The sequence below is a fragment of the Orbicella franksi genome, chromosome 8 (assembly GCF_964199315.1).
Source record: "Orbicella franksi chromosome 8, jaOrbFran1.1, whole genome shotgun sequence".
NCBI classification, from domain to species: Eukaryota; Metazoa; Cnidaria; class Anthozoa; order Scleractinia; family Merulinidae; genus Orbicella; species Orbicella franksi.
In genome coordinates this window covers 11,509,798-11,644,645 of record NC_138152.1, presented here as the reverse complement: position 1 = coordinate 11,644,645, position 134,848 = coordinate 11,509,798, and the positions used below count along the sequence as shown (strand labels likewise).

The 134,848-nt window shown below is 38.9% G+C and overlaps 5 protein-coding genes and 1 long non-coding RNA gene across 9 annotated transcripts in view; 2 read left to right on the top strand and 4 right to left on the bottom strand.

Annotated features, from left to right (window-relative positions):
• The window catches only part of LOC145495944 (uncharacterized), a 13,593-nt gene extending 3,257 nt beyond the window's left edge, over nt 1-10,336 (bottom strand). Inside the window, exons 1-2 of the long non-coding RNA XR_014050491.1 lie at nt 10,089-10,336; nt 7,036-7,116 (exon numbers count right to left, since the gene is read on the bottom strand). This is a non-coding gene — a long non-coding RNA (uncharacterized LOC145495944). The remainder of the gene's footprint in view (nt 1-7,035; nt 7,117-10,088) is intronic.
• Nucleotides 48-1,313, top strand: LOC145494160 (uncharacterized). Its single transcript, XM_081473622.1, has one exon. It carries the CDS (start codon nt 48-50, stop codon nt 1,311-1,313), a length of 1,266 nt encoding a protein of 421 aa, XP_081329748.1.
• A 7,618-nt stretch (nt 10,337-17,954) lies between the features above and the next one.
• On the bottom strand, nt 17,955-24,043 carry LOC145495905 (uncharacterized). 3 transcript variants are annotated; one of them, XM_081475503.1, is made up of 3 exons: nt 23,754-24,043; nt 22,498-22,623; nt 17,955-19,935 (listed from the first exon to the last, which is right to left on the bottom strand). In XM_081475503.1, exons 1-3 carry the CDS (start codon nt 23,887-23,889, stop codon nt 18,521-18,523), a joined length of 1,677 nt encoding a protein of 558 aa, XP_081331629.1. In that variant the 5' UTR covers nt 23,890-24,043; the 3' UTR covers nt 17,955-18,520. The 3 variants fall into 3 exon arrangements, with proteins under 3 accessions (XP_081331629.1, XP_081331630.1, XP_081331631.1); XM_081475504.1 differs by having other exon boundaries at nt 17,955-19,932; XM_081475505.1 differs by lacking the exon at nt 23,754-24,043 and adding an exon at nt 22,799-23,435.
• Nucleotides 24,044-31,144: 7,101 nt separating this feature from the next.
• Nucleotides 31,145-90,587, top strand: LOC145495874 (serine/threonine-protein kinase atr-like). 2 transcript variants are annotated; one of them, XM_081475466.1, is made up of 70 exons: nt 31,145-31,620; nt 33,009-33,100; nt 34,046-34,246; nt 34,928-35,031; nt 36,056-36,122; nt 36,769-36,875; nt 37,665-37,741; nt 38,960-39,074; nt 40,187-40,329; nt 41,002-41,221; nt 42,608-42,751; nt 43,969-44,040; nt 44,716-44,765; nt 45,692-45,860; nt 47,241-47,352; nt 47,448-47,869; nt 48,341-48,632; nt 49,488-49,725; nt 50,899-51,157; nt 51,669-51,863; nt 52,205-52,399; nt 52,900-53,076; nt 53,934-54,521; nt 55,423-55,491; nt 56,420-56,508; nt 56,603-56,651; nt 57,331-57,417; nt 58,073-58,140; nt 58,420-58,491; nt 58,739-58,856; nt 58,978-59,031; nt 59,543-59,626; nt 60,000-60,069; nt 60,564-60,701; nt 61,473-61,522; nt 61,987-62,209; nt 62,604-62,677; nt 62,848-62,924; nt 63,794-63,884; nt 64,897-64,959; nt 65,223-65,338; nt 65,903-66,020; nt 66,460-66,524; nt 67,284-67,346; nt 68,118-68,217; nt 68,451-68,494; nt 68,624-68,690; nt 68,934-69,008; nt 69,842-69,957; nt 70,573-70,700; nt 71,692-71,753; nt 72,378-72,488; nt 72,909-72,977; nt 73,449-73,501; nt 73,872-73,905; nt 74,522-74,646; nt 75,289-75,418; nt 75,875-75,964; nt 77,168-77,221; nt 77,737-77,790; nt 77,923-78,011; nt 78,663-78,731; nt 79,586-79,624; nt 79,747-79,803; nt 80,380-80,533; nt 81,051-81,116; nt 81,990-82,075; nt 83,340-83,454; nt 84,037-84,144; nt 85,112-90,587. In XM_081475466.1, the coding sequence occupies exons 1-70, from the start codon at nt 31,544-31,546 to the stop codon at nt 85,169-85,171; spliced, it is 8,109 nt and encodes a 2,702-aa protein (XP_081331592.1). In that variant the 5' UTR covers nt 31,145-31,543; the 3' UTR covers nt 85,172-90,587. The 2 variants fall into 2 exon arrangements, with proteins under 2 accessions (XP_081331592.1, XP_081331591.1); XM_081475465.1 differs by having other exon boundaries at nt 48,338-48,632.
• Nucleotides 90,588-90,589: 2 nt separating this feature from the next.
• Nucleotides 90,590-107,347, bottom strand: LOC145495899 (acetylcholinesterase-like). The gene is made up of 7 exons (XM_081475497.1): nt 105,599-107,347; nt 103,031-103,210; nt 102,008-102,165; nt 100,991-101,095; nt 97,150-97,603; nt 94,828-95,072; nt 90,590-93,305 (listed from the first exon to the last, which is right to left on the bottom strand). Exons 1-7 carry the CDS (start codon nt 106,183-106,185, stop codon nt 93,169-93,171), a joined length of 1,866 nt encoding a protein of 621 aa, XP_081331623.1. The 5' UTR covers nt 106,186-107,347; the 3' UTR covers nt 90,590-93,168.
• Nucleotides 107,348-113,449: 6,102 nt separating this feature from the next.
• Nucleotides 113,450-129,178, bottom strand: LOC145495911 (band 4.1-like protein 3). Its single transcript, XM_081475511.1, has 16 exons — nt 129,004-129,178; nt 127,656-127,760; nt 127,449-127,497; nt 126,925-126,997; nt 125,906-125,950; nt 125,006-125,058; nt 124,451-124,530; nt 123,301-123,347; nt 121,527-121,614; nt 119,170-119,258; nt 118,372-118,438; nt 118,015-118,184; nt 117,171-117,274; nt 116,239-116,337; nt 115,618-115,654; nt 113,450-115,180 (listed from the first exon to the last, which is right to left on the bottom strand). The coding sequence occupies exons 1-16, from the start codon at nt 129,073-129,075 to the stop codon at nt 115,177-115,179; spliced, it is 1,182 nt and encodes a 393-aa protein (XP_081331637.1). The 5' UTR covers nt 129,076-129,178; the 3' UTR covers nt 113,450-115,176.
• Nucleotides 129,179-134,848: the final 5,670 nt, after the last annotated feature.

Here is a 134,848-nt window from a genome sequence, read left to right as displayed (position 1 = left end):
GAGATATCTCGACCACATTGTTACATGCAGGGACCGATCCCGCCTTAATGACATGCTGTCCCGCAGAGTGTGGTGAAAGTTTACCTATTAAAGCAGGGGCCTTTTTGGAATCTATGCAGCAGCCCCAAGCAGCCAAGGTCTCCACAGACTTAATTTTTGGGACCTGGACAGCAGAACTATCAAATGACCCGGACATGAAATTTATTCTCGATGGTGTTAAAAATGGATTTCAGCTAATCCCGCCTGATTCAACGGTGTCACATGCCTTTGCACACAACAATAAATCTGCTCTACGACCTGGAGCTAAAGATCAAATTGAAGCGCAACTGGTTAAGGGTCTTCAAGAAGACCATTTTGCTGTAGCAGACAAGTCCCACATGCCCATAATCGTTAATGCACTTGGGGCTGTACCTAAAAAGGACTCGAATGAATTACGGATGATCATGGATTGCAGCCGACCGTTAATGGCAAATGCCAACTCATACATGGATTTAGAACATTACAAGTATGTTACTGTTGATGATGCAGCAAACCTCTGTCAACCAGGTTGTTGGTTGGCAAAAGTTGACTTAAAACACGCTTACAGAAGTGTTGGTACTCACCCCGACAGCTGGCGAGTTACAGGGATGTCTTGGTGTTTCAAGGACTCTAAACATTCTACCTACCTCTATGATAAGCGACTCCCGTTTGGAGCCAGGGCCTCTCCAATGATTTTTCATCGCCTTACACAATCAGTCTGTCGAATGATGGCCCGAAGAGGGTATACTGTGTTGGCGTACCTGGACGACTTCCTCATCATTGAACCAACTCAGCTTCAGTGCAAAGCAGCTTTTGACATTCTACTAAACTTACTAGAGTCTCTTGGCTTCACTGTCAACTGGACAAAAGTTGTCTTCCCAGCCCAATGTCTGGTTTTTCTGGGAGTTGAAATTGACACTGTTAAGTGTGAACTCCGCCTCCCAGAGGATCGTGTATCTGAGTTGTTATTCGTTCTCAAGGAAACCAGTTCAAAACGTAAATGCTCCAAGCTTCACCTCCAACGACTCATTGGCAAGCTCAATTGGGCAGCACGTGTTGTTCGAGGGGGCCGCACGTTTCTCAGGCGTCTTATCACCTTAGCAAATGCTGTTAAACGCCCGCACCACCGTGTTTATTTAAACCTATGCGCCAAAGCTGACCTCCTGTGGTGGACCTCCCTCTTACCTGCACACAACCGTAAAACGTGGTTCCCCTCAGCAACCCCAGAACTCCCTACAGCAGTGCTTACGGATGCTTCCCTATCTGGTGGGGGGTGCGTATGGGAAACTGACTGACTGTATGTTAACTGGGCCTTAGACTACCCAGCTCTCTGCTCTCTGCACATCAATTACAAGGAGACATTCACAATCATTTTGGCAGCCCATCGTTGGGCACCCTTTTGGTCAGGTTATCAAGTGGTCGTCAAGTCGGACAGCCAGGTGGCTGCAGCTATCTTAAACAAAGGTTCAACCTGTTGCCCAATAATAATGGACTGGATTCGTTCGCTGTTTTGGCTTAAGGAGTATTACAATTTCAGCCTGTTAGTCAAACACATTCCAGGAACAACCAATACCCTAGCAGATAGTGTTTCACGCCTTGACAATGTACACTACTGGCCAACATTCCAGGCATGGCTCTCCGAATCCCCTGTATCATATGATTTAGAATCTCACATGTCTTCATTGTCTCTTGCACTCCTTAGATACAAAGGATCAGCAGCAACTTGACCGCGAAGTCATCAATTTCCGGCGTCAAGCATATGCCCTTACTAGCAAGTCCACCTATATGAGTCAAATGCGCTCATACCTCTCCTTTTGTGTATACTACGGTTACCAGCCTATCCCAGCATCAGTATCAACCCTTAACCGCTACACAGCCTTCCTAGCAAGATCACTTTCAGCATCCTCCATCCCAGCCTATTTGAATGCAGTTCGCATCCTTCATCTTGAACATGGACTTGCAGACCCAACCAAAAACAATTTTCAGCTGGCAACCATACTTCGGTTAATTAAACGTATAAAAGGTTTATTAGTATCCCAAAAGAAACCAATTACGCCTCAGATCCTGTTAGCCTTCAAGAATCACTTAAACTTAGATGATCCTTTGCATGCAACATTTTGGGCAGTCTGTCTGGTAGCTTTCTTCGGCCTCCTACGTAAAGCTAACTTGCTATGCAGAGGATTAACACATTTCAACCCATCAAAGCATCTGCGTCGAGGGGACATCTTCTTCTTTACAGACTGGGCCATCATTATCAACAGATGGTCAAAAACAATCCAATTTAGTCAGCGCATACTGACTATACCTTTACCACGCATTGCCTAGCACCCACTCTGCCCTTATACAGCTCTCAAGCATGCTTTCAGCTTAGTACCAGCCTCCTTATCAGGCCCAGCCTTTGTCATCCCAGCTTCAACCAAGGGGGGTCTGGTCCCTCTGACGTATGGAAAGTTTAACTCCCTACTTAAATTATTGGCAACCACGATGAACTTGCATCCATCTAAATTTAGCGGACATAGTTTTCGATCAGGCGGGGCCACTCTGGCCTTTCAAGCTCAAATCCCAGCAGAACTTATCAAACGCTTAGGAGACTGGCAGTCAGATGCTAATAGATCTTATATTCACATCCCAGTTAAAGACAGAATGCAAGCAGTTAGTCGGCTGGCTTCGTTTGTTTAGATTTTCTTCCTTGCTCTGTTTTTCGTCTGGGGTTAGGTCGTTCCTCCCTTGGGAAAATTTCTATTAAATGGAAGGGATCACTTCCGAGCCCTTTCCCGTTTACCCCAGACTTTATTGTTGTTATTTTGTTTCTTCGCCTTTCGTTTAGAGAGTTAAGTCTAAAATAATAACATTTATCTGTATTTAACTCTGGAGGAAGGGGGAGAGGACTGGTACTAGTTTTCTCTGACATGCGCTCTACGTACTTCATTCGCCATGTGCTTATGCACAACGTAGCTTCGCTCCCCCCCCTTCCCCTCCCTAGTTATTTGTTGTTGTTATATTCCTTGTACATTTACCTTTTCCAGTTTGGAAAATTTCTATTAAATGGAATGGAATCACTTCCGAGCCCTTTCCCGTTTACCCCAGACTTTATTGTTGTTATTTTGTTTCTTCGCCTTTCGTTTAGAGAGTTAATAATATGATGCAAATGGACTTCTCTATAAACTCACTTCCTTCAACTTAATGTCTGCTAGTTTTTCATGCAAATAGCAAACCACCAGTTGTGGTTGTTACCCGTTTCATTCTACATAGCAATTTTCAATTTGGTTTCAAAATAAACTTGCATTTGGGTTTGTATCACTGTGCTCTGTTTTGCGTCCTGTACTTTCTTTGCTGTGTTGTTTGTAATATTGTTAATACTCTGGTTCTGGTTTCAAGGCACTTCAATGAAACACTGTTCAGACATCACTTACTTCCTGTATGAGATGAAGTAATAATTAAAAGTACATGTCATTTTGGGTCTGGGACATTGATGGGGATTCCTGGACAGGCTCCCAGAGAAGCTCCCATCTGCTTTCAAAATTATATCATTAGGCTAGCAAAACTAGTGCCACTCCCAAACCCTACGTTAGAATTTAAAATCCTTAAAACTCATAGTCTTGTTGTTATTGATAAGATGTTCTAGGTTCCGAGCTACTGTGTCTGAAACACCTCACAAGATTAGAAGCCACAGATTTAGGAAAGCCATTCCATAACAGGAACGTTTTAATCATTGTTCTTTGTTTCTGAAAGAGAGAGTCTATTTCACATATACGAGAAGCCTGGTGCAACAAGGCTCTAACCCAAGCAATTTTGCGAAGTCAACGTTCATGATTAGAAAACAAGACATTCTGTCCAGTGTTTGTGTGGTTCCTATAAATGTCAATGGATGTTCTTTTCAGAGAAATGTCCAGGAAATGGATCATGCCATCTTCAAATTTGTTGACCATAAAACATGTCAGATTTATTTGGTTTGTCCATCAACAGCATATCTTCAAACTAAAGTCCACAAAACTACTCATTTATAAGGCCACTGTCAAGCATTTTACGAACAATATCATTTTTGAGTTTTGTCATGATAAAAAAAACAACAACAACCGCCTAATGAAGAACCCAACAAAATGCCATCAATTTGCTTGTTGAGTGCTCTCTTAATTAATTTGGTGTTAATCAATTTATCGTCATTAACTCCAAAGAAAACAATCTGAGCAACTGTCAGGGCTTGCTGTCAGGGCTTGCTGTCAGGGCTTGCAAACTCCAATTCCTCTTAGAGTGAAAACAAATTGTTTTCCTTCCACATCTACATGGGAGAGTACCATAGTTTATGTGTGTGATGGTGGTGGTATCGAGTTGTGTTTGACAAACCCTTTTCATTTTTTATGTTTCCACATATAGCAATATAAAGGAACTGTTTTTTAACTGTTTAATAGCAAACCTCTTTATTTTTAAAAAGTGTGTTATTTTTAGTTAAAGTTAATTTGGCTAACAATTCCTTTCTATTTATTTAAATGTAAACAATTCCTTTCTATTTTATTTAAATGTATGTTGCTTGAAAACTGTGATCTGGTGGCCCTGAATGCAATTTGAGCTTTTCTGTAATTTTGAAAAGTCAAGCCCCACTGTTTGTTATTGTATCAAAAGCATAACACCATTCTTATCATGGTTATTCTATTGGTCAATTCCATTTCATCATTACTTAAGGTGGCTCGGTAGTTATTCTGGCCACACTCACCCGGCCGGGCATGTCAAACTTTGCAACATAAATTTTGGGGCTTTGAAGTGTTGGCTAAGAAATTTTGGGAAATATTTTGTCTTTCACTCGGTGATAATGTTACTTAATTCCATTTACTGGGGATAATATTTTTATTCTTACTGGTGTTTGACTGGACCCCATTTTTTGGACAACAACACTACCAGTAAAAAAAATTTTGGTGGCATACTTTTACTCAATTTCTGGAACCAGCTTATTTTGACTTAATATAAACCATGCCCAAGTTTCGGGGAAATCATTTGAGCAGAAGTTCTGAAGTATTAAGGTCAAAGATATATAATTGACTCTCATTTCCGAAACAAGCCATGAACCCAAATTTTGTGAGAAGCTTGCTCCAAAGCTTGCTAAATAAAAGTGGCTGGTTGATTAGTGATCGTGCAAACCATAAAAAGCACTAATCCCTAGTTCTCAAAACACTATAAAATGCTTGATAACCTCCTTGAATTTTCAAAGATGCATTTTGCAACAGTATTTGGAAGTAACTTTGGTGTCAAAGTCTTTCCACACAAATTGCATGGTACTGCAATATTTTGGCTACAAGTTTTACTGTTGTGACTCAAAAAGAAATAGGTCACTGTTTTCAGGATTGTAAGCTAATCCCCGACTGATCTCTGGTGAGGCAGAGAAGCAGTTTTATTAATGTGTGATTACAAATACAAAATGGGTACTACAGGTACAGGCTGAGCCATCTTTTTCGCAGTTGCTTAATATACAGTTAAAAAGACAATTATTAATAATAACAATGATAATAAATAAAAATAGCAATAATAAAAACAACAACAACGATGACAACAAAAATAATAACAATAATATTAATGATAATGATGTGCTTCAGGGCATGAATTATGTTTTCATTCATGACAGTTGGTTCATCGTATTTGACCAGTAAAAGTGCTTCACTGGGTCTATTTGTCAGAAAAGTGGAGTCTCATCAAAATGCGTGGGCACAGTTCGTGGATGTTTAAAATCTTGTGAGGGATGTGCTCTATGACTGATTAATCACCCAATGAATCGCTGTTGCAACACCAAAACAAGAAGGCAAGTTTATAAAAAAGTTGAGCATTTCTGCAAGTTCAAATTTTCTCATGAGTGCTAATGGGCAACAAAAGTCTACTAGATAGGCAACTAAAAAGACACATGGGGAACCATCAAAAACAGAACTTGTTACCCAAAGGGCAAATTAGCAAGACAGTTAGTGTCGAACACTGCATTAATAGCTGTCAAGCTCATTCTAAGAGCTTTGCGGCATCCAAAAGTTTTCTTTACTCTGCCTCCTCGACTCCTCAACCTCTCTTAATTCATTTATGTTTGCTGTGCCCCAAACCATTGCAGGAAAGAAAGTGAGTGCTTTGCAGGCTGTAAGTATACATGTAGAATACAGTAGGGGCAATTGTACACGTATCGTTTACCAGTTTTGTCATTTTAGTGCTGTTGGTTACTTTGTAAATGGCACTTCAAAAGTTAAGGTTGTTATTTGCTAACACAGAAAGCTCAACTTGCTAGAAGCTGTCTTGTTCACAGCTTTTGGGGTTTTAAATAAGAGTCACAACAAATAATAGAAAAAATATGTGGACTGCGACAAATGCTACATATGATATGCAAATATCTTCTGTGTAACATGCAGCAGAAATTGTTTTGTATCGCTGCCATACATCTATACCTTAACCTATAATATCCCACAGAACCTCACAAACTACCAGTAAGTTGAGAATTTTATTTTACATCAATTTTAAAAACAAAATTATTTTGTCCTAGTGGGAACAAATTATGGGTTGTTGACTAGTTTAATGGATACACAAGGATATTAATCTATGCATTAAAGTGGTACTGTACAATCACTTCTTCCTTAAGATTGTGAAACTCCATCTACTAAACACTCCCTCCGCTAAATTTTAAACCTTCATAGCAGGGATGAAAAGGAATTAAAAATTAGAAACTGGCTTATTTATCCAGCTTCGAAGAAGATGTGCTTTGAAAAATAATAGCCAAAACTATAAATTGGCTTCCCCTAACACATTTGGTTTGCAATGGTCTTCTTAGTATTGCTGGAGTACTTAGTGTACACGAAAAAACTCATAAGCTAACCAGACATTGAAGCATAGTATAAGGACATAAGCCCTGAAATTATTGAGAAAGTGCAGCCATTACAATTAAGACCCATTTACGTACAGGTAACAAAAAAATGAATTATTTTGGCAAGACACAACTCTAAAAAAGTTATCAACACATGGCAACTGATACATATCATAGTAAGGGCTGATGCTCACCATCCCTAGTCCCTTCTCTACCAAGACTTTCTTCGGTTTGTGTATGTTTTCCCTCATCCAACCCATGATGATCATCCATTACTGCAAAAAACAGAAATTCAAAGCATTATTATTAAACACAAAATCGCACAAATGCAATTATATTTTAAGTTAGACTGACTGTTTTAAAATAAGATACAGCCTTGCAGATTAAAAGCTGTTCCTCAGTAAAGGGAAATTTAAAAGAAAACAAAATGCAATCAGAAACAACTGCAAGAGTATGACTATCTTATCAAGACCTAAGTTTTTAAAGTCTATAATTTTCAACTGACAATGAAACCAAAACAGAACAGACAGAATCTCTAGTGGCAAAGTTTAGCTGATGAGAACTACATCACATTTACCAAGTGATAAAAGACGGTGTCGACAAAACCGGGATCGGACCGGATAACGGATCGGATCACGGACCGGATCACGGATCGGATCACGGACCGCATAACGGATCGGATCACGGACCGGATCACGGATCGGATCACGGATCGGATCACGGATCGGATCAAGGAAAAAAATTCAAAATTCAAAATTTTGTTGAGCAAATTACACTAGAGTGACTACTGTGAGCAGAACGTGATATTCCTTTATGCTTTTATAATATCAAGCCAACTGGGAGCTGGTCACAGATGAATTTTTTTCAGGCTGTTGGGTTTTGATTGCGATGATCAATCATGTCTTCATATCTTTCTCCGCAGTTCAGATAAATGATATTTCGTATATTCACTTGCATCAAAGGTAGACAGTCATTAAACGAGTCAGCATGGTAATAATAGGCCGAACGTATGAATCGAAACACAAAAACTAAAACCACTAAACAAATTAAACACCTGATGATTTCAAACAATTTCCGTCTGAGACAAGTCTATACTTTTACAAGATGCGAGTTTGGAATACGATATTTCACACTGGAATAAAACGAGACAAACCATCTGTATTTCAAGGAAATACAACTGTTTTACAAAAAATTACAAGAATAACATCGATAGTGTGAACGATAACGCAACCCGAAAATAAACAACATTTTAGGAGTTACGTCACGATTTTCAGAGTCATTCTTAGGGTCGTAAAGAGTTGCCTTTAAATAGAATTAAACCTTAACATGATCGTGTTCTAGGATAGGAAACACTTAAGAGGCAAGAACAAATCAAAACGGAATGAGGATCGTTATACGGTTAAGGATAGCAAAGATTAACGAGGACTGCAAATGACGAACTTGAAAAACTAGACTAGTTTTTTTTTCAAGATGCGCAAATCGTGCCGTAGCGCTTTTAAAGTAAGCCATGTCCTTAAGCTTTCGTACGTAAGTTCTCTAATTAACTGTAACGCCAACTGCAACGCTCACATCTGACACGAAAATGTAGCCGAGAATTAGCTAACGATACTAACAACAATTTCAAAACCGAGAATGGGAGTTCACGCAAGCTTCGACCCAACTAACGTTCAAATATAACTACATCTGCCTGTTCATTACAATTTAAATTCGTCGTAAATTAGGCGGTTATGTGGCTTTTTAAACGACCTCCTGTCATTCTCTGTAATTAACATGTCATTGCGTCAAATTCGGGATTCGTATTTTCATTTAACATATTTTAGTTTTCAACTTTTATTTTTTGTTTATTATTATCTTATAAGTGATTTGATTTTCTTGGGGGGATTTTTCTTCTTTAAAACTGTTTTTTTTTTCTGTGATCCGGTCCGTGATCCGATCCGTGATCCGATCCGTGATCCGATCCGTGATCCGATCCGTGATCCGATCCGTGATCCGATCCGTGATCCGATCCGTGATCCAATCCGTGATCCGATCCGTGATCCGGTTCGTGATCCGATCCGTGATCCGATCCGTGATCCGATCCGTGATCCGATCCGTGATCCGATCCGTGATCCGATCCGTGATCCGATCCGGTCCGGTCCGATCCTGCTTTTGTCGACGCCGGATAAACGACATCCTTGAGAACAAAAATACAAGTAGATAAACAAACCGTTTTCCGCTGCTTTAATTGTTTTTACATTAAAAGAACAAAAAAACTCAAGTATCCAAAAACATGAATAAATTCTCCAGAAGAAAACAAGAATGGCAATGTTCCTCACACAAGAGCTGGCACAAAGAGATAATGGCAATGCCACCTAATGAAGACATGACAAGGCATTGGCATGTATCCCTATTACGTACCAGCCACATAGAAAAGGAAACCTAGGCAAGCACTTCTTGAAGCAGCCTCACATGATGACTATATACGCTGCGTGTCTACAAAACATTGCTTCGTAACAAACAGCTTAAACGTAGCCAGTCAACGACAGAGGAAAAGAAGAAAAAAAGAAAAGAAGGACAAACAACACTGACCTTTACCGGTGATTCCTTAACGCTATATTGCGAGCCCTTCAAGTGCAGACTTTTACACTTATTCAATATCATCAAAAACAAAATCATCACCCGTGGACACAAATTGAGACCTTAAAACCCAACAACTTGAGGAACGCTTTGATTGCGTCATTTGAATTATTTTAGATTCTTTTGCATAAGTTGTTTATTATGTTGTTCGTTATGCTCAAAACTTCACATTGATAGAAGCAAAGAAATATCACACAAAATAAAGGCTCGAAAGTTCAAACTGTCAAAAGAATGGTAAACTCGATTTCTTGACATCCTGAACTAAACTCAAATTTCTTGAAACTACTGTTTTTGCTTTGCTTTATAGCATTTTCTATCCAACTAAGCTGTATATTTGGTGGCATTTGGCGATACAAGGGGGTAAGTGAAAATTTGCTCTGTCGGCAGGACAGCGTTTCGTTATGCCCGTGACGGAGGCAGATCTTCATTGCAAAATGCAAAACACAACAGTGTGGACTATACAAACTAGTACCAGCTTTGTTCGTGCCGCTTGAAAGCAACACGATCAACAATACTTAGATTGCTGATGAACATGTCGAAATGGCTTCGTAAACTTGAGCCATTTAAAATTACTCACTCCATTACTACAAACAACATAATGGAATACACTACACTTCACAAAGCTTCTTACCAACAATATTAAGCTTCAAAGGCAGCTGTAAATGTGTTTCGGAACATGCAGAAAGATCCGGCAAAACACCCTCCCTATAAAAGTCACAATCGATAGGTCTCGAGCTTTCACCTGGCAAACACCGTCCCGTCCCCTAGTAAAATAATCTCACAGGACACGGTCACAACGCATTTTCATTAGAAGAAACAACAACACATACAATTGGTCAAAAGGTGTTAGACATGTCTGCCACGCAGGACGAAAGTGCAACGCTACAAAGGCGCGCCTTCATAGACTAGACGACTTTCAGAGAATTTGACAGTTATGAGGCATTTTTTAGTAAAAGTTGGTAACAGGAATTTTTTAAAGTAATTTGACGTGCTGAAAATGAAAATACTTGTTACCAAATTTTTTTTTGCCATCTTCAGCCTCAAAATGACGTCACAAAAACGACATTGAAAATGACGTGATCGTGGTATTAACTTTGCAAAATAAGTTAGATACTAAGCCGTCTGCTTTGTATTTGCACCTCAGAATACCACATAAGTTGCTTTCCGCCTAATTCCAGTTAGATTAGTTCGATTACGTTGCAGAATACATTCAAAGCAGCATGTGACGTCATTAATGACGTCACATTTAGCCATATATTTACTTACTTGTTAATTCCTGCCTGTGAGTGGTCACAAAATTTGAGTACTGAATGAAAACACACCTTACGTTCTGCTGGCTTTATTAGTTGTTCAATTGTGGGTAAACAATTAAGCCTGCGGCTAATAGCTGAAACTTACTGCAGATCCTTATGAGTGTTAATCTATATGTATACCCTCACCGAGTAGGATGGTTTCATTTTGTTTTAAAATACAAGCATATTACTTAGAAGTTTCCCTATGAGCAAATACTCATTTATACATTTGCCGTAAAGTAAATCCTAATGCGTGTGTTTTTGCCTCAGAAACCAATTTAAAGACTATGCCTTCTGTTACAGATAAATATCGGAAAAATTCATTCCAAAGGGTTATTTTTCAAACCTTAACTTGATGACTTTGTTGTCAACAAACACTGGTACAAAACAATTTAGCCTTCTTGCAACTGCAGCGGAGATTTGTACATCCAGTAGAGCATGAGCATGAGATTATTTCCTGGCAGGCTTTCGGAATCGGATCTTGTGTCATTGGGAGTGGTTGAAGTTTGTTATCAGCGATCTTCTTCCACCTTAATGTTTAAGGATCTGGAAGATGAGGCTCTGAACAGTGAGCTGGTTTCCATACAGTTGCCTGATAGTAAACACGCTTTACATGTAGTGATAAAGCATCACTTGTCGGTGGCAGTGCCTCTGGCTTGCCTTTCTTCGAGAGCAAATAGCTCCGGCCTCGTCAACTGATCCAATGCTATCCAATTTGTACATTTTACAAACAAATTCCTCGACTTCTTTCATCTTTTCTTCGGTTAGCTCTTCCTCTCCTAGAGAGGAAAGAAGTGTATGTCGCTTTAGGAATACTTTCCAAGCTGATTTCTTTAACGGTTGCATATGAAGGACGTTGTGTCGCAACCCGTTAAGGCATGAAAAGGCAGAGGAGCGGATACAGAACCAGCTGAGAGATTTTCGTAGACAGCCTTGATATTGAAATACTTTCGCTTTGTGGCTGTTCCAGACATCATGTACAGGTTAGGACAAGGGAGTGGGGGACATGTCCGATAAGATGCAACAAGACATCCGAATCCCTTGCCGATACAACTACGTTGTCAAGACTGCTGTTGACGCAGTGAACCATCAGACGTGTATCTGCTTCCTCGTGGGTTGCCTTTAACGCAGACAGGTCGATTGCTCTTTCTGATAGTTGCACTTCCCTTTCATCTACAAATCTTCCAGCAACTACAACAACTTTGTCTAGGGGTGCGTTCACAATGATGTGTTCCGACAGGAACCTGGCTAGATCTGACTTGTCATCTGGCAATGCAGGGAAGTTTGGCCAACTGTGAGGGAGAGGGACACTGCCATCTTCAATAGCACGTCGGATAGGGCGAGTGAACTTTGTGCGTCTTTCTCTCGTTCCTGACTTGATGGAATCTTCTTGATACCGATCAAATATGACGTGGATTTGCTGATAGCGGGATCCAGCTCGAAGAACTGCTGCTTGAAAGCTCTCTGCAAAGTCCCCAAACGTTTGAGCACCAGATGGTCTCCCAATTGCAGAAACTAATGCCAGACCATCTATTAATAGACCTGAGCTGCCTTGAAGCCCTATTTCACTTAGGCAATTTATCCACTTGTAATTAAGTCTGCTGAGACAAATTTCTGCCCAGTTCTGAGACTGCCATTCATTTCTGCTAACACGACTGGTACAAGCATCAACTCATATTTTAGCACACTTTGGAGATCAACTTTGAGCCCCGTTTCATAAGCAATGATAAGGCGTTGAAGGACATTTCGGTCGGCTCTTAAAATTGTGGTTTTGTTCTTCTCTTTGCTGCTCTTTACAACTTGATACAAGTTGTCAATAGTTGGAGCGTTATTCTTGTGCATCGTGTCCCAGAATCTCACTTCTGATGATCTATCTTGCTGCTGTTGAGAGACACTTGGCAAGCTTTGCTCCACGAATTCTTTCATTTGTTGCCGACCAAGCTCATTGGTATTTAACAGCGAGACTTGAATTTCATCGGTGACAAGATCTTTAGTGGCAATGTTATAAAGACAGGTTGGATGTTCTGGTGGTGAAAATACCTTGAACTGCTTGAGAATGGTGAGCAATGAACATTCATCCTTCTTGTCACGATCTTTCCTTCCAGTAGTAGATTCATTGTGAGAAAACTTGTCTTCTTGGTGCAATCCAAACATCGTGTGTATTTTCAGCTATCTGTGACCTTAGGTTATAGGACAGAGCTCACCTACTCAATGCTGATGACGTCTAGGTTATGCCCACGATTCCTCCACCTCTTTTCCCTATCCCATCCAGCCATTCAATGCTGATAACGTCTTGGTTATGCCCACGATTCCTCCACCTCTTTTCCCTATCCCATTCAGCCATTCAAGGCTGTGATCGGGACTGACCTGGTTGAACTTGCTTTCATTCCATTTGACAACGAAGTTCCCTTTTTTGAACTCTTCTAAGACTTCCTTTGGCAACTGCTCCATCTCTGCAATGTACACTGATCCCCATCTTGCATAATTCAGATGGTCATATCTGAAAAAATATGGCAACATGTGGCGGAAACTGTGCAAGTACAGGTCCCATATCCCCTCTCTCTGAGCCCGAATGAACATGAGGAGAACAGATACCATTTCCATGTAGTTCCACCAAAACTTGAAGTTGACATTTTCCTCGGATCTTTGTGCGACGAATTCGTCGAGCATCTTTTTCACTCATGGTGACTTCAGAGATGTTATCAGTGCTGCAGCATTTTCGGGAGAGCAAGCAAGAGCAGATACCTCTCGGAAGAGATCTGGGTACGATTTCTGGCAGAATTCTAACAGAAGAGACATCAGCAGCTGCCACAATGACTGCAGAGTAATCTTGTGGGCACGCATAGCTCTCTTGTAGGCTTTTCCATTCATGACATGTTCGGCTGCATTTGGCCCAAGCAGTCCACTCTCGACCCATTCTTCGACCAAGCCTGATCCCTTCATATGGTTTCCAAACGTAAAACAATACAAGTATCGTCATTTCTTCCAAGTAAATCAACCAGACGATCGATAACCTCTCTTTTTGCTACGTCCCTGCACTTTCTTCGTTTAGTCATCGCTTCGTAAACAAAATTTTTGCTGTAACTCGTAGCCTCTCTTACATCGTCTTTGGACTTATTACGCTTCTGATAGAAGATGCACAGCTTCAAGTCAACTTCCGAAGCTCTCTTTAGGGTCACAACTGGATCCATTCCAACATTTCACAGCTTTAGAACAGCTTTCTACTACTAGCCAAAAATCGAGCGAAGGCATACTAAACAACGAAGGTGAGTAACCAGGCTTACTTACCACTGGACTGGACTCAGACAGTTAAAGCGAAATTAGGGAAGCGCGACCGTGGACGCGTTTCTGTTCTCACATTCAAATGCGTAGCCATCAACTTCATTGAAAAAGAGCACCAATGAACCCAAAATGAAGTGCATATGAAACACTTTTCTGTTTTAATTCGGCCAGTTGAAAAGAACGTGTTTCTCTGTGTGAGAGAACATTATGAAAACATAAATGACGTCATACATTGGCCCACGAGACAGGCAAGTCTTACATTCCTCAAAATACGAAGCATGTAACATACTATAACTGAACTGGTTCTACAAAATCCAAATTTGCGACATTTAACTCAGTGGTTTCCCCTTTTCTACACATTTGTCATTGCGATGACGTCATTTTAAATGTCAATTTTCTGACATCATTTTCAGACTAAGATCACAAAATGAACTTTGGTAACAAGCATTGTCGTTTTCAGCATGTTAGATTACTTCAGAAAACTCATGTTACCAACTTTCACTAAGAAATGCTTCTTGATTTTTTTTGAGAAGGACTTTATCCAAATACCTACTAGTCTACCACTCGATCCAGACCGCTTTCTCTTTGAAATAATCGTAATAGCGACTGGGAACGACTCTGAGTTATATGTGTTTCGTTATATTTGTGATTTTAAAAAAGACTTTCAAAAGTGGGTAAAACGTTTGTGTGAAAGGTATCATTACGTGCTAATTCACAACGTTCAAACGAACGTAAATTATTTACCAGTTAAATATCCTCAAAACAGGTACAACGAAGCATGGGTGGATCGCATGTTGGCAAAACGTTTCTGTGAAGGGCATCATGTCCGTTTAATCATTGCTGCTAATTTTGTGACCATAAAATTAAAAGGCAGAAAGAAATGCAATGAAGTGATGTGTCGTCAATTCATTTATTGAAGTACAATTTCTTTCCGACAAGTAAAACCCTGAACAAATTAATGGAGACGGTTCATCATACCTCGTGCTACATTATACAACATGCATAATATAATTTTAAAAAGGCTAAATTAACACTCATAAGAGTGAATTTTTCTAATTAGCAAACATAAGACGGCAGAAGTCGAAAAATCGATTTTTCTCTCTTTTCGCCCACAAATAGCCCTTAGGTAGATATGAAACGTGATGTAGTTTTTTTGAGCTCGAAGCGCTTTAAATTCGAGAAAATCCAGGAAAACGATTTTCGTGTAGAAGGTCGCCAAAATGGCCGATCACAAAGACTTAAAATTAGTAATCTAAACTTAATTTGCATTCGCGTATAAAAGAGAACTAAAACTTATCGATACTTTTTCTTGAAAGACAAAGTATTCAGCTATCCAAAACAGGTTAGAACTTGACTTGAGCGCCATTTGAGAATAAACACACAATTTTTAAAAAAAATCCCTTTCAATTATTAGGTCGAATTCCTAATTTAGGAAGAAAATTCAGAGATATTTTTCGACATATGCCATAACTCCAAGTTCCTTGAAACTTCGCGTTTGGAACACTTTTATGTTGTTGTAAAACATATTTTAAAATCAGCTTGGGTTATTCTTTGAGTGGTTTTTGAGGCCCGACTGAAAAACCCCAATTTTACCTAAAACATGACGAAAAGTAAAAAATGGCTTCTGCGTGTTGGTCTGAGGGCAATGCGGTATAGGCGTTTAAAGTCCTTGTATTATTAGCTCCTTGTACTTAAAACTTTTATGTTGTTGTAAAACATATATCAAAATCAGCTTGGGTTATACTTCGAGTGGCTTTTAACGCGCCGCTGAAATAACAGGATTTTGACGAAAACATCAGCAAGAAGTAAGCAATAGACTGATTGCGTGTTTTCCTGAGGCAAGAGACAGAAGAGACTGCTGAGGTAAAGCGGTTTAACTTCTTTCATTATCAAATTTTCGTTCTGCAGGTCGATATGGTACTTTTAAAGTAAAATAAAATGATAATATGAGTTTTTTCATACATTCAAAAGTACCTTCACTCACAAGGAATATTTCAATCTATCTACGTAAAATTAGATCACTGACAAACAGATAATGCGTAGATTTCACAATCACGGCACCGCAATTCTAAACAATTCAACCTGTTTAACTGTGTACATGTATAAATAAAAGTTTCAGAGTTGCATTTACTTCAGTTGAATATGCAAAACGGGACTGTAAAGTAAATGCGAGCAGGCGCTTATTTTCCAACCTTCTAATATAGGACTTGCCCATTTTACGGGGTACAACAGAAGGTATACTAACTTGCGCCGACAAAAACATTTTGTTTTTACATGCAGCGTGACGTCTAAAATAGAATTCTCTTGGGAAAATACTGGGTAAAATAAATTAGCTTAAATGGCTTTGGCGTGCTTAAATATGATTCTATCCTGCAGTCTAGCTAAATATTGCAAGCGGGTCTTTTAGTGAGTCATGGATTGCCAATAGCAGAAAGTCGAAACAAAGTGTCTGGAAAACATTGCTAAAAAAAGCTTCGCTTTGGCGGGGAATATTTCTGACCGAACTTTTAATTGAAATTCGCGTGACCTTCTTTTTAACTAAACTATATATTGACAAAATTACTAAAGACTATCGGAAACATGTTTTACTTCGGAAATAAACGGCCGCTCTTTTGTAAAACAACCCATTCTGGTCTCTGCTGTGGGACATAATAAATTCCACGGCCGGGAATAAAACCGTCACTTGCAAACAAAATAAACAATGAAACCTTAAGATTTCTTTACCAAATTTAACCTGTATTGCCGGTCCTGAAATAACTTTTTGCAACCGAACCTGATAGGTTACAGAAAACGTAACTGTTTTAAGCTTTAATTCAGTAAATGTCTCCTTCAGCGGCCAATTATCTTAAATTGATAATTGGAAGGCCGTGTAGTAAAACGTTTTCGACTTGTTTCTTCTTGGTGTGAAATCGACATCTCGTCACAATGTCTGGGATTCGAAGCGATGAAACTTACTCGGATTAAATAAAGTTACTTTCGCGTTGAGATTGAACTGTTTTATTACGGATGCAAGCAAAAAATTTGCTTATTAGTACAAAGAACTCATAACATAAGGACTTAAATGCCTATACCCGCCTCCCCTCAGACCAACACGCAGAAGCCATTGTTTACTTTTCGTCATGTTTTAGGTAAAATCGGAGTTTTTCAACCGGGCCTCAAAAACCACTCGAAGAATAACCCAAGCTGATGTTAATACATGTTTTACAACAACATAAAAGTGTTCCAAAGGGGAAGTTTCAAGGAATTTGGAGTTATGGCATATGTCGAAAAATATCTCTGAATTTTCTTCCTAAATTAGGAATTCAACCTAGTAACTGAAAGGGATTTTTTTAAAAATTGTGTGTTTATTCTCAAACGGCGCTCAAGTCAAGTTCTAACCTGTTTTGGATAGCTGAATACTTTGTCTTTCAAGAAAAAGTATCGATAAATTTTGGTTCTCCTTTACACGCGAACGGAAATTAAGTATAGATCACTAATTTTAAGCCTTTGCGATCGGCCATTTTGGTGACCGTGGAGGCGAAAATCGTTTTCCTCGATTTTCTCGAATTTAAATCGCTTCGAGCTCAAAAAAACTACATCACGTTTCATATCTACCTAAGGGCTATTTGTGGACGAAAAGAGAGAAAAATCGATTTTTCGACTTCTGCCGCTAAATTCAAATTTTACTTGGTTTTTGTTGACATTTGCCTATAAGTTCACTTTGTACAACAAAGTAGCAAAGGACAGCTTCACAAGCGTCACATAAAATTACTGCTCAACATCTACATCAGTTCAATGCCAAAGGGTTTCATCCAAAGGTTAAACATAAGGGCTACCTTGTAAAGAATAATACACAAAACTATATAAAGCCTACGTAAACCGGCAACATTTTCGTTTGCGGTCTCTTGCATCCGATTAGAAAAATACTGCTAAGTACACCTTCCATTTGAAAGGTCAAACACTTGATCTTAACCATACACATAACAATTTCGACCCACCTGGTACAGGTAGTTCACCATTACGATGAAAAAGTACTGCATGCTCAATAGTTTGGTTTTTTTCCATTGGCACACACTAGGATTTCATCCACAAACGTTCATGTGAAATTTAAAATGATAGATATTCTTAATAATAACTAATATGAGGTTTAGCTGTATGAATGAAAAGGTGGTTCTTATATTCTTAATATCTCTGCATTTTCACTGAAGGACTTTCAAGTTCTTTACATTGTTCCCGGATTGTTATAGCTCAAGCTCCGCTGACTGGAAAAATGAGCTCCTTTTTCACCTGAAGTCATCTAGATTTGTTTTTTAAAAAAATACAAACCAAGCGTTTTTGAAAACGGTCAACTTCATCTACAACCCTGAAGATGGTTATTGTTGAAACGGAAGTGTGTTTATTGTAATAGTTCAAGAACAAATTTCAGTCTTTTATGCCACGTATGCTTTAGAAAATATTGTCAAGGCAGGGAGGTTAGAATATTTTCGCTCGTCTGCAGTAAAACGTTGACTCACAAAAGACTAACACCGTTGGCATATGGATGAGAAGCAATATAGTGAGTCTTCAGTGCGTTCTTTTGATAAAATGCTTTGCTGCAAAACTGACATTGAAACGGCTTCTTAGGCGCATGCGTTCTCTTGTGCGTGTTGAGCGTGGAGGCGAGAGTAAACCCTTTCCCACAAATCTGACATTTGAACGGTCGTTCGCCCGTGTGGCCATAGATGTGAGCCTGTAAGTTTCCCTTTTGATTGAAGCCTTTGCCGCAATACTCGCATTGGTACAATCGCATCTCGGAATGGGTTCTCAGGTGATACGTCAGATGTGTCAACTGCTTGAAACCTCGCCCACATTTGTCGCACTTATGTGGCTTCTCTCCTGTGTGAGTGTATCGATGAATCTTCATGTCGATCTTCTGGTGGAATCCCTTTCCGCAGAAGTCACAAATGAACGGCTTGTAGTTGGTGTGCGTGCGCATATGAGTGTGTAAGTTAGACGCGCGGTTGAAGGCCTTGTTGCACTGCCGGCACACGTACGGTTTCACAGTGGTGTGCGTCAAACGATGACGTGTCAAGTTGCCCGGCTGTCGGAAGGCGCGGCCACACTGCTCGCAGATGAATGGCTTGTCACCGGTGTGGATCCGTTTGTGGGTCGTCAAAGTGTTCGAGCGGCTGAAAGATTTGTCGCACACATCACACGTGTAGCGATATCTTTTGCTTGAGGAGCCACTCGTCTTGGAAGATTTCTGCTGCAGAGTCGTCGGTACTTTGTTTCGGTCGTCACTATTCTGCAAAAACCTGTTGAAATCTTCCTCCGACCTCGAACATGAAAGCCTTGGAAAGCTGGGGTAATCTGCTGTTGTTTTCTCCTTCTTTACAATACTATCAACCTCGTTTGCTTTAAGATGGCCAGAAACTTCAAAATTTGTTTTTCTCTTTTCTTCGTAATGAAAGCTTGAAGTAGATTCATAATTGGTGACACTGTTTTTTACCTCTGAATGTTGACCTACAGGTTGCTTACTGAAGCGTTCAAGGAGAATTTCAGCTCTAGAATGACTTTGCCAACCGTTGTTTTCCAATACAACGTTGTGGACGCAATCTTCTTCGTCACTTACTTCTTGTTTGATGAAAGCTGGAATGAAAGAACTTTCCGTCTTGATCTGGTTTGCGTCATCAATGCACCTGCGTGTAAAATTACTCACGTTAGACTCGTGAATTTCAATCATTGGAGTAGGGTGATACTGGAAATTGTGCTGATTGGCTGCGAGAATTCCTCCATTTGATTGGTCGAAGTCAAGGCTTTGAGACGATTGGAAGGGATTTGATTTCAAGTTCTGTTTTTCCATGCATGGCAGTTGCGCATGACTTAGTCTGACTGCAACTGTTTCTTCGCGACTGCCGATCGGCTTCTCAAGGTGTGCCCCCTCTGCTAAAATGATAAAAAAAAAATACATTTTTTTATTAGAGGATCATTCGATATATAACAACTAGTATTTTAATGATTGAAGTCAAATTCAAAGTAATGGCATCTGGAGAGACCAATCATAACTATCGTAGACTGTAATAAATGACCAATCAAAATTGAAAGCTGGCGTAAAGAGCCCGGAAAATGCACGCTGCAAAATTACGTTGTTAAGAGCAATTTGCATGACCTGTCCGGACCCGCATAGCTTGTCAATCAGGAACAAGTTTTTCTTGATAATATTTATTTCACTGCGTGAACGAACAGAAAGTTTTTACGATCAAGTTTTCCAAGTTTTATGCTCCAGAAATAGTAAAGTCGCCGTGACAAGTTCTTCTTTCAAGGCTCAATACTCTTTATAAAGCTGCATTTGCCGAAACGTGATAGATTTCCTTGACCAGTCCTTTTTAATAGCGCCATGTACACGAACAAGTTTTGCTTCCTAGCAAAATCTCCACGAAAAATCATCTTGCTTAAAACCACCAGAAAAAACACACTTACTTTTTTTCCAAGAACTCACACAAAAACTCGGGTACCGAGTACAAGGTCTCGACCTTGTTCTCGGGTACTTAATGGTACTTGAGTTCTCGATTAAGTATCCAGTGTCTGAACGCAATATTATTATGTACCGGTCCCCAGGCAACAATGCGTGGCAACAAGTGTGAACACGCAAATTTTTCCATGATGAAAAGATGTACTACTGGATTTTGCATACAATGAGGATCACTCGTCATGATCGAATCCATAAATTTGCTATTTACAACTTTAGTCCAAAGGAAACTGTTTCCTCGTGTTTTCCCTATGGTGTGGAAACCTTATTTAGAAATTTCCAGCCCACAATTTCGGTTGAACCATTCAGAAGGAACACAATTTAAAAGGCATGAAGATGCTTAACATTGTCCGCGCTAACATACAAAAACCTTGTAAGAGTAGATTGTTTTTCTTCACTAGTGAAATAGTGCTGTTACTTATTTTCAAGTTTCCCCAATATAGACCTCACCCCTCTCCATAGAATAAGAAAGCGTCCGAATAGCGCTATGTTTTCATAAAGTCCCGGCCAAACAGACTCCTAAGTAGAGGCAAGCTGATAACTTGGGTCTACTTGCGACTCCGTACGTTTGGCCGGGGCTTGCGTGTACTTCTGTTGACTTGCGATGACTTGCGCTCACTTTGGTGGAGATCAAATTTGCACGCAAGTCGCCGTAAGTTTTTCACCGTTCGGCCACCCACCCAAGTCAACCCAAGTTGAGCGACGTTTATCCGTTGTTATAGCAACCTTTTAGCCAATAAAATGCGGGATACATAGCCTTTTTTCTTTTGCGACTTGCGTGTACTTGCGAGGAAACTTGCGAGTCCGTTTGGCCACCCAACTCAAGTTTCTACGCAAGTTCAACTTGCGGCTACTTTCGACCGCTTGCCAGTTCGTTTGGCCAGGGCTTAACTCGATAGACAACAATACGAAAAAACGTTTTCGATTTCCTTAATAAAATGTTGCCAGAATTGAGAAAAAGAAAGGAAAATCATTTGTTTAATGTCATTATTAAGATGTAAATTTTATTTGCGAATATGATCAATTTTTTATGCGCTGGTACTAGGTTTGTGTTTGAAGAGCTATGGAACATTTTTAGAACTTGAAAACTTGATCTGTTTCAGCATGTCTCTTTCTTAAAGTTAAAAGCCAAAGAAAATCGTGTAGTTTAGTTTCAATATAATTTTGTGATATAATTTATGTCAGTGACTGGAAAAGCAGTCATTCAGAAAGCCAATAACTAAACTCGACCAATCAGATTGCTCGATTACCGGTCCAATATTCTGTCAGTATTAGATCGGGTACTGTCCCCAATAATCCCTCACGATCTCACTCGAAGATTTTCTCATTATTTTATGGCTTACGTTTCTAAAAGAACTTGCTTTAAACATAAAAGATTCCTCTTCTATTTCTTTTTTTCTCCCTTTTTTTAAAGTTGAACAGCAGACGAGTATACTGCCAGTCGGCTCCAATCAGAATTGCGCGCTTGAAGATTGCAGTGCAGATTTTTCAGTCCGTAATCGTGGCATTTTTTTCTAAGCATTTTCGGTCATGCAATAAATCTCTTATCAATCAACCTTGCTCGGGACTGTCCTCGGAGAATATTGGCCCGCGGTCTTTTTTGTACTAACCTGCTGCGTTCGGGCCGATATTCTCCAAGTACGGCCCTCGCGCTGGGTTAATGAGGTATTTATACACTCTGCTCGTAATTAATAGCCTCCATTGAATAAAGTACATGGCTCTTACTCTGTGGATAGCTCTTTTGAAACAAGAACTTTAATTTAGTGTAAGAAGAATTAGCATCTGATTTTTCTTCACAATATCGCTATATTGTTCAACGGACAAGTGGCGAATTTTTAAACCTCCCTCTTGTGCCGTCAAATTCTCAAAGAAGACAAAATGAAACAGGAGCCAATTAGCTTGGCACTAAAAGGATTTTCCATTCTCTTACGGCAACTGACCTTGTTACTAAACCAAAAGCTATGTGATTGTTCTTTTACCTTTGGAGTTGAGTGCCGCAGGTGTCACCAATGGGCTTGGAATTTCGCTTTTCCTCTTTTTTATGTTGGCATTTTGCTTTTTCTTGATGAGGAAAGATCTTGGCATCTTGACGGAACTTTCCTGAGCTGCAAAAGAGCAAAGCAAAGGCTATTTACTTTCTGAAAACAACGTGGCATGTTTGAGCTTGGCACGGACTTGTACTGAAATCTATAATTCCTACAAAAAAGGTACATTTTGCTTGGTCTTGGGTCAAGCTATGTCGCGTGAAAGTCGAAAAAAATTGTGAAGATTGCTACTTACCTACTCTTGTGGTTTATTACTTACTGTAAGATCTGTAAGAGTTTTTTCTTTGTGCCTCTGTACTCGCAAAGGAGTTCAAAAGGTTACGAGTAGTCGACAGTGAATGATTTTGGTTTGGTCAAGCTTTATTTATTTATCCAATACAGCTGACTCTATATCAATTTTCCAAGCACTGCTATTGGCGGAGGAGTTTAAACACATTTTCTTCGATTTGTAGACAATAAAGAAACCTCTTTCATTCACAGTAGAAGTCGTTAATTCATGTAACTTATTGCAAGGTTATCCTTAATTAACATTTTTTTTTTCATTACCACAGTCGGTCGAGACACAGCATAATTATATGACGTTTCGTAAAACTGAATGAAAGAACATTTTTCTGGCGCAAGAGACGGTTACTAAGAAATGACTTCTGCTCATTTGTGATTATATTTTTCGTAGTTTGCGCTTTGTGATCTGTAGCAGTATATTTACTTAGCTATTTATGTACCTATAGCAAAAGATGTTCGGCTTTTTCCTGTTTCATTTGCTTTCTTTATGTAACGAAATGAATAAACCAGTCTTGAAGACGCCGAGAAATCTTCACACTTTCAGCTCGGCAAATTATACTCGTTTAAATTGAAGAAAACTTTAAGTTCGAACGTCGCCATTCCCATTCCATAAACGCTAAAGGTTCGCTTGCTTAAGTTTATTTGATTTTACTGAAATCAAAATTGAATTTATAAGTCATAAAGGACCTTTATTAAGAGTCCCAAACGTTGTTGTAATGAGGTTTTATTCGATGCCCCATGCTTGGGTGCTATGGGAAGTTTCCTTAAACAAAGAGTTGAGCAGTTTTGATGTAGCTATTACTTGTGAAAACACTGAAATTCTAATTTTTCTTGACAAAGAAAATTTCTAAAGCACAGCAATCTCTGGTCTTCCCGGCAAAAAAAAAATCTTTAGCATCTTCACTTACCCCGCGCTTGTAGGAGCTGTTCGAGGTCTTGATAATTCTCGATATTAGATTTAAAGCGGTATGAAGCACAACCTTTCCAGAGGATCAAGTATACGTTTGTGATTTGTCTTTCTTTGGTTACATGAAAATAATACATGCAAAGGACTCCTGTGTTTGCTCAGCTTTGACGAAATTCAAATCGAGATGTTGTCATCGTCCCATGAATGCTCAACCGAACCGATTTTCTGTACAATGGCGAGCGCAGTATTTCAGCCGCGACAGCTAAAAAATTATAAACGCTTGTTCAAACTATAATGATTTTCACTCGGCGACGAATTAAAACAGGCAATACGACAAGTCTATTGGCTTAAATGTAACATTTGTTCATGTGTGTTTTTAGTTAAGGTCATTTACGATTAGAAAATATGCATGAAAACTATATTAAAAGGAAATGAATCAAACGTGTTCATTGCCACGATTTTTTTTTTAAATACCTTAATTCTATGTTTCAAATCATTAAATCGCTTTATTATAATTCATTATTCTTACACATTGTATTTGATATTTTTGAACAAAGAACTAATTTTTTTTCCTGATCAAACCAATTTTAATTTGTATGAATTATTGTAGGGTTTATATAAGCGACAAGGAATCTAGATTTGCAGGCGAGTTCGCGTTAAAGATTCAAAAAAGTCCTTCCGTGAATTTTCTCTTTTTTTCCGCTAAGTGAAAACTTTTCCTTTTTTGGTGACTGTTTTCATGCATTTAATTGTATGAGGAGCTTTTGCCCGTCAAACGAAAGCGCTAGCTTAATGCAAACATCAGGCGACTTATTGATTTTTCTTAACCAAGCTAATTGTGTCTTGCTGTTCCCACATACAAAGCATATGCATGGTGGTATTAAAAAAGCTGCATTTAAAATTAACCACTGATTTAAACACGCGCGGTTCTTCTTAAGTTTTGAAATATCGTCTTTCACTAAAGACCTATGTGATTTTCAGACTAAATACACGTTTTAATGGTACCAGTGAAAGAATTTACTTGTAATAACCTTTTTCCTTTATCGATAAAAGCGGCCGGAAAAGCTAATTATATGTTAAGACAGTGCCTAGGAGTGGACCAATATCTGAACGAATTTCTTGTTTCCATAATCAATACACTTTCAAGGAGACAGGTGCAGAGAGTAAAGCAAAACATCACTTAAATTGTGGAACCGAATTTTTAGGACTGCGTTTTTAGGGCGGCCTCATGTTCTGAGCGCGCAAGACTCCGGATCGTACACCTTCAAAAAATCGCGTAGTACACCTTCAGAAAATCATCCTACGTTGTGTCGATTTCTGCTTTTGTATTCTTGTTCGAGCCCTGGCCGAGGACATTGCCTTGCCAGTTTTCTTGGGTAAGACACTTTACTCTCACATTGCCTCTCTCCACCCAGAGGCATATATGATCGCCAGTGAATTTCATGCTTGGAGGTAACCCTGCGATGGACTAGCATCCCATCCAGGGAGGAGTAGAAATACTTCTGGGCGCTTTATGCTACAGAAACCGAGATAAGGTCCGGCTGCGTGGACCACTTTGCCCGGCCCAGGCTTTGGTTTTATTTTATTTATGAAACTGAAAGGCTTATAACAGAAGAAAATCGGATTATCAAACGACATGATAAAAATTTGTGTTAGAAATGTCATTATTGCATAGCACTAACCCAGCAACCAACCGCTGGACAAGAAGCCTGAATACTCAGAGCAAGACATTTCTTGAGACAATATTTTGTTTTCGCTTCTTTCATGTAGCAAGCTGGCCAAATTTAGGACTCCGGAGAAAGCGTGTTGGCCGTAAACCAACATTTCGGCGACACAGCATGCGTGCACTGACGATTATCAGTTTTAAACTATATTCTTTGTCTAATACCTAGGTTATGTAGAGCACTCTAGCAGCTTCAAAATTTTCCAACCTCGTTTTATCCAACTTTTTTGACTACGAAATCCCATTAAGAATTTTAGCCACTTCTATATGCTTTGAGTAAAAGATCGACTCACTGCATTTGCTCCTTTTCATTAACAAGAGCAAATACAACAACTGAATTTTTCCATCTGCTCAATAACTAAGAAGGATATTGTCAAAACAACAAATGTGATGTACGCTTCAAGCCCTTCGGTGTAAACAAATAAAAAGCACTGTGTGAAGAAAGGTAAAATATTTTACGTAGAGTACCTCGTGATGAAAAACAGAAATAGCGCGTTGATGATTGTCAGTTATGTCTTCTATTCGTTTTCTCCGTGTGAATTTCGGAGTTTCGATTCGACTTACTAACTTATCGCTTCAATCGTATCTCTCCGACAGAACAAAGGGACTGGGTTTTTTTATTTTAATGCATGAAGATGCCAGTATCAGATACTGATTTTAGTTTTCGCCTTAAGTGCGAAACTAGAATAGATTATTAAGAAAAAAAAAGTGTATTAAACTCCCTTCATATGATATTCCCTGCTTCACGGTCCATTTAATTTCATGTTGGTTTTTAGCGTCCTCAAGCCCGGCTTTTCACGAACAATATTTTCAAATGGGGCACGCGAATTGGTTATTTACATGGCAGAGTATTTACTGAGCAGGTGTGATACCGTGGAACTGTAACTAATTTGATACGTTTCTCTGTATAATTTAACGTTTCCTTTTACTCTTGTGATCAATTGAAAACTGAACTTCAATGTTAAGAGAAGTGGACGATAAAGATTGAAACAATCCATCCATATCAGTTCTCGAGTGTGTGTTCAAATACGACTGTTAGATAACACAACCTACCTGACGCTCCAGGCGGAATCCTTATTCATGTCACCTTGAATATATATTTTAGGGATGTCTATTTTTTTTCGGCCTAATTAAAGCTGAGTGTTCTATACGACAGATATCACATCTTACAAGGAGCAATCAGCCAAAAAAAAGCCTTACCTCTCCGGAAAATAGAGTTGAGATCGAGACGCTGCCGAATAGCTCTTTCAATATGGTATTCAATATTTTAAACTCTGTGTTAATAATGATCGCTAAAGGCCTGTTTTGTAAAGAGAAAATACGCACGATAAAAGGCTAAGATAACAATAGCACGTCGTGAACATATGTTGCTATGGCAACACTTCGCTTTGAAAGTTTATTTTTTTCAACGAAGTTACGTTTAGACCCATACTTGATGACGAGAGAAAAATGATATTTCTAAGGTTTTTCTTAAAAGTGCAATCTGCTTTGCCTTAGATGTCTAGTTATTTTATAGCCACTTATTTCATCAATTAACTGTTTATGACACGTTCAATGTGGACGTTAGTAGTGCCTTTGTTTATGCAGCTCAGCTCATTCGCTAAAGAAAATGCCTCTCACGGCTTTGTCTACTTATGTAAATCACATCTCAGCGATTCTTGAATTATTGAAAACCATGAAAAAGTCACGAGCTGATTTAACCGTCGAGAGCTCTTTTGTGCTGACAAATACAACGACTAGGACCTTCTTCACCTTTACAGCGATAAATACGGCCGAAGCGTCGTGGGAAAGTTGAAACCTTCGAGATGATCTGAAGTTTTCTTTTGAAAGTACAAGCACCTGCCCTAACCAAACAGCTGAACCACCGCTGTCAGCCAATTGAAACTCGACAACAACGCGTCTTCCATGTTATTTCCCGCCAAAATATCCCGCTTTTGCGAATTCAGCTGTGTTACGTTGTAAGGCCACTTAATCCTATCTTTATGGTTTCTTTCTTGTTGAACGTTCAAAAGAAACCTGAATATAGAACTTGTCGTCAAAGTAATTTTATATTTGCTCTCTACTTGTTTGTTCTTCTGTTGCTCTCTCAGTAGGAATAATAATTGCCTTTGTGTCAAAGAACAGTATTTTTCAAATAGCCAAGTTTCATCTAATAGGCGACGATGTGAACAGATCCGAAAAGGTCTATCTGTTACATTTTTAGGGGCAAAATTGTAAGCGATTTCTTATTCTAGATCTAGCTAGAGACTGTGTTAAATATTTAGTAGCCTCTTCTTCGATCGTAAGATTAATATTAGTGATTTCAACCAAAGCCGGCTGCGAAGAAACTTTGAATTATGCGAAAACTCATGTCAACTCAGTAATTGTGATTTTCATGGCATTGTTAATTCGCTACATTCAGTTGCGGCGAGGAATATCAACTCTTTAGTCTCATGTTGTGTTTGCTCTTGGTTCAAAATTGTTATCACATCGTTGAATTTTAATTTTTAGTAACATGCCCTTTGTTCTGAAAAGCTCGATTTTGTTTATCTACGTACCTTTCCGAAGATGAAAAATCCGTTTCAGACACACTGTTAAAACCATTACTTTGCAGCGAACACGACGATTTAGAGAGTGAACTAAGTATATCTTTGTTGAGTGAGAAACTTGATATTTTTTTGAAATCTGATACTGCACTGATTGAGATTTGAGTTGTGAAAACAGATTTAAACAACGATCACGGGCAACGAGTAGGGACTAAAAAGAAAGTTGGAATTTTGCTTTTGTTGGTAGAGCACATTGACATTAAACCTTTTTATAATTATAACATTGGGACTGCAATCTCGATCAAATTCATTGACAATTTTCGAGAACATTTACGGCGTTATAGCAGCGAGTCGATTCCATAAATCGAGAGTACAATACTATAGATTCTCTAAGTTGTTGTAACAGGAAAGTTTTTTGCCAAATTAGAAGTAAAAAAAAAAAAAAGAAAAAAAGAAACAAATAAAAAACAAATTAAGGTGAAACAAATCAAGGGTATAAAGTTGTGAGCTGTGGCGTTTTGGCGGGAAATGCCGTGTAAGACGCGGCAATGCTGAGCTTGGTTGGTTGATGGAGTGACTCAGCTGTTCTTCCAAACGCATGCGGTCAAAACATTGTCAAAGAAAGCTCGTTTGGAAATGAATTTAATAGTTTGGTTAACAGAATTTTTAATATAAATTTTGTACTTTAGTTGTTTGTAGATAGTTCTCGAACGGAAATTAATGAGATTTCTTTCAGGATATCGATCGCATAACACACACAAAAAAAGCTTTCATTAAAATTCTTAGCTTTTGTAGCATTTTCAATTATTCGCGAAAAAGCCATTAAATTTGCATAAGTAAACTAAACAAGGAGAATGTTCTTTTTCAATAAATTAGCTGAGCTAAAAAAACAAAGGAAGCCCTAATGTTCACAGTACCTGTGCCATAATAAACAGCTAACTGGTGAAAGAAGTCAGCCAAAGAATTGAGTTGATCTTTGAACCAAGATTAGTGGCCATAAATTCAAATAGTGACGGGCCGATATTTGATTTGATTTTGCTGTTTCTTTGCCTAAAACGTAAATTCTTTACATGAAAGTTAAGATTATATCGTAACCATGGCACATTGTGTTCTTGGATTTTTTCCTCGAGCGCCGTTCCTTAACAAAACAGCCTTTTCCCAGTTACAGGAGCTTTTCACCTCTGGCATTTCACTGACGAGTTTTCTTTAGTTTCTCTCACGCAAGGAAAGCTTGATTACCCAGATTTTTTTTTTTTTAACATTATTTTGTTACCTTTTGTTACACAGATAAAACTCACTTTTTAAATGTCTTGGGAAACGCTGCTTTGCAAGTTTAAGAAAAGGCCGGGAAAACAGGTTTGATTTTATAAGACATGTTTCGCGGATCGTCTGTCTTTTATGAGGTAAAGTTTGCTGACAAGCCAAGTGGCCCATCAGGCCTGGACTTATCCCGGTTTTTGTGGCATGAAGCGACCAGGAGTATACTCCCCCCTAGATGGGATGCTGGACCATCGCATGGTTACCCCTAGCTTTAGATTCGCCGGTACCTCTTTGTACATCTGGATGGAGAGAGGCACTGTGAGAGTAAAATGTCTTGCCCAAGATGTCCCCGGCCAGGGCTCGAACCAGGACCGCTCGATCCGGAGTCGAGCGCACTAACCACGAGGCCAGTTACATCAGTTGTATGTACATATGGTTGTAAAGCAATATAAAAGGTTGATACGGACTTTTATCACACGCAGTTGTGTTCTGCTAAATTCAATGGCAGTTAAATACTGCATGGTCTGCTCATTTCTTCAACGCTGAACAATATGTTTAAAAGTAAATCTACTATCCGCCGAATAAAACTACCATGTATACATGTATACATAGCAGTTTTATTCGGCGGATAGTAAAAAAAGTCATTCTTACATCATTTTTACATTTCTTTTCAGTTACTCTGATTTAAAATATTTAAACAGGCTGTTTTCATTATTCAGCGATACAGCTTAAAAAAGAGATTGCTAGTTTTACACTCTCGACTCTAAAAAACGGAAAGTTGTTCAAATTTAAGTAGAGCTCCGCCGATTCAACCATGCACAAACATGAATAAATATCAAATTATTTTTCTCCCAAAACGCCAACATCGGTCAAAATATGTGTGAAAAATGTACTTTACACTGCATGTATGCGGTTCTCCTCGTATCTGGGAAATTTGGTGTCCCTGGGAGACCACCGCATATTCTGGGAAAGTTGGCATAAATGTTCAGTATTTGTATAAAGCCAAAAAAACATTGCTCAATTATATTCCTGAAAAGAAACAAAAAATTAATTACAGTAGAAATTATATGAAAAACTGTATTAGAGAACTTCGCTTCACGGCATAGCTTCTCAAAAGAAGATGAAATACGGCTTTTTAAATTCAAAATAATTTATAAGATCATGTTTATGTTTTTTTAGTTGTCAGAAATTTTTTTCGCGTAGACCGGCTAGTAAAACGAACTATCACATTTGATGAGTAATGCGGCGTATAATTAACAGTGCAGGTCGAGGACCCGGTCTGTCCCAATTTAATAAACGCATCTATGCCAACTCTCTCAGATTATCCGAAAGTCTCTCGGGTACTTCGGGTTTATGCATATTTGACGCGATTTTTCTTGGCTTGCTCTACTTTTAAACGAAGTCAGTTTTGCCGATCAAGAAGGGGCATTTGGGGATCTCACAGATTTCGATTTGATAGGTTGTTTTCTCTGTACGCGGGCTAGTTTTTCCCGCGTTTTTTTTTTTTTTTTCAGTCCTGCAATTGAGTATAAAAGTCGCAGATAACTTAAACTACGAGCTAGTGACGAGCAGTCGATTTTTCTTCCTGAAATCCTTCGCGTGATTGGAAAAGTTAAAACTATACTAATAAAAGAAACGAGAACTGAAATCGCAAGTTTAAGATCCAGTAATCAACTTTCTATTCTGATCGCTATGAATTTGTTAGCGGTTAGTTTTAAGGTCTTTCTGTGAAATCGGAGACAATGATTACCTGAGTATCCCTTCCTTTATTTCCATTACTCTTTTGCTTGATTGAGAGAAAATAAAGCGTCCCGCATGCGCGATGACCTCAATAAGCTTCAAAAACTAAACTCAGCTGAAAACACAGGGTTACGGTTTCTCACAGCAGGCAAGCTGAGAGGTTGTGTCAAGCTTTGTTAACACTTACAGAAAGGGAAGACATATGAAATTGTGCAATAAGACGTTCATCTGGAGAAAAGGGCCACTTTCTTTTCGCTTCAGTTGAATATTTCTGTATTTCAAAATTAACTTGCATAAGCGAAAGAGTGACTACTCGTAGTGTATTTTTTGGTATGCTTTGCAGTTCTACATTTAACGTACATGGCAGTGAAAGGAATGAAACGAATTCAATCCCAGGGCTTCCTCGGTTTTCGCAATATGGCGGGAGTTATGGCGGGAGAAGAACGTCGGGCCGGTTGCCTTCTCATGACATTGTAGCAATGTACTTCTACATGTAGCAAATGATGTCCTAGAAATAATTACGAAGATCCTCAGTTTTTTCCAATGGCGACCTCTAGCTCTATGAACGAGAAACTGGCGCCGATTATGGCTACGTTGATTGCAAGACGAAATCCAGAAAGGTAAGGTTGACGAACTCGTGCAAACTCTTAGCTGTCAGTGTGCATGTAACCTTCGGGGTTTTCTTAATTAAAGGTAGGAGATTGAATGAAGGAATGATACCGGTTTCGCCCCATGGCGAGTTCGCCCCCACCGAGTTCGCCTCCACTATAAAATTTTTATTTCGAGTTTGCCCCAAAATTTTGTGTCCGTGTTTACGTAGTTGTCATCGAGTTATTTAACGTTTTCGAAGAACCATGTCAGTCTATGTATGTTTATATTATCTCGCCATTAGGGAGTCTTGCCACCAAGAACCCCCGGTCGCCACCAAGCGAAGTCACCTCGCCACCAAGCGAAGTTTCCTCACCACCAGTATTCTAATAAGGCAGTGGATAAAAGAACGAGGAATAATCTTTATATGCCACTCGATCTGGCTGAGGGCAAACTCGATCAAGTTCAGTCGATCTGGGGGCGAACTTGGTGGGGCGAACTCGCCATGGGGCGAACTCGCCATGGGGCGAACTCGCCATGGGGCGAACTCGCCATGGGGCGAAACCGGCAGAAATGAATGAAGAGGTTAAATAAGTTTGCCAGTTATTTATTAAAATTTGTTTAAACCTTCCCAGAGACGTTTAAGGTGCACAATTACCACAAAATTTCGATAGTACATTATGTACCCGTTTACTACCGGAATCAGTAACCTTTTCTGGAGGTCGTTTACTTTCGCAGCCACAATTTTTTGACGTTACCTTGAGAGGTTCGCTTGTTTTGGGGTGGTGACTTTCAGAATTTCACGGTGATGGAGTTTTATTTTAATTGAATGCGAGCTTCTTTTATAATTGTACCAAGCTAAAGCTTATCAGAAGCTTTGTGAGTTACAGGATCAGCTAGTGTTCACCACAGGTAAGGCGAATCGTGTGTACGAAAGGCGTTCGCGGTCGAGTGTTGGTCGATACCCTCAATCAATGCCCTTGATCAACCCTCGATCCACACTCGATCGACCCTTGATCGAGACTTGATGCATACTTGAGTGACACTTGATCAACACCTCAGTTGACACTCAATCGACACTCCGTCGACCTCGCACTCGACAGTCAGCTAATTTTTGATTGATGCATAATATTAATGAGTCAGTCGCCGCTCTGCCAACTAGCAACCGACTGTTGATCAAGTGGCAATCAAGTGTCCACTGAGTAGCGATTGTGATGTTGATCCACACTCGACTACAGATGCCTTTTAAAAGTACATGTACTGTACACATGGTCCAGTAAGGCTACATCTGGATGGTCTTGTGGAAACAGCAGGAAGTGGGGTGTTGATTTGCTGCCATTAGCCCTTAGTTAATTGACCATTACAGTACAAGCTTTATTCCGCTGATTTGACATTTTTGGTGTGTTATACATTTATACAGTCTTAGTACTCAAGAACACCACACGTCGGCAAACCAAATGAAGAAACTTCTATGTGAGTTTATCAATAGCATATTGACTGATCTTGATGCAGGTAAGTTGCTGGACCTTAAACTTAACAGTACTTGTTTTGTTATACGGTGAATTTGGTCATATGCATATGACCTTCCTATAATTTCCATACAAGAACTCTGAACTCTGCCATCACCATCAATGAATCTTGCAAACAGAAATATACAAAATGGATCAAAATCTACTCATCACAACTCACAGAAATGACCTTTGAACCTTGCCGAAGTAAAGTTCTGTTTCCCGAGAAGTCAGTGAAGATCATAGATGCTAGCAACACACAAAACCATTGATTGAGCAGAGTTTTTATGGTATTGAAAGGCATAATAAAGTAGGAAGATTAAAGTGACAAGCTCTAAGTTTATACACAAAATGTCACAAACAGCATTCCTGTATTGCTTGCATTAGACAGGTGAAATACCAAACCAAGCACATGTATCGGAGTTCAATCTGCTATCTTCTTTATCCCTGAGAGACTAATATGTATTGTTTAGTTCTGGAAAATATCCATGTGCACTCCAAGGAGGTTTATTGAAACTTCCAAGAGGGGAGGGGGAGGGGAGGGGAGGGGAGGGGTCTCAAAGTAAACGTTTTTAAAAGAAAGTATGAACCAAACCTGAAGTTTCCATATAGGGATGGGGGGCTGGTGCTCAAACCAAAAAACCCTCCATGAGTCGGGGATGGACATTTTTCTGGAACATGTGTTACTTTTCGAGAGTGCTCTTATTATTATTATGTAAATAGAAGATACATGTACATGTAGGGGAAGGGGGTTGATAGAGATAACTTTTTGTTGTCAAAATTAAGTAGATCTGTAGGAGACTGTTAAAAGTTTATTATTTTCTGGCCAATAACACTTGTAAGGAAAAAAGTACAATAATGTAGGAGATGTACGTGTGTGTGTGTGTGTACATGTATTCATTTTTAGAGTACTGTAGCTGTTTGAATTTGTCTTCTTGTGTACATACAGTTGCTGCCCAGTTGTCAAGAAAGACTGGAGGTACCCCTCATTCCGAGATCTTTTGGCAATTCCTTCATCATTGCCTTGATGCCTTCCCAGAGTGCTTTGTTAGTTTAGAGCCCCAAAGTGCTCATGATGCCATACCTACCACAGGTGCTTCCCACAATGCAGTGCATGTGCAGGGAAACAAGATCTGTAGATCTGGAAAAGGTAAACAGCTTTTGGAACATTTCTGAAAAGTTTTAAAAATTGTATCTGTTATTGTCATTAGATGGGCCCAGGCTGCTAGAGGCTGAGGCCCATCCCATGCTCTGAAATGCTGCATTTATTCCTAGGAATGGCTTTCAAGGTCATGCCTTCTCATCTACCATAATGATGTAGGTGATGACGCTTGATTGGTTTGAACATAGAGGGAAGAGAGGGTTAGGGTGGCATACATGTACACAAGGGAAGGGGTGGGAAGGATGAAAAATTTAGGGGAATGTAACGCTTTTAAAAGTTAATTTATTGTCACTTTGATCAGGGAAAACCTCATTCTTTCGACACACTATTATTTTATAAACACTATTTTACAAAACTTGTTTTGTCCAAGACTCGACAGTTGATCGCCTTACAATTGAGGTTTTTTTTTTCATGCATAGCTACATGAATTGTGTTTTGATTGGAATATTGTATGGCAATCAACTGATGAGGTTTAATTAACAGAACTAGTTTAAGCCGTTTTATCGGATGGCCATTAGTGTACGTTTTTGCATGAGAGGTCACATACACTGTATGTTAATGAGTGTATTGAAAGTGAACACTGATCAAAATGATGTTTAGTAATACTCTCTTGGCCTCAACAAGTACTTTTTCACAGTATTATTTTATCGTGATTTCACTTTTTTGCAGTATTTACATCATGGATCCTCTCTAGGATTCTCTGTGTTCTTGCTGAGGCGGATTGTTCTCTATTACATGACAAGTCTATTTCAGCCATTCTATCGTTATTGCAGGTAAGGCTATGGTTTAATAATAATAATAATAATGATAATAATAATGATAATAATAATAATAATAATAATAATAATAATAATAATAATAATCCCCTTTACTTAGAGAGGGTGACACATGACAGTATGAACTGATAAACTAGTGGCCCTCTGTGCTAGACATCTGTGAGTAATTATAAAATAACTAAGAATGTTTGGACCTGTCCATTATTTGGACAATAGTTCTAAAAACTGAATTCAGTTCTTAATTGATAATAATTATCATTCAAGGTTTTAAGACCTGTCTGGAATCTTTATGTTTTGATCTTGGACTAGACATTGTCCTTGGGTAGCAGGTGGAGAACTGTTACAGTACCTGACACATTGCTACATGTGGGGGCTCAGTGAAACTTTTTAGGCATTTAGCATCACTTCCAAGGGTAGCGGTAAAACTTATATTCTCCAGCACTGTCATTAGGTTTTGAGTCACCCAACTGATCTTCACACCCATAACAAGTTTGTTATCTTTTGAGTGAATTATATCAACTGTATTCCAGTTCACCTGTAACATCAAGGGCCCATCAAACATACACGTTATGGCCCTTATGGACAGCCCTATCTGCCAAACTCATCTCTGATTTATGAGCCTGGAAAAGGTACTTGTACACAATGTGCATGTAAGGGATGGTGGAGTCAGGCGAGATATGTGCCTTGAGCGGAACAAGTGGGTATCCATGGCAATCCCGAGAGTGGCAACCATGAGGTGCTGCCACACCAACAGAATCAGTGGAGATACATACTTACCACAGAGCAGTTGGCAATTGAGAGTCAAAAGTAATCAAGTAACTTCCACTCGTGTTTCTATAACTCGATAGAAACACAGTGCATGTTTTCTATTTCTTAATTGGTACATGAAAGTTATTGTTTTGGTTCTACGACACTCAGTTGAAAATTGCTCTAACCTGCAATCAATAACATTTTTAAAAGGTTTCATGTTTTCGCTTTTCACTAAATTAAATCTGTATATGTACATGTATCTTATAAACAGCTGGTGAAAGGAAAAGACCTAGTTTTCTACAACAAGTGTCTCACTGAATTTGTTTCACTCTTGGAGGGTAAGTTTACACGTGTATAGTAGAGTATACATTGAACAGTTTTTAAATAAATTTAAATTTTTTTTTCAGATCCCACAAAATGTACAGTATGGAGGAGTTTCATACTATTTCATTTCATTAATTTTTGTAGCTTGGTACCATAACATGCACATGTAAAACAACAATCTTTTCTGATTGCTAAGCTCCTTGCAGAAATATTAGACTTGCTACAAGGTGACCCTTGTTAATCGAGGATGACTTTTTAAATTACAGTAAGTCTAGGCAGAAATATCTGAATCAAATTAATGCTGTTTATTTTTACCAGCAGTATAGTACAGAAATGTAATCAATGTGGATGTTGAAGTTCAATTTTACCCTTGGTACAATCTGGCATTTTCCCTTTTTCGGTGCATGGTAATATAATTTATGATAATAAATATAAAACAATGGAAAATACATGTACCAAGGGTATTGAATTGAACCACTACTGTACAGTGTACTGGTACTAGCCCTTTTCATTGTTAACTGCACTTATAACATTGTACAATAAATTATAATCCGGCATGTATGTGTGACAATTTTTCTTCCCTCTGCCTTGCGATGAGGGTTTTCCCTCTAATAAACGTTTACATAATTTTAATACAGTGAACTATTTTTATTTTTTCAGATCTACTAACTATAGATGAAAAGCTATTTTCTTCCAACTGTCCTCCTTTGGAGGCCTTGCCTCTCTACCTTAGCCATTTTCAGTTCACAGAGAGTAGTGACGATAAGGTAAAGTTATCATTAGATTATAGCATGGTAAAGTTTGCATAGGTCAGCACTTCTCTCTGGTTTTTGTGGCATGAAGCGACTAGGAGTATTTCTAGACTCTCCCCGTGATTACCCCCAGTGTCAAATACCCTGGTACCCATGTATACAACTAGGTGGAGAGGCACTGTGAGAGTAAAGTGTCTTGCCTAAGAACACAACACCATGTCCCCGGCACAACTCAAACTTTGGAGACAAGTGCACTAATCATGAGGCTGGCCATGCATCCTCAGATTATGGCATACTGTAATGTGAACATGTAAATTTCTTGTAAGTTTGAAACTGAAGAGTGGTTGCAAATTTCCAGTGGAGTGTCAGGCCTTGGAAGTATGGGGAGCAGGAAGTCTGCAATATGTTGTTGAGTCCTTTTAAAATTAAATTAAAATTAAAGTTAAAATTGTACTGTGGGATGCATAAAACCTTCTAATATATTAGAGGTTGATTAAAAGAGGGGAGGGTTTAGCCTGGATTCCCAAGGTGGTGGGAGCCAATCAGCAGATATACATTGTATGTGCAGAATAAAATTCTGTAATATTACCTAATTAATGCACATTTTGCGCAAGTGTCTTGAGTCAAGAAGGAAGAGACATGAACTTGAAGCGCTATTAAGGCAGGTAGTGAGTGCAATCTCTCCTGTCCCCTTACAAACTAAATGGCTGTACATGTACATGTACATGTACATGCACATGTAAAGTGGGGTTTCATTTCTGCTAATCTTGCAACTGAGGTGTCTGTTTGCTGTATATGTTTCAGGAGGAGCTGAACATGGTGAAGAAATTCATGTGTGTAAAGCATGCAGAAGATTGCTATGCTTTACAAGAAGCAGTAAGGTTTGTTGCATTCTTTGATATGTACAGCTGTTTAGTTATAGCGGTAGCTAACTTTTGAAATTACTGCTTTTAAGAAACAAGTTTACAACAACCATCGGATCATTGTGTACTAAAGGCGTCCATGATCGAGTGCCCATCGATACTCTCGATCTATATCCTCGATCGACATCTCAATCAATACTCAATCTAAATGTACATCCCGATCGATACTCGGTTGCTACTCTATTGACACTTGATCAACAGTCAGTCGATAGTCGGTTAAGTATTGACCGACTCATATGAATCGATTGAAAATTAGCTGACTCTCGACCAACTGTCGACCAAGATGTCGATGGAGTGTCAACTGAGGTTTCAATGGAGTGTCGATTGAGTATTATTGATCAAGGATATCGATTGAGGGTATCGATCAACATTCCACCGCCAATGCCTTTAGTACACATGATCCGAATCACCTAGCTATTCGTGTTGTCAATTAAAGAATACACATTCAGCTTTTACATTGAATGTAGTTATACAACCATGGATGCCCCTGGCCATGTGCAGAGAGGGGACAGGGTTTTAAAAGAGGTTTTGTTGGGGTTGATTATATTATGTTAGGCTCCCCTCAGTTGTCTATTATTTTACAACTGACCTCTGTCTATTTAGGTATCAATATTGTATATGACAGTATTCTAAATTTTTAAGTGTATCCGAAACATTATTAAAACATTAGTACGGAACAGTATTAATATTATGAAGACATTGATGATCATCGCAGTTATATACACATAATCATATGATCTTCCATATAATTATTGATTTGCAGTATAAAATAATAATTATTGTCTAGATGAATATCGCACACATTATTGCCTGCCTACAAGTAGTTAAAAAAAGTCTGCATACGAACCAAGTGGCCCATCAGGCCAGTGCTTATCTCCAGTTTCTGTAGCATGAAGTGACTCAGAGTATTTCTACTGCCCCCTGGATGGGATGCCAGTCCATTGCAGGGTTACTGCCAGCATTAAATTCACTGGTACAGTTACACACCTGGGTGAAGAGAGGCACTGTGAGAGGAAAGTGTCTTGCCCAAGAACACAAGAAAATGTCCCAAGCCAGTGCTCGAACCCAAACCACTAGATCCAGAGGCAAGCACACTAACCATGAGGCCATCATGTCTCCATGCCTACCTACATGTAGTTATAATAAAATAATTTATTGTTGTTTTTTACTTTGCAGTAAAATCATTGGCCATGTGATTAGTGATGTTTACCAGTTTGCGCAGAGCAGTGTGACAAGTTTATGGACAATCTCTTGCCAACTTCTTCAGACTGGTCTCTTGCGTATTAAACAGGTCTGTTTCTGAGAGGCTAAGTATGTGACAGCAGTAAAAAATGAGTACTTAAAGGACCCTGGTCATCCTCCACCATTTTCGATGCCATTGAAATTATTGATAATTATTGCATGGTGAGACGAAATCTTATTGCTTTACTGTAAGTTGTGTTCCTGAAAGTGTATGTTTGATTATCTTTTAGTATTTTCACAATGATTTCCTTCATTTAGACATGCTCCAAATAGAATTATTTTAATAGCCAAACTCTCGCATGTAAACAAAAACAAGTGTGTGGGTGACTAAGGCTCTTTAACATATTAAATTTACCCACTGTAGAAAGCCAGAGTTTTTAAAGGAAAAATAGTGTGAAGCAAAACTGGAATTTCCAGAGGGATGGGAGAGGGGACAAATAATAATAAACTGTGGGAGGGGTATAGATATTTTCTAAAATGACACAAATATTGCTTTCACGAAGTCTCTGCTACACATGTAAGAGGAATACCAGTAACACTCCGAGATCTTTAAAGATGATTTCCAGTCTGCATTGCACACTCTTGTGAGTTTGGTTAAGCTTATTGTTTTGTGAACATGGAAGACATCACAAAATGTAAACATTTTGCAACTACTTACATGAAGTAGAGTAAATTCAAAGTTTCATGTCGACCTCCATTATGAATGCAAAGCTTTATGCTTCATTCTTTCTCATATCACTTGATGAAACAACTTCGCAGCTGTAAAAATCAATGAAGCTGTTGGAAAAACAATTTGAAAGGCCTCAAAGATAAGGTATGTTTCATAACAAATAACATTGATTTGCATTTCATCGCATGAGACTTACTGTATGTAATGTCTATAAACATTAGGATGCTGGGACTGCGCAGTACGGACTGGAAATCATCTTTAAATTAAATCTTGTTCAGCTTTAAGCATTTTCTCCTTGGCTTAAAAATAATTTGCATTTGCCTACATTTAAGTTGTTTTGTTAGTCCAAAAATTGCTTTTAATCAGTTCACATAGTTGACACGAGTTTCAAATTTCACCCGAAAAAGTCACGTACATGTACGTCAGTCTTGCACCAAGCCATTCAATTATAGTCTTGAATGAACTCACCCTGTACTGCTTTTGTTATGCAGGAAGCACTGGATATATTAACTGGCTTGTTACCTTGGAGTGGACTGCCTAGTGTGCCTGTCCTGGACAAGTTTGTCAAATGTCTTTGTTCTTTGTTGGAGTTATTGGTGTCTGGAGTTTCTGGTAAAATACCAGTTAATGGAAGGTAAATAATTATAATATCTATACATGTATCTTGTCTAGGAGTATTAAGAACTACTCACCCTCTACTCCCAGCATGAAGTTAATTCGTACCCATTTACACAAATGGGTGTGGAGAGACACTGTGAGAATAATTAAAAGTGTCTTGCCCAAACAAGGACATGATGCAATGATTTCATGTACAAATTTTATCCTAATTTTTGGATCAAGTCTACTTTAAGCTACTTTTAAAATATTTCTTGCATAAATTCACAAATATGATGTGTCTTTTAGTTGCTTTACAAGCATATGAAGCAACTAAAAGACACATACATGTAAAGTGATATTCTTCTGGTTGCTTTTCACTACACCCTCTACGATAGATTACTGTACATGTGTCCAATTTGTTTTTATGCCACTCCTCATATACCCAGTTGGAGATGCCCTGTCTGGCAGGGCATCAAGCTATTCTCTGGCACTAGTAGATTCCGTCAGTAGCAGGTTTCTGTTTCTGGGTGGAGTTGCTTGCCACACCCAGCATACAATTTGGTGGGTCAGGGTGTTGTCTCCCTCGATGTCTCTTCCACAATCCAGTCCAGCATGGTTAAAATTGATGTTGCATTCTCTCTATGACTTAACCCACATACAACAAAAACAAAATACATCAATTCTGTTTTAATTTTTTTTCTTTCTGCAGAGAAAAGGTCACTGCTCTGGAGGTCAGTATTGCAAAGTGTTTAGAAGTCCTTTCCACACGCCTCTCGCCTGGAAAAAGCGATCATCCTCAACAGCCAGGTTCAACATCAGAAGGAGTCCTGTATGTCTTTCCTGCATGGCACGTCAATCACTTCTTGTTGAAGTTTAGGACTGCTCTTCATCGGGGTGGCCTACACAAATTTCTTACGAAAGAACTGAAGGTACTGCATGTGGCTTCACTATTACGGTAATACATGTACTATTGTAGTAATAGTACAGTAATTGGACTGTGTGGAGTACAATTCAGGGAGTAATCGATTTCAAATTTGGATGAGCATGCAGCGTGAGGCTGATTTGAAATTATGAGCATCGTTACTCCGTAAATTGTGCAACACAAGGTTTAATTACTTATTAATTATATCAATAATAAATTTTGAAATTAAAAAAGTCTTGTTTTGAGTAAAACCTAGCAAATTGCAGGGGAGTGACCTGCAATGGACTAGCATCCTGTCCAGGGGGAGTAGAAATATTCCTAGCCACTTGATGCTACAGTAACTGGGATAAGCTCTGGCAGCTATGAGCCAGTTGGCTCCAAGTCTTCACTTTCCTTCATTTCTCTTTTGAGTGTAAAAGCCTCTAGCACTTTCCATAAGTTTTAGAAACTGTAGGAAACATTAAAGGAAGCTACATAATATTGAAGCGTTTGTAATTGACATGCAAATGGCATAGGTATTCAATTGCAAAAATTTGAAATGGATATCTGAGGATACCCAGGCGTGTTATCGCGTGTCGATTATGTGACAAATAGATGTAGGCATGTGGAGAACCAATCAGGATCGGGAATTTTGTTAAAGGTACAATTATTAATGATGCAAAAGGACGATTTTCCCTTTTCTACACACAACTCAGCAGCTAGTCCTGTAGCTGACCTGCTCCCAGTTGATTCATAGCTCAGTCAGTAATGAATTTTGAATGGTCAGTTGCTTGTTAAAGCATTTATTAACAAGAAATATAAGGAGTAACATAATTCGATGTTTTGATGTATCCAACATTATTATCAAGAATAAATATCATTGAATTTCAAAGTTGTTAAACGAGTTGAGTTATGAATATCATTAGGTGGCATTCCTGTGTGCGTTGCTTGCTGTTTGTCTGCCCTGTTGCTTGCTGTTTGGCATCCATTTGTCATTCATTTAAGATTGATAGGATGTCAATCAAATGCCTGGGATAATCCATTATTCAACCATTCAAATGACTGCTGCTGGCAGCCAAAAGTACAACTTCACAGCTTTGTGTGTTATTGAAAGGCAAAAGTAATTTTAAATACATACACATAGACAAGTAACATTAATTTAGTAGGTTATTTTCACATTCAAATTAAATGAAACGTGCTTCATTCTGTCACTATTAATCAGAGGTGATTTCAAATTAAGCTGTTCAATTTATGACTGAAATTTCAACACACTTTGTACAGCTGTAAAGGCATAATTTGCCAAAATCTTATACAGCTTGTTCAAATACACAACTTTATTGGCTACATGTATGTACACAGAACGGTCTCTACATGTATATCTATTTTTTTCTAATTCTGATTTTTTTATTTTTAGAGAGCTGTCTGCCAGTTTGTTGCCCATATATACAGGAATGTACCAATCAACACAGGACGCACAGTTCTTTTATCACAATATCGTGTCAGAGACGAGATAAATGAATGGCTGGTTGGTTACACTGGTTACGAACCACAGCAACAGGTAATTGGCTTGGTTGTGACGGGAATGCACTCAATTGAGGGGTTTGCTGTTAAAAATGGAAGCCCCTGGGTTACTATAGCATCTAATAAGCTCATGAGACTGTCAAAGTACATGTTACAATGGACAAGTTTTTTAATCCCAGGGTTGTCCACTTATGCAGGGCTGGTCTTCTTATATGTGTTTGTGTATGTATGTACTTTTTATGTACATGTATACATGTATGTCCGATTGGTGCTTTACAGAGTGGTGCACACTCTGCTTTTTTGTTTGGATAAAATAAGTCGACTCTCGACTGACTGTTGATTGAGATGTCGATGGAGTGTTGATTGAGTGTCAACCGAGGTGTTGATGGAGTGTTTGAGTATTGATCAAGGGTTGATTGAGGGTATCGATTGATCACACTCAACCGTGGATACCTTTTGTACACATGATCCTTTTGTTTAATAGTCGTCTTATTGGGTAGCAAACTCTGTTTTGTGTCTGAGTGCTGAGTACTGCACACTTTGATGTTGTTTTTAATACAGTGGTCTGGTTGCTGATTGCAGCAGACTCTCCATTTTTAAACTTTTCAGGGCAGACCCGATTGCCTATAAACTTTGTGTAAAATTAGTGTAAAATGTACCTGTATACACATTTTCATATGTGTAATGCTTTGTTACATGTGAACTGTACTAGTACTGCTACAGTAGTAGTATGATTTGGAACAAAATTTTCACTTTGTACCCGCAGGTACTGTAATAGGCTCTTCCCTAATCCCTTTACTGAGACCTATGGTGACAATGCTGTTAAAGGCAATTTAACAAAAATAACAGCAAAGAGTAGCTGGTACTTCCGGTCAGCAGTATTCGTATGGCATTGTAGGCTCAGTGCACTTTGCCATTGTACTTGCGTGTTCTCAGCGTGGCGGTCCCTGGAACGTTTTGTTCGTAGGATTGAGCAGTTTCCTGCACATGTTTGGTCTATTTTTCAGTGTCTTTCTGCCCCTCCCCTCTCTTCCCTGTCTTCTCTGTTTACTCAGTGTGACGGGTGCCTGGAAGACTGCATGGGGGCTCATGGCTGGGTTGCAGGGATTGCCAGTCATGGCTGGGTTATGCTGTCTAGGGGCCGGCTGGTCACAGTGGAGGTCACAGTGGAGGTCCCAGGATATCCCAGGTGCCCATCTTCTAGACAGCACGATGTAGTTGTTAACCACAGTTATAATTATCTCTTTACTTTAGTTCTTGGTTAGCTGTTTATATGAGGCAGTTAATGCAGAGGGATTTAACAGGAAAGCTGCAGGCGGGATCAAGGTAGACTTTTATTGAAACTTTTATTTTCAAACAGGCATGCACGATCACTCTAATGATATGTTTTTGTTAAAGACAGATGACCAAGGATGATTCTGAGTAGTATACATGTACGCTCTAGGTTGCATTTTGATACAAATGTGATAAACCTTTTTTTTCTCTTGGCGCAGAATAATTCAAGTGTTCGTTTCAAGAATTGATTTCAATTTGTGCATTTATCTATGGTTGTAAAGTTGGTATAGACAGTAGAATCAGAAACTGTGATGCAGCTCATGTAAATCCATGAGATTTTAAGCTATCTAAGGGTTCAGGAGGATTTGAACTCATGTCCTTGATGGGGCAAGTGGGATACTAATCTTTCAGGCACATGTTGGGAGAAATATTGAAATGTGTAGTTTCAGAAAATATCCATATATATACCTCCCCCTCTGAAGGGAATTGGAAATTCCAATTAAGCTTCATATATTTCTTTCAATTTTTTGTTTTCTCAGACCCCCCCCCCCCCCTTTATTGCCGCCACCCCCAAGAAATTTCAATCCCTTATGTGAGGGAAGTGTGGATATTTTTTGAATCTATTTTGTTCAAATAGTCTTACGTGTTACATATCACTTGCTGTGTTATTTCCCTTCATGGGATCGGCTACAGAGGATTATTCCTAATGTGTTTGATACTTCTCAGTGTAACACCACAGGAACGGAAGGACCCTCAAGTGAAGGGATGATTGAAAGGTGACAGACTATATCTTGGATTAAACTCACTTTTAAACAACATCCATGTCAGCAGTGAAATGATTATCTTTATGTGCTAGAATGATGATAAAAAGAGATAATCTCTTTGTTGTTTTCTCACATTATCTGTTATTAAATTTCATTTCAAAATAAAAATGAGCGATAGAAATTTTACACAACGTTTCGATGTCGTCATGACATCATTATCAAGTGACAAGAAAATAACGGTTCAACAGTGTTATATATGCGGTGAGAGGCGTGATTGTTCATGAACATATTTGTTTAAACAAATAGTTTCGCGCGGATGGAATCCGATTGCGTGTTCAGGCTAGGTTTCTTCTTTCTTCGAAATTTAATCTCATTCGAATAAATTTCACTTGTTAAATTTTCTGCCCCCTTTTTTGCGGGTATTGTGCGAGGCATGGTGGCCTCATGGTTAGTGCGCTCATCTAGTTCAGACAATGAAACAGTGCTCGGCAGTAGTCGGAAGCTGGAAGGAGCCACCGAACATTTGATTGGCGGTAGCGAAAAACGCATTTGTCGGTTGAGCTTTGAATTTTAGAGTCCACATGTTATTGAAAGGCGCAGTGAAAAATAAACCATTCGTTGGAGATTGTGGCATTGACATGAAAAATGTTCATGGATCTCAATGTTCCTCTTCAGGTTAACTAAAATCTCCAAAGTGAATAATAGTGTATAAGGAATATTCTATCATTTAATAGAAATCTTCATCATCATAAACATTTTGGAAACAAGAAGACAATAATTGATAATTATGTGCCTCAAACATAGTGGCTGCCAATTAACAACTCCAGGGCTTATGTTCCTAAGGCTAAATGTATAGCAGGAAAACAAAGAATCGATCTTACAGCATTATTTATTGATATTAATTCAAATATCAAATTATTGTTATACATCATAAATAGAAAGGAAAACACTCCAAAGAAAAGAAAAATGCTCACCTTGCAGCCATCAGAACAAGACAAAGAGGAAAGAAAAACTGCATTTTCAGCAACAATGACTAGATTGCTCGAGAGGTTCAAGGCCCTTGATGCATCTGTAATTGATAAAGCAAGTGAAACAGAGCCAAATTTGGTGAGTCTTTAGTCAGTCGTTTGTGTTTTCCATTGGGTTGAGGGGAACTTTTGGAGTGCGCGGTTAAATTAGGATTAGTTTATGGGGAGTACTTTTACTGTTTTGGTCAAAATTGCTGTTCTGTAGTGTTGACACTCAATTTAGTTTGCTTAAAAAACAACAACAACCAAAAAAACAAAAACAAAAAAACAGGATTGTGTTCAAGGACATTCACGCGAAAATGTTTTACTCGATAGATTTTCTTCAAACTTCTACTGCTGATTGATAATGAATTACTTGTTTCAGAAATGAACAACAACAACAAAAAAATTGGGGGTCACGGACTTTGTTTCAGAGATAAAGCATGTGGAAAAGTAGCCTGATTTTGAAAAATTAGTGCGTGTAAATCAGGATGGTCTCCAGAGTTTTGAGCTTAAAATAATAATATTATTATCTAAGGTGAATCAACGGAGACAAACTATCCTACAGAAGTAATATTTTGTAGAAGTGAATCTGTTGCGTTAATAATTCAAAATGTTACATGTACCAACGTTTTTACAAACTTAACTCTTCAAGAGGTATTTGAAACGGCCGCACAGAGAAACGAAGAGCCAAAAAGAACAGAATTCGATGGTGCATTTTGCAAAAAATTCAATTTGCTAATCAATAGATTTTCTTAATTTTTTCGCTAAACGTAGAATATCGGTAGATGAAATGATCCATCAAAAGAAAAACAGGGGTCACCGAATGTCCAAGATTGCTGAATCCAGGCAAAGCTATAGCAATGGCCATCTGCTTTATCATTGTTCATTTCATTACTTAGCGCACGCTCGATGCATGATGTGGTGTATGAATTTGCATGTGCAGTAAGGATGCGCAGAAACAATTAGCGCAAACGTCCTTAAACCTACATTTACATGTAATTTTATAATGAATTTCAGGCTAGCTGACCAGTTCAGAGATCAACAGAAAGATGCCAAAAATTTAAAAACTAAAAATTGATCTCAATGAGTAACAGTGGTACAGTACAATTTGCGGCAAAATCGTCATTGAGAATGATGTGAAAATTGAATTACATTTTGTTGTCTAGATGTGAACTGTAGGGTTGCAAAAAAATTATAAGGATATACATGTATGTCCAACCAAATTGCTATTGAGTTTGATTTAATTTTGTTAATGACAGTGCAAACATAGTTTGTATCAATTCTTTTCTCAATTTCACGTCTGAGATTCTTAGCCCGATGTAATACAAAGTCAGCACCTAAACTTGTCCAGAGGGATTACACATTAAAATGTAAAGACGTAGGCAAATTTTGATCAGCCATTTACTCTTCTGATAATCCCCTTTCATTTGGAGCTCATGTGTAATATATTTACAGTGTATAGTATTTTTCATGTCAGGATGAATTTGCTTGTGAACTGGAAGGCATAAGAGTGATTACAGAACTCATGGTTCACCTTTGTAGTCATCAGATGAAAACATCAAGCGCTGAGAACCCAAGTGAAGTTAAAGGTAATCAAGACATGCACAATACTCACAAGGAGAGAATATAAAGTTGTACAGTAATTTCTAACTAATTTAATTAATTGGTGTTGGTTTTATTTCAGAATTTTTCACAAACTTGGGTCTGTCCCACCTCTTCTCTGTACTCAAATCATCTCTCCAGGTCTTGGTTCAAATTGCTGAGCAGTCTTCACGAACAACCGACACACTCACTGCCCTCGATTCATCCTTCCAAAAACTTGTTCACACTTCAGGAGCACTCTATTGCATGTCAGATTTCATTCATCTGCCACTAGATCTATGCCAGTTTTTGATATTTTTGGTGTCCATTCCTTGGTTGGCGAGATGTGATCCTCCCTGGATTGATCTACCTCATGGGTTTGGTCTGTCAGTTGACGGCATGGCCAGAGTTGGAAGGTCACTTGGTCCTGTCATCGACCTTGAGAGCAAGGTTCTGTGTCTGCATTTGCTGGCAGCACTGGATGCAGCACCAACATGGAGGACTCAAGTTTTCCTGTTAGTTTTGGTAAGAGTTTAGTCTAATAAGTCTAGTAGTCTAGTAGTAATTGTGGATTTTACATCAAGTTCATGCACGCAGAAATGTTAACAAAACTCGCCAAAGTGAGAATGCAGTATTGATCTTTGAATCATCTTGGGCAAAAACCTTGGTAAATTGGTAAATACTTTCAGGCGATATATGATTGTGCTCTGTTCAGACAATATGAAAACCAATCAAATGTCTGTGAAACATAACATGATAGAAATGCTCTCTCTTATGCACCATGTAATGGAAAACTGAGCTGGATTCTGTATACCACTTACAAAATGTCACGAAAAATACAGCCATGTTTTTCAGTGTTATTTTTCTTTGTAAAAGAGCGCATTTCACCAACAGAAGTAGACGAAACGTTTATGTACATCAGGGCAATTTCTGCCCCGGTTTGTGGTGATTCATTAGTGACTTGTAATCCGGTTTTGTTTTTGTCTTTTTCAGCAGAAGGACACTGCTATTGACGCAAAGATAGCAGCCCTAAAGCAGCTGCCTCTTTTGCTGTGTTCTCTTGGCTCATTCTCATTCCACCTGATCTCAGATGTCCTTCCTGGACTTCTCTCCTGTGGTGAAGCAGTTCAGGAGGAAATTGCCAAAGTTATTGGCTCCTTGGCTTGCATACTTACAGAGAATACAGTGATAAGGAAGTTGAAGGAGCAATTGTCTTTTGATGATCCTGTTTGTAGCAGTATCACATTTCTCTGCCCAGACTGTGATCCTAATTTTCAAAACAAAACAGGTAACATTAAATTAATTTTTCAGATTTTTGAAAAAGCACCAAAAATCTATAGAAAAAAGAAAAAGTCTGTTCTCGAGATTGCGGGAAAGAAAACCGACAAAACTTTTATTGCTTCAAAACATAACTTTAGGACGCATTTTGGTATTATTTGAAGCAATGCCATCAAAATAGTGTTCAACTGTTGGCTCATTTACTATTATGATGCAAAAAGTATAATTTGAAATGTTTTTGCGATTTAATCAAGTTCAAAGGTACAGATATTTTTAGTCTTGTATGTTCTTCTTGCCACACGCCATAAGGCATTGGTGTCAGCTTCTTCATATCAGACCTGGTTCACGCAAAATGTGCGTTTTACCGATTTTCATTTTTGGTTTATTTTTTCCATGCAGATATCGATTGCTATTATACCTAACCCCAATACATTTGCAGTGACTGGTGTAATTTTCTTATTGATCCAATAGACCGTATAAATGGTATTCCCGGTACTGGACTGGAACTAGCTTGCAACCGAGGCTAATGCGGGGAGTCTTTTCAATTGCAAATGACATTAATCTTTTTTTAATGATATTTCACCGCATGAGCTTCCATTGCAAGCTAGTTCCAATCCAATACCATGAATACGAATATGGTCTATTAAGGGAAGACTGTTAAAAAGCTGATTGAAAATGCTTGGTACATGTATGGTCCAGAAAAAACCAAGACACCTTAACAGTTTCTGGTTTCTCCAACAATTTTCTTTATTAATGTTGCTGTTGTGACTAAAAGAGTATACATATGAACACCATTGAACTGGACAGATATTCACTGTGTTGCATGTTAAAAGCAGGTAAAAATGATGTTTACTTTTCTCTTTAGGTAATAAGGATGAAAGTAAACTCAGTGCGATTGTCAATGCTGCAATATTCACTCAATACCTACAACTTCTATCCCCTGATACAAACGCTGCCATTAAATGCGCCTTCATCAATAGTATGAAGAGAATGTTTACTCACATAGCATTTACAGCTGACTATGCAGCTCATAGTTCCATTGTCAGTGCAACATGTTTTGATCTTATTGAGGACCCAGACTTTGATGTGAGAATGGCTTTCAGGTGAGTGAAAGTTATCGTAATATAATGGACACTAGATTACAGTACCACAGATTCAAAGTTGGTAAAGATTCAAACGCAATTTTAACAGATGCCTTCCCTTTTCTCGGGTGGCTTCTAAGTCTGACTACACTCACGTGAGGCATTCAACGTGAAACGTTTTTTGAGGATGCATCAGTCAGTAATTTGATGCAAATGAATCCTTATAACGTATTCTGCATCCTCACAAGCAACAACCGTGACTATTGGTTCCTAGAATTAGAACCTGTACCTCACCAGGTACGAAAAGGCACTCATAAAACCACCCGTTAGTTGGGGCCAAAAAAACATGTGGAAACGCACCCGTCATCTAACGCAGCAGAACAGAGACAGAATAAATAAGCTTCAACATTCTGCATTCATTTTAGGCAAAAAAATTTTGAAAAAACACTGGGCAACCACAAAGACTGAGCGACTAGAATGACCTAAATATCATGCCAAATGCTCAAATAATCCATAGACATTCTATCACCCTCTACGACCTTCTCCATCTTGCCATCAGAATATGTCCCACTGATTCGTAGTTAGCCCAAAGAAATTGCATTTTTTCAGAATTAGCAGCTCAGTTGCTAATTGCAGAAGCAGCCACTTTGGTTCGCTATCTCCCATATTACTTTCCACCAGAAGCAGTCATTCCTGATCCAAGGCGCTAAGTTGGTTCATTGCCGGTAATTTCCTGAATAGGTCTTCCATGTTTGCCTCTTCCAGATCAACCCATAACCAACTATTGTATCAATCACAGGTGCATGTGGTTGCCATGCCCAGAATTGGTTAGAATTTCCATAAGTGAATAAGTGGTAGACATTAATTTTCCGACCGTTGCAACCATCTCAAGCAGTGTCTGTAATTTGTGTAACTGTTTGTCATTTCCTCTCGAGGAATCTCATTTACGAAGTTACCTGCCATGCCAGGAATTAGCATCAATTTGCATTTTTTGCGTGAAACATGGATGGGAAGAATATGTCAATTCCCATCCATACGCTCTTCAGGTGGGACCCAAGGTCTCCATTGCAGTTTTAGTACGACCGTAAAGACGACTGTGCACCAGCACGATTGCGCTCTCTAACTTTTTCATCACTGTTGTTCTCATCTGAAGGAACCAAACACTAAAGTTGTGTATGTTTTTGTTTTGTTCAGCAATGTTGTTCCCTACATTGTCAAACCTGGAAGAGCAGATTCAAATGACAACATGCAACACACTGTCATTTCCAAGTTGAAGAAAGTGTTCGTCGAAGCTTCCTCACAAGGCAACTGCAAACTACAGGAAACTGTGGTTTTAACAATTGGACAGCTTGGAAGAATTGCTGAAGGGGAACTGCTGCTTGTGGTGATTGTCAGTTTGTTGGAAAGCCTCACTGCTCACTCTCAGCTTATAAGAGCTGTCGCCTTCAAACAGGTAGAATAGTCTACAACATTAATCCAGTTTCTCTTATGTTATGTTCTACTGGAAACAGACATTTTAGGATGGTAATGGGTTTGCAGGCAACATTGGGCAGGCCTGTGCTCTAGAAGTACCCTGGTGCCACTGGCGACGAACCTTTGCCTTTGGGTGACTGGAAAAACTTACTTTTTTCATATAAGCTTCTTTAAGTGCTGGGCGCCCAGGATCTCATGGTTAGGAACCTTTGGACTCCTCGTAATTTTTCTTAGACCACAGCCTTGTTTGGGACAAAACGGTTTCCAAAGATTTGCTCCATCAAGAACCTCTAAATACAGATATTCTTGTTGATTATGCATGACTGAAATGTTGGATTTCATTGTAGTATAGAATAATTTCCCGACTATTCTAAGTGGAAATAGTCAATTAACATTCAACAATCCCGATTGGTAATTGTAGGCATTGCATTATCAAGCTGAATAGATACATACATGTAACTTGTTGCTCTGTTTTCCTATCCCTGTTATAGGTTCAAGAAGTGGCTAAGTTTCAAGGCAAGCAGCTGAAGGATTTATTTGCTGGGTTTAAGCAGTCCATTTGTAAATTTGTAGTGGATGCAATTGATAAGATTCACAGCCAGAACCCTGCCGCTAAAGTGTCTTTGGATGTCGTCTCAGAAGTGGCTAGTGTGTTTGAATTCAGAGATGTGCACTCCTTTTTGAAGGTACACAACTGTACAATGTACAATGTAGGTGTTCTTCTAGATCCTTCAGGGAGCGTCTGAAGTAAAATTGTTGAATTGTTTTTTATACGTTCTTTGGTTGGAACTATCACGTGTGAATTATAAAACAATGGGCATAATACATAGAACTTTTTTTTTTTTATCTTTCTGTTGAATGAAATTTAATATCCCACTCTTTAATACAACATGGCTGATCCATCCCGATGGTTGGTCTTTCCTACATCTGTTACCATTTGAGGAGTTTCACAATGACGACAAGAGTTATTGGTTAAGCTAGGTACATGCGTATCTAATAATAGTACATGGGTATGTACCTTTTGCAGAGTACATTGCGTTTTGTCATCCCTTACCTTGTCAAGAAAGCATCACCTTCCTCATCAGCCATCTTACGGCATATTGCAAAAGAGTTGAAGATGAACAGGCGGGAGATGTTACTGGAGAACTTCAAGTTCATCTTTTCTTTCCTTGTGAGATCATGTTCACCATCCGAGCTGGAGAAGGCTCTTGGTTATGTTCAGGTAACGGTCATTCCAGTGCCCTTTTTCCTTGAAAGGGAGGGGGGAGGTTGTAAACAGGATAGAGAATTTGGGAGAGGGGCCGGGAGGTATTGGAAGGTTTGGAATAGTTAAAAATGTATTTCGGCTCAAGTGGTTGGAAGAACAAGATAGCTAATTGGTGCTGGTGTTTAACGCCACTGTCTGTAGCTGACGGGGCTAGGAGTATTATTGGTCTTCTTGGATGGGTCGCAGTTACTGTAACAAAGTATGTCAAGTTGGCCCATTTATAATTCCTGCATGGGCAGTGAAATGAAATTGTTAGAGTGGAGTGTTGTGCCGCAGAACACACCACCATAACTCCTCCTAAAACAGACTCCAATTCGCTAACTTTTATGCCACCCTGCCTACCATACTAAGGAGATAAATGTCATCTCTTTTTCCCATCTACTGGAATCTTCTACACCCTTCAGTGTTAGTGTTACAAACCCCTTGCTTATGTAATTGTGCCTTTTATATTTCAGAAAGAGACAGACGTAGAGCTTGGCAGTCTTTTAAGATCCGAGGCGCAGAGTGTTTACAATCAGCTGTTGTTGTATTTGAGTGTCAGTTACAACAAAGTGTTCAGCGGACTGGCAATGTTGGCTTCAAAAGATGACACATACACTGGGCCAAAGGATCTACAAACCATGCAGCATCTGGTGAGGCAATCTCACGGATGTTGAATAATTCATAGGGGAATAGGACATCCATTATTGCCTTCCATTTCTGACGGTCTTGAGCCACTCTTTTGGCCTCCCACCAACTCATGTTGGCCTCCATTACGTCTTTATGGATGTTTCTGCGCCACTTAATTCTAGGTCTACCACGAGTGCCTTACAGGTTCATCTCGTGGTGCGCTATATTCCTCTCACCATGCCTAAGTGTATGACTAATCCATTTCCAGCGTCTCCTCTTAATGGTGGTGTTGAATAATTACAGTTGAAATAGACCTGTCAGATTAGAAAAACAAAGATTTTTGGCAACCTTAGTATTTGGATTGGCCGTTTGCCTTTAAGCAAGTTAGAACCGTCTCAACCAACTATTGAAAGTTGTATGAAATCACGGTATAATTGACATAAGTGCTCATTTTATCACTCCACCGCATTAACTTGGCATGGGTGGAGAAATGAGAAGATAGTTTAACTTTATGGGTTTAAAGTCTTTCGGTAGACAGAAATTACATAGTGTATCTGCTATCAGTGAAACGTGTCCAGTCTGGGATTCTCAGTTTTCTGATCTCAGTCCAGTTCATCAACTGCTAGACTAGCAAGTCGTCTTGTGCACTTTGTTCATCAAGGGAAGTTCTCAAAAGGCTAATCTCAAAAGGCTAGTGGTCTATAACTGCTAGCCCTTAACTTCAGTTTCTGTAGCGTGGATAAACTAGGAAAGTTGGTAATTTCCTTGGTTGGGGGTTGAAGTCCATCATAGGTGCCACCCCTCCCACCCCAAAGTAGTCTGGGAAGTTACTCTAAGGGTTTGCCACGAACACTGTAAAATACTGTTTTTGTATCTGCAGGCAAATTTTCTGCAATCCAGGCTACTTGGCATCCTTGCTTTCTACAACACTGTTCTCCTCACGAACACTGATTTGGAAGAAAAGAGATTAGCTCTAGAGAGCCTTACCAAGCTCATGCAAGTGATGGGGCGCAAGTTCATAACCACCGTACGAGTCAAAGTCATGGGAATCCTGCGACTGTGTTTGAGATTCCAGGACAAGGGGTTCCCAGAGCTGTCATGTGATGCATGGGAAAGTTTTGTGCGAAATGTCGAACTGTCCAGTCTTGGTCCAATGCTGAGTCAGATTGTGGTTACCCTTTTGCCATACCTGAACAAACTTCCAGCCAGAGTCACACAGATTTTCCACTTTCTGATTGTGGAGAATAAATCATCTCTGCAAGACTACTTCCATGAAATCTACTTTCTTCCTGACATCCCAGAACTTCGCAGAGTCAGTGCTGTTCTTAGATCTTGCAGTGGGAAAGCTTCTAAGAAGATGGACTTACAAGCTCAGCTGCGGCAATCTTTGAAGGGCATTTCTCATGAAAGTGCCGATGTGCAAAGACACGCTTTATCAAAGCTCAAACAGTTACTTCATGATAACCAGGTAAATACTACATGTACTTCTAACAAGTTGAAAGTTGCGATGTTTTCGTATTGTTAGATAAAGTGTCTTGGCGGATGGCCATCAGTGTTCCTGTGCATGCAGGTATTCCAGTTAGTAGCTGTGGTACATGTATTGTGACAACCAGTTTTCGCTTACTCCTTCTCTTGTTCCTTCCATAATTCTCTTTTTGAGTCCGTAAATTACAGCTTGCCGTAGATTCTAGTCATCATGTACAATGTACAGTTATTTATTTCTCATTCCGTTTGAAAGTCAGCAATAAATAGAAGGAAAGAGAAATCTGTTTGCCTAATGACTGTGTTAAACGCATGTCTTCAATGATTACGGCAATGTCACGTTTCTATATGTGTTGTGAGGTCATCTTAGGCTATCCTTTACTTATCAAGTATTCGTTGTCAACTGATTGTTATACTACGAAGTGAAGACAGGCAGCGAGGTTAAAGTTTCTTGCCTAAGAACACAGCGCAGTTATTTTTGTTAGTGCGTCAACCTAGACCCATTTGTTATCCCTGCATTAAAAACACTATTCGTTAGGTCACGGGATCTAAACGATGCTGTTTGTAGAAAAACAATAGCGTATTTAGTTGTTTTCAATTGAGTGTCGTAAAACCAAAACCAATCACAAAGGACACGGACAATACAGAGCACCAATAAAAGCTTGAAGTAATTACTTTGATCTGACGAAATGTGCAGGAAATCGAGTGCGACTGGGTCACAATTACATTTTGGTTTTACTTATGATTGGATGAAAAAGTAGCGTGAGTTTTTTAATTCAGTCACGTGGCGTAGTTGATGCAAAACCAATTACTTTTCGACGCTCAAAAGAAAACCACGCAAACTTATTGTGTGCATACATCACAGAGTAGTTTCTGTCTGTTTTCAGACTACTCTGCATGGCTATGTCCTCAGTAACGAAACAGTTGATCCTATCATCCCACAGCTTATCAATGCGGTAAGAAATCACTATTTGTTGAAACTCTTTGCTTTTTAATTTATAAGTTATTTTGGGTGAGTCTTGAGAAGCACTGGCTTGGCTATCCACTGTGAGCTTGTTTGACATGTTTCTAAGTAGCGTTCTGCTGATTTCTAACGCAGTAGCTAATAATTATCACATATTCCATAGCTAAACGTGTCATAACTTGCAGAGTTGAATCTTTCCTTACCTACACTTCAATAATACGGAAACTCCCTTATTACGGACAGTTCATGCAGTGAGAGAGAAACCAGAATTCACATTATTTCTACATCTTTAATTCAGACACCTCTGTGTTATGGACTCTCTCCTGGGCTTCAGTGGTGCACATATAAGTAACAAGGTTGACCCGTGTATTAATATAAGATTTGTTGATGCCCATTTCTATTTTTGCTCGGCATATGTTAGACGACATGGACTTGTTGATCTGTAGTTCAAGCTAGATAACCAATGTGGCACATGCATCTTGTGAAGGTTGCGGAGTTGCAGCCTTCGCGCGCATTGTGCAGGCCTATGGTTTCTTTAATTTTACAACAATACAATCGGTAATATCAATAAATTTGATCATAGTTACATTGTATCCTTAACCAATTTTATTATATGGCCTGTGTTTGTAGCCGATATAACGCACGCTCTGATTGGCCAATTGTAGGGCATTATTCTCCCATAATGTCCACTGGCAAACCCAAGAGCAAAACCAAACCAAAACCAAAACGCAAAACCAAAGCAGAAAGCCATATAATAAACAACTTATTAACCTTGAACGGTGGGTCTTTACAGGAAAATCTCAAACCTCGGCCTTGCCGTATTGACCTCGCTGTCGCCCGATCAATACAGCAAGGTCTCAGTTTGAGATTTTCCCCGTAAAGACCTCACTCTCGGTTAATAAGCAGTTAATTGTCTGCAGCTCATGTCCAGCTGTCGTGTGACTGACTCTGAAGCCAAAATACTTGTGGCAGAATGTCTTGGTGAGCTTGGTGCAGTGGATCCTGGCAGGTCAGCTTGGCATTTATCTACTTTTTTGCTTGTTCGTTGAATCTCCAGTTCAATGGAGAATTATCGTAATAAAATTTTAATCGTTCATTTATAGACTGGATAAGCTGACAAATAAACCTGTGGATGAGCAGACAGTATTTGAGGTAACAAATTTACAGTACGATTAAAATATCTTCTTTATTACGGTCTTGTGGTGGTGGATCAAATAGACTTTCTTTTATTCCTTCAAACTGGCTTACTCGGGGATGCAAGAAGAAATAGAGTTCCTAAAAGGAAGACACGTATTGTTTGTTTAATAGTTCTATCTTTATTCCGAAAAGCCCTTTTGGGACGAATAAAGTATTTATGTATGTATGAATGTTGCATGTGATTGTCTGTATAACATGCTGTCTCCATCTCCCTTTTGTAGCTACTGTACATCTCAGAGATATGCGAACCAGCAAACGCGTTTTAAACTCATTGACAAAAAGAAGTCAACGCGTTGGTGCATTTTGACCAACGCATCTGGAAAGTCATACTGTAGAAAATGAAGCCGTGCTAGTTTGTCTTCAAATTACAATCAACTGCCTTTTCAATACACCAGGCTTACTCCAGTGGCGCAGAGCAACGAGCATAACAAATTAACTAACGACCTGCTGGAAGTTTGATAACTGAATGACTTGTGGACCTACGCTGCGTATAATAACGGAGAAACTAAACTGTGTGATGTGGATTGTACTTTATAGATGTTAGCTGTATTTTAAAAATTCGTAGTACTTCTGTGTGCACAAACGATTTATGAGATTTTTTTTTTTTTTTTTTGATGCGTTGTTTTGTTTTCAGAGTGGTTGTGATGATATGCAGTTTGCTGTTGAGCTCATTAATCAATTAGTTCAAGCATTCCTTGCTGCTCATGATACAAGAGCCCAGGTAATTGACACTGCCTGCTTCAAAATAACATTCACATGCCGTGTGTGCCATCTAACTAGGTGAAGCTCATATATCTTTGGGTGTAGCCAATATTGTGCTCAATCTGTGTAATACAGGTCGGATCTTTAATGCCTTCTGATGACTTAGGACTTACAACAGTGACAGTGTTTGACATGTTAAGTTGATGCTTTCCAGGGCATAAAAAAATTGATTTCGTCCTCCAGGGTAGGTGTTTAATAATATTCACATTCTACATGCATTGTTGGGGGGGGGGGGGGGGGGGGATTTGGAAGTATCTTTAAATTCAGAAGTATTCTTCTAAATAGTATGGTGATGAATTGGGGCTAGAAAATGTAGAAAATGTAATGTACTGCTGCTGATCCTTCGTAGAAGCCTCAACTAAAATGTGTATCGTGCAACATGCAATGAGAACTTCAAATGAATGAAATGATCTTCACAGTGTGTTTAAAATTTGATTGCTTAAATTGCTTATACATTGCAGAGATCACGATCATTTTCGACCATTCTATGTTTCTCCAATAGTTCCCAATACGATGTATATCTTATCCGTTGTTGGCGATTTTTGAAGGAATGTGCGTTAAAGCAGGAATGTTTGGTTAGCTCTTTGTGATGTTGTACTACATTTCGTTTGCAGGATTGTTCTGCATATGCTATCCAGGAAGTCCTGCTAACTTATGAATGCAGCGAATCTAAGAAGGATGGGTTAGTAATCATGTTTCAAATCTTGTTCTTAGTACACGTACATGCTGTGCTACAAAATGGCATGTCAACACGATGCCAAAGAACACAGGTTTAATGAAATAATTGAGTGTCTAAAGTAAAACTATGAAAACCAAACTTAAAGGCATAATTCATGCATTGATATTATGAAGTAGGTTAAACACCTACATTGTATATGTCACTTTCACACTTATTCTTTGTGTAAAGTTTTTAAGGGACCTATTCATTATAATTGTTTATGCAACTGCCTCGCGTGCATAGGACTGGCTATAATCTGTGGCAGACATTTCCAGAGCATATCCAAGAAGTTCTCAGACCACACTTGTATTCTAAGTAAGTGAAGTTTTGAGATTTTTATTCATTGTGTATAACAATATATTGAACTTCAAAAGTCAGTTTAGAAATGCGTATTAACATTGCGTATTGGGTTAATGGTAGAACGTCTAAATATCAGTCGAATAACAGCAGAGAAGCAAAGATGGCTTGTTAATACGATGGCTCAGTTTGTTGCTTCTTACATAAATTCACTCGAAAAACCAATAGATCTATTCTTACAAATGTTCTTATTTCCGATGTTCAGATACCTTAGTTCTACCACTCCCAACTGGTCTCGCCTTCCCAAGCCTATTTACAGGAGTTCAAAGGGCAGAGTCTTCAATGAATGGGTCAGCACGTGGACGTCGTATATGATCACCAAGGTGAAGTAGACATACATGTTTCATCCGACTCTGAAGAAAATAGCTTCAATTAAATTCATCTGAACACCAACATTATATGACGCCTTGCTTATTATTATGTATTATATTTCTTTTCTGTTAGGTTAAGAGCCAGAAACCATCTCACATGTTTCAAGCTTGCAGTAAAATTTTTAAGGTAAATTCGTACTTGCAAGGAAATTGTGTGGTAAGCTTCTTAGTTCATACTTGTAGATAAAGGGAAGCAACTAGAGTTGTGTACTATGTATGAAGCAAACCTCTTATTTTGCTTTCAGTTTCAACTATCACAACGGGGAAATGCCAGATTCGGGCAAAAAATATCCTATTTTCGTATAGACGCCCTTTAGTGTCTCGGATTGGTTTGGATGTACCCAGGAGTGTCTTTTTCATAAGCATTGAAATCATACCTGACATTATAACTGATCAGGATCAATGATCCAGGATGACAGGGAGTCGCCAGATCGAGTAGGAGCTACTTGGCTAGAATTCAGTAGTTACTTTGATGCACCATAATCCGAATGATCTTGGATCATTGATCCTGATCCTGACCCGGATAATCCCTTAGGAACACACCTGTCTCTCTCTCGTGGAGGATTGATTGCAATGATGCAACTGGAGATGCCTATTATGTTTGATCACTTATTCTTTGAACACGGTATATTTTTCAGCATGATGTTAAGACTGCCTTATTCCTGCTCCCTCATGTACTTCTTTATGTGCTGCTTGATGGAACACAAGAAGATGTCGAGGAGGTAAGAAGCTAGATTAACACTCACTTGCGTTAGTCTGGGCTAGGTCCAGGTTCAAGCCCTGGCCGATGACATTGTGTTGTGTTCTTGTGCCTCTCTCCACCCAGATGTACAAATGGTACCGGCGAATTTAATGCTGGCGGTACGGTAGACCTGCAATGGACTAGCATCTCATCCAGGGGGGAGTAGAAATGTCCCTAATTGCTTCATGCTACAGAAACCGGAATAAGCTCCGGCCTGATGGCCTCTTGGCTTGTGTGCAGACTTTACTGAGCTACCTTGTGTTAGTAGTTGCTACAGGTGATTTTTTGACGCAAGGTAATGATTTGGTGCTACTTGGAGTAAGACATTTATACATATCACGTCTTTTAATCAGGTGTATGTAGAGATCATGGCAGTTCTGACTCATCTGCAAAGAAATGAAGAGCTTCCAGCACCATCTTCTGGTAGGTCTTTGTTGGTAAAGTTATACTAAAAAAATAAAAGGAGAACATGTCTGCTCTGTTTATGTATTCACTGGATTTGAAACACAGTTCAAGAGCAAAAGTTTGGTCAAACTTATGACGTTAATCGATCGGGAACTGACATCTTCTTGCAATTAATACGATAAATTGACTGATTTGCATCCAGGAATTTGCGCGAAAACATCAGCCGTTTTTTTAAGTTGCAAAATTGTTTCAGCTCAAGAGGATTTAACGATATTAAAAGATTTGATCGTGGACTTTTAAATACAAACGTATGTGCATATTTAGGTAATGCACTGTAATGCCACATCATTGAATACAAACCGGACTTGCCTGCAGCCTTTTCCCTTGAGGTTTCTCCAAGAGAGAGAATGATAACTGCATTACAAAATGAAGAGCTACTTGAGCGATGTGCACCGTAGGCCTTTGTTTCTGCTAAAGTATACTCATCATAGTGGCATATATTTTCTGTTTAGATTTCCGCCAAATGAGTGCTCAGACAGTATTTTCAGCTCTGGACTATTTGAACCGTTGGACAAGAGCTAGGGCTCACAGTTTAGCTGTGAAAACGCAGTTGCTATCTGCCAAGAATCGTTTTGGTGCTTCTTCCACAGGTACTACAACTTTAGTTGTTGCACAGATTGTTTATTGAAAATAATGATTTTCTATTGTTTGGTATGACCCTGATTGGCTCAGTGTATATCGTTTAGCGATTCTGCTCAATTGTGCAAAAAGTCAAGTCTAACTTTAATAGACATCAACGACAAGAATAATTTACCGAAGCCACGCACCTCTTCAGAACCTGTAATTTCTTTCGCTCCCTGTTTCACCCACCTCTATTGTTTTAATTACCAAGTTCATTGTTTCTGCTGTTTGCTCTTTTATTGTTTTCTCAGCCAATCTGCCAAACCTTCTGAGAGTTGCATGGCATGACTGTGGCCTCAGTTTATGTCAATTCGTCTGGGATCCTTTCCCCCTCAAACTTAGCCTAATCACTAAATCTTGCAGACCAGTTGTAATGAACATCTCATATAAGCCAATAGGTACTGCCCCTTTTGATCTTGTTCATCTGTCCCGCTGCATTTTACGTACTCCTTTATTGGCAGTTTCTTAAAATGTTCTGTCGTCAGTGATCGATGTGAGTCACGCAGTGACATAGATCATGGCGTTCGTCACACAGTGACGTGAGTCATGCATTGGCATTGGTCACGCAGTGATGAGGGTCGTGCAATGTCAAGGGCTTCAAAATAAAATAGATGATGCAATGACTCGGACTAGGTGTTATCTTCAGTCACATAGTAACACAGGAGACAAAAATGACATTGGACATAACAACTTGAGATGAGATGACTTTGTAACATGTCCCTTGTTTTACGGTGTTAAAGGAATCCATGATCACAAAGGAGTGGAAAGTTTTCTGGAAAAAATCCCCCAGGTAATCCTGACCAAGTTATATTAGATCTTTGTTGTTGGAAATTTTTGTAACTTTACAGCCAAGTTAATTGCGAGAAATATTTGTGACACACTTACTGTTGCGTACGAAACTTTGATGTTATTGTTCTTCGTGCAATCCCTGTAGGCGAGTTACATGTGATGCTGAATAGATGATACATTTTCTCAGTTTAAATAACGTAGTTTAATTTTACCTTAGGCTGTTTGAAAAAACAAAATTCTCAAACTCATTAAGAACTCATCAATTTTAAACAAAGGAGAACATGACCGTGATAGTGTTTTGATGTCTGATCATAATTAGCATAGATTTTTACGATTTTATTTCTCCGTTTTCTCCTTAGTTTTGGTTTCGATTGATATAGGGCTAAGAAATGAACAACCACTGTCCAACAGAGTTACTTATTAATATAATAAATTATATTTGGTCACATTTCCTTGCTATTATAGGACGTCCTGGCCCATGCTTCGTTTCACTGCAAGGCCTATGCTCGTGCATTGATGCACTTTGAGGCTTTCATCTCAAGCCAGAGGCAGGATCTTCAGCAGCATCTAGGATTTGTTCAGAAGCTGTACATCGCTCTGGATGAACCTGATGGTGTGGCTGGGGTGGCAGCAAGCAGGAAACAGGAGCCAACCCTCCATGAACAGATCCTCGATCACAAAAGCTCAGGTTGAGTATTATTTAGTTTTGTGTGAAGCCGAAATGTGTGTTCTTCTGTATTGATATCCATGCTTTTTAGTTAATGTCACTGCTGATAGCTGACATCACTACAGTATCATTTGAGCTTTTTACACTTAAAAAAATCAGTGAAACCAAAAACCTACAGATCAGATATATTTAAGTCAAATTATCAATGTCTACCGATCACAATAAGTAAAGTATATTTAGTCTACTTGTTGTATGGTTTTGTCTTTTGAGAGTAATAAGCGAGAATTTAGGGAAAATTACAAAGACGAATAAGATTTTGACCAACTTTGAGAATTGCCATGGTGGCACATAACACATTAAAGAAACCCGATACCTTTCTAGATCAGCAATAGTTTCTCGTTTCTTTTTTACACAGGAAAACTCTGTGATGCGTCAGCTCGCTATGAGAGAGCAATACAAGAAGAACCAGGAGAGATTGGACACCATAAGGTGGCATTTTATTTAATGTTACATGATGGATTGTTTTTCTGTAACAGTGTTGTCTTTCGGGACCTAAATTTCTATGTGGTCAATTGTAAACAAACTTGTCCACTTGTCAAGCTAAAAATTGATCTAACAGTAGGACTTTGTGATTGACTTTAACACTTTTTCTCACTTAGGGGCTACTACAGTGTCTGATTGATCTTGGTCAAGTCACCACTGCTCTTATCCATGTGGATGGGGTGGTCACACGAAGGTCTGTTATGATAAAATCAATGTTAAGAGAAGCTGTTGCCTGTGGCGTTAACTACTTATCTACTTATGCTTATCGCACGGTATAACAGTGGTAAAATACAAACTTAGCTTTATTGTTACTTGTTTTGGCGGGAAATTAATTTCGCGAAATTGGAACGGGCATATTTTGCGGGACTTAAATTTTGCGATTTGCCAAAAACATACGTTAACAGGAACTAAATTTCGCGAAAATAGTCAAAATACTGGTCTTCATCAACAAACAGTAAGTCTCGGAAGTGGCACAACTGATTTTAATCTTCCAAAGCAATACATTCCAATGACACTGAACAAAACCATAAATCAGCACGAAACTGAAAACAGTCTGACATGTTCCTTTGCAACAAAGCAGAGCTGTACAGAGTGCTTGACACAATCTGTTTGTGATTACAGCTGAAGGACATTATCATTTTCTTCAAATGAATCCTAATGCAGGAGGAAGAGCTGACGCACCCTTAACTTCCCCAGCAACTCCTGCTTTCTACCCTCTTGGCAACGTAGTACGTTGAGTAGAGAATTATGTAGCAGAGTATTAAATTTCGCGTGGTTAATTTTTGGACAAACTTTTTTCGCGGGTCTTTAGTTTCACGATTTTTTGAAGATCCCGAAAATCGCGAAAATTAAGTCCCGCGAAAATAAGTAACAATAAGGCACAGAAAAAAGGTGAATAGGCTGCTTTTGCTTGGGCGTTTTTGTGCTTACGTCTCGCCAATTCACACACTAGTTTTCTTATCCATAAGATCACGCTTAGTACAACATTGTAACAATACCGTACGTACTTACAGGAGACGGTTAGTTTTGACGACTGATAAGGTTTGCGTGTATTCATTTCAGATCGGAGTGGGAAAAATCCTTGAATACATACCGTGTTGAGGCCTCCTGGAGACTGGGGCAGTGGGACTCTCTTGAAAGTTACCTCAAACTGGTATGACCTGTTTTAGGCTCAACTAGCTAAATTGGCCTGGAGCTGTCATACATTGGGTATTTTAATGAGGCAATGGCTGTTACAAGGACACCAGCACCTAATTCCAATTTCTTCAAGCACATAGCAGAGCATGCTAGTCCCTAATCACAGGTTTCACGCTAGCCCTTTGTGGAGTCACTATGACAATTTACCTGCGCCCATCTCTATACGTAGAAGACACTGCAAACAAAGTGTCCTCGAGGATGCATCTTGAAGGGACTAGTCTTGGACATCATAATCCACAATTTGATGTCCTGTAATTAAAGCAATATAGTAAGACACAATACAGCAAAAACCCGTGTGTAAGAACCTACTATATCTGAAGTTTGGCAAAATGGGTTCTTGTATTTTGGAGTAGTTATTGGCAATTTAGACTAAGTAGGTTCTTAATTAAGGTCTTAATTTCTTTGAAGGAAATATAGTTGTTGATTATCAGGAAAAAAATAAACTTGGGTTTGGTCCTTGAAAATAGTATTTATTGACAACTGTATTATGTGTTTTCTTGTAATTTAAATTTGCAATCTAAAAGTCACACTCCTTGGTTAAAATGTTTTTCATAACTTAACTGTAACCCACATTATAAGAACCTTCTTGATCTTACTTGGCTAAACAGGTTCTTATATTTTTGAGTATTGCAATAACGTATTTCTGCCAGCGGGATCTTAAACCACTAGGTTCCTACACGCAGGTTTTTATTGTATGTTAAGTAACTTGTCTTGTGTTTTTACTGCAAAGAAAGTTGTTTTAGGCATTACTCTGTAGAACATCCACGTTCTATAAGATTTAAGCAATATTTTCCACCATTTGTGCTCATGCTGCAACAAACATTGGGAGCAGTGTAATACCCTGCACATGACATGTCTTCTTCAGCATTGCAAGACAACTTGCATAAAGTATTGCGTATTACGACACTTCTTAAAGACCAACGCAATACTTTCAGCACTCTTTTTGTTCTACATTAACTGGTTTTCAGGAGCGCGGTGTTGGTGACTGGGATGTTGGCTTGGGACGAATCCTGTTAGCTGCTAAAGAGAAGGTATGGAGTTTAAATGTTGATCGCCATGTTCGCAATCTGCCACTGAATAGGTTGCAATATTTGTTTCTTAGACAGGTTTGCCGAAACAACTTTCCGTAATTAACTGGACACCTCTCTTAATCGGACAACTTTTTTCAGGTCCCGAGGTTGTCCACTCACAGAGGGTTTGACTTTTTAACAATAAAAGACCCTCCTACAACAATATGACGTTTTCGTATAAATTTTTGTTTCAAAGTATGCCATATATTTTTTCTCATCCCCAGAATGAAAGCGAATTTAGACATCAACTGAGAATAGTTCGCAGTCAACAAATGGGATTCCTGTCTGCAGCCAGCATGGAGTCTGGTTCCTACCAACGAGGATATGAACACATTGTTAGGTAAACAGCGAGTATCAAAAATTTCAAATAGATAGTACAATGATAACAAAATGCCTTTTTCGTGTATTCCAATTTTGTAGACGGCACTCTAACGTGTTTTTTTTGCCCTGTACTCCTATTAAAAATGTCTCTCTGTCTCTATAAGTGATATGTTCTAGCGTCCTTCTATCGACATCTTTTAGAAAAACAAACACTTCTTTAGTTAAGGATAGCTTGTTAACGCTCAGTTGTATTTGCATCTATGCGGTGTTAAATAAACTTCAGGCCAAACAATATTCTCGGTGTATCTTGAAAGTGGTTTTTTGTTCTATTTGGTTTCATGTTTGGTGCGCTGTGAAAATGAGCTAGGATACAGAGTGCAGTGCCCCCTATCAGATGTCAAATTAAGTTTAATTACAGCTATAGTGCAACTCTGAGCCCGTGATTATAAGACGGAGACTCTATCTCTGGAATCCGTGATATCTATGCTTCGATTTCCGTGTTGTTCAGTTGTAAACTGCAATAGAACAATACAAGTTTTTGCACCATGCTAACTCTGTTTTTATATTGCTTTTTGGCCTCAAGGCTTCACATGCTTCGTGAACTGGAAGAAGCTGTACAAAGGAAGTTTCATATGCCATCTGATGTTTCTGATACCACGGGTGTGGCTTATGACTGGGAGTCACGTTTACACATCTCACAGGTTTGGGACGACGTTGTGTGTGCAGTGATTTGGATTATATTTAACTTGATTTTTTCCCTTCTAAAACCTGTAAGATATTGTAGAGGTAATATGTTCAAACACGAGAAACCGGTTTTTAGCACATTCCTAACACCGAGAGGTGAGTTGAAAATAGGACACGTAGCGGAGTATTCTTGTCTAACCAGGAGGTGTTGAAACACTTTTTCGAGTGTTTGATATATCTTCTGAATTAAAACTGACACTAAGCAGAAAATGGAGAAACAGAATTAAAATTAAGATCGCATATCCAAACTCCGTTAAACTTAAACTTGTTTAAACTTGAATTATGAATTATCAACGAGTTTGAGAATTGTCCTTCATGTCCTCCATGCATTGATGTTTGGTGTTGGCGAATATGATGATTGTCCCCATCTGATAATTTCCGTTCAACAAATTGCAGCCATCATTCCGCACAAGGGAGCCAATCTTAAACTTGAGACGAGTTGTCTTGAAACTATTGCCAAGGTAAATGTTTTTGGTTTTTATAGAAAGCTTTGTCATAGTCGTCAATTAGTGTGATGTAATTTTACTCACTCAGGTTGTCGATGTTTAGTTTACTGACATACCTCAGATATCAGGTTTCTGAACGTGATTAGCGAAACGTTACGAAGATTGTCGGGAGAAGTCTAAATGTCAAATCAAGTCGGAAAACTCTAAATTGAAGTGTCGCCATGTTCTGAAGGTACCTGACTCGTGAAATTTCACTGCCTTGGTTGACCCTCTTTTGGAGGTTCAGGGATTATATAATGTCTAGTAACTATTTAGTGGCTCATGCACAAATTCATAATGTTGTCATCTGTCCTCAATGAAGATTGGTTTGATCAGCATTGTTTTAGCAGATCCTATGATTCTCGTGCAGTTTGTCTTTGTAGAGTTTCTCTGCTACTTGCCAGATGGCTGTTGTCTTAAAGGAGCTCAGTCACGGTATTTTGAGTTATTTTGGCCACATGTAAAATTACCCTTAAATGGTAGGAAACCTGAAAATAACAGTTTAATAAGATAGAAAAACACCAAAGACATAATGATAAACCATAAAGGAACAAGGATGGCTAAGGATTGAGAAGATTGACACGGATTACAAACGACGAATTTGAAAAATTGAGGCTAAACTGTTCAATATACGCAAACCGTGACTGAGCTCCTTTAAACTAAGAAATGTTTATGACCAATTATTGTTTTCAGTATTTTTCAATTACCATTCTTCTTACTTTAAAATGCCTTTAGCTCAGACGAGTTACAGAAAGAACAAGGAAAGAGCTGGCTGCAAAGTGCCAAGGCAGCTAGAGTGTGAGAATTCTTTATTTATATTCGTTTCCTTTTTGTAGATAGCATGCATCGATAACAGTAACGCATTTGAAGCCTTATGCCTCATTACCCCTTTGGCCTTTGCATGTACCTCTGGTATCTACTGCACGAAGCGGCTAGGAGTATATCTACTCCGCATGTATATGATGCAAGTCCATCACAGATTATTCCTCAGAATTCTGGCACCATACTAGCTATTAGGCGCCGCGCCGGTACTGCGTCTCCAACGTAACAAATTTGGTCCTATTTCAGTAGGCTACAAAATTCATGTTTCAAAATTCATGTTTCAAAATTCATGTTTCAAAATTCATGTTTCAAAATTCATGTAATAAGTAAAAAGAAACTACATGTATGACTCTTTAAACTCATCTTGACTCCATTATCAAGGAGAGAAAATTGACGGTCGAGATGTTAATTTTAGTGTGAAAGGTGTAAGAATATATTGAAGTGTATCATGTTTAACTCTCTCGACTCTCTCGACCTAACAAACAGTGACGTCTACCTAATAATTTTCTACTTCGTAAACAATTCTCAAAACCCTGCCTTTGTCCTAATAGATGGACATGTAATTTAATTCCATGCAATGCATTTATGGAACATGTGCTGACAAAATCTGCCCTGCTTTTCGTGATGCACCTAACATGTAAGTTGTGAGATGAATGAAGAGCTATCTAGACCGTTCCAGCTCTTGCAATGTAGGCTTGACAGTAGTGTAGACGTTTGATTGATTAGATGTTCTTTTCTTACCTTCAGTGCTGGTCACGTTCAAACAGCCGACAGTTCACTCCTAAGTGCCAGTGCCTTTTCTTTGCCAAGTTTGTGCATTGAACGTGCGAAATGGATGGCAAGTCAGGTAACACATCAAATGAGTCCTTTTTACCAGAGAAGATATTCTCTGCATATTGCTGGACTGCAAAGCCGTCCCTTGCTCCCGTGCAAAAATAGAAGAGAAGTTCACAGCACACTAACAAGTCAAGAATCAGTCAATCCGATGCAGAGACGTGGTGTTGAGGAATTTGGCTTTCAATTGTTTCAGCTATAGAATGATGTTCTTTCTAATATTCGTTTTGCTTTGCTTTGGCACAGGGTGATGTTCACCAGGCATTAATAAGTTTGCAAAGAGCAGTCAGGTGAGTGTCATGTAAGATGTTCATTTTTGCCCAGAAGGCTGTCACAGGTCAATAAAAAATTCCTCAAGGTCAGGGGAAAAGCCAAAAAAGGTACGAACTAAACCTATTTTACGTGTTATATCTTTGCAGTGAACAGTGGCCTGATGGAAGTAGCACTGTGTCAGATGGTGAAGCAGACAGATTTATTCACGCAAAGGTTAGTGATTTTCTGACAATCATGACAACCTGGGCATTACAAAGATGACTCTGTGACGAGTAAAATTTGAAGTTATTGGGACAAGTCTTTGATTTTTTTGTTAAAAGTAATAATACAATGATTGACATCACCTTTCTACAGCTAACAATCTATTCTACCTCAGTATAAATCTACTAGCGTTCTATCACGAATGGAACTGAAATTATATGCTATATACGTTTTGGTGTGTGCTTTGTAAATCAGGCCTTGTTACTTATCGGTCGATGGATGGAGGAGACAGCACATTATGCAGCTAACCGAGCCATTCAACAGTACAAGGTAAAGTGACATCTTGATATTTTTTTTTGAAATAGACTTCTAATATTTAGAGTAGAAATCACAAGAAACAAAACTTTTTGACAAACTAGTTATATATCCAACACTGAAGAATGCATTTAGCGGTTTCTTCAATGGCTAAGGACTCGTAGACTTATGGCAGTCTATCCAAAAGATCAAGTCTAAGAAACGCCTGCTTCCTACCTGAGTGTAGAACGGAAGAATCTGGCACAAAACCCTCAGATCAGCAACAAACGCGACATTTCTAGTTAACGGCTAAGCCCGATAAAAGGTCCGTTTTTGCGGTTTTTGAACGTCAATGCTCAAAAATCTTGGGGGGGGGGGGGGGGAAGCAGGGCAGGGTCAGAGGTTTGCTCTGAGGGGTGGGAATGGTCCCAGGACAACGTTCCTCGACTACTAATAAGAATTCAAAGTAACAACGACATAAACACAGTGATGAATTACCAACAGAGGTATAAGGCTTTTCTAAGGGGAGAGGAGGAGAGGAAATGGTGACAGGAGAGGAGAGAGAGGGAGACATCACGACACAAAGACACTCATTGGTTTACTTCGAGCTCCAAGTCGACCTGACCATTTCAGTGATTAAATAACACATAGCCTAAATAACTCTTACTTTACACCATTAGCCAAAGTGCTTGCTAATGTAATTAATTTTTACCATGATTTTAAGATTTTCCTTCTACTTTTCTCGTCTTCCCCGGAGGTTCTACTGTTGTTCTTTGTGCAATGTTTGTTTGTTTTTCTCGTGATGCCCACTGGGTAGCATGGGAAAGAAAAGTCCATTCTCGAACATGTTCTTCGATGTTTAATGACAGGAAGTGACTACTCTTCATGGAGACTGGGAAAATGGACATTTCTATTTAGGAAAATACTATGACAAATTGATGGCAGCTTGTACAGATGGAGAGGAGAAATCCAACACGTTATCTATGTGAGTACATGCAGTGTATGCCTTTTGGGCAAATCGTGTTGTTTATTCCACAATGTCTTACTTTTGTCCTTGAAGTGCTCTTCACAGAACAAACGCCTGGTCCTTCTGGTTTTCTATTCGATATTATCTTGTTGAACGTAAAGCTGATAAAATACCTATCATTTTTTTTTTTTTTTTGTAAAAAATGTGGAACAGAGTATAGTATCGTTGTTCTTCATCTTCTTTCTGCATGTAAATTACCCTCCTTCAGCATTTCTTATGTCAAGGATCACAAAAATATTTCTTTTTAACATCATTTTGGTGCTCAAGAAATGGTGATCAACACCAAATGTACTCGCATCATAAATTGGATAAGTATGGATGGTATATTAGTTATTTGCCAAGGTTTTTCCTATCTTGACTTTATTTTCTTGTCAGCTTTATGATAAGCACGTTTCTGGTTTTGTTATGACACAATCGTGTGTAAAGTAGACTTTTACTTTAGCTTCATTCAGAAGTGTCATTGCCTGACCTAATCCCATCTAACTCCATGTGTTGACCTCAACCGTACACACTTTGGCTTCTCTAATAGACAACCCCTTATTCAACCGGTTCTTTCCATTATGATCTTTTCAGGGACTTCATTCCGTTTGTTCTAAAGCATTATGGACAATCTCTTCAGTTTGGTAACAAGTTTATTTATCAGTCTATGCCTCGTCTTCTCACTATTTGGCTAGACTTTGGTGCGACAGTCTCTGATCAAGGTAATGTGTAATTTATCAAACACGACAGACGGTGTTGTATCACATTTTCAAACATTGAGAATGGAGTTGGCAATGCGCAGCGGATTACTTTTGAGGAAATTCAAGTTGTTTTGAAATGTGATGCATCCTTTCACAAACCGAGAAGCAAACGGAGACTGAAAATCGTAAAAAAATCTATGCTGATTTAAATCCTATTTCCAAATCACCGTCAAGGTTATTTTGTCCATTTATTATATGGCTAGCTCTGTGAGCGGGCAAGATGAATCAAATCCTGGGCTGTGATTGGCTACCCGAGCGGGCAAGATGGAGCTATCTTGCCCGCTCGGGACTACCCGCCATGTCCCGCAAAAAAAATTTCCCCGAAAGCCATATAATAAATCCTTTATTGACCAAGCTTGTTCGGTCAAGATGGCTGGATATTGGCCTCGTTCTTTTTTTGCGAGTTTATGGACCTCGACTCCGTCTCGGTCCATAAACACGCAAAAAAAGAACTTGGCCAATATCCAGCCATCTTGACCTCACATTTGGTCAATAACCCATACGTAATGACTCGAATTATGAATGAATTTAAGAATCCCATGGCAAACCCTTGTCTGTCAAAACAATTTTCTTCGGCATGCAATGTATACGCAATGAAAAATGGCCCTTAACAACCATGAGCAGCTTTCTTGCAGCCTCCATGTTTAAACCGCAAATTCTAAAGTATGAACATACACTGTAAGTGTAGCTCAGTAAATGCATTGCACTGATGGGCGCTGTATTATGTTGTTCGTAATAAATGACTTTTGTAGATTATGAGCCTTTTACAGAGTAACAACATTTTGGCTTTCTGAAGACGGTAACTTGCACTTCATCCAAATGAACTTAAAGTATTGCATTGATTGTTGACATCATATGGTATACATGTTTTCATGCTAGAGGACCATTGTATTAGGGTTGCATCGCGTTGTTCTAGGCTTACCAAAGATTCTGTTTCTCGTTGTGATTTCAGGTCGCCAGACAAAAGCTTCAGACAGAGGAGGAAAGCGACAAAAGTTGATTGACTTTAATAAGGTTTGGGTTTGCATTAATTTTATCTTCGTGTGTTATTAGTCCATTACAACATATATTTTCGAGATCCACCACCAAAAATACTCCTTGGACGGAAACATCTGAACAGGGTTATATCGAATTCCCCGTTATTTCGAGCTCGAAACCATTTTTCTTGGCTTTGCCCGTCAGTCATTTACTATCGGCTATTTCGAACTACCGCTCTTTCGAACTATTTTTTGTTTGCCCTGAGAGTTCGAAATAGCGGGGTACAACTGTACGCGGAAATTAGGACTGCGAATTACTTTACTTTACTTTCACTTTAGTATTTGGGCAAAGTAACCTGCAAATGTTAGAATTGGGTTTACTGACATCTCATTTCAATACCAGTATTAAGGGATAGAGTAACACACTGAATATTTGCAAAATGTAAGCACTTCTACAACGTACCACATGTTTAGACCTGGACATCTGATATCACGTGATTACTTTTTGGACCTTTGCTTTTTTAAAAGCTTTAATACAGAGTTTTTCAAAGTTGCTGAAGTCAAAAATTGCAGCTGGTGCCCTCTTAGTTTTACAAATCTGCTTTTCACTTCTTGTAAGAAGTAACTTTGAACTTACTACATGGGTTTGTCTGCGTCATAGATTATGGCAGAATTGACCAATAAACTACCAGCATACCAGTTCCTCACGGCCTTCTCCTTGCTCATTTCTCGTATATGTCACGCCAACCAGACTGTCTTCCATCATCTTGAGGTACCGTCACGCTAGTATAATATGCATGTTGTACTTAGCAAAATGAATAGTAAGGAACCTGTCTTCTGATTTGTTGGTTGGTACTGGCTACTGTAATTGGCTACTGTAATTCAGTTCGTGGGACACCAGATTGCAGAATGAAGGTAGTGGGTCTTAACCCACTTGAACTAACACTCCAGGGTAATTTAACTGAAGAAGGCACTTACTTGGGTCATTTTCTGGGACTCTACTATTTAGCTTTTTCACAAGGTGTCATCGCATTTATGTTTTAAAGAATGTCATCTCTTTTGGAAAATGAAGTACTTTGGATGAATGTTCACTGCATTCTGCGGAGGGCTATGTAACGATGATCTACAGAAATGCACTTTTAGAATTAAATGCAGCACGTTTTAATTGATGGGAACTTTGTCTACTGTTTAGGAAATCATTGCTAAACTCTTGGTGACTTACCCACAGCAGGCAATGTGGATGATCATGGCTGTTTCCAAGGTAACTAAGCACTGCGAACTTAATGTTAAAACTGTTGGGAAACACTACGCGGCGAGACTAAAAAGGTACTGCTGACAATCTAACATGAGCAAATGTATCTGATTGGCTAAGGAGACAACATATTTACCCTGAATGGTTAGAGCGTGCAGTAAGAGAACATGTCTACACAAGACTACGAGTAGTCCCTCTTTCGCCTAGACTATCATGCTTTTCGCGAAAGAAAACTGCGAGAAAAAAATGGCCACGCGAAATCCTTCCGTGAGCTTGCGCCCACCGCCAGGATTTCGCGCGGCCATTTTTTCCTCGCGGTTTATTTACTGTCACGCTCTACGGACTAAGCGGAAAAAAGACTACTCGTAGTCTAGTCAACGTAGTCAGTTTAAAAAAATTACTGCATAAAGTTGTTCTTGTGAAATATTAAGTTACAATAAGACAATGTGCAATCAGTGTGATGTTTTTCTCTTTACGCAGTCATCGTTTGCCATGCGAAAGAATCGTTGCCACCAAATCTTTCAGAAGGCAAGGTGAGTCGAGTATCAGTTACAATCCAGATTTTTTGTCCTAAACAGACGTCAAATAATGTAAATTTTATTCAGACCAGTTTTTCGTGCACATTTGGCTAGAAAAGAAGCTAGAGGCAGTTTTGTGAAGATCGCTTCAACGTAACTTGCAGCATCCTATTTGACTTAAATTTTGGTAACCTCCGGTCAAGGTGCGAACCCGGACCAATCGGTCTTGAGTTCAACACAATGACTATTAGACCACGTTTATGATGAGGAGCGTTAACTTCGCATGGGTTTTATCTTCCCTTTAGCAAAGTACTTGGAGAGAGCAGATGGCCTACCAATCGATGATCTAACAGCCTCTCTATTGTTTCTTTTATTTTAACTTCAGCTCGCGAGATGTTAAACTGAAAAAGTTTCTTGAGGTGAGTTTATTTCATTGTTTTTAGCTTCTTGTTACATTTTCTTTTTATTGTATTTGTGTTCCGCAGTTTCAATCTCTTTTCTCAGTGAGAGCTGCAAGGCCCCCAGTATTTCTGAACATTATGGATAGAGGACATGAGTTTCATTTTTCGTGACTGCATTACTTTCACCAAACACTTTCTTCTAGTTGTTGTGATGTGAACAAATAAGTTGGGGTTCTTTCATTTTTTGGTTGTTGAGTATGCCACTTTTTTAGTGCTGGAAGGTTGTGTAACAAAACACGTACAGTGTATTGCAATTGGGGATTGATTGCAACTTTACGAACAAATGTCCTTTACCGTCATTCAACCCCTTGACAACAGTTTTGGTCAACATACAGCACTTTTTTGGAAGCCTTTTGATCTTAGTTTAAACAACCTTTGTTAAGTGGTTGTCCTGTACTAACAAATGTCTCCAAGCGTTTGTTTAGGCACGATTTCCGCCGCTTTTTCGGGTCTGGTCCTCGTAGGTGGGATGAGCACGAGGTCATTTCCCGAACAGCTGCTGGTAATAGAGCCTAACGTTTGTTCAGTTTATTGACCCAGTGTTTCGTGCGTTCTGCCTTTTTCCTTGCCATAGCATTCCACCAGGTTGACTGACAGACTACTTGAAGTATGCAACAAGGAAGTACCTAAGGGTGCTTCAAAACACACGCTGAGCATGAGCCATGACTTCTCTGTACTCAAGAGACTTGTTTCTGATGAGTAAGTTGTGCACTTCTTTATGTTCATGTTCAAAATATCAATTCTCCTTACTGATTCAATACTTTTCTTTAGTTTTTACTTCTGAGAATTTTATGGTACATCAAAGCAGTATCACCAAGTTGAGTCAAGGTACTAATCCTGATGTAAAAAAATCCACTCAAGAATGGAAACTTGAAATTTGCCGCTCTATTTTCAACTTGCTTATGTCTTCGAATTCCAGATAATTTGTTCTCTGAGCGTTTTCATTTGAAATTTCCAACGCGGGAGGAGAAAAAGCCTCTTCCTTTTCTACTTCTTTACGTTGCAATTTACTGCATATAAGGATACTTGTCTCGCCACGTGTTGAAAATGTTCCTTTCCGTCCCCCCGTAGAGCCATTGTTTTAAACAACTATTGCAGCCTAACCCCTCTCCCAAAAGAGCTGACTATGTCAATCGCGTCATTAACAAAGATTATGCATCTCGTGGTCGGAAAACCGACTTCGCGTCGGTTCTTTCAAACTTTTGTTCTAGAAACAAAGCAGACTGATAACTGTCAACAAAAGAAGTGACCATAACAGGAATGTAAAAAGTCTGCTATTATCTAACCGCGATTTCAACCCAAAGTTTGATATGTTATTCTCAATTGTTTAATTTTTTACAGTGATTTCAGTCCTATACTAGTTCCTCTTCAGTCAGCCATGACTGTCACGCTGCCCTCAGGAGCCGGCAGTCATCAGGATCATAATCCATTCCCAGGATCCTTAGCGTGCATCGTAGGATTTGAAGACACTGTAAGTAATGTAAAGACATTGGTGTTTTCCTTTATACTTGAGAGAGAGAGAGAGAGAGAGAGAGAGAGAGAGAGAGAGAGGAATATTACACCAACTCTTTATGGATGACAAGTCAGGGACTAGGATTTGGGTAAGGTAGGATTTGGTACTGATGCCGGCTAAGCTTTGGAAGGTAGAGCTCACCCTCCCTTAGATGGGATATTACAATCCATCACAGATTACTTCCCCCCGCACCCCCCCCCCCCCCCGCCTCCTGCCCCTCCAGTGCATTTTGCCTTGATAGATCGCCGATATCCATATATACATCTGGATATGGGAGGCACTTTAGTGTCTTGCTATGGCTTGGTTCATTTTACCTACCAGGAATTTGTTCGAGTTACCCAGGAAAATGGGTGACGTTTCTTATCCCGTTTTCTGCTTAGCTTTTAATTTCTTCTTTTATTTATGTTTTTATAGGTGGATGTTCTGCAGTCTTTACAAAAACCGAAGAAAATCACCATCAAAGGTAGTGATGGAGTCTCCTACACCATGATGTGCAAACCCAAGGTAAGCTCACTGCCTCTGTTAACGAGATGTAACTGGGATAGATATACTTCATGAGTGAATGTCATAACTTCACTAAGTCATACATTAAGTAAAGTGAAGCCTTGGAGCCGACTGGCTCATAACTGCCGGAGCTTATCCCAGGTTCTGTAGCATGAAGCGGCTAGGAGTATTTCTACTCCACCTGGATGGGATGCTATGCTAGCCTATCGCGGGTCACTCCCCCGCAGTTTGTTAGATTTCCCCAAAAATTCACCGGTGCCCATTTATACTCCTGGGTGGAGAGAGGCACCGCGAGGGTTAGGTGTCTTGCGTAAGAACACAATACAGTGTCCCCGGCCAGGGCTTGAACCCGGACCGCTTGCTCCGGGAACGAACGCACTAACCATGAGGCCACTGTGCCTCCCTAAGTCATACATTGCGTGTTGTTTATCTTGCTTGATGTACTTTGCTGGGTTGAAATTTACTTAAGTCAAGTAAATTTGGTTCGGAAACAGTGATATATGACTTGTTCTACATGTACTTACGACATTCACGCATATACCGTGTAAGTAAATGCTAATAATCAGTTTATTATACTAATAATTACTAATAAATCAGTATATACAGTATATGCCCTGTAAATAAAGTTTGTCTTCGCGTACCAGACGGGCATGTAATCTTGGTTTCGTTGCATAAAGTGACTTGGAGTAATAAATAAAACACGAAAGACCGTGTTTGACCACATTTCCAAATGCCGAAAAGAGAGTTGAAAATACGACGTGCAGTGGAATATTTTTGACGAACCTCAAGATGTTTGGAAATGTGGTTAAACACTGCGGGGGGGAAAATGGAGAGCTAAGATCGTAAAAATATCTATGCTAATTAAGATCACATATCTAAACACCATTACGAGTATGGTTTCCTTTGTTTAACTTTGTTACACCCTTGGGTGGGGTGCTAGTCTATAACTTGGCTACCCTTTGAAGAGCAGTTTTTTTTTCCCATGTCTACCTCCTGGGTAGATAAAAGCACTGTGGGAGCAAAGTGCCTTGTCCAAGAGCACAACACAAAACATCTGAGCCAGGGCTCAACTCGGAGCTTTCAATCCTGAATTTCACCAACGAAGTATCAGTTGCGTGATGAACAAACATCCCACACACCCACCAAGAGAATTAACAGTACAATTTGGGAATCGTCTTGTTTCCTTGTTACATTCTCTTATAGGATGATCTCCGCAAGGATTGTAGAACGATGGAGTTTAACGCTCTCGTTAACAAGGTTTGATAAATGATTCAGCTTAAATTATATTAGCAATAGGTGTTGTCTGCCCGGGGTAAGATATGAGTTGACTAAATTAAGAGCTACGCATCGTCCTTTGTTGATTTTGATTTTCTTAATCCATGCATTTGAGCCTTGACGAGCCTTAGAGAGAGCCTCCCGTGATAGGTAATTCCAAAACTTGGAGAACATGTGTGAATGGATATTTCTACTGTTCGGTGTTTTAAGAACCTTTTGTAATCGAAGATGTTCGCAACCTCTACTGTGCTTCTCCCCTCCCCACCCCCTGTAAGGTGCAATAATTGCTAGTTGGGCATAGGTGGTGCGCCGCTGCTAAAAAAACGTATATCCATCTTTCCTAAGGTGGAGGGCTAAGTCATGCTTGTAAAGGAACAAACTCTAGTGGTGCCCAGTCCTTGGTGGCTGTGTGGATAAGACCATTGGCTATTTGTCTGCATAAATGTGTATTCCAGTGTATTTTTCATTGTTGTTGGTTTAATGTTTCTTGTTTGCAGTGTTTACGAAAGGATCCAGAATCGCGGAGGCGGCAGCTTCACATTCGTACTTACGTAAGTCGTAATATAAAAAACAACATTCTGTCTTACTAGATAGAAGTGTTTTCTATTTCTGTGTTGTTAGTCGACACCAGTAGAAATACTCCGGTAACTTTTTCACACTAGAATTTACCCTTTTTTTCCTAGGCGGTGATTCCTTTAAATGAAGAATGTGGATTGTTGGAATGGGTTCAGAAAACGCATGGCTTGAGGAACATACTCACTAAAATTTACAAGTATGTCTCATGTTATCCTTGGTCTCTCTTCCTTCATTCCGACCCGCTTCTCAGCTGTAGCAGTCGCCATTTTGAACAATTTTTTCCTCTCCTCAGACTTCTCTCGCCAAAGTATCAACATGACGACTCCAAAAACTGAACATGAGGACCGACGATCTCAGCACAAAAATAACGAGACTGTTCACAGTGTGTCGCCGATTCCACTTTTGAACTTAGACCGATAACCGACAGATCGTGATAAACTGAAATTTTCTTTCGATAACGATGTCACAACAGACGGAAGCCTCTTCATCTGCAGAATAGACCATTTTACAGTTGTCTGCTTAGTGACCTGGCCTTTGAATGGAAGCGAGGCTGGAGGTGACCTTGTTTTTATACAGACGTTACTTCTTTTCTTGTGTAAATCAAGTTGTTCTTATGTTAACGAGTTGACATTTAAATGGGAAAGCAGAGGTCTGTATCAAAGCAAGGTCACCTCCAGCCTCGCTTGCATTCGTGGCCAGGTAACTAAGCATAAAACTGTAAAATTGTTTATTACTTTTGTCTCGTTCTAAACCCGCGCTCCCCTCACGCGGACGCGTTATACCAAAGTCAGAGATGAGGCAATTCTTCTCGATACCAAAATATCTTGCTTTTTTTTTCTTTTCACAGAGAGAAAAACATGTATACCCGAGGAACAGAGGTAAAGAAATTACTGGATAGAGCTGGAAGCAAACTTGAGTGAGTTTATTGTCTGTTTCAAACTAGAACGGGTTTCATTTGCGTATCGTACACCAAAGTTATCACTCTGACCAATCACAGAGGACACGGGCATTCCAGTAAACAAATCAAAACTCGAGGTAAATACATGTCTCCGACGAAAAGCACGGGAAAACATGTACGAGAGAGTCGTGATTTGTTTTGGTTTTACTTCTGATTGGCTGACAAATTGGCGTGATTTTGTTCGCCAATCGCTCAGCCTCGCAAAGTAAAACCAAGGCAAATGCGAATCACTTTCGACACTTGAGTGAAAACTGCTCTATAAACACCTAAGAGAGAGTCTGAGATTAAAGCGGAAAAATCCCATTGTGATGGAATGCATTCATCCAGTGTATCTGACTGATTGTTATTTCATGTCAGCCATTGATTCCACAATCACCTAAGCTTGGTAGCGCTACATAATCCGTATGGTATTTGTTTTTTGGTTTTTTTTTGTTTTTTTGTTCGAATGTCGGACATCTCGCGAAGGGCATGACACCAGCTCACCACTTGAGCGGTCTACTCTCAAAATCAATCGACTTATCCTAATTAATACAAGAAATATATGGATGTCAACCAAGGTTTTAAATCATCAAAACCCTTAGGCGGTTAATTTGCCAGATTTTAAAACGGAAAGACGTCTACACTTATTAACTGGCCAAAGAAAAATAATGGCTCATAGACTCTGGTCTGGGAATAGATAGGAATGGAGTAAACAAACCGATAACTTGCCCGGAGAATAAATTCCGGTATTCTCGGTCATGATATCATCATAACAATATAAACATGCCTAATCTTTTTTTTTCTTTTCTTTTCTTTTCTTTTTTTTACCTCAGGGAGAAAAAACGCGTCTTCTTGAACGAGATTCTTCCACGGTAAGTCTCAGTAATAAAGTCTGTGTTATAAATTTCTGTGCAGTCCACAACAATGTATCTGACAAGTCCAACGTTAGAAATATTGGATTTCTGACATTACTTTGTTGTCTTGGTATTTACAGGCATCCTTCTGTGTTTCACGAGTGGTTCTTGAAGACCTTTCCAAACCCAACTTCGTGGTAAGTTTCAACTCGTGGAAATCTTGAACCTGAAGTAAATCGTTTTCTTGGCCTCTCAAGAAGGAATCTGGGAAGCTGGTAATAAGATAAAATTAAGGGCCAAGGTTTCCAATTGTCTCGTAAGACAATGTAGGGAATTAAGTATCTGGTCAGGTAAATTCAGAAATTCCTGTCAAAGTGAGGGAATTTTACCTTAAAGTTATTGCAGGTTTCACTTGTACTGATAAATGTCGTTGATAAAGACTGTCTGATTATAGTCAGCACAGTCTTGCTGCAATAGCAAAATTAATATTTCTGTCTGTATGATCAGTGTTCTTATGGACAAGGAAAATTGTTTTCTAGTCAATAAAAAAGTGAGTGAGTCTTTGCTTGTTTTCTTGAGTGGAGGCAATCGATTTGATTTCAATTGACGTCAGTGTGTCTGTCTGTTCAGTATGCCTGTCTGTCTGTCTGCCTGCCTGCCTGCCTACGTGTCTCTATGTATGACGGTATGTCTGTATGCCTGTCTGCTGCCAGCCTTCCTTCCTGACATAATTCAGTGCCAGCTCCGTCTTGTGACTTTTGTTTTTTTCACAGGTACATGAGCCGTCTGGCATACTGCCGCACTTCAGCGGTTATGTGTATGGTGGGTCATATCCTTGGCCTGGGTGATCGTCATGGTGAGAATATCCTGTTTGATGCCACGTGTGGAGACTGTGTTCATGTGGACTTCAACTGCTTGTTCAAAAAGGTCAGTTGTCTTGCTGCTAGACAAGAGCAGGTTAGGTCTCGCGCCTCGAAGGAAACACCTCTATTTGATTGGACGAGAACGCATCACGCGACACACGTTGTAAATGCCTTAGGGAAATTCAGCTGGACATTGGACTTGCACGTGATCAGGTCGTGCGTCTTAAGATCGAGTCAAGTTGGTTTCCGCGTTACGTCGACCGGAACACTGTCGATTACAATTCAAAAACTGGCAATATAACAATTATAAATGATGTAAATGGCTACACTAAATCATTTGGTGATTGGCCTTATAGTTGTCAGAGGGTCTGGTCGCACACGTCCCCCCGCCCCCTTCATCCGTTATCACCAATGACAATCTCTGGAAATGAAAGACATGACTATTTCCCTGGGGCCACTTGCAGCATGTTTCGTGCGTTTATAATGACAGCCCTTTGCATTGTGGCCTAATGGGTTGAAGCGTTGGATTTGATGTTTTTGTAATATCTTTCTTACCATTTGCATACTTTAATTTGTTGTAGGGTGAAACCTTTGACTGTCCAGAGCAAGTTCCTTTTAGATTGACACATAACATCGTGAATGCTATGGTGAGTGGTACACGCTGAAAGAGCAACCATTTAGGTGGAGAAGGGGGGTGGGGGGGGGGGGTTACGGCAGTCGTTACTGTTTCTAGGCAATAGGCCCTTTGCACGATCCGGTCACATGGTACAAAATCACACATGCTGGTGCGCAAGTTGCACAGTGGGACTTCCAAAACAATGCATGTCGTACCAGTCCACCTGGACCTGCCTTTGTTTTGGAAGTCCCACTGCGCAACTTGCTCACCAGCATGTGTGATTGTGTACCATGTGACCGGATCGTGCAAAGGGCCTATTACGATCTAGCTGCAGACTCCGAAATTCACATTGCCCGATTCTCCATGTGTTCTGGAGTAAAACAAACCTTCAAACTAACGTCAATCCGTATTAGGAATGACCCGAATTTAGATTTAACCTGGTTTGCACCTAGAAGGAAATGACCATTTTCGGAAAAGAATAGATAATTTTCCACCGCAAAATCGGGATTGAGATGGAGATTGAAAGCGACGCTCCCATTTAATTCCCTCGGCACTCTTCAAATGTTACAGCCAGAATATTGTCGCCTCCCTAGTTGGTTTATCATTCTCTTGGCTTGCTCACCACAAAATGAAATAGTGGACATAGGCAAGCAGTTCAATCGAAACTTTTATCATTTCTGAATTGAGTGTGAACATTGTCGAAGTAATACTTCATTTGACGTATGTTTATGAAGTTCACTCCCAGGAACTGGGAAACCAATTGCGAAAAAAAAAACGACCAGGCAGTCGAACGTTTGAGTTCCCTAAAAGGTAATCACAAAAATGTTAATAGCCGATGGTGTTACTCTCTGTCGAACAAGTGTAGGCGCTTTGCAGCTTATGCTTAACTCTGTTTTATCCCCAGGGCCCGCTTGGTTGTGAAGGTGTTTTTCGTCGATCTTGTGAAGTAACCTTGAGGCTGTTAAGGAACCAGTGTGATTCGTTACTAACGTGAGTTAGCCATTTCATCAATTGCTTTTGTGCGGTGGGCATTCATTGGCACTCGAGTTATTTTGTATTATTATCATTTTTTTATGGAACTTTCTACACACTATGCTTTCCAATACAATACAAAACAGTACAAAACGTTACTTACAGTGCATTACATTACGGTACCTAGTTACCATATACGCTACATTACAAATATCACTGACATTGCTCACGTTGCTTTATGTTACAAAAACACTTTCCTATCCAACTTTGTTGTTCAGATTAGTAACAAATATTAAACATCTAAATATTTCAGCTAACAATAAAAGGGAAAAAAAGGGAAAAGTACAACAAAGAAAAAACGAGAAAAAAACAGTGCGAGAACAAAACAAAGACAGGGTAAAGGAAAGAATTGCCTAGAAGGAGGCAGCGTGGCCGAGTGGTTTAGGGCGCTGGTATTGTAATCCGGAGGTCCCGGGTTCAAGGCCTCCACCCTGCAACTAGCGGGATTTGTTTCTCGGTAGTCCCGAGTTCAGATCCTCGGTCACGCTTTGTCAATAGCCAACTGGTCTGCCTCCTGCCAGTTGGGATTTTTAACTATGTTCCGTTTATTTGAAATATTTGTTTCCTTTGTTTCAGTGACATGCCTGTAAACTAACTAAGCTTAGTGCTTGTATTGCTAAGTGCATGACCATTATAAATAAGATTTACATTTTTACATTTACATCGTTCATTTGTGCTGGGGAGAAAAAAAAAAATACTCTATTTTTATAAATATGTCTACAATTGCCTCCTTTTCTAAATACCGTAGACTGCCGGTTACAAGCCCTGGGCTTATACAACTTCTTAAGGGATTTTAGATGGGCTTATAAAAGGAGGGGCTTATATCCGAGGGGGCTCATAACCGGAATAAAACAACCGTTTAGAAGCGAGCTATAGCTGCACATGTTGACCAAAATAGGTTTTTCAATTACGCTTTAAATAATTAAGATTTAAAACAGCACAATAAAACGAATTCAAAACAAGAAAAGCTAGAGAGGGACTTATATCCGAGGGGTTATAACCGGATGTAATTTTTGGTTACAGGTCAACGGGCCTCTAACTGGGGGGTGGGTGGGTGGGGGGTTTATAAGCGGCAGTTTACTTATATTAAAGATGTAACAAAAAAAAAAACAATTGCACTCGAGTTATGTTAAAACGCATCGCTCGACCAATCAGAGAGTTGAATACGTGTATGTTGTTGCATTGGTCTGATGCCATGAAGTGTTTTCGTTTTGTTTGTCAGTGTTTTGCGAACGTTCATTTACGATCCTCTTGTGGAATGGCAGAGGACTAAAGGACGGGAATTACTTGCTGAGGCGTCCAAGAACAAGGAAACAGGCGAAGTTACGAACGAAGAGGCGAGTGTTCTTATTGGTATAACACGATTTTGTTATGACCTTGGAACGATGACGCATGAACATGAACAAACCAAGAAATAAACTAAAACGAAGCAATTTAATTGGTCGGCGAATGGAACCAAACATGTTTGACCACTTGGTTGGTTTAGTAGACACGCAATGCATTGTGAGTAGGCGTCTCTGATTACGTCACTCGCTTTTCAGCATTTTGATAGGTCAATGGAACAATGGCGACTCAATATTGAGGAGTTATTAGTACAAAACGCAGATGCCTTTTAGTGAATCTCTGAACTAGTAAGGTCATAGGAAAGTCGCTTTACTGGTGAATTCCGCGAAAGTGTGATTAATGTGATATTCCATATTAGGACAGAGAGTGCATCACATCAAAGAGCTGTAAAGCACGACAGGTAAAAGCGCGCAAAATTGACGTGCGAATAGGGTAGATATCCAATTACAAAAAGTTGTAATTGGACACCCACGTGATCCTAGCTTTTAGCACAACATTAATAATCAGTAAATCTGAATCTTTAGAGTAAATTGGGTTTTTTTTCTTTTTTTTTTTTTTTTTTTTCAATTTTGTAGGGTGTTAAAATCCTGAAGGACATTGAAAAGCGAATCCAAGGTTTTGAAGGCAACAATAGGATCAGGATTCCTCTGTCGATTGAAGGACAAGTTCATTATCTTATCAATGTAAGTTTGGTAATGACGCACCAGGCCCCGGTTGTTCCTTTTACATTAAAGCGGCTTGTAAGCGACGATTTCTACCTCTGAGAGCGGAAATGTTGAAATTTCTTGCTCCCCCCTCTTCGTATAAACATTTTGCGGATCGCCGAACAGCGGTCCGTCCGTGTTGTGAAAACCGCAGGAAAACCGGACGCGGTATGGCTTGTCCGTGAGAGAGTAGTAACATCTATGTTGGAAAAGTCGTCAGGTAGCCCGAATTGCTTTTCTTTCCTTACTGGGCCTGGCATTAAAGCAAAATCAACAAACTGTAAGTCCGCCATTTTGATTTGCTCGTCTGCTTTTTCATTCGATTAGCGAGTCAATCCACCTGGCTAGGTGTGTTAAATTTAACCTTGAGTTTAATCCTTGGATAGTGCTAATCGAGCTTCGAAGAACAGAATCTAATCGAAGGATAAATTTATTCCGTGCATTAGGACGATTTAATAGTGGGTTAGCGCTAATCGGCTTTTGAACAACCGGGGCCAGAGATATGGGTGGTCCCCAATAGAAATGTCTTCTATGTTGGGGTTTATTGGTCAGCTTCTTGTCGAGTAAATTTCACCTTTCGCCTGGATAAACAACTGTCAGACGACCGAGTTTAATTTTATTTTGCATGAGGAGGAGGTGGAGGCGCGGTGGTCTCATTGTTAGCGCGCTGAACTCAGGGTTGAGTGGTTCGAACTCGAGCCCTGGCCAGGGACATTGTGTTGTGTTCTTGGGCAAGACACTTTACTCTCAGTGTCTCTCTCCACCCAGATGTATAAATGGGTACTGGCGAATTGATTGTGAGGAGTTGGGAGGGTAGCCCTGCGATGAACTAACATCCCATCCAGGGGGGAGTAGAAATACTCCTAGTGGCTTCATGCTACAGAAATCGGGATAAGCTCTGACTGTATGGGCCACTGGACTGACTCAGACTTAACTTACTTTTCAGGAAGCCACAAGTGCTGACAACTTAAGCCGTATGTACATTGGCTGGGCGCCTTATCTATAGTGTCAAGCTAACCAGGACAAGTGCCTTGGCAATCACGCGCCTGTTGATTGTAGCAGAAGAGTGCGAGAAGTCAGTGGCAAATCGTAGAACAGTATCTAGAATAGGAGTATTTATGCTTCCGATTCTCCGATTTTCCGACTTCTGTTCTACGATTCTCCGATTTTTCTGATTTTGTTTGAAGTGCACCTAACCCCAGATTTTTTTTTGTTTTCGCTAAAACGAAGCTACTTGTTATTTGAAATAGTTCTGCGAAAGAATTTTTGGATTCCGTTAAATCCTCGATTTTCTGTGCGCCGACGAAATCTCCAAAAAAGCCCCAAAACATCGCCATTTTGTTTCACGACCGAGTTTGAAATGGGTCCAGCGGCTCTTGTGACGTCTACCCAAGAAGGTTGGATATCTCACGTCCTCTCATTTCCTTCAGGATGGTGCAATACACATTCGAAAAGTGCGCAGAAACGCCTTCCAGAGGTGCTATCGGCTGTTGCAGCAATATTCCAGATTTAAAGAAAGATATACTGTACAACTTACTGACGGTGATCGGCTAATGGTACAATAAAGACGTAAACGATGGTTGATTTTTTTCGAGCCGAAACAAGCGAACTGAATCTGCGAGAACCATTGAAGAACTCTCACTGGAATTTGTTCCGAAGACTTTCGAACGCTATTTTGATAAATTTTCTGCTCAAAGCTAACCAGCAATTTGTAGAAATACTACCGACAGCCTATATCTTCCAATCCCGCAGTATTTATAACATAACCGGCAAAGTTGTGTGATCCGATCATGATCAAGAAGCGTTATACTGATATGTAAAGAGGTCGCAACTGTACGCCGCTAATCAACACTTATTTCTCGTTCGATTTAGATAAAAGTCGAAGATTAATCCTTTAGAATTACATGATAAGAAAACTGTTAGACTCACAGAGTTTTTCGAAGGTTTGGAAATCGGCAGTGCGACAAAGATTCTGTGCAGTAACGTCGAAAATATGACCGCGTAACATTTTCTGCTGACCGCTTAGGGAACACGTCCTTTTCGCTTATCCGACGAATTTCGCTGCAAGCTTTGAAAACAATTTACATTGGTTATTTGGAGTTACGACTTAAAACGTGTGACTATATGAAATCGGTAATTGTATGAAATATTTCCTTCCGCCTTGCTTCCCGCAGCTTCAAAAATACAGGTCCAAACAGTACGATTTTCAATCGATCGAAGCCAATGTTTTGGAGGTCACCAAGTCTGGAAAACTTCAACACGTACGTCGTTCTTACAAACATGAAGCATTCAACAGAAAGTGAAACACAAACTGGATTTAACAGAACAATCATACCTTGACAAAATACATTCTCGCTAAGGACAAATGTAAACGGGCTATCAACACGCGTGGAAATCTTATGTTTAGTTGACGAAATTACCATCCAAAGCAGTCCTTGAGCTTTCTTTCCTGCTTTTCGTTTGCCTGCTCCTCCACTTCGTATCTAGCTTTCCATTCCTAATATACAAGCAATACGTCCGCAAAGAAGTCTTCCCCTTCGTCGCTTGAAATATTGTAAATATTGCTCTCAAAGCTCTAAGCAGTGAGTTCACAGTTGTCGAACGTGTTCGATCGAAGTTTATTTCTGAGTCTTCCAAATCGAAAAATACATCGGAACGATTAGTTTTGTTTTCCATTTTCTCGAGCAAATACAGAGAGCTGACTGAGGCGCCATTGTGTTTGGTTCCTGGGTAGACGTCATCAGGAACCGCCGCCCCAGACTCCCTAACACGCGGTCGTGAAACACTTCAAGCGCGACTTTGAAAGGGCATAGAAAATCGAGGATTCAACCAAATTCAACAATTTCTTCGCCCAAATGCTTCAAATAAAGTCTAGATTCGTTTTAGCAAAAAAAAAAAAAAAAATTGGGGGTTGGGTGCACTTTAAAATCCCCGAAAGTCGGAGAATTGGGAGGAACAATGATCACTTGAAAGAATTGCAACTAAAGTCACAGAATACGATAGTCGTAGATGCGGAATAATCATTCAATCGGAGACTTTATACTGAAATATCTTTTAGTAAAATCGTACAATTGGAAGCTATGCACAGTCTGGTTTGGTAAGTCTACTCAATCGCAGAATAGAAAACTTAAATCATAAAATCTGAGAAAATGGGAGAATAACACCCCTACATCGGTATATACTATTCTCCGATTTAACACTAATCGCACTTTTCTCTGATTGAGCTCGTTGAACTTCTAAATACGTGGAAAAATACAACCATGGTATAACGAACGAAAGTTTGGTTTCGTTTGGATATACGTAACAAAATCGTGCAATATTTATAATAGAAAAATGTTGCCTTCTGTAATATTGTCTTCGTTTTTGCGGGAGACAACGCAAGTGAAGGTTTCCCAGACAAGTGGTGTAAATACGCAAATTCGTTTCATCGAGGGGCTTGTGTTTTTTGTTGTTGTTTTTGTTGTTGTTGTTGTTGTTGTTTTTGTTTTTCATAACCATTATACTAGGATTGATCTGGCATTCTACAACACCTCGATCAAATCTCTGGGCTTAGTTATTCGAAAGGCCACGAATCACAGGGTCGAGTTTCGAAAGCCGATTAACGCTAACCCAGGATTAAAAAAAAACATCTCAGAAAATCTCACTGAAAAATTACAAAACTGAAATCAAAATGCTCGCTAATCCGGGGTTAGCTTAATCGGGCTTTGAACAACCCGGTTGGAATTTCAAGTTGGTCAACGTTAATCGTAAAGTCTAAGTTTCTTTTTGAGATACATGTAACACTAAAAACGTTGACGCTCAACGCAGATTAGCTTAATCCTACCTTGCACAGCTTAGTTCAGGTCTTTTATTCCACCAATGACCTACTCAGTGTTAACGGGTTCAGTTTTTGCTTGTGAAAAATAGAAACATTCCATGGAGTTATAACGGATCGAACAATCCAGGTCTTTGTTAGAAGAACTATGGATTCGAAAATTTTGCAGAATTTTGTTAAAAGGCTGCTACGACCAGCAAGGGCAACGAGGTTCAGATCATTTTGTAAACACGTTTTTAACCTGCTGCTTGAGTTCCATTAAAAAGGACGTTATCGTTATGTTTAATTCTTCTCGTCCTTTTCTGGTATCCGTCATAGATTCCGTTAAAATCTGTTAAACAATTGTTAAATTTTTAGTGGGACCCTCAGTCAAACACCTCTAAATTTCACGAAGAACCAAGAACATTTTTGCTCATGTCTGCACAGCGCTTGCTGGTTTCATTTACTCTTTTCCAACAAAAAATGCGAAAAAAAAAAAACACAATGGTAATAGCCTATGTGGAGAAGGGAGTTATGTTTGATGGAATGCCAACTTGCGTTTAGCTGTATTCTGCAAAACTTCCTAATAAACCCAACTTATAAAAAGAGATTGTACAAACTCGCCACGTAAGATTCTGTTATAACTTTTCTGTTATATAAATAGTCATTTCCAGATGCGATGACGTTTAGAATATTATAAATACTAAGTCATAAAAACTTAAGTGTGTACATAAAACCTGTATTCAGAGCCTAACGTGCCTTATAATCCATCAAATCTTTTCGTTCCAGCTAAGGCCACACTACGCCGGAGAAATTCGAAAACGCAACGAATGAATGGAATGTGCCATGTATAAAATGTTCCCGATCAAAAACGAGAGATATGGCTGGCTTTTCTTCGATGGAAGCGAGTCGTGGGAGAATGGACACAAACCATAGCGAAACTCGCGTCGCACCAAAAGTATTCAATACATCGGGATCAAATTCCTTTGGACACTTAATCGTGCTGTGTCTTTCAATATTAGAGATACATGTAGGTACAAAAGTCGGACCGGATCACTCGGACCGCCAGTCTGGGTCGGATCAACTCGGATCGACTCAGATCATTAAAAAAGTAATAAATTTGAGGAAACTAAAACTTTTACCCATTTGAAGGTTAAAATTCCTCTCAAATAATAAGCCAAATCAAGAAAGACTTGCCACGTTACTTCTCATTGTCAAGCCGCCATTTTGTATTTTTAGTGCCAGTTCCTCTCGGATCAAGTTGCCACGCGACAACCTCGTTCCCAGGTTCTCTGTCAAGGGAACGTTTGTACATTTTCCGTTTTCTTTTCAGTCTCTCTTTGTTTCTTACGTGTTTATGAAGGGCGCTTTACGTCGTGTTATTAGGAGGAATATTTAACAAATAAAGAAGCCTAAGCCGTGTATTACACTGTGATAAAACACGACGGGAATTTGAGAACACGAGGGAAATGTAGGAAACACGAGCCGCAGACGAGTGTTTTCTACATTTCTCGAGTGTTCTCAAATGCCCGGAGTATTTTATTGCAGTGTAATTAACGAGGCTTAGGCTTCTTCATTTGCTTTATGATAGAGGTAATGTGGCGAAAAACAATAAAACACGCTTTTTCTATGTTTTATATTCTGATAAAACACGGGTTTTTGACCAATCAGAGCGCGCGCAGGGTCCTATCTATATCATAATTTTGTAGAGTGGAGCCGTTAGGCTGTGCTACAGCAATCACAGGCAGCCCAAGCTCTCTCTATGATGTGAACCACACAAGCAACACAATATGGCATCGAATGTTAAGGGTTTATATGGGATATTCTACAAGATGTACATGCAGGTAGTTAAAAGTGAAAATTCTCAATAAAAATGGCTTACCTTATTCCATACGTGTGTTGTTTGCTTGTTTGTTGTTAGTGTAAAAATGGCTATTTACGACGGTTTACGATTAGTTAGGTATGACCTGAACCATTTCAAAATATGCAAGTCCACTCCATATTGATAATGTTGAAGCTTCTCCAGCAGATCTAGAATCCGGTGATCCATGGTGTCGAAACCTTTTTTGAGGTCGAGAAAAAGTACCCCATTTATGAGACTATTGCCTATGTTTAAGTCAGTCACTCATTAGTAGTTGCAGATTATTACCTAAGAAAATTTGGCGGTTTGAACTTTCTATTAGGATGTAACTATGACGTAAAATATGTAGACGGTTTGCCCTCGTTTTAAAGAGATACCGTAAATCCTCGAATTAGGGCCCACCTCGAATAAGCGCACCCTTCGAATAAGCGCCCCTCATATCGGCCGAAATTTAAAATAAGCGCCCCCGCCCCCCACCTCGAATAAGTGCCCCCCTCCCCTCCCCCAATTTTGTGGACGAGTAATGAGACAACAAAGGGTGTATAGTTTTCGTCATGTAGTATTAGATTTGTACATTGTTTCAGTTTGTGAACACGTTTAGTGGACACGTTGAACACGTTAAGTACTAACGGTGACGCGATTTAAACTTTAGGATCAGCTTTTTATGTCAATAAATAGCTTATGTTGGTTTTAACGCGCAGATGATTTATTGAAAAAAAAAGGATCATGTCAGGCTACGATTTGGGAAAATTTAAATAAGCGCTCCCCCCCCCCCCTCCTCGAATAAGTGCCCCCCTCGAATAAGCGCCCCGGGCGCTAATTCGAAGATTTACGGTACTCTTACCTTTTGGTCAACTACTGTCCTTCCAAGAATTTTAGAACAAGTATGCCTGCAAAACGAATTTTCTCCAGTTTTATCAAGTTATCAGTGAGATTCCTCACTTGTGTCCGCTTAATACAAGGTGTCCGCTCTAAACAGGTACAATAAGGATAGTTTATTATTTACCCTTTGTAACAAAGTGTAACACAGTGCAACATCAAAGACTGCTCATAGCACAATGTCAATGCATCAATCTGGAATAATCTATTCAGCTCTAAAACGAAATCACTGAAGAGTTTTAACTAAGGTGTCTGACCTGAGCTTTTAGAAGCAAAAAGCCTTTGAAATGTCCGCTTATTGCAGCTTTTGTGCAACAAAATGGCGTAATATTGGTGTCCGTGTCCACTTAACAGAGGTGTCCGCTGAATGCAGGTTTATTTTACAGTAAATGTGGGAGGAAAATTTAGGCACTCAAGCTGGTGTCCACTTAATAGGGGCTGTCCGCTTAATATAGGGTCCGCTTAATACAGGTTTTACTGTAATCAAAGCAAAAAAAGAGCCCTGGAAAACGAACTATAACTTCCTGGAACTGGTACTTCCTCACCTGTTCTCTACACAAATACACTCTACACAAACACAACGCGAGAAAAAGCTAAAACTGGAGACTTCTATCAGTATGGTTTACTAAACCGTAAAATTCAAACGCGTACGGTCAGCCAGACTGGCCCAATGAAATGGAACAGCATAATAAGACTAGATGGGAATGCCTGGAAAAAATGTTCACCTCCCTGAAAAACATCTGCAAGGAGACAAAATTGAAGGAATTCCAGCTTCAATTAATCCATAGAATTGTCGTTACTAAAAAGGAGTTTCATCAATATGGTATTTAAGCGGACGATGAATGTCTCTGCTGTGGTGAAAAAGACTCAATTGATCATACATGTTTTAACTGCCAATTTGTAAAGATTTTCGTAAACAACATAACTGACTGGTTTAACGCTCCCAACAAGTCAAAATTTGTGCCAACTATTGAAGAGAAACTATTTGGTATCATATCTGGCCCATATGAAAAAGAAATATTAAAGAAATTTAATGACACGATCCTATTTATGAAATATTACAAAACCACTAGTAAGATAAATAACTACGCTGTTTACATTTCTGTCCTTGTTAAAAAGTTTTATTTAAGTAAAGAATAAAAAACTTTTGTTATTAGTTACGAAAAACTACTTCCCCCAAAAGTGCCCTGGGTGCTCGACTACCAGAATTCAATGTAATGCCGTACATGAAACTGGTTATGCTATATACTATAGAAATGTTAGCAATGTGGTGTAAATTAAATAGTTAAGTAATGTACGAGATAATTGTAGGTACTGCTATTTACGTAAAAAAAAACGTGAAGTTCAAATGTAAGTAATAGTAGTGACAAAACGCACTGAAAACAAATGTAAAGTAAGTTATATGATATAAACGATGTAGGTACTAGTAGTGCAGAAAACCAATAGAGTTTATGATAAAAAGATTAGCCTCAAGAAGCGCCGGTTTGAGTGGAGTGACTGAGGGTCAGCTAAGAGTAAAGTTAAGTAAAGTAAAATCCTTTATTTACAACACGATTATCGTTTAAGCACTACATGTTTGAGGGGTCGTGTATCTAATTAGTTATCTAATTACTGATAAAATGAATGAAATATAAGAAATTAACTTACTTTATCGCAAATCTGATTCTTCTAGCACGCCCTTCTTTTTTCTCAAAACATAATGCTCTGATCTCTCATTAATTCTAGTTCCGGTTTACCTAGTTTCTTTAAGGAGAACTCGACAGCTGTGTGAAAAGTCTTCAAGTTAGACGAGGAGTCAGACGCCGCGTCAGACATGCTACAAACGATTTTTGTCACAAGTATTTGACAATTCTTTATTGCAGAATTATTTTGTAGTATGTTTATGACAACCTTCATATTTGACCATCTTATCAGAACCTACCTACAGCATCAAAACTGAAAATGCAAAATGTTGAAACTATCTTCCTCGGTTGGTAGGCCAGGGTTAAATAAAGTACCTCTCTTATGACAACATTAAATTTAACAGCTGTAAGCCTTAGACCTATTTTAGACTTGCATTTGTGCCAGGAATGGCACCATATCTATCACAAAGGGGACTATGTTAGCCGTCAAGAAAGCATCTCTTTTACATTAAACGTAAACATGTACACTACGGAATTGTTGGAACTATGTTAGACTGGTTCTTAAATCAGAGTTGTAACCACATAAGCAAGGATGGAACTTTCAAAGCCATCACATTTCAAAACCCTACAATGCTACAAATGTTGGAACTCAACTGTGTCATGCTAGTCCTTGCACTGGGGTCAGGGAAAACTTATCTCTTAAAACTATAATGTTCCTAATCCTATAGTCTAATTTAATTTAATAGTGCATTAATTTAATTTTTAATGCAAGTGTTGGAATTTTACTACACTACCATGTAGTTCCCTGATCAGGGATGCAACTATTAGTGTGTTAAAAATCTGCAGTACTATATAAGCCTGGTAGTTGGACCAGGGTCAGAGATGGCGTCTGCCAACTTCCGCCTGATACGCCATGTAACCACCACAAGAACAAGGACCACAATCGAGAGAACGACAACCACGGCAATCAGGGCATTCTCAGTTTCTGAAAGAAAAACAATCCAAGAGATTTGAAAAAAAAACACATGTCAAGACAGAACGAGTATGTTGACACAATTTCTCTCCTTCACTGGGGAAGAAAACTCTACTGAAGAACTGCAATCCAAAGTCCGATCTTATCTAGTCAGAGCTCTATCACAGAATAGGCAACAAGTAACTTAAGACTACAAGGTAAGAGTTTCTTTTTTTTTGTATTGTCTTCATATATGTACATGCATTACTAGAAATGATTCTTAAAAATATATATTCTGTTACAGAACTACCACAAACTTGTAAAAAACTACAATTGCTCTGAAACCCTTCCGCTGATTTAAGATTATATAATCATAAATTTACCTTTAAAAAATAAAATCATTTTACTCAAAGTTAAAAAGGAGTAGTTGAGGTTCTTAACTTTCCTAAGATTTTATATTTCATTGTCATCTTAACACCTCTTACTAACCGAGTTCGAGGTCCGTACCGTAAGTTACGGACCGAGTTTTTTCCCCTTCGATTTATGGCCCAAGCGCGAAGCGCGCGGGTCATAAATCGTAGGGGAAAAAACGAGGATCCGTAACTTACGGTAGGGACCGAGAAGACGAGGTTAGTAAGATATTTGTTATATCTCTACTGTGCGCCTGACGGGTTAGGAAACGATTTCTATTAACGCGGACTCAGAAAGGCTTCAAATTTCTGACGCACTTCGAAAGCAAAACGAGTCAGTTTGAAATTATTTTTAAGTCGTTAGCACGCTTTATTACATAATTTAGAGTGTAAGATTGTTTCAAACTTTCACTTGTTATAAAAGTCAAGAACACTTAGCGACAAATCAGGAAACAGCTAGACAACAGAACCAACTTTAAATTTTAGCGGATCACACACAGGAGAGTACGGCCCGCTAAATTGACCAATCACAGCGCGCGTACTAACTGAGGGATATAATAAAAATTGTTACTGCTTTGCAAAGTCAGTTCTTTTCTTTATAAAATCTGAATGGATACATCCTGTATCCATTCAGTTCCATTCATTTTTCTTTCCTGGTCTTTTCATCCCTAATTTTTCGCAGGCCACATAAAAATCATTATCAGAAGGAGCAAAATGTCTTGCACCTTACCGTAGTACAGTACTAACATGTTCAGGCCCTACGTTCGTGAATAACAACCTGTATTTAGATGTGTCATAAAGCTAAAAGCTAACCACGAGCTAACTAAGCTAACTTACGCAACCAGAGTGCTTAATTTAGATTAATTAAGGAGTGCTAGCTAGGCTAACAGGAGTGTGATTTAGACTAACCAGCAAGTGAGCCATGCAAGCCAGTAATCACTACTGGCTCTAAGGCTAACCTCAAGCTATCTTAGGGAACTTGGGGAACTTTTTTGGGGGGAGGGGCTATTTAGGCTAATTAGGTTCTACTGATTTAGGCTACCCAGATGGTTATTTAGGCTAACAGCAATAGCATGCGTGTAATGGCTCGCATGACTCACTGGCTCGTGAACATTTTGAGGAGAGCAAAGCTAAAGCATTCTTACTTTTACTGGCAACAGCTTCCTTCTCTCCTGGTGGACCTATGGGAACTGGTTCTGGCTTTGTAGTAGGAGGAGTAGTAGGTATCACAGCTGGTTCTGGTTCTGTCAAGGAGGAGACAAGTGAATTCCAAAATGCCATCTTTTCAGGAAGCATATTCTTCTTGACGGAAGATGCCGGACTCAACGAGATATACTTTTCATCTTTGAGAGTATATGCTGGCCATTTGGTTGAATCTTCTGTTGGTTTTCTGCATCAAACATTAAGGTCCATCAACAATTCAATGAACTAAGAATATTATTATTGTCAAACTTGTTATGCATGAATTGGTAGGGGTTTCATTAAGGGTCGGGCAGCAGCATATTGACCGGCTGTCAGAGGATGACTTTGCCCACCTGGTTTGGACATCTAGGAAAGTTTTTCTCACAGAGAAGTTCAGTTAACAATGATTTGCCTGCCTGTAAAAACCAATTACCTCTGGCCTGTTGAAAAAGTTCATGAAACCCCTGGAATTGGTCAATATTAACCAGTGACAGCAGTCCGACAGAGACACTAATGTGCGCGCTGTCCATAATAATTGCTATACACTTGAAAAATAATGACAGTTGATGATGCAAACAGAAATACCTGGTTTAGCTAATTAAAGAGTAAGATATAAATCATTGTGTTTATTATTCCACTAATATGCCTTTTTGCCACATTACATGATTCTGTAGGTCAGGAGAACACACAAAATACGACCCCATATTGCACAGTAGAGTCATATTTGTTTTAATCATTCACACGCTATATGTGATTGGTTGCTTAGTTCCCGCAGGACTTTCTCTCAGGCCTTCATGGTCAATTGATTTCGGTGACGTATCGGAGACAAACGGCTGGGAGTATGGCCCGAAAATGATGAGAAGGAGGCAAATATATACAAAGGCCTAGGAATAGGGTTGTCCACATTATGCCGGCATAATTTTGAGCATAATAGTGAGGCATGAGCATCGAGCATTATGCCAGCATAATAGTAAGAAAAATTCCCGGAAATATGTCAAAATATCGAAAATAAATAAATAAATACATCAAAATTAGGTACAATCTCGAAATTGGGATTCCTGATTTCCTGTGAAGAAATATACGTGACAATCGACTGCCCCAGACTTCACGACAGGAAACGGACGTGGCCACGCGGGGTGACTAGGAGTCTGGGACTCATTTATAATCATCCATATAAGCATATCAAGCGATTGTATTTTATTTTAGGTAAACAATGAATTTTGACTTTTTGAGCATAAAGAATTAGCATACTTGTGAAATGTTCGTGGCCAGTGTGACTCGGCGTTTCGTCTCGGCCAAGAGACTTTTCAGAGACCTTTAGCATTCAAAGGCAAACTCGTTGAGCATCACGCCCAAAGTCCCGTTCGCAAATTCTTGATGTTGACAGTCTGGTACGTACGGTTGGGAATCCTTCTGCGATAGAGGGCCAGACTGTCAACATCAAGAATTTGCGAAGGGGACTTTGGGCGTGATGCTCTACGAGTTTGCCTTCGAATTCTAAAGGTCTCTGAAGAGTCTCTTGGCCGAGACGAAACGCCGCGTCACACTAGCCACGAACATTTCACAAGTATTTGACAATTGTTTGCTTTTGTATAGAATTAGCATAATAGTGAAAATTGGGAGCATAATGTGGACAACCCTACCTAGGCACTAGGCAATCTGATTGGTACGATCTTTGAATGATGCAGGGTGTATTTCAAAATGTGGAAGCTGAAATATTAGAAAATGTCGCAACAGTGGAATAATAGATCCCTTATTCAATGGTTTAATATATACTGTAATGTGCCCACATATTTTAGTGACCGCTTGTACTGCACAACTCGCAAAATATCTGTGCACATTATAATGTTAAACCATCAGATAAGGTTTATGTATATCAACAATGTCTTATAGAGATGAAATCTGTAATCATTGTAAAGAACATTCACGAACTCTTTTATTGCGTAAGAACTTATTTGTTTGTACAGATAAGACACAGCTTGATATAGCACGTGATACCACATGAATATAATCAATTGTAAATTAGACTTTGAGCAGTCCTTTTGCGAAGCGAAGACGAGAACACGAGATCGCGTTTTTACGAAGATTTATGTTGTAAATAGGGACAAATTTCAAATTAAACGAAAATTATTTCAAATATAATCTCGAAGTTTATCATGTCTCCAGAAATTGTGAATTGGATTAAGATAAATGACTCAGTACAAGTATGAATATCGGTAAGGCTTAAAAGATACATCTATACACCACGTACTCCACAGTATTAAAAGACAACAGTGTGAACTTACCCATTCTTGGCAAAGCTGCTCCACTTGGAAATGATTTGCTTTGAGAACTTTATTTCCCCATCTTGCTCAGCTTCACCAGCACTCTCATTATACTTCAGGAAAGGTTCACCAAACACATATTTAACATCGCCGCTGTGAATAACTCCAGCCCAGGCTGGAATATGAGGAGAGACGAAATGGTCAAAGGAGTACAAATAAGTCTCCATATCATGTTTGACAAAAACCTTAGCAGAGCGCACTGCAGGAGCCTTGAAGAGAGCATCAGAAATGACATCCATGTACTTTTGACGGATGACTTTTAGATTTGTTTCATTTGTCCAGTCTGTGTACTCAAAGATCACTGCATCTGTGACCTTCTGTGTTTGGTTGTAAGCCCATCGCCCGCTTTTGACAAGGCTGTCAAATGTTGTTTTGTTAAGTCCATTGTTTATGCCAGGCACTCCAGGTGTTATACCTACAAAACAAATAATTTAATTAACAATATAATCATTGGACGAGGTTGAGCAAAATATCGTGAGTTGTCAGTGGGGAGCAGATCAATTATCTAACGAAGCTGAAGGCTGAGGAAAATAATTCATATACGAGACACTAACAAATAACGATATTTTGCGATAACCGAGTTCAATAATAATTATTGTTTTGAGTTCAATTTGGAATTAATTTGCACGAGTGAGTTTTTCAAAAAGCTGACATTGCACGAGCCGCTTCAGCGAGTGCAATTTCAGCTTTTTGAAAAACTCACAAGTGCAAATTAATTCCAAATTAAACGAGAAAAACCGTATAATTACTTATTAATAATATAAACATGAAAAAATTCATGTGGAGGAAGTGCCGAAAGATCTTTCTTGAAGCCATTTTTTCTCATTCGAGAAAACTTTTTTTCAAAGTTTCCGCACAAAAGTTTCGTCATCATTCTACGTGATATCATTGGCTTAGAAAATTTCCTATTGTCTTTAAGCCAATCATAATCCAGAATTACGATGTGTAATTTTCACTAATGTTACACTTTTTGCACTGTTACACTTGAACTGCACTGTTTTCAGCCAATAAGAATCGAGTAATTTTTTCATGTATATTATTAATCATTCCAGTGTTTCCGCCAGAGCGCGCCATTGCGGGAATCCCACGTTACAATCAGAGATGGCCCCCAGAAAAACGAAAGAAGGGCCAATTTGGCCCTTTCCTTTTACAGGACTGCAGACTTAACACAGGCACAATATTTTAAAAGCCATCCCAGGGCTCGAAATTGTGGTCGATACGGTCGCCAATGCAACAAGCATTTCATCCTTGGCAACCAAAAATTCTGGTCTAGTCGCTATAATACGGCATAATGACGACTACATTTCTCTGTGTTGGCGATCAATAACGGTTATTTTGTCACACATTATGTCCTTCTAGAAAATCTTATTGAAAGATCTTTGCTTCTAAAACATTCAACATAAGAAAAGAAGTCAATCCGTCCTTTTACATTGCTGCATTGATTCTCTCACATCGGAAAACTTCCAAATGGCTGACAGTGTTTGAAATCGCCCTACACGTATAATGCATTGCAAACCCTTGATCATTCACTACGTCGTGTATGCCTAAGGATTGCTCTCTTGTAATGCACGGATCCTTCATACTAGTATCCCATTCAAAAGAAACTTTATTGAGTAGAAACACTTCAAAAAGCACTTTCAAAAGATTTTCAGGGGCCACTTTGGCTCTCAAGTAAAATTTTCTGGCTGAAACACTGCATTCAATCACCAAATTTGTTTTCTTATTTAAATCACTCTCTGACAGTAAAGGGAGCAATCTGCCATTTTTCACCAGAGATCATGGTTACAATTACGCATGAGCAGAATATTATTTGCAGCAAAACACATTTAGATGGTACTACGCATGAGCAAACCATTATTTGTAGGCAGCTATTTGCAGGTCATCTGGCTGGCTCTCGGCCAATGAAAAGGAAGAAAAAATACATTGAATCATCTAATTTTAATTATTACATTGTTGGATGAGCAGAGTAAGGAGGACATTTATATATATACAGATGTTGGACACTTTTCATTCAAACAAAATTCTGAAAATTGCAAAACAGGGGCTAATGGTACAGAAATTCTGCAGCAAACTTTTAAGAAAATCCAATAGTGCTGAATTTCTGAAAAAGCAAACCCGTCCAGCCATTCAACAAACAATAATTCTTGAAATTCTGGGGGGGAAATCAAATGAAACGGACATTTCCAAAAAATGTTGGCATACATGTACCTCAAGAGGTTGCATTGCCCTTTAAGGAAATTCTGGAAAATGCTGTTCCATTCATCACTGGAAATTTCATTTGTTAAATGGAAAATGCCCATTCTCAAACTAGGCTGACTCAGTCAATGTTGTAGGCATGCAATAAAATGAGGCGCTTCCAAGCTGCTGTTGTACTAAGTTGATTTCCTCCAGACATGAAGATACCGGTAATCTACTTCTAGAAACTTAACAGCAAAGTAAAAGTCTTGAACAGTCTACCTTACGGTGGCCTTCATTGCAAAATTTGGAACACACAACACAATGACCCCAGCCAGGACTTTAACTTCTACAATTCGATCTGGAGTGTTGTGCACTAACCATTACGCCACCAACACTTCCACACAAATTATTGTAGCATGTCTAGCATAGTTATATTTAATCTTGCAATTTTGCTATGCACAGGTTTGCATATAATGAATGAAACCTGTGCATTATTATAATAAATAATTAATGTGTCTATCAATGTTAAGCCTAAGTGGGGACCGCGGGCATGTATGTGCGGTATTTCACTTTTCAGAAGAACTTTTTGTCAAAATCCCCACTATAGGGACCAAAAAATGGGTTGGCACACAATCTCCACAAAGTGAGATGCCGTTGTTATTTGTTGGAAACAAGTGCTTACCTCCAAAACACCCATGTAGGTTTTCTTCTCTGCAAGAATTATTTCGAGATGTCCCACAGACGAGCACACATGATGATGTGGCTTGGTTCCATTCCTCCTCACAAAAAAATCAAACATCCCCACCCAGGGGCCCAGACTCTTCGTCAATTCCCAAGAGCGGGAGAGGTAATCAAAGTCAAATGCCTCACTTATGCCTGGGGTCTGCCCCCTTGGGCTTAACACTGATGGAAGCATAAATACAGTGTATGATCAATATTCAACTGTAAGGTCATAAGAATTTAGAACAAGATCACTAGAAACTATTCTCCAAACTAGTGCATTATAAAAGGTATATTATAGTAAATGGTTTGAACCCAGGAGTATCAGTAGTTCGTATAGTGTGATCATCCGGGTGAATGTAGTTCTGAAAAGAACTGTTGTTGGTGACTGACGTTTCAACAACCTGAGTGGAAGTCATCTTCAGAGTCAAGTGAATAGTGTTTGTCAGTCGATGATGTTATAAGTCTGGTCCGTTGAACGTGATTGGTCAGTATAGCCATGATGGTATTGGCTGAAAGACTTGTGTAAAGTTTGTCATCGGTCATTGGTGGGTTTCGATCCGTCTATTGTTGGTCAAATAGGTCGGTTTTTGGTATGTGTATTGTTAAGTCGGTCTGTTAGAAGTCCGTTTGTCAGTTTCGTTTCCATCATGGATAAGTCATTTGTAAGTCTATAATGACCAATCATGTTCAATGGACCAGACTTATAACATCATCGACTGACAAACACTATTCACTTGACTCTGAAGACGACTTCCGCTCAGGTTGTCGAAATGTAAGTCACCAACAACAGTTCTTTTCAGAACTACCCTCACCCAGACGATCACACTATACGAACAAAAGGTGTATTATTAAGGAGAATATTTTCATATTGACATGCTCAGGATTTATCTAGCACATGTACCTTTAAAAGGAAGAACAAAAAATCCTCCTTCATTCTTGGCTACACCTATCATTGCCGGCACAGTCTGATTAAACTTGCCATTGACAAGAAGATTAAAGGGATGATCTGCAAAGCATGATTAAATTTATTTACAATGGTTGATAATTAATTGTCGTAAGCAAAATTTCATATCTTCACCTTTGCCCCATGACCTTCACCCTTACTGTACAGCTGTAATTGGTAAATGAATAATGTGCAATTAACAATTATTCCATTGGTACGAGATGGTCTAATAGCCAAGGAGGCACCTGGTTCTAAGTTGGCTATAATCATCTCAATTATCCAACAAGCACTAGTATAATAATAATTGCTTGGTTAAAAACGTCCCCAAATATAGAAAACTAAACTAAGACTAGTAGTAATCAAAGATTAGAGCTGGGCGTTTGCGCATGTACTTTGCATATTTGGTCAACAAAGTTTGATGGAATGACAGATAACGATTTGCACATAAAATTGAACTAATGACGACACATAAAAATGTTTTTAATATTAAAGTTTTTACAACTAGTAACTTGTGCTGGACAGAATATTTTCCAGGAAAGACATTTTATTGAACTATTTGCAAAACTCAAACTTCAATTTCAGATCGCCAACAGTTGTTAATAAATATTTCTTATATCTTGTCATGTTATCTTGTGAATGTTTTTGTTTCAATTGCTCGAATTTACGTACATCTTGTTTACACAAATGAAAAAGTTTAAGTTAGTTCTAAATACAAATCATGGCCTTTTGGCGAGCTACATACACGAAAAGGAAAGTTTGTTTTCTGACAACAAATCATGGCCACTTGCTGAGCTAGTCTGAGCTACAACTTGGAAACTTTTATTTTCTAACCACATACCCCAGCCATTTGCCATTGCTACACAACCCAAAAAACTTGTTTTCTGACCACAATTCATGGACATTTGCCATTAGGCCCAGTTCTTAGCTCTTACATGTTAAAGCTTCTTGCTTCTTTCTTATTTTCAGCAAACTCACCATGTAGAAAGTTATCATCAACAACAGGCAGAAATAAGTGGCCAGAAACAGCGGTGCCTGTGATATTTTTCTGGGCAGTCAGTATGTCACTGACACTCTTTTTCATCAGGCATTCTTTCAATCCTGACATGTCACAACCAACACGGTTTGCAAAAGTTCTGTCAAAAGATAGAGGATACCCTAATAAATTCATTTAAAACCACTACACCATTGATTAGACTTTTGAAGGAACCAGTGACTCTTGCTGGGAGTTGCTTTTTTAAGTGAAGAACATATCATACTGTTGTGCAAAGTTTTTTTTTTATTATTATTTGTTTACTTTTGACAGCTTTTTGATGGCTATTACATGTACGTACATTTAAATTTAATACTAAATAGACCACTTTCAATAAATTAAAATTCAGCTTGATGGTGAGGCCTAAAGGACACAAACAAAAGAAATGAATAAACATGGTCATTCAATTTCCTTTGTTTGTGTCCTCTAGGCCTCACTGCCAAACTGAATTCCAAAAGTGGTCTATTGCAAGCACAATATGTGACAGGCAGAGATATTAAGTGTGAAAGTGTGAGTTGTGGAGTTTGACAGCATTCATAGATCAAGCATTTTGATCTTGCCATTCAAAACAAAACAATCAACATTGCTCGCCAAAAAGATGTCATTGCACTAAGCACTTTGTCAAGTAGCAGTGATACATGAAAAGTGACCATCAATGAGGGGAACAGAGAATTAGTTTTTCATATCCTTCAGCGATTATCAAGGTAAACAAGGATCCACAAGGTCTGTTAAAGGGTTTAAGGTTGCACAATACCTTCATGGGTGTCTGTCAGAAAAATAAATCATACCTGCATTGCTTTTACAGAAACTACATTTACCACAAACTATATAGATCAATAGAAAGTTTATGACCTATAGAATTCAGAGAAAATATTTGTTAATTTGGCTGTGCTTTTTTGAGAGGTAATAAGCAATCTGAGATGAAGGCAATTAAAAAGGATTTAATTTGTAATTATTTTGAGACTTACCTTGTGGAGTTTATGGCTGTCTTGTTGTCCATGCCAGCAAATGTAGTAGTTGCAGTTCCACTCTGAAGGATAACCTGGTTGTAAAGCCTATAGCTCAGAGGAGACAACATGTGAAGAGCAACACTTGCTCCACCCGCAGATTCACCAAAGATTGTCACGTTATTTGGATCTCCTCCAAACCTATCAATAAGTAACACAGTTTGAAGCAAAAAAAAAAAAAAAAAAAAAATTGGATGAACAATTCAATTGATTTCCAGGTGGTCCAATGGCCCTGGGGGGAACTCCCATGTGAAAAGGTTGAGGACGCTTTTCGTCTTACTTAAGGTTGGAAGTCACAGATTTTGGTCTCACTTAGGGTGTCCAAGATGAAATATTGCCACCAGTTTTAATCACCCAGGTATCTTTAGGGGTACAGGTTCTGGGTACAAATTGATTGGCATCACCTTTGTGTCACATAGGGTGTGACACAAAGGTCGCATCTAGGGCAGATCTAGGGGGTTCGGTTGAACCCCTTCCTTAAAGAAATGAGACATTTAATAACATGCTGACTTGACCTCAGAATAGTGGAAATCCCACTTCTGAGGATCTCAATTAAAAAAATTTCCAAGGTAGGATGCTCCCGACCCCTCTTCCCCCCCCCCCCCCCCCTACAAGGGACTGCCTTTAGCTGTCCATATCTGGAACCCCCTTATCTAAAATCCTGTATCCACCCCAATTTTTCCATTAGAGAAGAAACAATTGGTGACGCATAAAGTAGGAAAAGACGCCGATGAAGATTATTAAATAATGATAACAATGTCCAGTTTTTTAACATAATCTCCAGGTTTTTGTGAGTGAGACTGCCTCTAAATTTTCCCTGTCTTGGAAGTTGGCAAGCCTGAGGTAATTGCTGTATGTAAGTCTTTGTTCTTTGTTAATGCATATCTTTAGATCTGTTATGACTGGTACGCTAGTGATGTGTAATAGAAGAAAGCCCAGTTTACATTTGGAGTGGTTTACTTTAAGTTAAACACACGTTCCTGCCAAAATAGGTTTCTTCCATACATGACACTCTCAGAAATTTGGATCACCTGTTGGCCAAGTATCAGTCAACACAGTATCGGCTGAGCTCTAGTCAGTCTGCATATCAGCCAATATTCAACTGCAATGTCGATTGACACTCCACTGATATGCCAAACAACACTCTGTCCATTTCAGTCACCATGTTCTTAACCTGGTAGACTTTTGGTTGGTCCAATGACAGTCAAAATTTTTTTTCATGAAAAATCAAAATCCCTACCCCTGTCCTACGCCCCATCCCTTAAACTTTTGTTTTGTTCGAGCACGAGGAGGACACTAGGCAATTGATCTTCCTGTCAAAGTGAATGAATAAAAGAGCCAGTAGCAATGACATAAGATGAAAAGCTATTCCTCAAAATAATAATAATAATAATAATAATAATAATAATGGTACTTTAATTTATAGTGCATAAATAACATGTAGATATGTTCACATACACATCACAAAATTATTTATAAAACTATTCATAAATAAAAAATTACAATGAAAATCATAATCCTAATTCTAATCATATTTACATCAAAATAAAAAGTAAAATGCATCACAATTAGTGATAAAATAAATTAGAAGATCAAAAGAATAAAATAACTTAAAAGGATTGTCTCTATATATCAACATTATAAACATTGTTCCAATATCGTAAACTATGCAATTAATGTCAGCTATATATTGTAAGCCACTTTGAATAAATATGTTTTTAAAAGAGACTTAAAAGTTCCCTACCCTATTTATGACCAGACCAGACCAAAAATTCAATACCCTATTTATAACCATTGCGACTGACACAGTTGCTCTCCACATAGTTTTTAAAGGGGTTTTGTTGATGGTCTTCTTAATAATGATGAAAAAGTAGCTTCTTCTAAACAACATACCCAATTCAAGACTCGAGTACAAAAACCATACCCTATTTAACACAAAAATGGCCAAAATCGATATGCCATATATGACCAAAACGGCTGAAAAACCATACCCTTTGGGGCCGCACCTACGTATATAGCCAATGTAAGGGAGTACCCCCAAACCCCCTCCTGGGGTAAGATGGTGCTGCCCTGTACCTTGCCTACTTGGCATTACCCGCTGACTGTCCCGCAAGTAAACAGTGTTCTTTTTCTAGATAACAAATCCTTTATTGACCAAGCTTGTTCAGTCGAGATGATTGGATATTATTGTCATTTTTTTATTTTTGCGTGTTTATGGACCTCGACTTCGACTCAGTCCGTAAACATGCAGCACATCGTCAGCAATGTCCAGCCATCTTGACCACATGCTTAGTCAATAGCCAATATGTAGTACAACGTGCATGACCCCCTTAGGACGCTTATAGGCCCGGGCAGGAGTGCTAATCTTGTCACTAGCCCCACTCCCCCAGCAGAGCTTTTATTTCAAGTGACATTAATTTTGTGCCTCGTGAACAACGGAAGGTCACATTTGTTGTATTCTATCTAGATGTCCTTTATACGGATTTGCGTTTGTAATTTATACAGTAAAATGTAAAAAAAAATCTTCACCTCTTAATGTTCTTCTGTACCCAGCGCATAGCCTCCACTTGATCCAAGAGCCCAAAGTTTCCGGGTATCTCTTCTGTTCCAGTGGACAAGAACCCCAGCACACCAACACGGTAGTTGAAAGTAACGACCATCACCTCACCCTCGGTGGCAAGATAACCACCATTATATAGTCCTGCTGCAGATCCTCCCGTGGAAAATCCACCACCATATATCCATAACATGACAGGCAAAAGAGCAGGATTTTGTTTGGCTTTGTCTTCAGGAAGAAAGACATTGATAGTGAGGCATTGTTCATCTATGTCCTTTGTGGAGTTCATAATCACGCTAGGGTTTTGCGGACACCACTTGCCGAACGAGGTTGCGTTCACAGTCCTTGTCCACGGCTTGGGCGATTTAGGAGCTTCAAATCTATTTGCTTGGGCAAACGGTATCCCAAGATATCGGACAAGGGTCTTGTTCGTGTTCAAAACAATGGCTTCCCCGCGAACAGGGCCATAAGTTGTGTTGACGATCAACGCAGATCTTGAACAAAGAGCTAAGGGAAAGGTGATGAGAATTCCCAGAGAAACCAAGATGGAATTTGCCATAGCTTTTCTCGTTGAAACACGAGGGGAAATTCTATGACTGGCGTTGTTTCTTCGACGGAAGCGAGTCGCGGGGAGAATGGGCTGAACAAACAGGTTGAAAAACGCCTGGTGGGGGACCACAAAGGAGCCCCCACAAAGGAAGACTGGCCACTGAGATTGTCATGAACTGAGGGCCAGATCAGTGAACAAGAACGCGCAAAACTCTAGCAAATTCAAGATGTACAAGAATTTGATGAGCTGTTTCCATTCCTTTTTGCACAGAGGCGTTGGCAAAGCCCGTCATGGATTCATCAGTTCTTGACTGTCACGGGTCGTTACGGGTAAGTCACGCGTTCTGTAATCCTAGCAGGTTGCTAAGACTGAGAAAACTTCCGCCTATTTTCATTAAATGCTCACATCAATCATTGAATTGGCCAGTCAATATTTTAATTTTCCTTTTTGTGGTTTGTTTTTCAATGTCGGATCAGTGATTGAAAGCACGAATTCATTATAATATATTTATTTCAGCGACGGTGTGACAGTAGACAGCGAACTGAGTGTTTCGTTTCCGGAGTGACTGGAGCTATGCCGGGAAATATTTGGCAACACCTGTCCCTATTGATGTTAGGATATGTTGCAAGAGTAGACCAGGACGATCGTTACATTATTACACAGAACTCCATTTCGCCGATTCAGTTTCAAGCGCTATTTCCTATTTTTGTACGACACGGAGGCTGGAATGGTCCGCTGTAGCTGCTGGGTGTCTCAAAATTAAAACTAAGACCTAAGATCTAAGGCTTAATTAAGACTCCCGCCGAATCTGCTGGGTGTCTCAAAAGTAAAACTAAGACCTAAGATCTAAGGCTTAAGACTCCCGCCGAATCTCAAAGATCTCCTCTGAATCTCAACTGGACCCTCTCTGAATCTCACCTGAGTTTGTTTTTTAAAATGTGAAACTTGAACCAAGAAGCGATCACAAAATGAAACCTCGCTGGCGCGTTGCGAGAACTGAAGCCTCCCTAGAAAAATTAAACTATAGCTTTCTAGAATTCAACCATACAACTTTCAAACCAACCATGTAAACTTTCTTTTGGTCAGCGCCAAGTGTGACGAAACCGCGCCACAAAGGTGGGCTCTCTCTAACAAAAAAAAACTAAGCATAAACGAACCCGAGAAAACACGCAACAACTACGTAAGTCTACAAGCATTTATCATAACAATTACACTAAAATAACATTGTACTTTAAGTAGGGTAACTAACAATAATACAATAAGCTAAATAATTAACCTTAATTTATTTACAAGAATATAATAAACAAGCTAAATACTTCAGTACACTTAATCTATTTACAAGAATATTCCTTAAAAAAAAAAAGGCGTTTCCGTAGTTCAGTTCAGTTCACCTTGCGTCTGAAGTCCTTGTCCATGAACTTGACCCCAACAACGTTCCACCAACACATGACACACACAACGAACCAATTCAAACTCCCGTTTATAACTCCCACCTTTCAACTTACTTCTTCCGATTACGTCTTCACTCAGTCCGGTATATTTCAACTTGACTTCTCCGATTTACTCCAGCTGTCCGGTTTACAACGGCCGACTTCGACAGAACTTTACGCTTGTCCTTCGATTGCTTCGACCAGCTATTTAGCACTCACGTTCCCCGGCAAATGGCTCTTTGTCGTGAATCTAGGAATGGTTTACTGATGGCTTCTCAGTAATGAAAATGTACTTCCGGACGTGTTCCTGCCACTTTCTAGCCTCGCTCGTAACTACACTTCAACCTGCTTCTTCTACACACAGAAAAACCTCTCAACACGTATCAACCCAAAAGCCCTAAATATGTAAACGTAAGGTGTTACAATCAAAGAAAGGAAAAGAAAACTATAGGTTGAACAGAACTGGTTACGTAATGAAAGAATACAAATCACATAATCGAGTGCCACGGAATAAACACGATTCCAAACAAGCCGTTCCCATGGGATGTAATTAAGCATTCCATGACACCTACACCAAAACTATTGTTACGGAATAAATATGATTCTAAACATGCTGTTCCTATGGGATGTAATTAAGCATTCCATGACACCAAGACACCGAACTCTGTGTCTTGGCGCTGACCAAGAGGCACGTGAGCTCTGGGAACGAGATTGTCTCGTCTCCCAAAGAAAAGGCTACTCGTCAGAACGATGCGATATTTTCGGGCGAAAGTTTACTTCAAGAGCAAAGGAAGGGTAAATATAAAAGTTTATTTAGTTTTATTTATTTTTATTTAAACCGGCCCGGGGCTCTTCCGCTCTTGAAGTAAACTTTCGCCCGAAAATATCGCATCGTCCCAACTTCCGAACTTCTCTACTTCAACGCGTATTACTCCTTTTTCATTGAAAATGTCAAGTTTTAAATGCTAAAATGAGAGCTTTGTAACTCATTGGTCGGGCATGAAAACGTGCTTAAAGCAAAAGCATAAATTTCTAGTTGACGTTCGTGGCTTAAAAACGTCAGTGCTTAAGTATGCCAGAGAGGCCGAGGCAATGAAGCTCACAGTTTTCTTCGAGCTTCGCTTTTGAAAAACTGTTCCCTTCTCGGAGCAGACAGACATATTTTCGCGCCAAATGGAGGCTATTGTCGAGGAAAAGGTTGTTGTTATTCATCGTGGTGGATGCAATAATAAAGTGTATTATCGTTTGTCTCACGATGTAGTCACTTGAGATGTAGATCGCGACGTTTCGACTGCTTACTGCTAGTCTTCTTCAGGCGATAAGGTCGACTGATTGCACGGTATCATTTATATCACAAAGGTCGGCTGTGATTGGTGCATTTCGGTCCTCCTATTGTTCCATTGTTCCGGCGAGTAGCTGTTCCCTCAGTGGTCCGCTGTTGTACCGTTCTCCTGTTGTTGTGTTTCTTGATCGTGGGTATCCATGCTTCAGGAATTTCAATTCCACTATCCCTGTTGATGTTGTTAGGGTAAAGTCTTATGTGAATAGCTTCCTTGACCCTACGTGTGTACCAGTGAGGATCTCGATCAATAAACTTGACCTCATTCCAGATAGGATAGTGGCCGGTCTCATGGGTGTGTTCAGAAACGGCGGAGGTCTGGGTACGGGCGAGTCGTATATCCCTGTCGTGTTCTTTGATCCTCTCCTGCATAGATCTCCCTGTTTCCCCGATGTAGACTTTGCCGCACTCACAGGGAATCCTGTAGACAACACCATCTTGTTTAGCCGTCACGTCAGTTTACAGAGAACCTGATGGCCGCCTTACCACCAGTGTCTACAGGAAACCAACACATACTGATCAGCACCTAGCGTATGATTCACACCACCCTCAGTCAGTAAAGCGCGGTATTGTGAAGTGTCTGTACGACCGGGCTAAACGTCTCGTCACCAAACCATCAGTAATCGCTGGAGAGAAGAAACATCTGTCATCTGTACTTGTTTCTAACGGATATCCCTCCTCTTTTGTACAGAAGATCACAAAGGCACGAACAACCCCAAGAAGAGAGCCTGTCGCGGAATTTAAATCCACCGCCGTTTTACCTTATGTCCAAGGAGTTTCGGAGTCTCTCCGCCGCTGCCTAGAACAACAAGGCATTCGCACCGTCTTTAAGTCCGACACGACACTTCGGTCACACTTAGTGCGACCAAAGGACACCGTCAACCCGGCTAAACAAGATGGTCGCGATCTACATCTCAAGTGACTACATCGTGAGACAAACGATAATACACTTTATTATGGAGGCTATTGTTTATTTTCAGATATCAGTTTGTTTTGGTTGGTAAATGACTTCATTCGATCAATGATGATATCGCTTTATGTTATATTATCGGATAATTCTTCGTCGATTGTATTTTCTAGTTCTATAGTTAAGCACAAACTGAAGCTACTGATCGCAGAAACTTTATAGGAGATTTACCGAGAAAATTCAGTATCTTCTAAGACAGTCGCAATGGCGGCAATTCCCTCCCCACCCCCCTACCCCTGGGTATCGCGGCGCTCTCAGTTGGTTTAAATACTGCCTAACTAACACAGGACATTCAACGTGAATAGTTTATTGACGATACGTCAGTCAATCATCTGATATAGATTATAACATAATCTGAACCCTTGCAAATTATAACTACTTGTTCTAACAATTACAACCTGTGCGACGCTTGATACGGAAAACTATTAGAAATCCACCCTTTAGATGTAGCCAAAATATACGTGGAAACACCAGACGGGTATGCCTCTTTTTTGTTTATTTTTTTGTTTGTTTGTTTGTTTGTTTGTTTGTTTGTCTGTTTTTTTTTGTTTTTTCGTGCCGTGAAATAATTTCTGACGATTCGTCCCTCAATCGTCAGAAATTACATGTTCAGCTGGAGGGCGATAGAACATCACATCATCGAAAAAGATAGAACATCATTTAACTATGCAACAACAGTTCTATAACAATCTAATCAGACCTTTTTGTTTACTTCTTTTACAGCGCAAGATTAATTCCCACGTGAGCTTTTATTTCTTCTCTTTGTAAATATAAACATCAGGGGATAACAAATAAACCAAAGAAAATGTAGTCTTTCTTTTCTCTTGGTTCGTGATTCGCTGGCTAAAACAGTGAGCAAACAAAATCCGTGTCAATTCAATCTCGTTCTCAGAGCCCATGTGCCTTTTGGTCAGCGCCAAGACACGGAGCTCTGGAAAAATCAATTTCCAGACTCCAAGAATTTAGGAGTTCCAGTTTCACGGCGCATGCGTGCCTTGGTTTAAAACATGGCAATCTCGTTCCCAGAGCCCACGTGCCTTTTGGTCAGCGCCAACCATAAGACACGTGGGCTCTGGGAACGAGATTGGTGTCAATTGTTTGGCGCATTTTTTAGCGATTGGTTGAGTTTCTTATCCACATTCATAACAAATTGTAGAATCTTCGTCAATCCATGTTGCCGTTGATGTGTGAAGACTTGTCCTTTTAAAGGCGAGTTGGAACTCTGGAAGCAAGAAGATGCTAGAAGAAGAAGTGCTGGGAACTGGGTAAAGTCTTTAGCTTTTGTAGTTTACGCCTCCTTTGTCAGTCTTTTAATGCAAATTTTCCCATTAATTCTTTCATAACTTGGCTTTTCTTCTTTTCTCGGCAATTGTAATTTTTAAAATTAATTGGTTACTGGACTTCGTGCCGTCCAGTTTGGTGTGTAATCATACTCGTGATAAACGAATCAGACTCCCGCTGCGCGGTCGTCCGATTTTGTTATCACTTGTATGATCACAGACCGAATTGGACTCCACTCAGTCCTATTACCATTATTTATCGTTACGAAGAAAAAAAAAGAAAGGATTCTATCCACCCCCTCCTCTCCGACCATGTACAAAAGTAAGAGTCTGCTTCTCCATCCTTTAAGGAAACTTTTAATGCTTATCTCACAATGGTAGGGCTTATTTGCGTTCCTATCGTTACTCTTAGTGCTTTACCACCCGATATTCTTGGCACCTAAAACCTCTTAGACGCAAACGCCATTTAAATACATTAAATTTCTTCACAAGGAACCAAAATAATCGCGGAAATGAGGGTTTGGATCAGAATTTTTACGGTTTCTCGACTCTTCAAGCGGCAAAAATTTAAACCGTGAAAAGAAAGATAATCACAGAATCAGTTTCTATAGCGGAGACTTTTTCACGGGAGTCATGGTCAAACCTATCACCCATGATCCCTTGCAAGCATAAAGTTGTCTGTTTGCGGGCCACAACCGAAAACTATTTTAGGTCCTCAGAAATAGCACTTCCTTGATTTTGAAGACAAATTTCCAATTATCTCAAACGTAGCTAGGATTTCCAAGAGGAGATTGCAAATTTCGCTTCCTAAAGAAACGCTAACAAAATTAAAAATGGATAAGACTGAAGTCTTGTGATTTATCATTTACTCAGCTAAGATATATATCCTCAAAAAAAAGGCGCCTTGAATGCTTTCGTGCAAAAAAGTCGATTGTTTTACTAACTTCTATTTGCCTGTCGTAATGAATGTGCACAATGTGCCAAACGATCGTTCCAGGCAGTTTCAGGTAGTTTCCCGAATTTAATTGCAAACAGCCGCGCATTTGTCACAGCTTTTAGTGCTCTTACTGGGAAAAGCGCAAGGAAAACTTCATGTCCTTTTACCTTACAACCCAACATGTTCGACACAAGTTGAGCACATTTGTTTAGGTGGCCTCGGGTATTTCTTTCTCAATTACGGCTAGCAAAAGCTAGCTACGCTTCGGCGAATACTATAAAAAAATTATAAACTTTATTGAATATTCGAAAAGCATGTATCTTAAAAGGTGTTAATCACAGGAATGAACGATTGGGAGGTTTAGACAGTGAGCCCAGCAGTGTGTGTACACAGCCTTTGGACTTTTTTCCCGTATCAGTGCTTGTGCGCCTCGCCTAGTAGGACGTTAGACGCGCCATTGTACCCTCGCCCCCAACAGTTTTTTTATGTTCAAGTCTTCACCCAAAGGAAGGGTTCCGGAACCCTCCCCTGGCTACGCCCCTGATAAAAAATAGCTTGTATAATTTTACCCTCGCCCCCTCAATCGGCCTCCCTTCGTCGGGGGAGGAGGCAGGGGTTACAAAACGGACCCTGCCATAGGGAAACTCAAATCTGGACCCAGTTTAAACCGGTTTAATCCAGTTTAAGTACAAGTCTTCACATTTTGCAGGCAGAGGATGATAACGTAAAGCTATTGGAAGCGGACAATAAATCGGCAGTAAGTTTGAAATTGCCTAATGTAAGTTACTGGATAGCCTTTGGGAGAAGAGCGAACACGAAAATGCGTGGAAACAATAAACTCTCCGTCCCTGCGAGTAGTATCTAACCTTTGTGGACCATGTGTTTGATTCGGCACTTAGTCGGTGAAATTGATCCTATCTGTTTGAGGCGTTTCCCGACAGATACAAATTTAAAATAACAGAAAAAGTTGAAAAGAAAGTTTTATACGCCTAGCTTTCTTCAAAAAGCTTAATGGGTTTCTTATTTGACACAATTGTACAAAATTAGCTTTAACCTTATTGCATTCTTACAGCAATAACAAAAAGAAGACTCAAACCATTTTCATATGAAAGGTTTTGCACGAGAACTCGTCTGAGGGGTACAAGGTAACTCGGAAATGACTTATTAACTGACTACATACCGTGACCCAACCGCTTGAACCGCAACTTGCTTGCGTGATCCACACTGCGTGACACTTTTGGTAAATTTCATGGCACGTGAGTCACGCAAGGCTAGTCATAATCGCGGTTGAAAACAAGGTCAAGTAAGCATATTCGTAACTAACAAGAAGCGCCTTTATTCAATTAAAAAAAAATAATCTGCTTCATTTAACGGATTACAAGATTGTATTTTAGTTAAATTATTTACCCTGCGCTATAAACCTTTCTTTCTCTTTAGATCCAAACCCTTCTTTGAAAGAATGGCTATTATTAACCCAAAAAGGGAAAGAAATTCGTGAACTCAAAATGGCATTATAGCAAGCAAGGCCAAGCCCTTCAGCTGTCCTCTATCTTATATTTCTTCTGACAAGACAAGACAGTTAAACTTGTATACTAATCGAGTATCGATGGAAGAAGCAAAGCATAACCTTAATGGTTAATCAATAAAATATATTATATAATAGTATATATTTGCAGTTCGCAAAAAAAGTCCACAAAGCTTTTGCTTGTATGTCTTCCTTAATCCTCAAATCGCTTGCATCTATCAGCAACCAATTTCTCCCAACACGACAGGCCAAACTCAAGAATAGAGCTGTGAGAATTGAGAACTGATCTTAAAAGGGTGATTCGTGGGGAGATATCCTATCTATTAAAATTGACAAGAGACAAACATGTAACTTGCCAGGCATAAGTGAAGAATTATGTCACAGTGACCTGGATGTTTCATTCATGGCAAAAAATGTTCTAACCCTATCAACAAGAGGATCTCCTATCAATAATCTAAGCCTCAACAAGTGATAAAGACAACCTGTAGCCTAACAATGCTATGTAAAAAACTTCTAAATTTTATCCTATCTTTACCAATGGCATGTCGTGGTCTCATGAAATTTTGAAGCATCTTCAGTTTGTTGAATGCTTAACTCTTTAACAAGCAATGAATATAAAAGTATAACTCTGAACTGTGCAGTTCCAGAAAATATCCAGATATACTCCCCCCACCCCCCTCTCACAGAAGAGATTGGAATTTCCTGGGGGATGGGGGGATCGGCAAGACCAAAAAATGTGAAAAAATGTATGACGCTTAATTTGAATTTCCAGGGGGTTGGGAGTGTGGGACATTTTCTGGAACTACACATTTTGAGCCCCAAAGGTGTGGATCATGGGAGCTAGTAAAGAGGAACCTTCTTATTTAAGCCTTAGAAAATAACAACCATACAAGCTCCCTGCACAACAAACTGTGGTCTGGGTATAATACAAACTGTCACATTCTCTCAACAATCTGTGAGGAATGTGAAGAGACAAGTGAGGAGAACTTGCATGCTGACATCAGGATGTCAAGGGTTTCACAAATATGGAATAAACATTGAGCAAGATATTTATTGCTTAGATTTTTATCTTTTTAAAAAGAAAATACAGTTCAACCCCTATTAAATGGCCACCCTCAGGGAAATGGATAGTGGCTGCTCAAAGGGGGCTGCCCTTCAATAGAGGTAAAAACAATAGAAAAACCCTCATTGGGAGTCTGATCACTGACTGCCTAATAAAAGGGGTGGCCGTTTAATAGGTGGCTGCTAATAGGGGTTCAACTGTAACACCTAGATCTTGCTGGAATATTGAAAAACAAACAAACAAACAAAAAACACACTATCAACATAGTAAAAGCATTTTAAAAGTTATATCAATATGTTCTGGCATACAGTAAGGTGAAGATAAAATTTGACACGCAAAATCCTGTAAGGAAATCACACCTTAGTTCATCATTTTGCATATGTTCCCATGAAAAACTGGTAATGAACATTTCAACGAAGTATGGGATTCTTTTGCAAAAATTACTCTTCCTTTGATTATTCATCTGAAAAAGAGAAATCATGTTTACTATTAGTATACAACAAAGTCATTCTTCTTTTGAACATTCCTCCTGTAAGCAGTGATCACTTTCCAAGTTCCTTTTAGTTATGGCTTTGTTGCAAAATTAAATACAGTATATCAAACATGAGAGACAGTGTTTCATCAGGATGTCCAAACACCGAGAAGAGAATTGAAAACACGAAGTGCAGTGTAGTATTTTTGATGAAATTCGTGGTGTTTGTATAGCTGATGAAACACTGTCTCAAGTGTTTGATATATCTTCTCAATCAAAACAAAAACTAGGGAGTAAATGGAGAAGTAAATCATCAAAATCTACGCTAATTAAGACCGGGTATTCAAACCTCCTTCATGGTTGATTTTCTTTGTTTTAAGTTAATGAATTATTTCAATAATTAAAGTCAGTTTGAGAACTGGGCTTACCCCTCCTCTGTTGCCATGGGTACTTCAACAGGCTCCTCTGGATAAATAAATAAATATTAGTACAGATAAATACAATGTAAATAATAAATGGGTAAATAAATGAATAGATGAATTAACAGAAAGGAAGAGAGGAAACAATTAGACGAGGGAGTGAAGGAAGAAAGAGAGAGAAAAGGAGGGATAAGGGTAGGTAAATAGCAAGGGAAGGAGAGGAAAGAGGGACAGAAGTGAGGTAGGCAAGGAGGGAGGGACATGGGGAAGGAGGAAGGTAGGGTGGTAGAGAGGAAGGAAGGGAGGAAGGGAGGGAAGGAGGGAGGGGGTAAAGAGGGAGGAAGAAAGGTAGGCAGAGAGGTAGGGAGGGAGGCAGGGAGAAAGGGAGGATAGCAGGGAGGCAGGAAGGTAATGGTGTAGACAGAGAGGAAGGGAGGCAGGGAGGGAAGGATGAAAGGATGGAAAGAAAGGAGGGAGCAAGGGAGTGTGGGATGGATGGAGGGAAGGAGGGGAAGGGAGAGAAAAAGAGAATATGGGAGGGGAAGGAGGAATGGGTATCCAAGGCGACTAAATGCAAGGAACCAAATCATAAAAGAAAGAAAACTGGTGATTTAATGTTAGTTCATGTACCTGTCTTCTCAACAGGCTTTTCATCATCCTTCTTTTCTTCATCTCCCTTTTCTTCTTCTGCCTGGGGTACCTCCTGGATCATTTCTGATCTACGATTACCTACAGCAAATGTAGATGCAATTAACATGAACACACATCGGCTGTTGCCAACTTTACAAGCTTTTGGCAAAACTCAAACCTGTTTGTACTGAAAACAAATGAAAGAACCAGTTGACCATTACGACAAATTTATCACTTCTTTCACTCAAAACTCACTTAAATCAAATGACTTGGTTTTGTGGAAAAGGATTCAAACGATAACAATGGCTCACAAAAAAACTGCTGTGAGACGTTTTACTAAACATAAAATTGCATTTTTCTCAAGGAGAAGATTTAAAGAAAATGTAGCTGATGAACAAACTGCACTGTCAGGCCATCAAAAATAAAAATCTTAACCATTCAATAAACTACGTCAAGAATCTGGGATTCATGCATTATTTGGAAAAGTGTTTCACCCAAATTTATAGAGCTTTGTATGGAGATATCATGTTGGTGCCCCTCGGTGGCCATAAAGTGACAGAAACATCTGTCATTCAGTTTTGCTATTGAAACGAAAAATTATTACTCTGGAGCTCCCACACATTGAAATTAATACTTCTTCTAGGGCAAAAACTGTTCAGTTAGCAAAAAGTTGCACGACAACTCTTTTGACCTATGTGAGAGCCTTCTCATGCAGCCATTTTAATGTCACGCAATGCATGAACTTGGAAATTCAAATGTGCTCTATACAAAATGAGGAACCCTGTCCAATGTAAACAGTGCAAAACGTCAAGTTGTTAGAGGGTCTTACATCTCATAAAACTTAACCTTCTGAAGGAGTGGTAATTTTTAGCTTTGTAAAATGATGATGTCACATGAAAACCGGCAATTGTTGAGATTGAAACTTGACTTACCATCAAGGACTTTAGTTGAAAAGCGCTTGCTTGAAACTCGCTCAAAGTCTGGCTGACTGCGTAGGATCTCCTGACTGTGACGAGCCTGGTGCTGAGTTCGACCACTGTGGAGAAGCAAGCAAAATCAATCAATCAATCAATCAGTCAATCAATCAATCAATCAATCAATCAATCAATCAACCAGTAAATGTACGAGTCAGTCAGTCAATCAATCTCCATCTACAGTGTAGTGGAGGTAAAATACAGCATCACATTTAGTTCAATGGTAGGAACTCTGCTCCAAAGATAATATACATGTACACATACATGTAAGCTACAGCAAGAAAGAAAAACATGAAAAAAATTTAAACACTGTGCAACACATGATACACCTGTTATGGTTTGAATTAACTTTTGGTCAAAGATAATAATTGTTTCAACCCAGTTTTGTTTTTATTTTCCTCTGAATTCGAAAAAAAAAAAATTGTAAGACAATTAAAAATAAAGGTCAAACTGACTGCAAAATTTAAACAAAACATAAGTATCAATTTACCACTCCCTATATGCACTAATGAATATCAGGTGTATACATCTTCATTCTCATTAAAAAAGGATAATGTGCACTCAGTGAGTTTTATTCATACATGTAGCCATTCCTTGTTCACTATAAATGGGAGGCCATGATCAGAAGCACATTGATTGATGAGAATGAAAAATACGTACGTGCTACAAAATTGAAGGATTTTGGAATTTACTCAGTAGGTAATGTAGTGTACTCTCTTGTCAAAAGCACATAAAGTAAACTGTATGGGTTTATCAAGATTACATGTACATGTATGAATCATTAATTAGTTTCCCAACAGACCTGTATCTAAACTTGGAACCAAGTTTGATGAATCCCACATCTTTAGGGGGCAGATCAGCCTGCGACAATCTAAAAAATGAGTGGTTTTCCACTCCGACTTTCCACAGTCTTTTCGTGGCCCTCAAACTACCAAGCTTGAAGCTCAACACTGTTGCAACATAGTAATCACTCTGTAGTGTAGTATTGTAAAGAAAGAAATACAATGTGATATTATTAGTAAGCAAGAAAATAAAATGTATGAGACAGGCAATAAAAATAATATATACATGAGTTTTATTCAAAAGTAAAATCTACATGTAGCAATTACTGTAAGTACAAAGACATTTATTAAAGACAAAATTATTACGGCAAGTTTACCTCACTTGCTGGTCTGATTGTTAATGTAAACTTCTTCTTTTTGAAGGCAATTTTCACAATCTTGGGCCTGTTACAAAATCACAAGATACACACATTAAAATTTTAGTTCCTCAACTTTGGTCAAAAGCAACTTCTGCCTAATGTACCATAAGGGGTTATAGCCACAGAAAACATAAAAAAAAACTTTCAAACATGGCATGTTAACATACAGAGTCTAATAATTTCCCAAACATAATAAATTATGCATGATACCTTATACTGTACAAGTATAATCATACACAAAAACAAAATAAGAAAGATGCATTGCATTTTTTTTTCAAATTCCAGAAAATCAAGAGTGACCAAATATCACTAAAAAAATGTTTCCAGTAATAAGATCGTTGACTCTGCCAATAAAAAGACAAGACAATTATGGGTATAACTGACTTCCCTTTGCAAAGAAAAGCATGGAGTACTGTACTACACATGCACAACCATGCACTTTCAATTATTTTGCCATTTTTGGCTGCAGGACATGTACATAATTGTACAAGTAAAGCTGAGTCAGTCAATAATGTTTAACTTGTCTGTTAAAAACAGGGCTGTCATTAACTTTTGCATCAACTGAAGCGTTGATTTTCACACCTGTAACAAACTTGTTACCTTTTACTTGAATTATATCAACTATAGGCCAGTTCATCCGTAACATCAAGGGCCCATCAAACATACTCAGCTGCAGCAGGTGGTATGGGTTATGGCCCTTAGTGACAGCTTGGAAAAAGCCCTCCATTTCAAAGCCTGCATGATTTCCCTACTTACCAAACAAATTTGTTAATCAGTCGGTTGTTGTGGAAGATGTGAATACCCCATGCAGACACACCAATAATCACAGGCTGCCCTTCTGCATCCTGAAACACATTTGGAACAATCACATTAGGAGCGTTTCCTTCTGGTAGAAGTATATTATTTATTTGCTGCCTACAGTTACCAGCCACGAAAAAGGGGAAATTTTTGAATATTTCCTTTACAAGTTGTCACAGAAACTCAAAAGAAGCTACTAACACTGTAATTAAGGTTTATCCATACATCCCCTTTGATAAAATTAAATCCTATTAAAGAACATCTTTCATCAAAAATTGCAACAACTCAAAAACAGCATAAAAGAATTAAAATTAATTTATAACTAAGTACTGTAAGTATAATAAGGGTAAAGTCAGCATGCAAGCCAAGGGGTCCATCAAACTGGAGCTTATCCCTGTTTCTGTGGCATGAAGCGACTAGGAGTATTTCTGCTCCCCCCTGAATGGGATGCTAGTCCATTGCAAGGTTACCCTTAGCATTAAGTTTGCCAGTACCCATTTATACAACTGGGTGGAGAGAGGCACTGTGATAGTGTCTTGCCCAAGAACACAACACAGTGTCCCCAGTCAGAGCTCAAACCTGGACCGCTTGATCCGGAGCTGAGCACACTGGCCATGAGGCCACCATGCCTCCATGAATTTGATAACTACTGCCATAATTTTCTTTTGACTACACTTGGAGATATTAAATTTCTTGACATTAAATTTCTTTGCAACTTTTTCCATTTTCTGTGGTTCATATAACTCTTTTCTTAAAATCAATAGCCCACCTTTACCAAAGTTACTTTCAGTCTTCTGGCATTACAGTGTGAATAATTTTCTCTTTTAAGGACCCATTAACCGATTTATGTGCGCACTTGCGTGCGTTGCTAAGGAGGTGAAATTCCACTTCCGGTTACTTACGTCAGCCTCAGCGCAGAAAATAAAAAATCAATAACTTCCAAATTTGCTCCCATTTTAGATGTTTTTCTTTGGGTTTCACAAAATGCAAAGTAAAAAAAGTACAAGCAAAGACAAAATAAGAAAAACAAGAGCAATACAAGGAGAAAAACAAACTCCATGTGGCTTTGTTTTATCTTACCAAAGTGTGCTGGTAGTGTAAATTGTGCACGCGCTGATAGGGTAACTTCCAATATATATCGGGTGCACTTCCAGTTTCTTTAAATGCTAAAGGAAATGCAGTTTTTCTTTAAATCCAGCCTTTTTTGACGGATTTTGATTAAAGCCAACGTTGGAAACATAGCTATACATTCCTTTTTCAAAATCATGCTTTTTTCAGAAAATTACGAACTTTTTAATATTTTGAAGTTCTCTCAAAATCCGACCTTTTAGAAATGAAACAAAATCCATGCATAGCGTAATGAGGATTTAAATTAAAATATTAAATCAATGAAAAACAATCCGATAAGGTAATTTGCCTGGGAGCCTTTGCGTTTTTTCAGTATTAGTCACATGACCATGGGTGTGGCCTCATGACGCCAACACTAGTGTTGCTGATCATGAAAAAGTTAAAACACATGAAATAACTCTGAAGTAACTAAAAATGACGAGGTTATATGAGAATAAATTTTCCCTTGCAACAGCTCGAAAAGATCGGTTAATGGGCCCTTAAGGAACTTTTATTAGTTGCAAAAAGTGATCTTAAAAGTCAGTAACACACATTGATCAATCACTCTTGTCATGCACGCAAGAAATGTCTCACATGAAACTGTGAAGCTTGGTTCACACTTTTGAGGCACAATGCACATGTAAATACAAGCACAAGCACAAGGACGTTCACAGTAGCAGCATACGCATGCACAGTGAGAGTTACATTGCTGGAGAAACAAGACAGTGATTAGTTGAATTCTTGGGCTTAGCTTGTACTTATTTCCTGTCAGTTTGCACTTGTGAAATAAACATAACACTAGCGAATTAAGCATACGTGTAAGCAAAAGAAAAAGGATAATTTTTCTTTTTTTTGTGCTTATACTCTTATACTTGTGATTATGATTGCACTCAAGTTTGTGCTTATCTCATGAGTGCGAACCAGTCTTAAAGGAGCCCAGTTACAGTTTGCACATTTTGAAAAGTTTAGCCTAAATTTTTCAAATTTGTTGTTTGCAATCCATGTCAATCTTCGCCATCCTTGACCATCCTTGTTCCTTTATGGTTTATTATTATCTCTTTGATGTTTATCTATCTTAGTAAACTATTATTTTCAAGTTTCCTTCCATTTAAAGGAGATTTTGTATGCAGCCAAAAAAAGACAAAACACCGTGACTGAGCTCCTTTAAGTTCCTTTAACTCATTGGCACAAAATGAAATGTTACACACCACAGCTTGATGGAGGTCAACTCCATACAGGGGAAGCTTTCTGGCATTATCCAAATACTGCAACTCAGCATCCTCTGGTGTCATTCCCCTAAAGAGTAGGAATTGAATGTTAGTCAGTTTTATCTAATGTGTTGAATTATTCTTGCATTTGGATTGGTTCTTAGTTATGATCTGATTGCAGAGAAAGATATGAAGACATGATTGATCATTGCATCTATATGTACACAACTTAAGCAGTTGTGAAATTAAGCTTGAAAAAAATTCTTCATATCTTTCTCCGCAGTTCAAATATACAATCTTTCATATATTCACTTGTATTCTTCACCATCTATGGCCTGTATAATATGAACTCACAATGTGACCAGCTCCCACTTGGCTTGAGAACTCAGTTGGTAGAGCACTGTATCAGTATCACAGAGGTCACGGGTTCATATCCCATTCAAGTCTGATTTTTTTTCTGGCTTAATTTCACAATTGCTTAAGTTGTGCATACAACTGTGATGACCAATCATGTTTTCATATATCTCTCTACAGTTCAAATATATGATCTTTCACGTATTCACTTGTAAAGAGATAAAATAATACCACATTTCCTTCAAATGTCTAATAATTTCAGATACTATTACAATCCACTCTAATCTGCCATTAACCCATTCACACATACATGAACAGCTGAAAAGAACAGTCACTGTCATGTGCCTGATTTGAAATTGCAATTACTGGGAGAAGCTGGATGTGCAGGTACAGTGTAACATAAAATAATGATCACTACCACACTGCAAAATTAAAAGGGTGCAAAAGGGTTGATATATTCATTTCATAAATGTACAGTGTCAACAGATATTCAACTAGCATTATAGTCTATAGTGTATGCTGTACAGGTACAGAGAGAAAGCCACAGAGCTAATGTACTTCATTGCAAATCTGACAGGGCCTGGTAACAGTGTGTTTACATATACAGTTGAACTTCGGGTTGCGACCACTTCTCCTAAGTGACCAGTTTTCCAAAATACCAAAGGTTTCCAAGTTAACTGACCATGACCACTTTTAGAGCTAAACGTTTGAAATTTTCTCTTGTCTTTAACCTCCCACAAGTGACCACTTGACAGATAATAGAGCGGAAATTGGATAATAAGGCGTTGAAGTATACCAGAAGCATACCATGATACTCTGAATAAAATACCACTGGGAAAAGTTTTGGGAAAATTTTGGGAAGATTAAGTTTTTTTGTGGCTGCTAAATGCTAATATGGGTTTAGATGGGCACTGATGCATGGAGTTACCATATGCTAGTGAGGCAACAATTTGACCCAAGAGGGTTAGATAAGCTCTCGTAAGCCACCACCTCCCGTAAGCAACCACCTAGGCTTGGCATTTTGGGTGGTCGCTTATGGGAGCTGGAAGTTTGACTGTACAGTATGTGTAGTTTGTGGTCATGGACAGTGAAATCTTTTGGTTCTTGTGACATTGAAGTTTAGTTAATTTTGACAAAATTCAGATGTACAGTATTCCCTTTGCTTAGTACAGTGTGTAGTTCCAAAAAATATCCACACCTCCCTCCTAGAAGGGATTTTTTTCCCCAAGATCCCCCCACCCACTGTCTCGAAATTCCAATTAAGCTTCAAACATGTACATTTCTTTAAATTTTTTGGTCTTACAGAACCCCCCACCCCACCCACACCCCGCCCCCGGGAAATTCCAATCCCTTCTGTAAGGGGAGTATGGATATTTTCTGGAACTGCCCACTGTATTACAGAAGTGGGGGCAAATCTGACCTGTGTTTCTTGTGAAACTCATGTACTTTCTGAAGCATCTCATCTGGCTACAGAAATAATCAAGAAAGGTATTTTCATTACTACAGTAGAAACTTTACAAATGTAACTAAAAGGTATATTTAACAGCAGACTGACATCTTACCACCAGAAAATGCAGTACCACTCGCCACAGTGGCTTCATCCTTCAATACACATAATTATACAGTCTTCATTATACAGTTTACATTTTCATAGGGGATATTACACAGCAGCACGCAGATATGAATTTTACTTCCTAGTGGCCAAAAGCATATTATTTTTATGAATGAGCACAGCAAACGAGTAAAATATTGTTTTAAACATGAGAAAATACAATTCATATCTTCCAGCCACCATATAATTTTCATATTTACACAAACTGACTGTTTGCACAAACAACCGGAAAAATAAAAAATGACATCATCAATATCCTCACTGGTGAGAACACGGAAATTACGCCACGTGAGTCCTGGATGTAGTTTCATATGAATTCTATGAGTGTTCTATTTGCCATTAAAACACCTGACTTTGTCTATGTTAAATGTTCATATCTATAGAATTACTAATGGATAGAAGTATCTTTTACCATTTGTTGAGAATTTAGTGGTAGTACATATATGTACACTGTGTATATCAAGACAGCATATCCCAATTGATTATTTCTTTTTTATTCTCATCACCTGTCCACTCTGCCTGTTGTCAGAACTGGGAGATATTATTCATTGATCATGTTAAACAATGTATAAGTAGCGGAGCTCCAGCAGCCAAGTGGAGTACCATGACTATAGATAGGAACAGAACCACATGCATGCAAAGAAATAGATAACCATGCAACTCTTTTTTCATGGTCAACATGGCTTTTTCATGGTCAACTTGGATTGCATGTGTGTGCATGCTACGATGAAAAACAACAACAGCATTGTGCAACATGGTGGCCATACTCCAGCTAATAGGTGGAGCGAAGCATGCTGCCTTGGTTTACAGCGCACATCTTTGATATTGGACATCTACTGTATGTTATGGTGAATTGACAGCTGTCAAAACAAGGCATCTCTTGACCAGAATCATTTTTAGGCTAGGCTAAATCGATATAATTATTAAAGGGTAATGAACATTTTTACAGTTTTAGTACCTGTTTAGGACAGAATTTAAACTCTGAAAGATATCCTGCACCTTCTCCATGCTCATCAGGGTCATAGTCTCCAACTTCAGCTACAAAAACAATTTTATAATACATGAGACAGTTTAGACACAACAAATACAAAGTGTACCAAAAGTAATAGAGTCTGTAAGCGAGTTGTACATTCACATGTTAACTTAAAAGAAAATAATAGTCTGTTGTTCACAATACTTTCGATACTGTATAGTAAATAAACGAATAATAACAAAATATGTTTTTCAGTAGTTGGCAGGTTTTGTTTGGCTCCATTTAAGAGTACAGATCTAAATTGTAGGGCATTGTTCAAAAAGTTGTTATTAACAAACCTTCCCCTTCTCTCTATCTAGCACCTCTGGAAATTGAATTTCAGACAAGACCCTTCTGTCTGTTCTTAAGACATCAAGCCAACGAGCATTTAAGTGGCGATCTACATGTAACCTAAAGATGGTACCCAGTTTTAACAATAATTACAAAATCATTTTTGATTTTGTAAAATAAACTTTCTAAAAATGTGTGAACTGACTTTACCTTGCACAACAAATGAACCAAGAAGAGCATGGATAGGAACAGAGCATTGCAATCTACAAAAAGGGAACATAACTCAAATAACTTCTTTGATGCTCTTTACCATAGGTGTCCAGGCAGCCGGTGGACACCAGTTTTTAAAGAAAATTGTTATATTGTTCACGTTGCCTTATAAATTGTTCATTTAAGCAGACCCTATTGCACATTTTCGACACCCGCTTTTCAAATCCTGGCTAAAAACCTGCTCTTTACATTACTTTACCATCAGGACTGGGACATGAGGTTTATTGGGAAATTAGGTATCATATTCAAGAATGGGCAATTGAAATCTAGTGTTGGTATTTGCCGGCAGTCACAGTACTCATTTAAGGGAGTGTCTGTTCAGTTACAATCATTTTCATAATTCATCTTGGCAATAATAATTTTGCACTGTTCATAAGTACATCTTAAGATGTTTTTCAGTCATGTACAAGATTGTACAGGCCACTCAAACCATTCCAACAAAATAAAATAATAACTAAATATCACATGTACATGTAATTATAATTATGGCAATAGTGACCCAAGGTCATATTTAAAATTTGTAGCTACTCAACTGTGTCCTATTGGAAATCTGTGGATCTGATTGGTTCTCGCATAGTTTTCTATTCCCTGATGGACAACGTTCATGCACACACCGCTATTGAAACTTTATTAACATTATTCTAAATTCTAGGCTTAAAAATACAAAAATTGTACTTGGTTTTGTGCGGTACTCCTCTAGAGCATCTACTAATACAATAATTAGACTACTCGCCTTTGTTTTCTATTAGCGATAACCAACTTGGTTATGCCTCGTTTTCTATGAGCGATAGAAAGCTGCTCCTAGTCTTATTCTTAATTAGTGCCTTTCATCCTTCTTACCTTCCTTTAAGAAGATCTTCTCTGAGTTGTAAAACCATCAAGTACCTACACAAAAGTACTTAATAATTAAACTGATAAATACTACATGAAATAATGTTGGTCTGCTCAGAATAAAATTACACATAAAGGTCATATACTGTAAGTATGAACAACCACAATTATAGTCTGATAGTCTACACGGTCTGTACTTCCACCTGTTCAAACCGTGAAAAGACTGGGTAGCAATTTCAGTGTACAGGTCTTAACACTGTGGAAGTGACAAACAATAATGTTTTTGATTTGAAACATAAAAATTTGTAGCATATATTCACAGATATCATTCCCAAGCCATGTAGATTTCAAAATTTTAAGAGTTCAATCTCTCATGAACATTGTAGGCAACAGAGTTCAGGTGGCACTCAAAAGTAAAGCTTCCTCAGAGAGCGCAAAGTTTTCCTGTGTTGTTTCTTTGGTGCTGCTGCATGATTGCTTTACAATAGGCTATCAAAATCTCACAAGAAGTTCAAGCAGTTGTATTGACAGTTTTTTACAGCTCTTGCAAGACGCGTGTCTTGTCTCGTGGTATGAGAGTCTAGTCTCTGGAGAGGGTGCTAACTTACTTTTGAGCAGTGCTGTAAATTTACATCTATTTACCACTCAAAAAGAAATTAACATACAAAAAAACAAAAAACAAAAAACAAAACAAAGCAAAAACACTGATTTGTTATTACACTAAAGCGGTTTTCAATTGAGTGTCATAAAACCAAGCCCAGAGTAATTGCTCTAGCCAATCACAAAGGACATAGACAACACAGTGAACCAATCAAAACTCAAAGCAAATACAAATAGCTGATGTGAAGGATGGAAAGATGTGTACAAGCAAATTAAGATTGGTTTTGGTTTTACTTCTGATTGGATGACAAGTGGCGAGAGTTTTTAAAGCCAATCGTGAAACGTAGAAATGCGAATTAACCCAATTACTTTTCAACACTCAAATGAAAGCCACTCTGTTACAATAATTTATTATCTTATTTTCTTACCTTGTGATATCTTCAACAAGAGCAGTTGGGTTGGGTGGATAAAACTTGACAGCAAAGTAGAAATGATATGGTTCTATAAAGAAAAAAAATTCTCCTTTTGAACTAGGAGGATAAATTCCAGAATTTGTCCACAGGCCTGATTTAACTTTTTTTAACTTTATATCTTCCAGTTTATTTTAACAAAACACTGGGTTGTACATATACAATGTTGCTGTATGTATACTTTTACATTAGTTTCACCAGGCCTAGAAAAATGGCCATCAAATTATTTGCAATAACATTTCAAGTAACAGCTGTCTACATGAACACACAGAGTTCTACAGATTATCTACAGATTAAAGTGTAAGTTATATGTACATGTAGGACTGCCTGACTACAATCTTTCTTTTTACAAACTACCTTGACGAGCCTAACTCACAATAGTCCAACAAAAAAACTTCTAAGTAACATATTGTATAGAAAAGGACAAAATGTACACTATGTTTGGTTAAAAAAGGAATTATGAATCCATGTACAAGCCTTACCGTGCTTGAGCTGTTTCTTGATAGGCCTCAATGGGTCCAACCAATTATACTGCAACCAAGAGTGAACTTCTCATTAAACTAAAGCTGATTTTGATTTCTTAAACTCCCTGATTTTTCAAACCAAGTTTTGTTTCCCTTTGAGGTTCAAAAAATTGGGATTCCACTGTATTTGGAAAATGTTAATTAATGTATTTTATGGTGAAATACCTGCCCATCCTTTTCGTCAATGTATCGCAAACCAAAGTAATCCTTCTCAGCAACTTCAATTTTCTCACAGATCTTGTCAAACAAAACTTGACCCTTTGCATTTTTCTGCAAATAATATTACAAACAAGTGACTTAAACTGGTAATTAGGACAAAGACCACTCCCTGCACAAAAGATTTTACTGATCTACGTGTACATTCAACTCAATATCACAATTCTATAACATTGCATCTCTTTTTTAGCGGTTAATTTCTAAGTATTTTGACTTTATAGAAAGTATAATTAGACAAAAAATAATAATAATTGTTTGGTTGGACTTCAGACCAGACCAGACCCCCGTGTAAACACTGTACATAAAATACAGTTTGCCTCTATTATGTACACAGTTTTCAGAGAAAAATAAACAGTAATCTCCTGGGTTTGAAGATGGATTGATCAAAGTACATTTTACATGTAAAAAAAAAAATAATGGGAAACTTTGGTTCCTTGCCCTTTGAACAGCTGAGAGGCACTTTGCTATTTTAATTGACGGTAATTTTCAACTATTAATAATCATTTTGCTAGAAACCCAGAAGTTGGGATATCAGTTTCAGATAAAAGCTAACTGCCAAACAGACAACATGTCAACAAATATTATTTCAACCTTGTACTAATAGAGCAGACATTCGATAACTTCTAGGCCTGTTCTTGATTGGCAAACACCAGCAAATTTATGATCAACGAATGGCTTGTTTTTAAATTTGTATGAAGGTCATAAAAAATTTTCCAGGGTTAAGAATTAACGACCACAACTCAATGTAAGATCAGATAGGATCAGAAAGATCTATCATCACTCTGTCTGGGTTTAAAAGAAGCTTTTTTCCTTCAGGAATGTTTTCAACGTAACGGCTTCTTTGAAATGAAAATTTATTTACAGCTGTAGTCATAGCACGGTTAACACAATCAGCTATTGTATGCCAGTAACTACTGCTGGACGCATACCACAAATACGCTAGTTTACACATTTTCCAAGCAAGCGAATTATTCCAATATCCTGGTAAATTTGTCAATTTACAGAATTATTCGACGGGAATATGTCTATGCAAAGACAAAAGACTTCCATGTGATCATATGCGAATCCGAAAAAATTTCATCAACATCGCATCGGATCTTTCTGCAAGACTCTCAATATTATATATTCTGTGAAATTTTGCAATTTCATTTTGTAGTTCATAGCCACAGAAGAATAACACAGGATCGCGAACTATTGGTAATTATTAGCAAACATAAACTTATCGCTGCATACAAACTAACATTATATCCACCATTTTGGAACCAAAATACTCGTTTACAAAATAGAAAAAGCTTACATCTAGGTCCAAAACTGTACTTTGGTCATCTAGCAGTTGAACTTCACAGTGCAGCGTGCTTGACTTCCCCATAGTGCTGCAGAATAAGTGGTAATTTGGATGTGGACCTTCAAGCAAAACAAAATCTCGGAGCGTCTACAAATGATCAAACCCTACCCAAGCCAACTGAGCCTCGATTGCAGTATTTTGTTCCGTTGAATTCTGGGTAGAAGATAACGACATAAGCATTTGTCACGGGTAGGGTAGGGCAACGCGTGGAGGATTAAACATCGGGTCTCGAATAAACGCCCGGTCTCCCACGTAGATTCCTAAATAAGACCCTCAAGGAATTTATATTCGAGTTACAGTAAGCTTTAGGTATACATGTAATTATAAGATATTTTAAGCTCTAACTGATAATGAATAAAAACTCTAATAAACTCCAGGCTCGAATAAACTGCAAAAGTCAAAAAACGCCTGATCCGCGAGTCAAGTTTAGTACACTGGGTGCCAGAGGCTCTATTTAACTTTGCGAGTTGCGGGAAACCCCCTAAAGCCTGATGATACGTGGCGATCACGGACTGTTTCCCCCTCACTACGGCAGGTTTTTGAGTGCTAAAACAAAAATATCTCCTACACAGTATACCTGTGTCCTGGCCGGCTGAGTATGTTTAAACCCCATGGGGGCTCCTAAATAAAAAGGTAGCTGCCGGTTTCGCCCCATGGCGAGTTCGCCCCCACATCGACTGAACTTGATCGAGTTCGTCCCCAACCAGATCGAGTCGCATATACAGATTATTCCTCGTTCTTTTATCCACTGCCTTATTAGTATACTGGTGGTGAGGAAACTTCGCTTGGTGGCGAGGTGACTTCGCCTGGTGGCGAGACTCCCTGATGGCGAGATACAACAAGCGAAACAATCATCAACCAATCTTATCAAACATACATAGACTGAAATGGTTCTTCGAAAACGTTTAATAACTCGATAACAACTACGTCACAACACAAAATTTTGGGGCGAACTCGAAAAGTTGGAGGCGAACTCGAAATAGAAATTTTATAGTGGAGACGAACACGGTGGGGCGGAACTCGCCATGGGCGAAACCAGACCATGTAAGGACCATGTAACTTTTAGGGGTTAAAAAAGCTGTTTTGGTACCTATAAACTCTTGGTCTTCAGCCATCGCTGCTTGATTACAAATTTAAAACAAACAGCGCTGATAAACATTTCAAAAACATGCATTTTATGAACTTGACGTTTCGTATGCTAGTCAACATACATTTTCAAAAGTATAACCGTTAAAATTTGAATGGGGGTCTGGCTGAAAATATTCTTGTGAATATTCTTAGATTATAGCGTAATGCCAGTTCTACTTTCGAATGTTTTCGGTGTCTGGATGGTAATTTTGGAGTCAGACTGCACGCAATAAATACTGGATATGACACTCATAACCTCTTCCAGAAACACTCTTCTTCTTTGGCCATTTCAATTTAACAAGAAATAAAATGCAAACAGCGGCAAGAAATGTTATTTGCATTAAACATACGGCTAGTGCTGGTTTTGAATTTTATACGGTTTAGTTAAAATCATATACAGTAATTCTATTAACGCACAAAGTTAGATTCTTTTCAAAATCTCAGCCTCGGGTTTATTCATAAAATATTCTTAAAATTTCGTATAATATGTATTCTTATCAAATAAAGAGTGTAATAGAATATTTTATTCGATTTAATTAGATTCAGCAGACTATCTTGTTACGTTGCATATAGATTTCAGAGTCAGTAAAACTGCTGTTTATTCTGCTTGTCTTCATCAGTTTTTTTCTGTAGCGGCTACAGAGTTTAGGCTTACTGAGTGCTCGCTCTTGGTAATGGGGTACAAATTAAGGAACATGGTCATTTACTTCGAGGAAGTAAGGAATATTATTCAAATTGGTTCAAAGGAACAATGGATACTGTTAACGGAAACCGGAGAAACTTCAGAAAAAGGAATTACTTGTTATTAGGCCCAGGACGCACTTGAGAAATTTTTCAAGTATCTTTCCTCCGTTGGGTGGCTCCTTTGTAGCCTAAATCGTGAAAAACTTCTCCAAACACCCTTTGATTTTAGAGGGGGACATTCGCGTTTTGCAATATTGGACAATTTTTCAGTTGAGGTATATCCGGCTCAAAGCCGTGAAAATTAATTTCCCAATTAAAGTGGAACCTCGTTAATGCGGTCGCCAACGCGCCACAAAAATCTGTTCGTATTGACGGGGGAACCTTATTTACGGCGTTCTTTAAAGAAAACAATGACCGGATGAACTTTTGCTCCGGCCAGAAAAAAAAACTGACATGGTAAGGTGGGCTTCCACTGTATAGTTATGTGACGATCCCGTGACGGTCAAGAGAGGCATGTCCGAGACGACCATCACGGGTGCTTGAAAATCACGGGTATCACTCTGATCAGTGACCAGCACGGGTTTTAACAGTGCACAAAAAAGTTTGATTTTTTGACAACTCTTTGGGCGGCAAGCATGAAAATTGAAATTTACCGACTGAAATGGCTACTCAGCTTTTGGCAGGTAAGGGCTACGTCTATCGAGCAGAAATCTTGAGAACACAAGGAAGCCTAGGAGAGGCTGAGCACTGTGTGAATCTAGCCTGGCAAAACATTGCTGGATGTCAAGCGGGCCTCGACACAAGCTTGATTGCTTGGGAGAGAGCAAGAATATTATTAGATTTCATCGGACGCACTCCCCATCGAAGCCTTAAACTAGTCAATGAAGTTCGAAGTAATCTGGAAAAGTGCATCGACGTCTGCCTGCATTTGGAAACAGAAAACAGCGATTTGTTTGTGAAGCAGCTCTTCGTGGTTGCGTAGCTCGCAATGACAATACTTTTGCTCGATTGCGACAGCGATGTCGCCCGAAAACGCACTGTAAACGAAGAATTTATCGCGAAAGCAAGGTGGTGCTTAGATACGCTGAGAAACAAGTACTGGTCGGAAATGACGCTGGTAGACAAAGTCGACTTCTACCTGTCTAGTTCTGATCTGGAATATCGACGAAGAAATTTTACGGAGGCAAAAGAGTTTGCTCGTTTGGCGAAGAACAAGGCGGTGGAGATCGATGGGCCTCTACTTGGAATCTCCTAAAGCGCAGGAACGCCTCGATTTCATACGCGTAATCACGCGCGGTCACACAATCGACAATGGTCCGCAGAAAAGTGAAAGCGAAGGAGAGAATGTCGACATAAGCTCGTCAGAAGCGGAGTCTGATTGGCTGACTGCAATATTGAATTGATGTTACTTATTGAGTTGAAGTGACCTTACACATACATGTATAGCACTGATATCTCACTGAGTGGAGACCGAGAACTGACGGCAAACGCACAAATTAAATATCGCAAATAAACTGAGAGGCAGCCATTTGGATTTTTTAAGGCAAAACCGTTGTAATGGAAACCTAGCTGTTCTCTCGGGGTTTTTAAACATTAAAGTCTCCAACCAATGTAGCAAATAAAGCTAGCCTTTAATGACGAATATCACCTAATCTGACGAACATCACCTAATCTGAAACCAGATAAATACATTTATATAAATGCTCTTCCTGTAGTTGTTTTATCTTTTAATATAAATGACTTCAAGTCATTGCACGTTTGTTATCCCCAACATTGACCGAAGTTCCGATCAGACTAAAGTTATTCTTGACCACTATTTACGGTGGAAAGAGATAAGTCAATGTCTCGATCATTATAACAATTTTAGAATCTTGTGTAAGAAGTCAAGAAACAGTTTGTTAATTTAGAGTCTTCATGATTATTTTACGGCAAAACTGTTTAAGCCTAACAGGAACCGTAAAACTGCAATTCTTATTAAATTCATTGAGTAGTTTTTTGTGATCATGTTTTCATTCCGCGAGCTGTAGTAGAGAGGTGACACCTCCCTGTTTCGCTGAGACAGCGCAGATCATAACATTTACGTCCAAGCGAAGATAAAACTGGTTGTCACTAGCAATATTCGCAGTCGGAGTCGTAATGAGCAGATACTCAGACGGTAGTGATATGAATAAAGTGTTTATGTAGATTTCCTCGAGTCTTTTTGTTGTTGTTGTCCAATACCGTTCGGTACGGGTGATATGCCTTGGTCGAAAGACGAAATGTCGGAAAGATGATTAGTAATTCATGTAAATTAGCCATATTTATACGTTTTACATAGTGATTTTAACTAATTTCCTTTTTGTGTTTATTTCGAGGGCCATTAGTTTATCAGTTTTGTTAGTGTCAAATGTTACCCTCTCCAATAAAGTCTACTACTACTACTACTAGCTCCACTTTTAGGCTTGGGTAAATCTAATTGACGTCAGTTTTAAATTTAACAAATGGTAAACGCCATAGCGTGCACTATTGAGTTATCGATGCACGCGGGAGGTTGCTAAGCACGAAAGAAGCGTAAGAGTCGCACGAGGCGGTAGCCGAGTGCGACTCTAGCTTCTTGAGTTTTATAACATAACATTGAGACATTGGAACAACAGAAGTCCTTTTATTGAGCTACATCACAAAAAAAATGTTCGTGTAGTCTTACATGACAAGAGAAAACAACTGCGCGAAAATTCATTCATGACAACCGACTGCACATCAGTAACTCGATAAAGTTTCATCTTCAGACAACTGTGAAGACAGTTTCGCATTTCTGGAAGAAGAACGTCAGCCATTACTTTGGAAACAGTGTCTGTCAAAAGATTTGCTTTGTAAACATTAGCACACACGTCAGCAGCGTACACCCATGGGCAAATAGTAGACGCTAAATTAACCAATCAGAGAGCGCGCTTTGCTTTAGTTATGTTATAAAACAAATTGTCAAATTGTCCGCTCTCGCTCGTTGCGTCAACATAAGTTACAAATTCATGTGTCAGTCCGCTTATTGTCAATGACAATTAGTCAACGAGCGCGCGAGAATTTCTGCGGTTATTGTAAAACATGTCGTAAATACAATTTTTTTTCTTAGTGTAATAGACGCAATCTCGTTACTTGAGCCCGCGATACTATTGGTTTAATCGCTAACCGTAAAAATCTGGGAACAAGATTTGTGATGAACGTGAAAACGAGCATATCCTTGACAAAAGGTGGCGTCATTATCTACTAGCAGGATAATAAGGAACCGAGACCATAGTCCAGTTCCAAACGAACTGCTCAATTTAAGTAAAACTATGAGGGACATAAAAACGACAGATTTTCTAAAGTACGGTCACTGAAACAGGACGAGTTAATTTTGTTTCTAACATCCTCGCAGAGGGGAATCCCCGAGAAGAGGCCGTTCAGATGACACATGCAGTCACGCAACATATCAACTTCACTCTATTTAGAGAGGAAATGAAATCCGGCCCGCATGTAAAAATTCTCTCCTTTATCATACGCTGAGATCTGTCAGTAAGACCCTGGGTTATTCATTAACTCCATGAAAGGTGATGAAAGTTGATTTGACCGCGATTTTAGCGACTAATAAACAGGGCTCGCTTGTCGGCTTATGAATCATTCAGGCTAACGAGGACGTTAGTTTGCCAAACACTCTCCCTCCTCCCCACGTCGTTTAAAAATTCGCTTGCACGTCACAGCGACTAGCCAGAAAGCAGAGCTTCACAGTCACCAAGTGGGTAATGACATGAGTGCAAGATTAAATGAACAAAGAAGAAGAAGAAGAAGAAGAAGAAGAAGAAGATTATTTATGTGCCAGTTGAGAATATCTAGCTCTTAAGTAACAAGGAGCTTATTAGGGACACAGTATATTAAAAATTAAAATTCAAAATATATACAATAAGAATTACCTAAAATTATACCAAGTAGAAGTTTAGTAATTTAAAATATAATAAGACATGAAAATACAATG

Bases quoted from the DNA above. Each gene is read 5' to 3' on its own strand.
- LOC145495874 (XM_081475465.1), top strand. From the start codon at position 31,544: ATGGCGACCTCTAGCTCTATGAACGAGAAACTGGCGCCGATTATGGCT. The intron at 48,633-49,487 runs GTAACATTAAAT...TTTTCTCTTTAG, and splicing joins TAATTTTCAAAACAAAACAG to GTAATAAGGATGAAAGTAAA. The intron at 75,965-77,167 runs GTAAGCTCACTG...ATTCTCTTATAG, and splicing joins CCATGATGTGCAAACCCAAG to GATGATCTCCGCAAGGATTG.
- LOC145495911 (XM_081475511.1), bottom strand. From the start codon at position 129,075: ATGGGGAAGTCAAGCACGCTGCACTGTGAAGTTCAACTGCTAGATGAC. The intron at 125,951-126,924 runs GTAAGAAAATAA...ACTTTTGTGTAG, and splicing joins CTTGTTGAAGATATCACAAG to GTACTTGATGGTTTTACAAC. The intron at 118,439-119,169 runs GTAAGTAGGGAA...ATTTTGTAACAG, and splicing joins CTGATTAACAAATTTGTTTG to GCCCAAGATTGTGAAAATTG.
- LOC145494160 (XM_081473622.1), top strand. From the start codon at position 48: ATGACATGCTGTCCCGCAGAGTGTGGTGAAAGTTTACCTATTAAAGCA.
- LOC145495905 (XM_081475503.1), bottom strand. From the start codon at position 23,889: ATGTATTATTTTCATGTAACCAAAGAAAGACAAATCACAAACGTATAC. The intron at 22,624-23,753 runs GTAAGTGAAGAT...GCTCTTTTGCAG, and splicing joins ACAGCTCCTACAAGCGCGGG to CTCAGGAAAGTTCCGTCAAG. The intron at 19,936-22,497 runs GTAAAAGAACAA...TTATCATTTTAG, and splicing joins TGCGGCACTCAACTCCAAAG to CAGAGGGGGCACACCTTGAG.
- LOC145495899 (XM_081475497.1), bottom strand. From the start codon at position 106,185: ATGGCAAATTCCATCTTGGTTTCTCTGGGAATTCTCATCACCTTTCCC. The intron at 101,096-102,007 runs GTGAGTTTGCTG...CATGCTTTGCAG, and splicing joins TGATGATAACTTTCTACATG to ATCATCCCTTTAATCTTCTT. The intron at 93,306-94,827 runs GTAAGAATGCTT...TTTTTCTTTCAG, and splicing joins GGAAGCTGTTGCCAGTAAAA to AAACTGAGAATGCCCTGATT.